The sequence below is a fragment of the Pinus tabuliformis genome, chromosome 2_1, assembly GCF_031772625.1.
Source record: "Pinus tabuliformis cultivar Carrire ecotype Pingquan chromosome 2_1, CPIR1, whole genome shotgun sequence".
NCBI lineage: Eukaryota > Viridiplantae > Streptophyta > Pinopsida > Pinales > Pinaceae > Pinus > Pinus tabuliformis.
The window spans coordinates 497,927,911-498,050,005 of record NC_142299.1 but is presented as its reverse complement, the minus strand read 5'-3'; the positions used below and the strand labels follow the sequence as shown (position 1 = coordinate 498,050,005).

The 122,095-nt window shown below is 39.3% G+C and overlaps 2 protein-coding genes across 3 annotated transcripts; both read right to left on the bottom strand.

The window, feature by feature from the left end:
* Nucleotides 1–1,558: 1,558 nt before the first annotated feature.
* On the bottom strand, nucleotides 1,559–73,745 carry LOC149201113 (serine/threonine-protein kinase PBL34-like). Of its 2 annotated transcripts, none has more exons than XM_089402876.1 (5): nucleotides 73,186–73,745; nucleotides 72,620–72,957; nucleotides 71,792–71,927; nucleotides 1,825–1,964; nucleotides 1,559–1,714 (listed from the first exon to the last, which is right to left on the bottom strand). In XM_089402876.1, the coding sequence occupies exons 1-5, from the start codon at nucleotides 73,247–73,249 to the stop codon at nucleotides 1,574–1,576; spliced, it is 819 nt and encodes a 272-aa protein (XP_089259002.1). In that variant the 5' UTR covers nucleotides 73,250–73,745; the 3' UTR covers nucleotides 1,559–1,573. The 2 variants fall into 2 exon arrangements, with proteins under 2 accessions (XP_089259002.1, XP_089259003.1); XM_089402877.1 differs by having other exon boundaries at nucleotides 1,825–1,961; nucleotides 73,186–73,733.
* Nucleotides 20,169–22,220, bottom strand: LOC149201114 (uncharacterized). The gene is made up of 2 exons (XM_089402875.1): nucleotides 20,945–22,220; nucleotides 20,169–20,813 (listed from the first exon to the last, which is right to left on the bottom strand). Exon 1 carries the CDS (start codon nucleotides 22,162–22,164, stop codon nucleotides 21,190–21,192), a length of 975 nt encoding a protein of 324 aa, XP_089259001.1. The 5' UTR covers nucleotides 22,165–22,220; the 3' UTR covers nucleotides 20,169–20,813; nucleotides 20,945–21,189.
* Nucleotides 73,746–122,095: the final 48,350 nt, after the last annotated feature.

Here is a 122,095-nt window from a genome sequence, read left to right as displayed (position 1 = left end):
AACTCACAGACACACGTGTAAAGGGGAAGGGTCTGCCTGCAGCCATAGCAGCAGAAAATTACAGTTCACCATATCTCATTGTTTTGGGTGCAAACTAGGCCTACAAGGCCTCTCTCTCAAGTGTGGAAGAAGGGTATGCAAGTGAAGGGTAGAAGACAAGTCTAACATGGTTTAGTGAAGAGAATCCTCCACACGTGCGAAGAATTAGGGCTGCATTGCTGCTGCCCTAAGTCTGCAATAGTTGTCAAGAGAAAAAGGTTCGGTTGGAAGGCTAGAAGGTCATCATCCTAAGGTAGAAAGACTCCATCTCAAGCGAAGGAAGAAGAGGTCAAGGATCATCCTAGAACACACAATCTAAGGTCTCTACAGTTGCCGGAAGAAGTGCCGAAGAGAGGAAGACAAAGTGCTGGAAGGAAGAGGATGAAGTGCTGCAAGAGGAAGTGATCTTGAAAGGACTTGACTTGTGCTTGGAGGATCTTCTAGTCAAGGGTCTAGGGTTTGGCATTGATCAATAGAAGCTTCAATAAGAGGAATTCACTAAAGGGTTTTCCTCTCAAGAGAAGAGAGGCTTTTGCCCTGGCAGAGAGCCAACATCTTTTGTTCTTGTTTTTATGTTTTGGTAGCATTTTGATGAAGTACACACATATGCACTAATAAGAAGAAGAAGAAGAAGAATAAGCTAATAAGGAAAAGTAAAAATACTCCACAAATTGCTATCAAGTAACGAAGAATCACACTACACCACTTTGCCCTAGATTCTTCAACAAAGAGTCATAACCAAAGAAAGAAAGAGGCAGAGTTTGTGTGACTTTCCCTAAGTGGTCACAATGTCAATATCTTGGCACTATTTCATATCAAATGACCAAAGGCCAATGTCATCAATTGATATATTCTATGATAATTAACCAGGGTCTCTACCATCCTTCAAGCCTCATGCTTACGAAGCTCCCTTTTATTTAAATGTACAACATTTAACTATAGTTTGTTCAAAATAGAATTGTTCAGGGATATAGTAGCAAATAGAAACAAGAATTCAGCAGAGAAAATTGTTTGAGTTGAAGCCCATTTTCAGCAGTCTAGATGGGATAAGTCATATCAACACAAGGGACCATCCATCCCTTAAAATATAGTTACTTAAACTAAAAAAAAACAGAAAAAGAATCTGCAAAATGCATAAATACTGTGCAACGGGAATAGCACATTGACATCAAGTATGTTCTGCAACTGTCTAATCCACTAGCTAAAGTTTAGCAATTTCGATGTTAACCTCCAACAGATATGTAAAGGAGTAAGAATTAGGGCCCCTGTGGAAGTATAAGAAAACTTAAAAATTAGCAGGATATCAAGTACTCTGGAATATATTCTAAAGCCCTTAGGATAAATTCCTCATTGCCACAGTCCTGGGCCATTGTAGGATATGCACAGCCATCATAAGGGAAAGAATTACGAAGCTTTTATAGAAACAACCCATGCGTTCACATGCTGAAAAAGCAAACAGCCTTGCTTTTGGAAGTCTAGCTCCCCTGATCTAAATCCTTAAGTGCCAAAAAATAAGATTGTTGTTGTCCATCACCTAATAGGAATGCTTACCAGTCATCACATACTCCGGAGCTGCATAGCCATAAGTTCCCATGACTCGAGTAGAAACATGAGTTTTGTCTCCTTCAGGTCCATCTCTAGCCAGCCCAAAGTCAGAAAGCTTTGCATTATAATCCTGGACCAAGACATTTGCTGAGTTAAAACTTAATTTGATACCACAATGCAATTTTGCAGTTTTAGTAATAAAATTCAAAAGCTCCTAGAATTTAAGTTCTATGTACAAACTGAATCCAAGAGAATATTAGACGTCTTGAAATCTCGATAAATCACTGCTCTTTCAGCCCCTCCATGAAGAAATTCCAGACCCTTTGCTGCACCCAATGCAATTTTCATCCTGGTAGACCACGGGAGAGGCAGGGCCCCTTCTGTGTGCACAATGAAATTACCAGAGGAGATTAAACATCTGCAAAGATATTTCAACATAACAAACTTTGAAAAACAAAACCAAATTTCACAATAAAAATATTTGGAGACCAAAACCAATACATCTATCTAATCATAAAAACTTAATAATGGTAAAACTAGAGAGCTTCTTGAGCAGAACATTCCATGACTCTGGTATTCACAAGGATAGATGTTCCAAGCAAATATCAATTTCTCTGTACAAATCAGCATAATCTCATATAGCTCTAGCAAAATGTGACAAATTCAAGACAAGCATTGCATAAACTTATCGAGGATAATGTTGCAGGAAGGAACATCATCAAGTGATAAGCGAAATTCTTAAATGTCCACAAGTGGGATATGGACATTCTAATGAAATAACCCCATATGCTCCAATTTAAATCTCCGCTATAGGGAGAGTCGAGATACTGCTAACTGAAAGGACAATTTCCTAATCCAATAAAAGAAAAAGAAAAAGGTTCAATATCACCCTATGGTAAATCTGCATTGGTGAATGATCAATGGGCATTGTGGATGCAAAACAAACATAATCTCATGCCTGGGATAAATAAAACAAAATACCACAATATTTTCCTCGTAAGAATACACAATATTTTTCCAAAAAGAAAAGGAAAATAAGGACAGAAATACTGTTCTTCGCCATGGTCAAATATGATGCTCAATTTGCCATCTTCATCTAACAAATATGGTGCAAACTTTAACTGGAAAGGTTGTAAGGCACTTCAATAGCATTCTCAATATGTTATTTAATAGCTAAACGAGATAAATGTAAGAGTCTCCTATTGAAGAAAGCAGACACTTTTATCATTTATGCCACCTGTCATTCAAATCTGTGTTTCTAAAAAATAAAGAGTGCATTAATGTGATAGGTTCTCTAGGCAAGTGGAAGGCTATGAAAAATTAGTCACAGCCTAACAGTTCAAAAATATCCATAAAGGGGTGTTGTTACAACATGCAGTGAATCTGAAGCAACAAAACCTGTAAAGCAGGTTCACCTGTACAAAGACAGATGCTAGGATCACTGCAGGCCACAGGCCTGCCACAATTTCCCTACATAGAATTCTTTGAAGTGCTCCAGTACTCCTTTTATGACAGTTTATGGGATGGGGGATCATTCACTGGATGAGACAGGATTGCAAGTAGGACTCAAGATATTTGTAGGGATCTGCAATCATGTTTAGTAGGGATGTTCTCACTGCAAAACGGTTATTGCTTATTGCAATCTTATTATGTTGGACAGCTATAGTCTTACCTAGAGGTTACTCAACAACTAACAGTATGACAGTCATACATTAAAAATGAGGATCAGGCACTGACAGCAGTACATTGGCCATTAGAAGTCCGTGAAATGTTCAACCAATAACCTCTTAAAAATGGGTTTCCCTTGGTCTGCAAACAGAGGAGGAATCACACTTATTCTCCCTTGGAACCTTCCCAATTGTATCCTGTCATGATGATGTATATGTATGTATGTATGTCTATACACAATGACACATTTTTAATGTTGATTAAAGATGAAAGTTGAAGAGTTATCACAACGAAAAGGTTGAGAAGTTCTAAATGTTTATGTAATGTTGTGCTAAAAACATAACCACGTAATCAATGGGAAAAAATATCAACAATTAGCCATACAACAAGCCAATAAAAGCATGAACAATGCATGTTCAACAAGGGTAGAATCTCTAACTTGAAGAGAAAAATCATTGATGTAGCAGAGGGGAAATTAACATAGCCACTGCATCAGGGGTCAGTTATGATTCCAATTCCATTTATAATTTTAGTCACAGTTAATCTATTTAACAATGGACTGCAAAGCTCAAACCTCCATAAAAATCAACTTACAACCTTGCTAGCATATTTGGAAATGACTATCAAAGCTTCCAACCTTTGATTTAACTTGAGAAGATGAAAATTAATTCCGTCGATCCAACCATCTGAAGATCCCATCTTCATCATTGGCAAGGACAAATGTTTTTGGCATCAATAGAAACAAGGTGCCATCCCTAACATCAAATGCTTTGATGCTACTATGAAACTAGCAAGCTTCGAAATTTGTTCCAATGCTTTAATAAATCCAAAATTTTATGAACTTTAAGTTACTTGCAATCACAGCACACCTTCCTTTTGTTAGAAAATCAGAAAGGCTGAAAGATTTTCTTACACTTGATAATTACTTGTGATGTTCTTGACTTCCTATTAGGCTTTCTTTATATCTAATTTCTTTTAGTTCATCGAGAAATTACCAAAGCAAAAGCACATAAAACAATGGACACTAGATATAGGCATTATGCTAGGGAAAAACCCCCTCAAGGGGAAAACCCAGCCAAAATTCTCTTCCTTTCATTAGTATTCTTTCAGACTCTTCACCCTAGAGAAAGGCCAAACCTTCCCTCCATACCAAGTCAGCCTCCTAGATTTTCGACCTCTCTTCCAGCAACTTCGACTATGTATCAGCTTCCAGCGTCAACAAAACTTGGAAGACTTCGATCTCCCAAACTAGGGCACGAAACAAGGAGAGAAAGGCACCAAAATTTCATTTTCTTCTTCTCCTTAGACTCCACCCAACTCGCACTTCCTTTGGCTTCCTTAGACCCACTTCACACTTCTCTAGCTTCCTTAGAGATATCGAACTTGCTTGAGATGAGATGATCCAAATGAATTCGACTTGCTTCTATTTATAAGCTTCAAGGGAGGTCGAATTGATGTCCTTAGGCCGACTTGATGTAAAGGATACATAAATTATATTTGACTTGATACTTAACCCTTTTACATGATTCAAAAGCCCAAGAAGGGTCTCTTTAAAAGTACAATGACTCTATTGACTCAGAATAAATCCTAGAAGTCCTCAATGGGGACTTTGACCTAAAACATGGTGACCCAAGCATGAAACCCATGCTTTAATAAGTCACAATAATAATAATAATAATAATTATTTTCTTTATTCTTTTGACAAGTACATTACAAGATGACTCAAATACATTTAATGAAGACCGAACCTAGTTACATTTTCCAACGCTCCCTCTTAACTAGGGAGGTATTCATCATATACAAGTACAAGGAAGATCTCAACTATATGAACCATGAAGAACTTTAGGCACCACAATGCCATGGACTAGATTCCTGACTAGGGCAATCTATCCATTGGTCTCTCAACAATTTAGGCACCACAATGCCACGGACTAGATTCCTAACCAGGGCAATCTATCCGAGTGGAAATAAGATGGACTCAAGCTTTCAGCCTCTCTAGGTACCATCAAGCTTACTTGCTAACCATCAACCCAAAGATCCAGGTGTGTATCCAAAAACAGAGCTCTATAATCAACACCACCTTTTCCAACTTCGAGACCTAGACATCAACACAAAGTGTCGGCCAAATGTCCTCCCAGGCAATGCTTCACTCACAAAGCCTCAACACTCCTTGAACCAGCAAATCAAGGATAACCAATCTCTCCCAATCAAATTGATTGGTAACCAGCATGCTATCAAAACCTTCGAGAGATTCACTTGTACAAACACAACCCCAATCAATAATATACTTTCATATGTACATAATCAAATACAAACCTTCGGGGTCTTCTAGACAACTTGATGTTGCTTCTCAACTTTTCATAGTAGGACTATCAACCAAATCTCTGACAAAGATTCCTCAATCATACACTTTCCTTTCCTACTTCTCATGCAGCAACATATCCTCCAAAATTCATTCTTCAATCAAAACCAAGTTATGCCCTCCCTCTCAACCAGAGAGCATCTCTTTATCCAGACTCCCTCTTAATCTTAGGGAGATCTCTTCACATCAGGCTTCCTCAGGGAGATCAGCTTCTTCTTTTCATCATCAGAGAATCTTTCATGGCTTTCAACCATTTCATCAAAGTTATCATCATCCTCATCATGCTTATCACATCAACAAATATCTTCACCATATTGAAGATTGTGTACCAGCCAATGTTTTAAAACTTCGACCCCGACTCTGACTTGGCCGAGGTCAACTTCGACTCCGACTCGGTATTGACTCGGTCGGCTCGATTTCAATGACTCGGTCATTGTAAAAAATACATTAAATATTTATTTTTTTATAAAAAAACATAATTTTAAAGATTTTCATTCATGTTTCCAAACACACAGCATTAGAATATAGATAGAAGACAACATATGATCAAAGTAGGCTCATGAATATATCCATTATATCAAAATGGCACCCAGCGCACTGTCCAATAAATACATGATGTTGATATAGAGATCAAAACAAAAACACATAACCAAGGAGGCTAGAAATGGCCTCTACAACAAAAGTAAACTGCGACCAACACTACTAGAGGAGCCAACAACATCTGGCTCAACCTCTGGATCAGAGTCAGACAGGGAAGCCCAGGGAGTCCCCAAATGAAATTTCAAAAAAAAAATGTTGCTGAAGTGACTTGACCGACCGTTATTACCGAGTTGGTCGAGTTGGCTCGGACTCGACCGAGCCATCCAGGTTGTTACCGAGCCGACCGAGTTGGCTCGGACTTGGCCGAAATGGCCAAGTTGTTACTGAGTCGGCCGAGTCGTTAGCCAACTCAGCCGGCTCTGTAACAACCCGGTCGGCCCGACGGTTCAAAGGCCGAGTCAACCCGGTTGGGCTATGACTCAGACCAACTCAGCCAAGTCGAAGTCAAAACGGCCGATTTTTAAAATAGTGGTACCTACACAACTTAGATAGCAAGTACAACCAAATCTATAGAAGCATGAAGTTAGCCATATCAGAATTACAGAAGCATTTCAACCTTACATATATCAGATACCCAAACTTAAACAAGAAACACATATTCTTCAACATCTTGCTAGGGACTTTGTCATAAACCCTAGACTACTTCATAACAACTTTCATTCCATCTAGGGTTTCAATGTTTCTTTCAAAGGTGTGACATACCCTACTACAACATATAGCAAACCCTAGAAACAAATATAGATCTACAAGGCATCTAACAACTTTCAAAATTCATATGTTAGATTTTCCACTAGGGTTTCATACAAATCCTAGATTTCATACAAGAGAATCAATCAAAACCAATCACAACTTAGTCATTAACATGACCAGCTTCCACTAGGATTACTTGCAAAACCTAGATTTTCAATCAGTCATCAATCCCAATCAAAACTCAGATTTCGATAATTTTACACAAATCTCAAATCATCATATTGCCATCATACATCAGAGATTTTTACTTCTACTAAGGTTCAACTCCAAACCCTAGAATTTCACAAATATTATCATCCTAGAAAGACAAACTTTGACTAGGGCTTAGTTCCAAACCCTAGGATTTATGACCACCGACAAATAGGTCAACTCATACATCTAGGACTTCATCATCATGCATAGGTATTTCATATCATGTGTTAGTCAAACCCAACTTCACAAATATCAATAAGAGTTAGACATACAACAAACTTGATTAGACTAGGGTTTGATCAGACAAACACACACATACCAAGGAAATCATTTCTAAGACATTATAAGGGTCTTGCTTACACATTCCACCAAACCCTAATGAGTTAGAGTTTCAATATAGGAACATAGCAAACCCAAAATTACCAATACTTCAAAGGTTCGAGATTTTAGACTTTATCATTCAACCCTAACAAGTTAGGTTTTCTTGATCATACCAAAATCCTAAACATGACATCATCAATAAAACTTCAAATAGCATTTCTTAATATCCCTAAGCAGTTTAGGGTTTCAAACATTCATATTAGCATACCCTTAGGTTAGGGTTTTCTAGAGAACCTGTCTAGGGTTCTATAAAATCAGTTACAAATAGGAGTGGGGTAGATTTATCAAGTGATGAATCACCCAAAAATAAGAATCAATATGATTCACTATAGCTAGTCACAACAATGTTAGTAATAGATTGTCAAACAGATAAACATTTATTATAAAGAAATCAATGTTTTAAAGCATACCTTTGTTCCTTGACAAACCTTGTCTTGAGAGGTCCTCTTTCAAACTCCTTGAGAATATAGCATATGTTTTTTCTAATCAAGACAATAGAGGGAGAATGATGATTAATATTTAATATAATCACAACTAAATGAGTACATGAAACCAAAAATTGAAAGGAAATGAGATACTTATCTTTGGGAGTTGTTGGGGGCTCCCTCCAAAGCTTGAGGGATACCTATAAACTTACAAAAACAAAAAAATGTCTTTTTCCAAAAACATGTTAAAAACCTATAAATTCTAAAACATCAAAAATATAAAATAAGATATCTAAGGCTACAAGCAAAGGACTTAGTAGTGTAAGTCCCTTATGTCAAATTCTTCGGGTTTGGCTTTCTTTAGGTCTTCCTCTTCAGCAACATTGGCTTGATCTCTTTCTCTCTTCTTGTTTCTTGGATTGTCGAGATAGTCACTCCTATAGTGACCCTTCTTATGACATTGATAGCATTCTACCTTTGACATGTCAACTTTCTTCCTTGGTCCTTTCGATTTCTTTCCTTTATGTTGAGCAATGTAGGCATTTGAAACATTTCAATTGAATTGGCAACTAATGAGATCCTCAATTCTTCCTCACTGCAGGCAGTCCATAGTTCTTCAAAAGTGGGAGCTTCCTTCCAACTGTTAAGACCTGCAGCAAATGCACCCCAAGTAGGTGGCAATCCTAATAGAGCAGTGATCACGAGTTCTTTGTCTGGAACAATTTCATCAATGGCCAAAAGATCATCTCTGATTCTTGCTATCTTCACGAAGGAGGCCACTGTATCTTCTTTAGTCATCTTTGTGGTCCTTAGTTCATTCTTCAAGCTTGCCACTTGACCAATGTTCTTAATAGTGAATAACTTTGACAAGGCTTCATACATTTCCTGAGCATGATTGATGTTGGCTATAAATGGGACAAGATTGTCTTTTATTCCTTCTACCATTAGAGTCATGGCCACCAATTCTAATTCTCTGAATTTTACTTTGTCAACATCAATGGAGTCATTTGTAAGCTTCTTTATTTTTCCCTTGACCAGGTCAAGTACTTTGTTCTTTTCAAGGATGAGGTCAATCCTCTTCTTCCAAGATCTATATTTTGAGGCTCCTTCAAGTTTGTTCTCTCCCTTGATTGTGTTAGACATCTTCCTTGAATATAGTAGACAACTTCCCTGAGATAATCCTTTGAATGGTTCCTTGATCAGGTGCTTGAGACTGCCTTTCTCTTGTTTCTTCAGCAAAGCTCTGATACCATGTTAGAAAATCAAAAAGATTTTCTTATACTTGATAATTACTTGTGATGTTCTTGACTTCTTATTATGCTTTCTTTATATCTTCTTTCTTTTAGTTTATCAAGCATTTACCAAAGCAAAAGCACATAAAACAATGGACACCAAATATAGGCACTATGCCAGGGCAAAACCCCCCTCGAGGCGAAAACCCAGTCAAAATTCTCTTCCTTTCATTAGTATTCTTTGAGACTCCTTACCCTAGACAAAGACCAAACCTTCCCTCCACACCAAGTCAGCCTCCCAGATCTTCGACCTCTCTTCCAGCAACATCGACTATGTAGCAACTTCCAGCATCAACAAAACTTGGAAGACTTCGATCACCCAAACTAGGGCATGAAACAAGGAGAGAGAGGCATAAAAATTTCGTTTTTCTTCTTCTCCTTAGACTCCACCCAACTCGCACTTCTTTGGCTTCCTTAGACCCACTTCTCTAGCTTCCTTAGAAATATCGAACTTGCTTGAGATGAGATGATCCAAATGAATTTGACTTGCTTCTATTTATAGGATTCAAGGGAGGTCGAATTGATGTCCTTAGGCCGACTTGATCTCTTCTAGGCCAACTTGATGTGGAGGATACATAAATTATATTTGACTCTATACTTAAACTTTTTACATGATCCAAAAGCCCAAGAAGGGTCTCTTTAAAAGTACAATGACTCTATTGACTCAGAATAAATTCTAGAAGTCCTCAATGGGGACTTTGACCTAAAACATGGTGACCCAAGCATAAAACCCATTCTTTAATAAGTCACAATAATAATAATAATAATAATAATAATTCTTTTCTTTATTCTTTTGACAAGTACATTACAAGATGACTCAAATACATTTAATGAAGCCCAAACCTAGTTACAATTTCCAACACCTTTTGCAAGAGAAAATAGAATAGTATTATTAATGTCCAAAAAATGACAAAAAAGGATAGGTCAACGAGACTCAAGGAACAATCTCTCATACAAATTTGGAGTGCCCTAGGTTACTCCAATAGCATAAAACAAATCAATCCTGAAAAATCTGAAATACATAACTCATCAAAAAAAATAGCAGAAGAAAGAGCGTAAGGGATCTGCTAAGATGTTAGTAAGACAAGATGAACAAGTAGAGAGTGAGGACTGAGAACAAAGAAGTCTCTTAAGCATCAGCACTCAAAGAGAAGGATTGCTCTGTGGATGTCATCTAGAGACTGTCGAAGGTTGAGAGGACTAAGTTGGATGATCTTAACAGACGCATGAAAACCGCAACCAAATGTTCTCATAACATTTGAGGCTAAGTTGCAGGAAACGTAGGGTAAGGGGTGTTTCCATATGGAAACGAGTACGAAACGTTGAAACGCATGTGGTACGGCCCTGAAACGCGTTTCAAGCCGTACTGCCACGTTTCACGAAACTGAAACATGGCCAATACGGCCTAAAACGCGTTTCAGGGCCGTACGACTCACGTTTCAGCTTTTTACTTGTGTTAAAAAAAAAAAAAAAAAAAATTATTTGTTTTCTAATTTATTTTTAGGTTATCCTAGTGACTTCTAGTTGCTTCTAGATGCCTATTTAAAGTTATAAAAGTGAACTTTTGCCCTAGTGTTAATATGCAATTCATCAAGAAGTTTGAGGCATATGCAGTTCATGGTAATGTTAAATTCTTAAAGTAAAAGTGAGATTCTCCTTTATTTTTCATTTTCATCCGTTTACTTAAAGGAGAATATCACTTTTACTTAAATTTTTAACATTACCATGAAATGACTTAGGATGTTTGAGAGTGGTTTCGCCCTCATTGGATTTTATATGGAGAAATTAGAGTTTTAGATCTCACTCAAAATCCAACAGACTTATCTGTTTTTCAAGATTTCAGGATTAGGGAGATTGCAATGTTTCCGTTGGATTTTATCATGTACTAGGGTATGGAACTTGTATTTAATCAAGAGAACCAAGCAAGGGAGACTCCCAATAATCAAGAGCATGTAGGGTACTAGGGTATGAAACTTGTATTTAATCAAGAGCACTAAGGTCGTTCAACTATGTAGGAGGAGACTCCCAATCAAGCACGAGACAAGAAATTAGAAATTTCTCATGGCTGATTTTGGATATTTCTCTTTTCATTATGTGATCATTCATGAGTAAATGTGATGTAAATTTAGAGACTTATAGTTTATGCATTGACAATTGACAATTTTATCATAATGTAATAAATTAGAATGTATCATATATGCTTTATGGTTGCACATATTTCTTAATGTCCTATATATATATATATATATATATTTGTGTTTCCCTGTTTCCAAAATTTGGGGAGGTGTGTTTCGTATCGGTTCCCGTTTCGAAAACTCGTACCCGTTTCCCCATTTCGTGCAACCTTGATTTGAGGTCAAGGAAAAGAAACCTGTTATATGAGTCTACGTCTAGCCTAGATTAAGTTGTCAATCCCATCAATGTTGAGGATGGCTACTCCTAAACCCAATGAGGAAGATTCAACAAGCCCTAAGGTAAGAGGCAAATATGTAGTCTCACTACCCTGACACCTGTTGTGTTAAGAACCAGTCCTAGGATGATCTACTCTTTCTTGAGTGAAAGGAAGAAAGTGTTGAAAACCATAAGAAAGGGAGAGGATAGAATGAAACCAATCAACAAAACCCTAATCCAATAAACGCTAAATCTACCCAAATAGAAGATGAACCGACATTAATGCACAAATAGCACAAGTCTGAGAGAGAGAGAGAGAGAGATCCCTAACCATAATGGTGCTTGAAAGAAAGATTCACAACAATAAACATCTAAAGAGAGCGTGGCATTTGATATAGTGCCTAAAGTTTAAACAATGAGTCACATGTATAAGTGATCAAGATAGTATTACAAATGAGAGGTGACTGGTGAATTTATGCAAACTAAAGGAATATGACACTTTTCCCAAGAGGAGTTATGGGCCCACTATGATGACTAGGTCCACCTTAACAACTTAGGAATATAATAAATGAGTGTTTACCAAGTAGACTTTAACCCAAACATAGAAACATAACAATAATAATCATATAGTGAGGTTGGCCTTGGCTTGAAGTAAATCTTATTCATCAAGTGATCAAGATAGTATTACAAATGAGATGTGACTTATGTATTCATGCAAACTAAATGAGTATGACATTTTTCCCAAGACGAGTTCTGGGCCGACCATTATGACTAAGTCCACCTTAACAACATAGGAATATAAATAATGAGTGTTTACCAAGTAGAATTTAAGCCAAACCTAGAAACACAACAATAATAATCACAAAGTGAGTTTGGCTTTGGACTGAAGTAAATCGGTTAAAGTTGGGCAGCTAGGGAAGAATTCCCTAGCTTATTTGATCATGCAATAAAGTATTAAATGGATCAAAGAAATATTATGACAAAGGAAATTCAACTATATCCCCAAAAGTCAAGTCAACTTCTTGGAGGGAAAAATAGAAATTTGAAATTGATTTAATATTAACCAAATTCATGGGTCGGTTCCCTCCAAGGGGCACGTCCCTTGATATCAACCACTATATAAAGGCATCCTCATACACCTATTGGAGGAAAAAAAAACTCGGTCTTCTTATGGTTTCTATGGTTCGGTGAAGGGATTATCTCTGAGGCAATTCAGGGTTATTACATACAAATTTGTAAAAGCATTCTTGGCACAGTTCGGAGAGCACAGTTTAGAGGCATGGTGAATGAGGCACAGTTTGTATTTCTTGTGAGATAGTTTGGATTTTCTGAGTTAGTTCGAATATCTTTGGAGGCATGGCTTGGATCTCTTAAAGACTCACTTCAGTTTAGATCTATCCAGGCTCAGGTCGGATATCCATGGCACAGTTCAGCAATCTTAAGGCATCAGTTTGGAACAGCAGTATGGATCTTTGTTGGTCTATTATAAAGGGCAGTTCGTATCTCTGTTGAACCCTCGTTCTCGGATCTCTATTGAAGAAGTTTGAACCTTTGTTATGATATCCATCCTACCCGAGAAGACCAAGGTATGTAATCAGTTGCTATAATATGAAGCGTTTCCACGTAGTCCGAGGACTACTTCAGGCTATTACTGTTGAATAACATTTAGCTACAGAATAATTGTTGCAAAGTCACAGTTATAACATAAGTATGACGAACCCCTTTGCCTTGTTGTAAGATGCATTCATTTTATATGTGAAGAGTCTACAGTTTGTCATCCAGGGTTGTAATGATATGTGCCATACAAGTTACAAATGACAGTTGGAATACTACATTGTGGAAACTATGATGTATACAAGGATTTATGGTCCTGACCTATATTGCTATAGAAGACAGAAATCTATTATGCTACAAGAAACCAAGGTTGGACTCAGACCAGTCATGATTGGATCACTTGTTACAGTTGACTGAACAGAAGGTGATTGAACCAAAGATGACTAGACCGAGGATGCATCAGTGATAACAGTGACATCTGGATGGAGTGTCAGCGATTGAGCTTGTTTTGCAAGCATACTCACAGCAGCATGGATTAAGCTTGCTGGGCAAGCATATGTTGTTGCCCCTAAGTGGCCTGATGTATCACATCCCATTGGATCTCATTTTGCTGAACTCTTGATATTAATCGAATAATAAGAAGAATTGAGTTTGGGTTCTCACCCTTGTGGGGTTTTGCCCTGGTCTCCGACTTAAACACCTGTGTCCGTGTTGTCTCCGCTTTTCTTCTATTTGGTCCTTACTGTTACACTGCATTACTGATAATGATGGAATGATATGGATAATGAAAAATTTAAATGTCTGCATACAATAATCTTCAACTAAATGCCCTAAACTTAACATGGTATCAGAGTTGGGCTGAAGGAAAGTCTGTGAGAAAGACACCAGTCAAGGATTTGATGGAGTTGCAGGAAACCTAACAGAATCCTAGGGTTTGAAGGAAACCCTAGGAACCCTTGATGATTAGGGTTTTTGAAAGGAAATCTTATGAAGTAGCCTTGATTGGAAATTTGCATTTGAAACCTTTTGAATATGATCAGTGATTGAAAAACCCTAGTTGGGCCTGTCTTCAAGTAAATCAGTGGTTGGACTTGGAAATCAGAATAGCACATTTGGACCCCTTGTTTCTCATCAGATAGCTTCATCATATGGTTAATGAACCTCAGTGCTGAAAAGATGCCTGGATTAAGAGGGAGCTGATATCCTTCTTCAAAGATAAGTATCTCTATGACTTTTGCTCTTTTATTGGCTCCATACACTATATATAGACACCTATACTCACCATTTGGGAAGCAACAAAATGAAATTTTATTTCTGAGGCAGTTTGGAATATTGTCTGAGGTTCTGAAGTTCTTCCATACAAGTTTGATCTGAGGGCTATTAAGTATACTTCAATTTGCCAGATGTTAAATCCGAGTTATGACAAATACTACAGTTACTTGATCCACGCGGAATGCTCAAACTGCAAAAGAATATATTTCATACAGCATAGCATGTATATGATGCAAGCCATCTCCTATGGTTTGACAACATATGATGAAAAGTATGTATGTGAATATGTTGCCATAAACTAATGAATGATGCGAGTTTTATAGTATGTATGTCAATTACAATAACTCGCATGGCAGACAAGTATGGATGACACAACAATCTTACATGACATAATTTATCAATTTGCATATGGCACATAATATCATGGCAGACTCTTTATATGATGGCAGACAAAGATTTTTAGATGATACATAACATCACTAATTCGGATGTCAGACCTAACCTTATGGATGATGGCAGACTTGTTATTAGTATGGCATGGCAGACAGTATATGGCAGACTTGTTGTTCCCCTGGCATGGCAGACATGATACTTTTATGATGGCAAGCCTTATTGATTTTTGTAGATGTCTGTTGCAATATATTGGCCTGATTATATATATAAGGTTGTTACAATAGAATATATCTGAGACCTATAGTGATAAAGGTACTGTTGCATTGTATCTATTATTGATCTCTGGTTCAAGTAGTCCGAGGACTACCTCATATAGTATCAAGGTTTCTGTTGATAAATGAATCAGGAGATTCTGTTACAAGCTCAGAATTAAGCATATTATATGACTAGTTCAATTGTGATAGTCAGTTGCAATTCAAGGGTATGCATAGATGAATGACATACTCCATAGTCCGAGATGTTTATATTACAGTAAAACTAGAAGGAGACTGAGGATACTTGAGTACATGTCCAAGGGTCTATATATTACCTTATGTATGCCAAAGTCTTCATCTTGTATGTAGTTGCATGATGTTGCTAGAATACTTAGTTGTAGGAGTTGCATTGTTATATATTACTGTTGGAACTGAGTTCTAAAATGATACAGGATTGTGCCAAGACTTTATATGACTGAATCTGATTTTGATTGGGGTTTATAAGTTACAATATATAGTTGCAGTATGCAGATTGCATATACTCCTGTGCACCAAGCCCTTATATGGATCTTGGACCAGATCAAAGATATATATGATATAGTATGATCTTGCATTGACTGGAACAACAGGCTCATCAGACGGTTGAATTGGTTCAAAGTCTCAATATCGAAATTGAGAAGAATATGTGGCCATCTCTGATTGGCATGGCACTTGAAGAAAAAGAAAAGTCTTGTCCTTGGAGAAAGACTTGAAGTCTCCCTGATTAATGAAGAGACTTCCTATTCAGAGGGAAAGGATCAGAATAGGATCCTTGCATGCATTGTTGGTTACTGATGCTTGAGGATGAAGCACCCTTTTGAAACTACCTCTGAGCTTTTGAAGAAAAATGAGTAGGACTCATGATTATAAATTGAAGCAGGTATTCTGGACCTTATTTGATGGAGTAAAGGTATGTTTATGGCATTTGGTTTTATGAGCAGTTTATCTCTGATAGGAATGGCTTGTCTCTTCGGTTTCAGAGGGAGTTGTATTGAACCTGCCCGGTATTCACAGCAAAGGACTTCTTTGTCTATGGAAGTGCACTGCCAGAAGCATGGCATGTTGATGGGTATTAATGGACTATCCTCATATTTGGTGGATCCCATGATGAGCAGGTGGATCCTTTGAATTGCAGTATGCACCTTAACCAAAAAGAATCTGATCATATGAAATGCAATTGTGTCGAACAAGCACTGAGGCACCTTCAAGAATTAGACAAGCTTAGGCTTGTGGTTTCCCTGAGTGAGAGGGAGTAAGGTTAGTTAATATGTTTTCATTAACATGATTTTGATTTGGTATCCTGGATGTGCAGAAAACAAAGGATTGCTAATTGTTGTTGAAATCAGTGCTGCTAGAATGGCTAGTTGTAAGACAGTGTGTTTGAAGAACCTCTTCAATGAGTTGTGCGCCATCATCTATATGCTGCTGGGAGGAGCAATGAGGCTCCCATGGACGAACAGGTTGTCATTATTGTCACCAAGAACAGGTCTTGGTTCTCAAAGAGTAGCAATCCCTATATGAAGGGATCTTGGTTGGGTTGAACATGAAGCTCTAGGAGCTCTTGGGGGCCTGGGGTACTTCTTGGAGCTATATGAGCACAGGGAGAGTGGTTCGCCTCCACTTGTGGAGTACATACCCCAACATGTGAGCATAGGGTGATTGGTTCACCTTCCCCTATGGAGTACGCGATATGAGAACAGGGTGAGTGGTTCACCTTCCCCCATGGATACCCCAGCATACATCCTACCTTTGCAGTCTAGGACTCTTGGGAAGTACTTCTCATCTAGCCAATGAGTTGGGAAAAGTGGTTGGGGTTAATTAGTACTACCGACGGACACGTCAGGTACTACTGTATTCCCGATGACTAGGATGTGTGATGTTCAATAGCTTAATCACTAAGTATCGAGCCTGGTAGGGGTTCTATGTTAGTTTTTGTAGCATCAAAGGTGTTCTCATCTCAAAACTTTGTGGAGAGATTAAAACACGAGCTCTCCATAACCAAAAATTGTTTCTGGAAATTCCACCTAGAAGTGTCTCAATTAGATTATTAACCTATTTTTTTAATGCTTCCTAAGTCTAAACTTAGGAAAACTGGTTAATTAAACAAAATTAATTGAGATAAGGTGTGAACCATCTAGAAACTCACACGAATCAACTCTGATATGACCTTGGCCCTTGATTAAGTTTTAATCTTGGTCGTTGAAGGTCCAATAGAGGATTTGCCGAAGAATGAAGATGTTTTCAGTACCAGAGGTTCCAAAGTGTCGGAGAAGTGTTTTCCCAGTCAGCATCAGGCAGGACGGCTTGATTAGCAAACGATTAAGGCAACACGTGTGGCAGGGACCTTCAGGTTGATGCAGAGCCTGCGTAGGCCCAATTGGACGGCTTTCTTTTCAATGGCAAACAAGTGTCGAGATTGCTCAGAGTGAGGGTAATTTCCTCAAGATATTTTTGCTAGTATTTTCTTTGCAGGATAGCCAGTGTTTGACATCCAGATTGTACTTGGATTATTTCACTGTGCATAATAATAAAATATTAAAACCCTTAGTTGTTGCACTGGTTTTCCCAAGTTGGGTTTTTCCGGGGACAATTGTCCAAAAATAACTATGTTAATTTTGATGTGTGTGTGCTAGCATATTTCTCAGTTTCCAACGCTATTATTTTCCACAGTTTTATTTGTGAAGGTTGCAGTGTGATTTATTTAGTATTTTTCGTAGCAAATAAATTGTTAAATTAATTAACAATTAGAAGAATAATTTCCAGTTGCTGCAATAGGATTTCATTTTTGAAATTTTCACAATCTACTCCTAGGACATGAGGACTTGCCTCTGTCCCTTCTGAGGGTGGCAGGGTCTTGAGACCCACCCTCCATCGATTCTTCTTATTAACAGAGGTATCTATTGTTCAGCAGAAATGACCAGAGACAAACAATCACATGATGGCATGTTGCAACAGCCTTGATGGACTTAGCATGGTTGATTAAGTTCCTCTCTAATTGAAAGAGGAGATGAGATGTGAATGTCCTGAATGGACCCTTCTTTGACCAAGTTTGTTGGAAACTGGATGGCATTGTCCTATGTGGACCTATTCTATGATGATTACTCTTTTATGAGTTATGTCACTGAGTGGATGCACTGATGAGCATATTGAAATATGAACAGGACTTAATGGCATGATAGTCAGTTGTGATGCTTCTTGGAATTCCTCCCTATCTGAGAGGGGGTGTTAAAGTTGGACAGCTAGGGAAGAATTCCCTAGCTTATTTGATCATGTAATAAAATATTAAATGGATCAAAAAAATATTATGACAAAGGAAATTCAACTATATCCCCAAAAGTCAAGTCGGCTCTTTGGAGGGAAAAATAGAAATTTGAAATTGTTCTAATGTTAACCAAATACATGATTCAGCCTCAAGTCAGCCTCCCCAATCAAGGGGCACGTCCCTTGATATCAACCACTATATAAAGGCATCCTCATACACCTATTGGAGAAAAAAAAAACTTGGTCTTCTTATGGTTTTTGTGGTTCGGTGAAGGGATTATCTCTGAGGCAATTCGTGGTTATTACATATGGATTTATAAACGCATTCTTGGCACAGTTCAGAGACTCTTCTATAGCACAATTCAGAGGAATGGTGAATGAGGCACAGTTCAGATTTCTTGTGAGATAGTTTGGATTTTCTGCTAGTCAATTTAGATATCTTTGTAGGCATGGTTTGGATCTCTTGAGGACTCACTTAAGTTCGGATCTATCCAGGCTCAGGTCAGATATCTATAGCACAGTTCAGAGGTATGAGTTGGGGCAATCTTAAGGCATTGGTTTGGAACAGCAGTATGGATCTCAGTTGGTCTATTATAAAGGGCAGTTTGTATCTTTGTTGAACCCTCGTTCTTGGAACTCTGTTGAAGAAGTCCGAACCTTTGTTCTGATATCCATCCTACCCAAGAAGACCAAGGTATGTAATCAGTTGTTATAATATGAAGAGTTTCCAAGTAGTTTGCAAACTACTTCAGGCTATTACTGTTGAATAATGTTAGCTACAAAATGACTGTTGCAAAGTCACAGTTATAACATAAGTATGACAAACCCCTTTGCCTTGTTGTAAGATGCATTCAGTTTATATGTGAAGAGTCTATAGTCTGTCATCCAGGGTTGTAATGATATGTGCCACACAAGTTACAAATGATAGTTGGAATCAAGGATACTTGGGAGCGGAAGTGGGAGCGACATTTTCAAAAGCACCCGGTTTGGGAGCGATTCGGGGAGCAATTTTTTATATAATACATATTTTTATATTTTGATGCATATATGTCAATAAAAGCATGTAGAATGATGAATTAGATATAAAAAGCATAAAAACATAGACTGAACTATATAACAACAATTATCTAGAAGTTATAATCTTCATCAACCACGTCCGCAAGTTAGTAACATACAACATATTAAGTCTCATGATTCATCAATCTTAAAGTTTCAAGCTTTCAAAATTCAATATATAACATTTATCATAATTGATCACCAAAGTTGTACTTGTAAGCTAAGTGTAACCATTACAACAAAGAATATCTAACATGAAATGAAATGAATGAAATGACTTTCAAATTTCACAAAGCATCATATTCATAATTCATTACCAATGAGTTATAATTGCCAACTTCAAACTTCAAACTTAAATTGTCATATATTGTTTACAAAAGATATCATAATAAATATGAAAGAACCAACAGTTAGTAAAACTACCAGAAACTAGAAAAGACAAGTAAATCTATTATCCAGTGTTGCACACATCGCGATCGGGATTTAATCGGCGCCGGGAAAAAAGCGGAAAAAATCGTTAAAATCGGGAAAAAATCGGAAAAAAGCGGGAAAAAATCGTTTGGCACAAAAATATTCATTTTTTTCAATTTTTTTCAATTTTTTTAATATCTAAACCATCTACAACATAAAATAAATACATTGACACATAAATATGATAAAAAAACTAATATATAAGATGTTTAATATCATTTCTAGCGCTAAAATCACACATAACATTGAATCATGTCCTGAATAGTAAGTCCTGAGTCCCAAGTCCAACTCAGCCTCAAAATATCAACAAAAAATATGATAATGTATCTCATCATGTCATAATGTCATATACAATAAAATGAAAGTCTAATCCTATTGATTTCCTCTGCCCCTCTTGCGAGAAAATGGCACAACTTTCTCTTTCCCTCTAGATGTAGAAGCTGGTGCCTGTGGTGGTGGAAATGGCAGTGGAGTCTGACGTGCTCTAGAAGCTGAAGAACTAGTAGTAGCAGCTATAGGAGGCTGAGGTGGACGGAGACCACGTCCTCTACTGGTGGTAGTGGTAGCCCGGGTAGCCCGGGTAGGCGGTGTCACCTCCTCCTCCTGCTCCTCCAACTCCTCCTCCTCCTGCTCCTGCTCCTGCTCCTCCTCCTCCTCCTCCTCCCCCTCCTACTCCCCCTCATCCTGCACTAACCAATCCTCAGTGGGATCCATGAGAGGCCTCTCGGTCTCAACCCTCCATTCAGCAGTGGTGTCAATCCCATCCAATGAGATGGCTTCCGTATCAGGTGTCTTCTCTAGTTGTTTCACCCACAATCGAAGATTGTAGTAGACATAGACCATGTCATTAAGTCTATGGGACTCCAACCTGTACAAAGTTCATGAAATAATAAATTAATAATTAATAATTAATATTATAAAAAAAAAATTGTTTAAAACTTTAATGAATTCAAAAATTTATTTGGAAATTTGCAATATTTTAAATGTTTAAGTGTTAACCTATTGCGCTTCTTGTTGTGTATTTTTTCAAATACACTCCAATTGCGCTCACATCCCGAGGAGCTGCATGTTTGGCTGAGGATGCGTATGGCAAGATTTTGCAAAAGGGGTACTCTGCCACCATACATCTTCCACCATGCGTCTACAACAAAATTACAAATAAAATTTTAAATAAACATAAGAAAAAAATGGAATTTGAAGAAACAATGAAATTTGAAACAAAGTTACAAAGTACATACTACAAACTAAAAAATACCTGGCATTTTAACCGTCCTATCAATGACAGCCATATCAAAGCCAAATAAGCCACCTGACAACTTATATTGCTCAATTTGTCTAGAGATCTCCATACGTTCTTCTGAAGATCTCACCATCTTCTGGACACAGGTTAATAATCCTTCCACGACCTCAACATCAAAATTAAACCCACATGCATAAGAAAATGCAGGGTTCAGGAAAAGCCCAGCAGCATGAATGGGACGATGGAGTGTGTTGTTCCATCGCTCATCAATGACCTTCCATAGAAGGAGTTGTCTCTGGAACCCATCATCTCCCTTGTCATCATAATAGGACCGAATGGCTTCTTTGGCCCTGTCCATGGCTTCATACAAATAGCCCATTGCGGGCTTCTCACCATCTACCAACCGAAGAACCTTTACCAAAGGTTCAGTGACAGCGCACACCTCCTGCACTCCCGCCCAGAAGTCTTCTTGGTATGAAACAAGTCTGCAGACGACCTCTCCTTCTGGTTTGCGGCTCATTGGCGAAGAACGCCACTCCTCTGAAACAAACATTCTCTTCAAATCCCACATAGAATTCAAGAGGGATTGAAGAGATATGAAACTCGTCGCAAACCGTGTAATGGCGGGGCGCACCAACTCTTTGTTGTTGGTGCATTTTCTCATCAAGCTAAGCACAGATGTGTGATTGTAAATAAATTTTGTGATGGTTTTTGATGAGTCAACAGCCTCTTTGACAAAGGGAATTTTCCCTATGTCCTCTAACATCAAATCAATACAATGGGCAGCACAAGGTGTCCAAAATAAAGTAGGATGCCTGTCCATAAGCATTCTACCAGCAGCAACATAATTTGCAGCGTTGTCCGTTATGACTTGGACAACATTTTCTGCACCCACCTCCAAAATAAACACATCCAGCAAATCACATAAATTTTTTGCATCTTTGATTTGATGAGTTGCATCAACAGATTTGATAAACATAGTCCCCAAGGGACAACTAACCAAGAAGTTTATAAGGGTTCTCCCCTTTTGGTCAGTCCAACCATCTGACATAACAGTGCATCTTGTTTGTGCCCATGATGCCCTAAAATCCTCCAATCTTTGGGTGCAGTCACGCTTTTCATCTTGAAGAAGCCGGCCTCTGAAATCATGAAGAGAAGGGAGTTTGTACCCCGGGCCAACACTGGCAACAGCATCAAGAGTAGGTTGGAAAAATGGATTATTCCTTATAATGCTGAAAGGAATATCACTCCAGAGGAGAAATTTTGTCATCAACTTGTCAGCTTTTTCTTTTTCAGTTCTTTTCATCATTGAACCGATAGTTGGTTGTGAACCAGGTGTGGTTCGAGGAACAAAATATGATGATGCAGCAAACGGATTGACTGACGCTGCAGTAGAACCTGTGCCACTTGGCCCACTTCCTTCAACTGACCTTTTTAGTTGCCTTTTGAGTTCTTCTTTGGCGTCTCTAGTGTGCTCTAATTCTCCCAATGCTCTCATGGCTTTTTGGATAATTTCAGCATTTGTCTTTAGACAGGGCCCCACATCACGTCCAGGGATTTGTGCAAGGTGGAACTTCAACCTGTACACCCCCCCGAATATTTCCTTTCCACACAACTTGCAATACAAGTTTTGTCTATCATTCGGAGTTTTAGGGTCACCATATTCCCAGAAAGGATCCAATTTCCTTGGCATGTTTGTTTTTGAATTTTGAATTTGCAAACCTATGGAAAAATAAGGATTAGGAAATAGGAATTTAGGATTACATAAATGATAATAGTAAATACAAATTACAATTTAGCATTTGCAAAATTACAAGCTAATTATTTCCAAAATCCCAATTTCTAAACCCAAGTCACCCAACCAAATGCCAAAAAACAATGAAAAATCAAAAAAATAAACAATGTTTAAAGAAAATGAGAAAATAAAAATCAAAAATTGGTTCTCATAGTCATAACAAATAACCCATCCCAAATCAATGAAAAATTTCCAAAAATTCTTTAAAAACAATGAAAAACAAAGTTTTTATTGAACCAAAACAAAAAAAAATTAATCTACATACCTGGTTTATGGACAAATTGGCGATCTTGGCTTGGATTCCTCCTAAAATCGCTTCGATTCGCTCCCACAACCGACGGCAACCCTCTCCCTCCCTTCTTCTCCTTCTCCTCCGCGGCGGACTGCTGAATGAATAAAAAAAAATCGTTTTTTCCATATAAAACCCCGCTGCCCGCGCCCCCCGCGATTTTAACCGAAAAAATCGCGATTTTATCGAAAAAATCGCGATTTTTTCGATAAAAATCGCTATAAAAAAAATGGGCGATTTTTTCGATAAAAATCGCGCTTTGAATCGGCAAATTTAAAAAATCGCGATTTTCCGATTTTATCGCGATTTTATCGCGATGTGTGCAACACTGCTATTATCTACAACTTCCTCTTGCCGCTACGAGAAATGTCTAATTTCTAAGAAGGTCTTGGTGGTCTTCTAGGAGTCTCCTCCCACACAGTCGCACGACCAAAACCAGAAGGCACATGCCCTCCAAGTGAGGATGTAGATGGAGGCCGCGACAACAAAGGAAAAATACATGAAACTCGAGCATTGACACTGCTACTGGACAGTGGGGGTGGCATGGTTGTTGTTGCTTCATCATCATCTCTCATAAGTTTTGCTTCTAATTCTTCAAGATGTATAGTGCCATCCTCCAAATTATCACCCTTTGGGTGGTTGTCCCAAATTTTATATGTTGAATCTGTTGATTTCTAGTAGGATCGGATGTGCTCTAAGTCTCAAATTTTGCAGGGAGGCTTGGGCACATGCATTCCATAGAACCTAGAAAGCGTTTTGCGAAATTCCAACCAGAAACAGTTTTAATTAAATAATTAATTATTTTTAATGGGGCCCTAAGTCTAAACTTAAGAAAATAAAATAATTAATGGGTATTAATCTCACTGTGGGTGTAACTTCTAGAAGAAGACGAGGATCAAGCATAAATGATCTTAGCCATTGATTAGCTTCTAATCTGAGGCCGTTGAATGTCAACAAGGAGATTCTTTAAGGAGGCTTGAGGATCATTTGGAAAGACACACAAAGAGTTGATCAGTCAGATCGAATCACTGAAGCTAGAGCAATGCAGTGATTTCGTAGTGATCATGCAGAGAGGGGCAGAGAGAATTTTGGTTGGAGGATCTTCTCCGGAGCCAAGAATACTCAACAGAGAGGCAGAGAGACACACAGAGGAGGCAGCGCAGTGCCCAAAGAGGGTGACGCAGAGCCAGGAAGGGCTCACGCAGGGCCCACACAAAGCAGCGCAGAAGCCTTCCACGCAGAAGCCCAAATTTGTGAGATAGCTGGATAGTCTGAGTTGGGAGGGTTGGAATCAGCTCCAAAGAGCAAATCGATTCCCAACAGAGGTGATGCAGTGCTTTAGAGGTTAACACAGGCCTACGCAAGGGCAACACAGAAGTAGTCGGGGACTCGTTGGTTCAACTGTTGGATCAGCCGGGACTCACAGTGTAGAGTGAGGTAATCTCACTAATTTCTTCTACCAAGTGATATTCTCTGTATTGGATTGCCAGTAAGGCATCCAGAGGTTGTATTCAAAAATAACTTCTGCTTAATAATAAAAACCCTCAGATATGCAGCACCGATTTTCCCGCATTGGGTTTTTCCGAGGACGTTTGTCCAAAAACCACTGTGTCATTTGTGTGTATCTTTCTCTATTGTTCAGTTTCTTGTTTCGGCATATTATTTAAATGGTGTAGGCTGCAGTGTATGTATTTCGATGTTTGCCGTAGGAAACTGCAAATAACTTGTTCATGTAAATCTAACAAGTAGGAGAAATATCATCAGTGCTACAGTAGGAATTCCCAGGTTTAAGGAATTTTCACATGGTATCAAAGGAGTGCAGGTGAAGCAAGAAGAACAGTGCCAGAGAACCCAGCGCTGAGTAGAAAAAGGGGTTGAAAAAGCTGCAGGAGGCAGCAATTCGAATCCCTAGAGGGGTTTGCGCAGTCCTAGTTGAAGGGTTGAATTTCGAGGCAGTCTCTCTCTGAGTGAGTCGACAGAGAGAAGGGCTTCCAGATCGAAATCTTATCATGGCAGAGGGAGCAATGTTGAAACCTCAACGTGAGGAAGCGCTGATGGGACACAGTTTTTCTACAAGCCGTTTTCCTAGGTAGAAAGACGTCAGAAGAGAAGAGAAGCACAATGAGAGAATTTTTCCTCAGTAGACTTCCCACCAAGAAGTTTGTTTTCTTATTGGCTAAGCAACAGCAGTAAGAAACATAGAGAAGCAATTCGACATTTTCGTGGCAGAGATGGCAACCAGTGGTTTGAGGGATCAGGATAGATTGGACGAAGCATCCAATTATGTCATCTGGAAGGCAAGGATGTCATTCCTTCTAGATGAGCATTCCCTCAAGACATATGTCGACAGTGTGGTGGTTGAGCCTGCAGATCCAAATCCGCTGAAGAAGTACCAAGCAGAAATGGCGAAGGCCAAGAGGATGATCCTGGATGGAGTAAAGGATCACGTGGTTTGTCACGTCGCTAGCAGAGGGACTGCTAAGGAGATGTGGGATGCCTTGGCAACGTTGTATCAAGGATCTTCCAAGCAGCGAAAGATGTACTTAGAGCAAAAACTGAGATCTGCGTAGATGCAGAAGGGGGAGCGCATAGATCCGTTCCTCACGAAGCTTCAGGAGACTCGTGATGAGTTAGCAGCTGTGGGGTCTACACCTCAAGGGTCTGAGTTGGTTAGACTGGCCCTCAATTCAGTCTCAGAGGAGTGGCAAGTCTTTGTCCAGAGTATCCTGGGCAGGGCGACTTTGCCAAATTGGGATGAGATGTGGGCAGCTCTTAAGCAAGAGGAGCTGAGGAGAGATCTAGTCAAGTGCAAGCTTGACGAAAGCAGCAACAGTGGGTCGAAGCCCAAGGAGGAGGATGAGAATGCAACCCTTGCATCCAAGGGGAAGCAGGAGCAAAAGAGGCAAAAGAAGGACGTCTCGAAGATCAAATGCTTCAGGTGTGGTGAAATGGGTCACTACGCAACATAGTGTCCTCTCAAGAAGAAGGACAAAGATGAGAAGCACGATCTGAAGGTTGCACCCGCGAAGATCGAGGAAGAGGAGTTTGCCATGATAGTCAAGATACCTCCAGGAGGAAGGTGGCCTGATTTAGAGTTGTAGTTCAAAAGAGCTACAGATGGGCAGGATCCTTGAGGAGCCCACCTCTCGGATAAATACCTTGCTACGGGAGCCCAGATCAGAAGTAGCAGGATGGACTCAATGTCAGTTGGTACAGAGGAGTGTTGGAGCGACAGATGCAGTGGCTAGAATGCCAAGTTTACGCAGCGTAGTGCAGAGTTGCAGTAGTGCAGGGAGGCACAGTGCAGTAGCAACAGCAGCGCAGTAGCTTCAAAAGCATGGCATTGGACTAGCAGCGATCAAATCTTCAACATCGAGATGCATCTATGTTGAACACTTGTTTAGTAATTTGGGATGTTTTTCAATTGTTGATGCAATGCCAGCAGCAGCACGGATGCAGAAATTTAGAGGGAGTTGTAGTACGAATGCAGTGTTGACAGTGGCAAGGTTAGCAGCAGTATAGATACAGCATTTGCGCAGCAGTTGATGGACAACAGGTCAAACATCAACAACGCAGAGGACGATGAGATGAAGTCAAGGTGATGCTTCAGTGGGAGGCATTGCTAGAGCACATTCCTCGCTAAGAGGGAGTGTTGATTTCTAGTAGCATCGAATGTGCTCTAAGTCTCAAATTTTGCAGGGAGGCTTGGGCACATGTATTCCAAAGAATCCAGAAAGAATTTTGGGAAATTCCACCCAGAAACAGTTTTATTAAAATAATTAATTATTTTTAATGGGACACTAAATCTAAACTTAGGAAAATAAAATAATTAATGGATATTAATCTAACTGTGGGTGTAACTTCTACAAGAAGACGAGGATCAAGCAAAAATGATCTTAGCCCTTGATTAGCGTCTAATATAAGGCCATTGAATGTCAACGAGGAGATTATTTAAGGAGGCTTGAGGGTCATTTGGAAAGACACACAGAGAGTTGATCAGTCAGATCGAATTGTTGAAGCTAGAGCAGCGCAGTGATTTCGTAGTGATCACGCAGAGAGGGGCAAAGAGAGTTTTGGCTAGAGGATCTTCTTCGAAGCCAAGAATACTCAGCAGAGAGGCAGAGAGACACACAGAGGAGGCAGCGCAGTGCCTAGAGAGGGTGATGCAGAGCTAGGAAGGGCCCACGTAGAGCAGCGCAAAAGCCTTCCAAGCAGAAGTCTAAATTTGTGTGAGAGCTGGATATTCTAAGCCGGGAGAGCTAGAATTGGCTCCGGAGAGCAAATTTATTCCCAGTAGAGGTGACGCAGTGCCTTAGAGGCTGACACAAGCCCACGCAGGGCAATGCAAAAGTAGTCGGGGACTCGTTGGTTTAGCTGCCAGATCAGCCGTGACTTGCAGTGTAGAGTGAGGTAATCTCACTAATTTCTTTTGTCGAGTGATATTCTCTGTACTGGATTTCTAGCAAGGCCTCCAAAGGTTGTATTTAGAAATAACTTCTGCTTAATAATAAAAACCCTCAGATCTGCAACATGCTTTTCCCGCATTGGGTTTTTCCAGGGCCATTTGTCCAAAAACAACTATGTCATTTGTGTGTATCTTTCTCTATTATTTAGTTGACTGCACAAATCTTCCTTCTCCTTATCCAAGCAATTAATAACCATAAAATTGTAAGGACTAATTGGAACCATTCAACATAGTTTTGTTGTCTTGAGCTTGCTTCCTTCTCAAGACACCTTTGTTAATTTTAGATAGCAATGGTATGTTCTATGCTTTAGCACAATTTACTTCAATGTTCCTTATCAGCCCAATGACAATTCCAATTATATCTAGTAGCAATCACATTAATTTAAACACATTGAAAAAGTCTGCAAAAAATCAGGATTAAATCCTAAAATTGCGATTTTTTCAACAAAACGATTTAATCCTCCGATTTTTGCAGATTTTTTCATAAACGAAAAAATCGCGATTTATTTGTTATATGCCCAATTTTATCAAGAGTCGACCCAAAAAGTCGGTCGTCCTCCCAGGTCGTGGATAAAGAGGCTTTAAAGGCCAAAAATGATATAATTTTCTTCTGTTTTTTCTCCCATTCGATGAGACAACTTCAGACACCTACTGATGTGGAAACCATCTCATTGGACAATATTGATACCACCGCTGCATGGAGGGTCGACACTGAGAGGCCGATCATGGACTCGATCTCGGATTGGTTAGGTGTGGATCTAGAGGAGGTAGCAGTTGCAGGGGAGGGAAAGCCAAAGGTAGAGGAGGAGGAGCAACATCAGGGTTAGGAGGTAGAGCTGGTTGAGGATGATGAGGAGGAGGTGACACCTTCTAGGATGGGCAGCAGCAACATAGGACAGAGGCCACCTCTTCCATCGGCTTCTAGAGGACGACTGACTCCATTTGTATTTCTAGGGGCTGGGCCTTCTTCCTCTAGAGGAAAAGGCAAAGCCATTCCCTATTCCCGTAAAAGGGGAAGAGGATCTTAGTGACTGATTACTTTATGACTTTTAGATGACTCATGATATACATTTATTATATTTTTTGTTGATATTTTGACTCTTGAGAGTTGAGACTCAGACAAGACTCAAGATTCAGGAGTTGATTCACTATTTTGATATGTGATGTAGCACTAGACTTCATATACATATTATATATTAGCTTTCTTTACATGTTTATGAGGAAACGCATTTATTTGATGTTGTGGATACTCTAGATGTTAAAAAAAATAAAAATAAATGAATATTTTTGTGATTTTTTTAATTTTGCCGACTTTTTCAAAAAACTCCCGACTTTAACGAGTTTTTCAACTTTTGGACCCTTGCCAAATTAATCCCAACTTCGACTTTTTCCACATTGCATAAAACATGTGCAGAAGACAAGCCAAGACAAGAGGACACAAGATGTGCGGATGCCAGGGAAAAACCCCAATGTGGGGAAACCCTTTGATCAAATCTTCTTATTATTCTTCAATAGTTCAACAGAGAGAGAGAGTACAAATATCAAATTAACTTGCCCAAAACAGTCCTGTCAAATCAACAGTCAACTGTAGCCCTAACCAGAAAGTCAACGATGGTCAAAGCAGCTCCAAAATGTCCTCCAAGCAACTCGGTCAACAGTAGATAAATTCAGCCTTCCAAGAGGGTCAAAGTCAGCCCAAAACAGATCGGTCAAACCAATCAAAGGAGAGAGAAAACCCTGTTGTAAATTCTACAGTCAAATCTGAAGTCAACTCGGTCAACCTATCCCAATCACCTCAAAAATTGTGCCAATAAATGCGGCCTCCAAAAATCGAACTTCCTGCCTCCAAAACGCAATCAGCACTTGGTCAATGTTGGTCAATGCTGTCATGTTTCCTAAAATTTTCAGCCAGCAAACTAACTCAAAAATTCGTCCTCCTTTCACATGTGCGAAGTAGAGAAGGTTGCCTCCAAGTTGTACAAACCAATCAAGAGAGGAGAGAGAGAGATATGTGATGAGATGAGTGGTGATCAAATGAGGAGAGAGTTCACTCTTATTTATACACTTCATTGAGGGTGAGGAGACACATCTATTGGGCTCATGAGCCTACATTTGACTGAGGCCGACGTTGACAATTTGTGCATTAGAGAGAATAAATTCAAAATTCACTTCTACTTGTCAAAATGAGATGATATTTATATCAAAATTGGACCTTTGGAAAAGAGGAATCCAATGCAATAATCATCTCTATCATATGAGTTGTCCTAAGGTGGAATTTGGTCCTAGTTGCCAATTTTAACACTCCCTCTCAACTAGGGAGAATTCTACCTGCCAATCCATCTGTCATCATCATGTCATCCTGTCATCCCTGTACCATCCTTGTCATCACTACCTTGCTCTGTTGTGCACTGCTCTGCTATGCTCTGTGGAACCATGAAGTAATAATGAAGAAGTGATCGAGAGTGAGTCATAAGATCATACCACTCTCCACTGACAAAAGTCAGTCCTTGATCCCAGATCAAGTTGTTGAACACCATGCATCCTCGTCATAGGAAGTACGGCAGTACACGATCCATCCATCAGTAGTGCTATGGTCCCTAACCATCTTTTCCCAACTCATTGGCCAAATGAGAGGTACTTCCCATGAGTCCTGGACTCTATGGGTAGGATGTGTGTTGGGGCATCAGCAGGAGAAGGTGAACCACTCATCCTACTCATATGCCATAGGAGAAGGTGAACCACTCATCCTATGCATATGTCAATCATAGGGGAAGGTGAACCACTCACCCTACATACATGTGTCCGGGTAGGGGAAGGTGAACCACTCATCCTACACACATGTCAACCATAATGGGGTATCACAGGGGAAGGTGAACCACTCACAATGTATCTAGCGCACCACTAGGGGACGGTGAACCACTCACCCTGTATCTAGCGCACCACTAGGGGAAGGTGAACCACTCACCTTATGGTCACTCATAGCTCCAAGAAGTACCCCAAGCCCCCAAGAGCTCCCAGAGCTCAGTGTCCAACTCATATAGGACCCTCATAGGAGGGTTGTTCCATGACTCCAAGTCTCTCTTAGAAGGTTAAGAATTTGACCTTCCCCAAAGGCTTTGTGAGAATGTCTACGACCTGCTCATTCATCCTGATGTGTTGGAGCCTTATTGCTCCCTGTTGTACCATATCCCGGATAAAGTGGTACCTAATATCAATGTGCTTGGAGCAGTCATGGAACACGGGATTCTCTGATAGGTGAATCCCACTCTGGTTGTCGTAGAAGATCACGGTGGTATCCAGCACGTGCTCAAATAGCTCACTGAAGAGCTTCCTCAACCAAACAGCTTCACAACAAGCCATACTCGCAGCAATGTATTCGGCCTCGGTGGTACTTAGTGAAACTGATTTCTGCTTCCTGCTCATCCAAGATATAGAAGAAGACCCCAAAGAGAAGCAGCACCCAAACGTGCTCTTACGATCCACCACACTGCCAGCCCAGTCAACATCTGAATATCCATGTAGCCTCAAGTTTCTGGCAGTGTATCTCAGTTCATAGTGGATTGTGCCCCGGAGATATCTCAAGAGATTCTTAGCAGCAATCCAATGAATGTGATGAGGCTCAACCATAAATTGACTCAATGTGTTCACAATGAAGCATATGTCAGGACGAGAGTTGACCAAGAACATCAGGGCCCCCACAAGTTGACAATACTCGGAAGGGTTCGCTAATCCGAGCCCAGCAACACTTCCACATAGCTTCTTAAAGTTGAGTTACAAAAACCCATCTGCGCCCAAACAAGGAATATGCCCAGCGAAAATACTGGACTGATGCTCTCTCTTCTTGTTGGAATCACTCGAACTAGCAAGCAAAATTTTTCTGCCTATCTGCACTGAAAAATCAAACTTGCTCAAGCAACTCAAATTGCCTCGCTTAGGCTTTGCGCAGCCTCTAGAAACTCATCCTGCTGCTTCTGCTTATCAGAGTCCCCGTCTAATCAAAATCGCTCTGATACCATGTGAAATTTTCAACTGTTGCAGCAACTCGAAATTATTCTTCTAACTGTAGATTAATTAACAATTTATTTGCCCACACAAAAAACGAATAATTCACAACTGCAATTTTCACCAAATTAAATTATGCCGAAGATAAACTGAAAACTGAGAAAATATTTGCACACACACACATAAAAATTTGACACAGTTATTTTTGGACAAATGTCCTCGAAAAACCAAACTTGCGAAAATCGGTACAGCAACTGAGGGTTTTAATTATTAAGTAACAGTGAAATAATTTGAGTACAACTGGATGCCCAAAGTGGTAATCCACTACAAGAAAATTGACCACAAAAATTAGTGAGACAAATTTTGTCTCGCCTAACACTGATCCAGCTCCGAAACTGGCTTTGAATGGGCTCCACGAAACCCCTGCATCAACCTCTGCGTCAAATTTGCCCAGGCACTTGGACGCTCTGCCTAGCACTGCAACTGATCAAGTCGTCTACCCAATCCAGCCTCTAAGAATGACTCGCAGGCCCCTTCTGAAAATCTTCCCGGCTTCCAGCAACTAATTCTACCCTTTGTCTAGCTAAATCAAACTCTGCCTCTAAAGCTTTTGTGAAAGCACTGCGCAGCCTCACTAAGGAAACCCAGCCCTCATATAGCTGACTCCTTGGATCTAGAAGACTTCCTCTTGAATCACTGTGCCTGCCCCTCTCTATCTTTGATTCTTGTTTTTGGCTCAAACTCTTCCGGCAACTACTGCTGCTCTCTAGAAAAATTGAACTGCCCAAGGAAATCGATCTCAAGTGTGTCAAGTATATGTGTTCTCCATCTACCCATCGACCTCCTCTTATAATCTCTAGTTGGGACTCCAACAGCCAAGATTAAAACATAATCGATGGTTGAGGTTATCTCTCGATCAATCCGTGTGAGTTTCTAAAGAATTCTCGCCTTTCTCAATTAATATTGATTAATTAACCACTTTTCCTAACTTTTGACTTAGGAAATATTTAAAAATAGGCTAATAATCTAATTGAGACACTTCTAGGTGGAATTTCCAAAAACCATTTCTAGGTGATGGATAACTCCTGTGTTTTAGCCTCTCCACAAAGTTTTGAGACTAGAACACCTTTGAATATCAGACAAATAATTGTTTGTTTACTACATTGGTATCAGAGCAGGTTTTGCATCCTGTCAACCTTTCGTGTCACTATATCTTGTGCTATGTGTTCTGTTATCTCTCCCCACACTACAAGTTCCTTGTTGACCCGCACCGTTTGTTGCCAACCTTCTTTCGACCGTTGCCAAATCTGACCCTCTGTCTGTCCCACGCCGTCCATGTCCTGCCCCAATTATGGAGAAATAAAATAATAAAAATAATAACAACTACACTAAAAATAAGACATAGGAAAAGACAAGTGCAACCTTGGGATCCAGTCCTTTATGATGGATAGACTCTATATAAAGAAGAGGAGGTAAGAAGAAAGGCATCTTTTGGACATTGAAGGTAGAGGCGTAGTAGATTGAGGGCTCAAGGATGGCCAGCGGCTGAAATATACATAATAGTTGAGCCTACAATTGGGTGGAGAGTCCTCCCCTATAAATCAATTGTAGTAGCATGGATTAAGAACATGGATTAGAAAGGCGCAATTAGTAAACAGATCTCCTTTGTGTAGATAAGTATTTCACACCTTTCTATGAATAAGTATCTTTTGTAAATTTGGGTATTACAATCCAATATCCATTGCGTTGAACCCGTCGTCTATTGTCCACCACGCTGAGTCTGTTGTCCATTACCTGTCGCATGCTCAATTTGTTGTCATCCCTATATTCCACATCAATGTCAGCTTGTTCCCTACCGATGTCACCTTGTCCCTTGCCAATGCTGCAGTTTGGAGGGCCCATATGTAGATTTCAATATTAATTTTTAAATATAGTTAGTTTAATATATATATATGTTACACATTATCCATTGCATTAAGCCCGTCGTCAGTTGTCTGCCACACTGATTTAGTTGTCCATCCCTGTCCCATGCTCAGTATGCTGTCATCCCTATATTCCACGTCGATGTCACCTTGTTCCCTACTGACATCACCTTGTCCCCCGCCAACGCTGCATTTTGGAGGGCCCATAGGTAGATTTCAATATTAATTTTTAAATATAGTTAGTTTAATATACATATATATGTGTGTTAATTTAGTTAAATTAATTAGAATTATATTATAGTTATAGGAATAATATATATTTAATTTAGTTAAATACTTAGTTTATTAATAATTATAGTTATTAATTATTAGTAATTAATTACTAATTTAATAATATATATAATAAAATTAAATATTTATAAAATAATAATAATAATAATTAATTAAAAAAAGGAGTGCAGTCTACAAGGAAAAAGACCAACCCCAAGACGGTTAATAACGACGAGCTACATTCTGAAGTGAATTGATGCAGAGATGAGGTCAATAGCTATAATGTCCCCAACCACTTAGGAGGCTTATGACGGAGTCCACTAGCCTAATGTGGTTCCCATAGACTATAGTGGGGAAAATTTAATAAGGGACTTAAATTGCCTAAGGAAAACATTATAAAGTCAAAAAAAAAAGTGACATTTTTCTAAGCAAGTGAAAAGTCACTTTAACTTTATAAAGTAAAATATTATAAAGTGACTTTATAAAAGTAAATTGGTAAAATGGCAATAAAAAGGTGACCATAAGTTTAATAAAAAACTAAAATGAGGAGATTCTCCTCATTCGTGCATTTTGAGTTTTGGAGAAAATAGCTCTTGGAGAGTTTTCTTGAGGAGAAGCTTAGGGTTTTGAAACCCTAGCCACCATAGTTGGTTTCGGTGTTGAAACTAGACACTCTAGTAAGTCCAAGGAGTGAAATCACACAGATTTCACCATTGTGCTTCAATGGAGACCAAGATTTACAAGAAATATTGAGGTATACAGGTGTTATTAGTTGATTTTAAGATCTTCTTTGGTGTTCTTCATTTTATTCTGACAAGTTGAGGGAACAAGTGAAGAAACCCATCTCCAATATCATTTCTATGGGTCGATTTTATGACTGAGCTCATACAGCTGAGGAGAACAAGTTTCTTGGTGTTATTGGACGAGTTATTGGAGCACATACAGGGTTTGAATCTCATCTTTCTCTGTTGGACGGATTTCTCAACTGGGTCGAGTTTGTTTGAGGGAAAAAGGGAGTCGAGTTACCACATTTTGGTAGTTGGAAGAGTCATCACCCACTGAGTCGTATCTCTACTACCAAAAGACGAGTTCTGGACTCAAAGGAGCCATATTCCACACTTTAACTTAGGTCGTGGGCTATCTTTATTTGTTGGATGTGTTCTTTCTCCACAACCCTTGTTCTTTCTCCACAAAGGGTTGGAAGCTCCCTTTATTTGTATCGTGTGACATGGTTGGTTGAGCATAAGATACAGTGGGGAAGAAACTCTGCCTAGTGGGACGAGTTGGCACAAGAACAAGCATGAAGAGCCTTTGCATACTAGGCTAGAGCATTACGAATTTCCTTTGTTGGTGTATAAGTGTTTTGGGTTTAATTAAAGGCTGAAGCAGTGAACAAATAACACATTACAGTGGAGACAACTACTTGGGCATACATTGTTGAAACCACAATCTAACTTGGGCATCTTGCTAATTTAAATACTAGGTCATCCATCCCATTAGATCACTGTTGTTTTCCCTTCCATCGAAATTGATGTATGGTTGTTTGGTGTGGTACATTGCTTTTCTAAAATGAATGCAAGATCATTTTGAGGCTTATACTCTTTGCTATAAGATGTGATAGTACTATTTAAATTTCTAGGAGTGTTCCCAAATCATTTTAATATATTCTAGAATATATTTGAGTGAGCCTTACAAAATTTCACAGAAACAGTGGTATTTTTGCAGTCATTACTAAACGGAAATTTTAGAGTGGTACCAGAGAATGTTCTGAGACAGTTATGTGGTCTGAGGGCAGCCTGACAGTGGTTACATTACAGAAGAAAATCCTTATACAGGAATATCATACAGAAGGAGACACACCTACAGAGAACCAACTCCCCTTACAAAAGAGGATACCCCTGACACTAAGAGTGAAGAGACACCAAAAAGGGAAGAGGGTACAGAGGAAACACCTCAAGTAGAGAAGCCAAACATGGGTGACAAGGAGGAACAAGCTTTTAACAGCCTATTGAAGGCAATAAATGATTTGGCTAAAGGCCAAAACGAGATGGTAGATCTGATGAAAGGGATCACGAACAGGGGTACTTCCATTGGAAAAGAACCCATCAATGGAGAAGGGTCCAATAGTGCAGAGGGCAACCATGCTCGTGTTACCATGCATATCCAATCACACACAGTTAACAAAACACCTAGACCCAACATGCCTTAGTTCTTGAATGAGACACCAGAGGACATACTTGAGTAGTCCAGTCATGGAATTCCCCATGCAGAATACATGGAGTATCGAGCATTGGGACAGGAGTTCCACGTTGCCATGAATTTCACTGATTTCTGCCACCTTCAGCTGAAAATTAGGCCTAAACCATTCCAAAGGGTTGTGAGGCAGAATCAAGAGTTACAGAAAACATTGGGGAAGATGACCATCCCTTGCTTTGATGGGTAGTCCAAATGTTCAGCCCAATCATGGGTACAAAAACAGGACACCTATTTCCAGTTGCCTCATATGACAGAGGAGAAGGCTATTAAACTAGCCACACTACACTTGAATGCTGAGGCCCATGGGTTGGTGACTATGGGTCACAGCAACATCACTTCATAAATTGAGTTCATTCAGAGACTCATTGAGCGATTTGACAGGAAGGATCCGGAGCTTCATTTTTTAGAGTTGGCACAGCTCAAGCAGACAGGTAGTCCAGAGGCCTATATCTCAGAGTTTCAGAGGTTGGCAGTCATGGTCACAGATGTTTCAAAAGCCAGATTGGTGACGTTATATGTAGAGGGGTTGGAAAAACCTCTACGTGGATGGGTCAAAGGCTTTGAACCCACCACTCTTCGTGCAGCAACCAACAAGACCAAGGACTTGCAGGATGCCGCCTCCAAAAACAAATTCACTCCTAAACCTTCTTTCTCTCAAAAAGGTAAAGAGGTCAAGCCTTTTCAAAAGGAGTGGACCGAGAAACCGAAGATGGATGAGGAGACCTGGAAAGAGCTAAGGAAAAAGAAACTTTGTTTCAGATACCAGGAACCATGGGTGTCGGGCACAAATGTGCTGGTAAGGACAAAGTGAGAAAGGCTCACTATATTGAGGTGTATTTGGAGAGTGACAGTGATGATGGGGACGAGGAGCCAGTGTAGGGGCAAGTATAGGGATAGGTACAGGGATAGATGCACCAGACAGCTGGAGGTGAGTCCTCACATGCAAAGGGCAAAGCTCCTACTATTGCCTCTATGTCAGGATTCCCTAGATATCACACCTTCAGAGTCAGAGGCGTCCTAGCAAGGCACAAGGTGACAGTGTTGATTGACAGTGGGGCTTCCCACAGTTTCACAGATGGAGAGATGGTGGAATGGAGAGAGATTTCTACTGAGGAGTTTGATGGCTTTACAGTTGTCAGAACCGGGAAACATCAGATGGACTGCAATAGGTACATCCCCAAGCTACATCTAACTATGGGGAACTACACAGTTGCAGAGGACTTCTTTGTGGTAGATGTCCCAGACACTAATGAAGTGTTGGGTTGCCAATGGCTTTACTGTTGAAATTTCTACGTCTATTCATAAGAAATTTTATCTGTATTCTTCTGGTTTATTTCTCCTACTTGTTAATTACGAACAAGTTATTTAAACATATAAACATCGAAATAAACACAAAACAGTCTCAATCATCTACAGATCAACAGCTGAAAGAAATAGAAAACACACAAGTGACACCGTTATTTTTGGACAACTCGTCCCTGGAAAAACCCAATGCGAGAAAACCGGTGCAGCAATTCTGAGGGTTTATTTTATTATGCATTCTATCCTTGAGTACAACTGGGTGCCAAACTGGCCTACCCGACAGAGAAAAATAACCGGTTGTAATACCTCTCTATTTGGAAGTAGATATTTAGAAAATTTGCCCCATGAAACCCTCTCCAGCACCACTGAAGCACTGCGTCAGCCCTCTTGGCCTCTGCATCAACCTCAAACCCCTTTGCGTCAGCCCTCTGAGGCACTACGCAGCCTCTACGGCCTTCTACGTCACTCCTGCTACCCTCTGTGTGGATGACGCAAACCCTTCTGGCTTTGCGTTGTCTCTGTTGGGCTCTACGTGGCCTGATTGGATTCTTTGTCTGCCTCTCTGCCTCTGCGCTACTCTCTCAGCACTATCTATGCCTCTTTGTCCAGTGTTCACTGCCCCTCGCTGCAAACTGATCACTAATTCGAATTTACTTAGCAAACCTCGCTCTAGTAAATTGAATGACTGATCACTCTAGTGTGTCTTCCAACTAATGCTCAAGCCTCCTCTTATACTTTTCCTGTTGGTCCTTCAATGGCCGAGATTACATCTGTAATCAACGGCTAAGATTAGATTTGGCTTGATCCATGACTTTTGGAACCTTCTAACCCAGTTTTATATTAATACCCAAACCGGTTAGAATCTGCCGAAACCATTTATGGGCCTTGGAGATCTCATGTGCTTTAGCCTCTCCGCCAATTTTCATGGCTAGAGCACATCCGATGTTACACCAAATCAACATTTACTATATCGGGAAGTACACCACGGATCGGCAAAACATGGAAATGGAATTCAAAGACCCAATAGATAGGAGAAGGATGGTTTTGAGGGCCATGCATCAGTACCGGCCAAAGCTAGTTTCATCCAACCACATGGAGGCACTATTGAGGCAAGGCAATATTGAGTGGGCAGTAGAGTGCCTTATTACAGACAACGGGCGGCCGGAACAGCCATGACAATACTCAAACGACATCCAAGTATTACTTCGTAAGCACCAAAAAAAATTGCTGACATTCCTCCAAGTAGACCACTAGACAGGGGCTTTGAGCATGTCATAGAACTTGAGGAGGGTGTGCAAGCAGTAATAACCACTCCTTATTGACATCCAAAGATCTATAAAGATGAGATAGAGAAAGCCATCCAAGAGTTGTTAAGGTTGGGCCATATTCGACCTAGCTCCAGTCTATTCGCTTCTTTGATAGTGATGGCTAAGAAGGATAACACCTTTTGAATGTGCATAGACTATTGGGCTCTCAATAAGAGGACAATCAAGAACTCGTACCCTATTCCCATGATCGATGCGCTAATGGACGAATTGAAAGGGACCAAATACTTTTCGAAGATTGATCTTCATTCTTACTATCATCAAATTCGGGTTCGAAAGCAAGCCATTCCGAAGTGAGCTTTCAGGTGCCATTATGGGCACTATGAGTTTCTGGTTATGCCATTTGGGCTAACCAACGCCCCCGCGACTTTCCAATCCTGTATGAACCACATGTTCAATAACCAGTTGCAGAAGTACTTGTTGGTCTTCTTCGATGACATATTGGTCTACAGCGAGACATGGGAAGACCACTTGAGGCACTTGGACGAGGTGTTGGGAATTCTGGAGAAGAAGTTATTTGCAAAGGAGTCCAAATGTGAATTTGGCATGACGGAGATGCTCTACCTAGGGCATGTGATTGGTCATGATGGGGTATAGGTGCATCAAGAAAAATTTGGGTGATCACTGAGTGGCCCACCCAAAAAATCTGACAAAACCAAAGAGCTTCCTTGGTCTATGCACTTACTACAGGAAGTTCGTAAAGGGGTTCTCGCAATTAATAGCTCCTCTTACAAACCTCACCAAGAAAGGAGCCTTCAACTGGTCAGAAAAGGGGCGGGAGACATTTAAGAGGATGAAGTAGGTGATGAGTACGTGCCCTATGCTTGCACTTCCAGATTTCACCCAGCCATTTGTGTTGTAATGCAAAGATTTGGGGGTAGGGATAGGAGCAGTTCTTATGCAAAATCAGCACCCCATAGCGTTTGAAAGTCGCAAGCTCAGAGATTATGAGTTGCACTATTTAATCTATGATAAGGAGATGTTGGCCATAATGCATGCATTGGCCAAATTCAGGCAGTATTTGGTGGGGAACAAATTTAAAGTAAAAACATAACATAACAGCTTGAGGTTCCTCATGGAGCAGGAGTTGAGTGAGAGGCAACAGAATTGGATCAGTAAGTTGCAAGCCTATGACTTCGAGATAGAGTACGTCAAGGGAAAGAAAAACATAGTGGTTGATGCTCTTTCGAGGATGCCACCCACCTTCTCACTCATAGAGATGACAGAAGATTGGAAGTCATTGTTGTTGGTGGAGTATTCGAAGAATAAATTTGCTTGTGAGATTCTGGAGGGGTTGATCAGTGATGACAGTTATTGGGTTATGAATGACATTATTTACTATAAGAACCAGATCTATCTAGTGTCTAAATCAAAACTCAAACAGAGAATTATGCAGGCAGCCCACAGCTCACCCTTAGTAAGACATTCGTGGTATGTAAAGACCTACAAAAAGATTAGGGAGAGGTTCACTTGTAAAGGCCTCAAGATGGATGTGTTTGTGAAATTTTCCTCGAAATGCAGCAACTAGAATTAATTCTTCTAACTGATTAAATTATGCAGTTTATTTTGTTACGACAAAATAACGAATTAATCACACTACATTTTCTTCACAATAAAAACGTTGCGCAAATAAAATGTCGGAAGCTGAGAAATATAGAGCACACACACAAAAAATGTGACACCGTTATTTTTGGACAATTGTCCCCAAAAAACCCCAATGCAAGAAAATCGGTGCAACAGATGAGCGTTTTATTGTTATTTCTTCAGCAACAAATCTAAGTACACTAAAATGGATGCCAAACTGGAAATTCTCTCAAAGGAAAAATACCGCTAAAATTATTGAGGGAATTTTACCCTCCTCCACAAGCAATCCCGGCCTGATCCGACCCTACAATCATCTCCAACTCTGCTTTGCATCAACCTTTATGTGGGCCCTGCGCAAACTAAATTTTGCACTGCCTGGAACTGCCTTTGTGTTCCCGAATCTGACTGCCTGTGCCTCTGAGATAAATTCCCTGACCCTTTAGAAGAAATTCCCGGCACTCAGCAACTGAATTGACCTCCTGCTAGGTTGAATCGAACTACCTCCTTAAGGCTCTACACAAGCCCCTGCACAGCCTCTTGTGGATAATTTCAACCTCCCTCAATTGACTCTTCGGGCACTGGAAAACTCCACTGGATCACTCTGTTACTACCCCTCTACCTCTACTTCCCTTTTTTGGCTTAAAATTTTCTTCCTACATTTAACACGGCAACCGGATAGCTCGATCTGCCCAAGGGACTTGCTGCTCAAGTGTGTCATGCTCCAACCCCATCAACCTCCTCTTATAATCTCTCATTGGCTCACCAATGGCCATGATTAAATCCTCATCAACGGCTAAGATCATCTCTAAGTCGATCCATGTGAGTTTCTAGAGAAATCTCACCTTTCTCAATTAATTCTTGTTAATTAATCACTTTTCCTAAGTTAGACTTAGGAAATATTTAATTATTGATTAATTAACTTAATTGAGGCATCTCTAGGTGTTTTCTCCTGAAAATTTTTCTGGGTTCTGGAGTTCTAGTGTTTCTAAGCCTCTTTGACCAAAGTCAAGACTAGAACACCTATCTGATGCTACCCAACCATCAAAAACTAACACTCTGTATTAGTGAGGAGGGGGTTCTACACGATCTCATAACATCTTCCCATTCACGTTGTTGATGTTTGACAACTGTGACAACCTGAACCTACCCACCAAGCCACTGCACAACTCGGATTCATCTACTACTCTGAGTTGAACCAATCCGCTTCTATGTTGTTGTTGACACTGCATTGTACCACTTGTACTGCTGCCAACTCTGTACTACACTGCAACTAATCTCATGTTGTTGCTACTGCTGCAACTGAGAACTAAACATTGAATCAACTGTCCCTGTACTGGCTCTGCATCCGTCTCCTGAGTCTCTGATTGTAACCAACCTTTGCACTATCTATTGAGTATCTATCTAGACCCTGACTAGTTTTGTGCCCCTCAATAACTTACTGCAACTAGTTCTGCAACTATCCCTCAAGATCTGACTGCACCATACAACATTAATCCATCTTCTACTGAATATTGTGGGCCCCTGTAGCAAGGGTAATGATCCATGAGGAAACACCTATCTGATGCTTACCTCGATGGACTCTGCCCAGCTCTGCGCAACTCTAGAGTCTAGAGCTCAACGTCTCCCCACCTCTCTCTTGGAGGAATAACTGTTGGCTCACTCTGATCACCTGTTGGCATCTCGCGAGATTTCTTGAAGGCTTTGTCCTCCATAAACTTCAAATCCCGTTTCACGATAATCAATTTGCTGCTAGGAATGTAGATCTTGTATGTCTTAGAGGTTTCACTATACCCAACGAAATATCCTCTCTCTGAAGTGTGATCCAACTTGGTACGCTTCTCATCTGGTACATGGAAATAAGCTATGCTACCAAAGATCCTGAAGTGACTAACCCCTGGCTTCTTCCCTGAAAAGAATTCTTCTGGTGTTATCTTTCCCAACGCCCTGTGAGGAGCCTTGTTCTGAATATACACAGTCGTGTTACATGCCTTTTCCCTTAAGAATCTAGGCAAACCCTAGTCATATAACATCGCCTTCGCAGCCCCAACTATAGACCTGTTCTTCCACTCCGCTACCTCATTATGTTGTGGGTTGTATGGAGTTGTCCATTCCCTCTTGATGCCTTCCTTCACACAGAAACCTGTTAAGTACTATCAGTGTACTCACCCTTGTTAGTTGAGCGAAGCACCCTAATCTTTTTCCCTGTTGCATTCTCCACCGGAGCCTTAAACTCCTTGAAGCGGTCGAAGACCTCATCCGTGGTCTTCATAAAACAGATTCAATTTTTCCTGGAATGATCATCAACAAAGGTGACAAAGTAATCGTACCCTCCGAGAGATATAGTGTTAATTTTGGTAGCTCACTGACAAATTCCAACCATGGGATTAGATTCCTCTTTTCGAGAGGACCAATTTTGACTATTGAAGCACTCAAATCGGATAAGGGAAAGTGAACTTATGAAGAAAAATCTTACATATGCACATTTGGATAGGTCGGCCCTAACAAGAAATTGCACACCCTTGGAAGCTTATAAATACAAGTGACCTCAAACTCATTTGGACATCACAAAGCATCTTCTTCTTCTCTTCTTCATTGATTAGTTTGCACAGGTTTGAGGCAGGGTCAAGGAAATTGGTTCGCACAGGTCCAAGATTACAAAGTCTGAAGCTCGCACGTGTTTTTAGGGTTTTGGGTCACAGTGGCGGACTTGTCAAAGGCAATATTCAATTGTAGTCGCAAGCTTGCAGGCTCAAGGTAGCCATTGGAAGCTCTCAATCGCGCGCATGCCTCTTCCTCCATGCGACTGGAAACTACGACAAAAATTTGACATCTGACCAAAGCTGACCGCAGTTGACCACAGAGAGGAAAAGTTGCCTCTAATATATATTGATACTGGAAACATATTTCTAAATGTTGTTGGGCTAATTTTGCTGGATGATTTTTCTATTGGGCTCATTGTACTATCTGTTGAACATTTTATGACAATCTAATAGAAGAAGTATTTCAAAGGGTTTTCCCCATAGTGGATTTTTCCTTGGTCTTTGACCAAATCTGGTGTCTCTTGTTGATGTGTTGATTGTCTCCTTTGTCATTGCATTTACTGTTCTATCTTCAATTACTATTGATGATTGGAAAGATTGATTATTGTTGAAATATTGTTAATTGAAGAATTGAATTGGGCTAAAGTAATTGAAACAGCATACAGCAGTGTAAAATTTAACATGGTATCAAAGCTAAGGTGAAGGACAAGCCCAAAAGGAGACAAGCATTGAAGCAATCATCTTTGAAATATTGGAGCATATCTAATCAAAGTCAAGATGTCTTCCTCTTTCTTCAAGGAACATGAGAAGTTGGGTGACTCATCTAACTTTGTTGCATGGAAGATCAGGTTGGAGATCATAGCTAATAACAATGATGTTTTGGAATACATTCAAGGAAAAGTACCTGAGCCTCCAAAGAATGCTTTCGTTGCTGCCAAAAACAAGTATAAGAAAGGTGAGTTAAAAGCAAATAAAATTATAGCTAATGGTTTACAAGATAATTTACTTGCATATGTTGGAAATTTGAGGAAGTCTAAGGACATGTATGATAAGATAGCTGGCATGTATGAAGTCAACAATTTGAATGAAATCATCTCCTTGAAAGATCAACTCAAAGACACAAAGATGAACAAAGGAGAGTCTATGCAATCCTACATTATGAGGATATCTCGTCTTAGATATCAATTGCAAAGAGTTGGGGAAATTGTGCCTAACAGGGAATTGGTGATCGTAACTCTTAGAGGTCTCCCTCCCATTTGGGAAACCTTCATCACTACCATAAGCAACAACAATGCCTTCTCGTCATTTGATGAAATTGTTGGAAAGCTCACTCAAGAAGAATCAAGGATGATATCAAGAGGAAGGATTCAAAAGCATGAAGAGGGAGAGCCCATTGCATTCGTCACTCAAAACAAGAAGAAGAAAGGAAAAGGAGGTCCATCAAATTCAAGAAAGCCTCCACCTTGAGATACAAAGAGAAGGAATGATAGAACATCATCTCACATTGAATGCTACAATTGTCACAAGAAGGGTCATTATGCTCGAGATTGCCCCGAGAAGAACAATGGTCCACGCTACAACACTAGAAGCAACAACAACAGGTTTGATGATCGAAGAAGAAGAGATGACCGAAGGAATGATCGCAATGGAAGAGATGAAAGAAGAAGAGATGACCGAAGGAATGATTGCAATGGAAGAGATGAAAGAAGAAGAAGAGATGCTCCAAGTGACCATGAAGAAGATCGTCGTCCTCAAAAGAAGTCAAGATACTCCAGGTATGAAAGTAATGTTGGCAAACAATCTAAATATATTCTTATTTCTTCCCTTACTAGTTCCTCTCCTCCGAATTTGTGGGATGGTTGGTTAATAGTGGGGCCACTCATCATTTCTCTGGGTATAAAGAAGTTCTCTCTAATTTGGTAGAGGAGTCAATTTTGAAAATTATTCTTGGAGACAACTCCACTCATCCCATGAAAGGCTATGGGTCCATCAAAATTCATTTGGAGCCTGGGGAATCTGTTGTGCTCCATGATGTGATGTATGTGCCAGGATTGAAGAAGACTTTGTTGTCAATATCTGCTTTGGAAGAAAAAGGGATGAGGGTTGCCTTCATCAGGCAAAAGGTTCTTACTTGGCCTGTTGGATCACCTATGAGAGATCCATTTACATTGGGATCGAGATTTGAAGGACCCTACAAGGTTACTCGAAGACCTCTTATAGAATTGGTCCATGATATAAATCACCTAAGCGAACTTTGGCACCAAAGATTGGCTCATCTACATTATGATGCTCTTCCGAAATTGAAGAAATTGGTCTCTGGTATTCCAGATGTTCAAGCCCAACATGACGGAGTATGTCCAGGTTGTGCCAATGGAAAGAAGACAAGGGGATCATTCCAATCTAGCGAGAACAAGACAAATGACATCCTCCATCTCATTCATTTTGACATATGTGGCCTAATGCTCGTGCATTCTATTGGTGGCCATCTCTACTACACCACCTTCATTGATGACTTCTCAAGAAAGACGTGGATATATTATTTGAAGCATAAGGATGAAGCCTTTGAAATGTTCAAAGAGTTCAAAGTTTTGGTCGAAAATCAAACAAGGAAGAAAATCAAGATATTCAAGTCTGACAATGGTGGAAAACACATATCAAAGGAGTTCATTGATTTTTGCAAGAAGGAAGGTATCAAGAAAGACGTGATTGTGCTCTATACTCCCGAACAAAATGGAGTAGCTAAAAGAAAGAACAGGTCTATTGTAGAAGTCGCTTGTGCCATGCTCCATGATCAAAAGTTACTGAAGTTCCTTTGGCGAGAAGCAACGAATGTTGTCGTATATGTTCAAAATAGGGTACCTCATCAAGCAGTGGACAATAAGACCCCCGAAGAAGTGTTCATAGGTGTCAAGCCCAATGTTGGCCATCTCCGTATCTTTGGTTGCCCATATATTGTGCCGAAGGGCAAAAGAAACAAGTTGGAAGCCCCGGGAAGAAAAGGTACATTCGTTGGATATTGTGAAAATTCTAAAGCATTTAGAATATATATTCCTGGTTAAAGGAAGGTTGAAATTAGCAAGGATGTAACATTCAATGAAGATGTTTCCCTTAGGAAAGCAAGGGACCTTCCTCCGCCTCCTTCTAAGAAGAAGAATGATGACATGGATATTCTAGATGGTCCTTCCGTGCATGAATCCGAGAGAGATATTGTTGATGATCCCATGGACCCCTTAGATCCTCCTCCATGTGGTGCTCCCACCAAGAAGAGGCCACTTTGGCTTCGTGACATATTATAGGATGACGAGAGACGCGTTCCCGTTCGAAGATCATTAAGAGAAAGTAAGAATCCATGCAAGTACTAGGGATATGTTGCAGCTATGAGCACTATGATTCAAGTCGAACCTCCCACCTTTGAAGAAGTCGTGAAAGAACAAGTCTGGAAGGATGTTATGGTCGAAGAATATGAATCAATTATGAAGAATAACATATGGGATGTTGTGCCGAGACCAAAGGGGAAATCTGTGGTGACTTCAAAGCGGCTATTCAAGATCAAGCATGGAGTTGATGATAGCATTGAAAAATATAAAGCAAGGTTCACGGCCTGAGGATTCTCCCAAAAAGAGGGACAAGATTATGACGACATACTCACACCTATGGCTCGATATTCAACCATTCGTTCAATAGTTTCCCTTGCTGCAAGTCAAGGAATGACTCTTCATTAGATGGACATGAAGACTGCATTCCTCCATGGCATGTTACAAGAAGTGTACATAGAGTAGCCACAGGGATTTGAAGTAGAAGATCAAAGGACACATGTTTGCAGGTTGAAGAAGGCATTGAATGGTTTGAAGCAAGCCCCAAGATCGTGGTATGCCCGCATAGATAGTTATCTGGTGAAGCTAGGATTCACAAGAAGAAATGTCGATCCCAACCTCCACTTCAAGGTAGTCCAAGGTATGTCGTTGATTTTGGCTTTATATGTTGACGATCTATTCCTGACAGGTAGTGAGCCCTTGATGATAGAGTCTAAGAGGGAGCTAGCCTTTGAATTCGAGATGAATGACCTTGGACTCATGCACTACTTTCTAGGCCTTGAGGTGTGGCAAAGGCCCAGTGAGATTTTCCTTTCACAAGGAAAATATGTCGTGAAGTTGTTGGAGAGATTTGGAATGACAAAATGTAAGTCCTTGCCCACACCGATGGAAATGAATTTCAAGAAGTTATGTGGAGAAGTTATAGGACCCGATTTGGCGAATCCATCTAAGTATAGACAGTTGATTGGGGCTCTGATGTTCTTAGTGAACACTTGTCCGAACATATGCTATGCAATGAACACGTTGAGTCAATTCATCATCGAGCCTCTCTATGCACATTGGATTTGCTACCAAACACATTCTGAGATATTTGCATGGGACGATCACCCTTGGTTTGAGATATTATGTCGGAGATGTTCAACTTCATGGATATACTAATGTTGACTGGGCAAGAAATGTTGTCGACGGGAAGAGTATGTCTGGATGTTGGTTTAGCCTTGGATCTACCATGATATCTTGGATGAGCAGAAAGCAGAAGTCCGTAGCACCAAGTATTAAACAGGTAGAGTATATTGTCGCTAGCATGGCTAGTTGCAAAGCAGTTTGTTTGAGGAATCTCTTTGCACATCTATTTGAGTAGGTCCAGGACACTACAGTGATATATTGCAACAACAAGAGTGGGATCTGTCTAGCAGAGAATCTCGTATTTCATGAAAAGTCCAAGCACATAGAGATTCAATATCATTACATTCGAGATATGGCGCAAAGAGGAGTCGTTCGACTCCATCATATATTGACAAATAAGCAGATTGCAGATATTGTTACCAAGGCTTTACCGGAAGGGAAGTTCTTGGTCCTTAGAGAGCAACTCGGATTGATGGATGTGACCCTTCCTGATAAGGGGCATCACTGATCGAGAACACTAAGCCGACTCTTCCCCCTGTCTGAGATCCCACGGTGAGGAATTAAGATGGCAGGCTCCTGGGGTTGAGGGATCTCTGGACAATAGGGTTGTAGACGTTGCTCCCCTATCTGTTACCCATGGGGTTGGAGATGTTGCTCCCCTATCTTGGTCTTTGCAAAGTATACCTCAGTTGGCATCATACCCACAAGCTAGGCTTGTTGGGATTATCACTCCCCTTCTCGCCAACGGGTTGAGAGTGTACTTGGGCTTGTACAACCCAAGTTGATTATTGTGCAAGTGTTCCACATGACTCTCAAGGGTCATTGTTGGGAAGATCGGTGGGCAATAGGAGGGGTTGAGATGTGCTCCCCTATATCACCTATTGCTCTATATGGGGTTGTAGATGTTTAACTCCCCCATGAGATTTTGGGTTGAGATGTGCTCCTCGATGTGGTTTCAGGTTGAGATGTGCTCCCTGATATTGTTTTCGGATTGAGATGTGCTCTTCGACATTATAGAGGGTGGAAGCTAATGATCCCCGATTCTTCTTCTTTGATTCAAGATTATTTAAGCAGATAGAGTTGAGCAGAGATGGGACATGATATGACAACAGGATACACATGACATGATGCAGTTGGAATTTCTCCCTAGCTGAGAGGGAGTGTTAATTTTGGCAACTCAGTGATAAATTCCAACCATGGGACTAGATTCCTCTTTTTGAGAGGACCAATTTTGACTATTGAAGCACTCAAATCAAATAAGGGAAAGTGAACTTATGAAAAAAATTCCACATATGCACATTTGGACGATCAGCCCTAACAAGAAATTGGTCACCCTTGGAAGCCTATAAATACAAGTGACCTCAAGCTCATTTGGACATCACCAAGCATCTTCTTCTTCTCTTCTTCATTGATTGGTTTGCACAGGTCTGAGGCGGGGTCGAGGAAATTGGTTCGCACAGGTCCGAGATTATAGGGTCTGAAGCTTGCGCGTGTTTCTAGGGTTTTGGGTCACATTTGCAGGCTTGTCAAAGGCAATTTTCGACTGTAGTCACAAGATTGCAAGCTCAAGGTAGCGACTGGAAGCTCTCAATCGCACACATGTCTCTTCCTCCATGCAACTGGAAACTACGGCAAAAATTTGACATCTGACCAAAGTTGACCGCACATAAGAAAAGGTGCCTCTGATATATATTGATACTGGAAACATATTTATGAATGTTGTTGGGCTAATTTTGCTGGATGATTTTTGTATTGGGCTCATTGTACTCTTTGTTGAACATTTTATGACAATCTAATAGAATCAGTATTTCAAAGGGCTTTCCCCATGTGGCTTTTTCCCTGGTCTATGACCAAATCTGGTGTCTCTTATTGATGTGTTGATTGTCTCCTTTTGTCACCGCATTTACTATTCTATCTTCAATTACTATTATTGATTGGAAAGATTAATTATTGTTGAAATAATATTAATTGAAGAATTGAATTGGGCTAAAGTAATTGAAATGGCATAGAGTTGTGTAAAATTTAACATATAGTGGACATAGGGCCACATATGTTTGAGTGTGTAAGCTGCAACACACCATCTGATGTGTTGTCACTTCTTGGGAACACTGCCTTAGCATACTTCCCAAGCACGCACCCCTTGCATACATCATCATGTTTTGTGCCTAATTCTGGAACACCTGTTACAGTCTCCTTGAGCATTCTAACTGTTCCATGAATGTTCCATCCTCCTATGCCATAGTTTATTCAAGTCTTTCCCAATCTGTTTCACCCTCTTCGAGTTCTAGTGTTTGATGAACACCTTCTTCCCTACAAAGTGGACATCATATTCCTCATCCTGTCACTGGGATACTAAAATCGGGTTCATACCCAATCCTGGCACATGCAATACATTTGTAACACTGGTGTTTGCTCTTGACTCCCTCTCCATGCCAATGGTACCTCTCCCAACTGGAGTGCATGTTGTCTTGTTTCCCATTGTTATCTAGAAGTCCATTTTCTCCTCATTATAGTTGGAGAATTATTCTCCAACTCTTGTCATGTGAGCTAACGCTCCACTATCTATATACCAGACTCCCTGTAAAGCTGAGCTAGTCAAGCAAGCAAATTCGTCCTCCAATCTAGAAAACACTTTTGTAGCCCCCTCAATATCAAATTTGTCCATAGCCATTCTGGAGAATTATGGAGACATCCTGAGTATAATTTTGTGTGCCTTTTCTCTTCCTTGCACACGGTGTTGATCTTGCTTTGCGAATCTGCTACAAAATCAACTGCACCCAGAGCAAGAATCTTCTCTACGAAAATGTTGATCTGCTCACCTATTGCCTGCTAGAATTGCTTCTGGGCAAATCGAATTTTTCCTGCAACCTGCCACTGGAAAATCAAACCCTTTGCCTAGCAACTCAAACTACCTAGTTAGCTCTGCGCAAATCTGAAAATCGATCTGCCAAACTCCCTCTGAATCTGCATGAATTATTCCTTCCGCCTCTGAGCTCCTGGTTTGATCAACTCTAGTTTGATATCATGTAAAATTTTCCTTGAAATGCAGCGACTGGAATTAATTCTTCTAACTGATTAAATTAGGCAATTTATTTTGTTACTACAAAATAACGTATTAATTAGACTGCAATTTCTTCACAATAAAAACATTGCAGAAATAAAATTCTAGAAACTAAGAAATATCGAACACACACATAAAAAATATGACATTATTATTTTTGGACTATTGTCCCCAGAAAAACCCAATGCGAGAAAATCGGAGCTGTAAATGAGGGTTTTATTATTATTTCTTCAGCAGCAAATTTGAGTACAATAAAATGGCTGCCAAACTGGCAATCCTCTCTAAGGAAAATACTGGCAAAATTACTGAGGGAATTTCACCCTCCTCCACAAGCAATCCCAGCCTGATCTGACCCCACAATCAGCTCTAGCTTTGCTTTGCCTCAACCTTTGTGCAAGCTAAATATTGCATTGCCTGGAACTGCCTCTGTGTGCCCGGATTTGACTACCTATACCTCAGAGATAAATTCGTTGGACCTCTGGAAGAGATTCCTGGCACTCAGCAACTGAGTCGACCTCCTGCTATGTTGGATCAAACTACCTCCTTGAGCTCCTACACAAGCCCCTGCGTAGCCTCCTATGGATAATTTCGACCTCCCTCAATTGATTCTTCCAGCACTGTAAAACTGCACTAGATCACTATGTTGCTACTCCTCTACCTTTGCTTCCCTTCTCTGGCTTGAACTTTTCTTCCTGCATTGAACACGGTGTTGCACGCATTTTGTCAAAGTTATGAGGAAGCAAATGTACCTACTTTTCTCATGGGATCGAGATCATCAGCAGTCAGCATTATGTCTCATTGTAAACCCATTCTGCAAATTTTTAATGTAAATTATGCTAGTAAGACCATGTATGTATGTAACAACCTAGGTAAGCCTATTATTTTGGCGAAAGTTTCATCCTAGGAGGTTTTTCATCTCACTGACTCATTTGTGTTTCTAAACACGAATGGTCGGCAGAGTTTTTCCCTCCAACCTCACCCCAAAGCTAAGGTGGAATTTGTTATCAAAGTCTTAGGTGAGTCCTAGTGTTTTAGTCGAGTCTTATGTAAAAGTGATTTGGGAATAATTTAAGCTAATTGGCTAAATTATTTTATTACAAATCACTTGGTCTACTAAATCATATTGTGTCGCAAAATTGGGTATGTAATTTGAGGGTCTATACCAAACGAGTGTTCCCCCTTTGCGGGTTGAAAATGTAAAAATCTTATGTAAAAAATAGTGTAGTGCATGGTCCCTCATACTTACACACCATGGCTAAAATATTAGAGGGTGGAAAAAAAATTCATCCCTCAAGTGTGAATTAATTAATTTTTCTGGCAAAAAATAAATTAATCATAAGCCAGAAAACTAATTAATTAGTGTCAAAATTTAAAGGCTTAGAGAAATTAAATTCTTTAGTGGAAAAATTTGTGGGTATCCAAAAAAATTAATTTTTGGAGGTTCCCCAGCAAGGGGATATTGGAAATATCAAGAAAAATTGGACCCTTGAACCTTGGTGGTTAAGTCAAAGTCAATTTTTTGAGGAAATTAGCTCAAAATAATTTAATTTTAAGCTAATAAAAAATTGTTTTAATGAGAAATTCGAAAATTCCTCAAAAATAATTATTTCAATGGTGGAAATCAAAAGATGATCAAATATTTTTTGACGGCCGAAACTATTTTGACAAGGATCACGCCAACTAGCAATTATTTTTCCACTTGAAGCATTTATCTATAAATTGAGAGTCATTTGTATCTCAATCCATCTGATGTTTAGCTAAGAAAATTTTGCAAAAAAGTTGATGTAACACTACTGTCCCGCCGGGAATGTTTTTTTGAATCATAATAAAGACTTTGGGATGCAGTTCATGGTGTTTATTGTCTACTGATTTGTGGTATGTGTTGGGTACAAACATTCCTATATTGAGCTTTAAATTTTTAATTAATCGTTATTTCATTGTAGGCGATAGGAACATTCTATTGATAAGCTTTGGGCTTATCTTAGGTGATCTAATTCACTATTGTTCTAACGGTTTATCTTGAGAAATTATATAGTGTTTACTGGTTCCCCAGTCCTTAAGCTCCAAGTTCACAAACTGTGGACGTACGCTGACCTTATTTGGACTTCAAATAATTTTATGGTTTATCTAACTTCGTTGAGGTTGTAACTTGCATTTATTTTCCAAAGTATTATTAGCCATTTATCAAATAAATCTTTGAAAAAAATATTTCTCAAAATTCATTTTGAAAAAGCATTGTATATTTGTACATTTTGTAAATAAATTTGTATAATTTATTTTGTAAATTATTTTTCCTAACTAGGGTTTTGGGGTTTTGTGGATTTTTGTATATAACGGGGTTTTTGGTATTTTTATCTCCATTTTTGCAGGGGAGATCAAGTGGAAAGAGCTGGAATAGAGCTAGAACTAGGCCCTTGAGGGTAAGATCTACTCTCCAAATTTTTTTGTAGGGTCAGCTATTGAAGAATTTTCAGTAAATTTCAAATCTTAAGCAAATTATTTTTTTCAGAGCAAGGGTTTCAAGTTTTAGGGCTCCTAGGCATGGATCTAGCCACTCCAAGCCCAGTGTTAGCCTTTCAAGCCTCTACGTCACCCTTTGAGGGCCCAGCGTCATTTTTTTTGCCCTTCTGGGGTTGGTCATAGCCTTTAAGCCTCTCCGCCTTCCCTTTTAAGCCCAGCGTCAAGCCTTTAAGGCCTTTTCAGGCCTAGTCATGGCCTCTACGCCACTCGACCCCCCTTCTTTACCCTAAACGACAACCTTTTAGGCTTGTCGTGGGTTTTCCAAGCCCCTTCCTCACCTCGGCCTCATCTGTCCTCCCTTTCTACCCTTCGCTTCCCCTTTTTGGCCTCATGTTGACCCCTTTTTAACCCTCATTTAGCCTCAAACCATAACTGCTAGGCCTTCCAAGCCTTTTCTAGCCCAACGTTAGCCCTATTGGGCCTAGTGCTAGCCCTTCTTGGCCCTAATTTGCCCTTTGCCCATCTCCGAAATTTCTAGAGTGAATATTAGCGGGTTTTGCAAGAAGGAATCGGATCAAAATCTGTGTTTTTAGGTGGCATAATCATTGGAGAAATTTTGGCATTTTGGGCAAGTGTATTACAAGGCATTGGACCTAGGTTTTGCTGTCTAAACCCTCACTTTATCATTGTTTTGCTTCAGCTATCATATTCATTTTATAACAGCGATTTCAGTGCCCTAGAATCTCATCTAAAATAAGCTAAACATATTAATAATTTCGTAGTAAAATTTTCCTAATTGTTTGTCTAGTTGGGCACTTGAATTTTGAGCTTAGATCTACTTGTTAACTTGCTGGAATATCTCTGCATAACTATATAATCAGATCTGATATTTTCTTAATAACACATCTTAAAGGGCTTAACAATCTAATTTTTCAGTTTGGCAGACTTGCTCTAACACTTGGCAATTTTTTGGCACAAGTTATTGCATTAATAGCTCATTGTTTGTCCACTTTTCTTACTACTGTAATAAGTGTTTCAGATCTGATATAACAGTGAATACTTCATAATAAGAAGGCTAGCTAACTTGCGTTTCAGTTGGCAAGGCATTAGGCAATTTATTGGTCATATTCAGTTTTTTGATAATTTCTTGGTTTGAAGTAATACATTTACTGTTGTCCTATCTCTCACATAAGTGGCTTTTTCATAATCAAATTGGTTCATTGTGGTCTATGCTACTGAAGACTAACATTTACTTGTCTTGTGTTAGATCTAAGAATTGTTAAATTGGCACTAAAATCACTCAAACATCTAAGTCTTCTAATCTTGTTGATGATTTAAGTTACTTTGGGCATTAAGATCTAATTGGCATTTTTTGTGTCGAGCATCTAATTGAAATATTATTGCTCATAATCTTGTTCTCCTTTACAATCTTAAGAAGATTTGGCAATCTGGTTGTCTATCTTGAGCATTGGCATCTTAAGTTTCATCGGTTATCATTCTAAGTAAGCCTTTCTTAACATTGGTCATTGGCATATCTTGAAAGATCTTACATTGTCTCAAGTAATTATTGTTGAATTGGACAAGTGTTCTAAATTGCTAAGCATCTCGTGGATTGATCTATTGTTTAACGTTGGCACTTGTATCATCAAGCACTTGTCTTGTTTAAAGATTGTTTTTTCATTACTAAGTACTCTTGCTATAAGGTAACTAACATTAAGTACTTAAACAATTAAACAATCTTAATCCAAGACACTCACATCTCTTGCATAAGAATTGTAGGCTTAGCTTGCATTAATAATTTACCTCCAAGCATAAGCTTGGTTGATAGACTTCTAGGGCCACCCTTTCTCACCTAGCTTGAGGGATTTAGCACCTTTCTAGTGGTTAACACAGTGACCTTGCAGTTGTCAGAGCCACAGACTCGGCAGCGCCAGAGGCATTGGGTGGTTGGAACATAGGGGGAGGTATCGTTAATCAAGCCTCTGCTTGCTTCCTATTGGCTTCCATCCCATAACCTACTTTAAAGACTAGTCTCAAAACAGTTAAGAGAGAGGTTCCATTTAGACTAGGCATATAACTTAAAAACAACCAAGACCCTTGCATCACACCTAAATCCTAGGAATTGCATAACATATAGGTTAGTTGATCATTTAAACAGTGGTTGTCCATCTGGTTACTTGGTCTTAATTTATAATAAGCAAAAATTGTGACTCCATAAAGCACTGATCTCATTTCTAAATCTAATTAAATCCTTAAGTCATGTTGAATTTAACCAAGTAATTAGGCCACTCAACTGTGTCTCTCAGACAAGTTGGTTCCCAACTTGTCTTTCATCATATTATTTCCATACGGACTACCCCCATAGGCTGCTGTTGGGAGACAACTAGAACGGAGTGGGTGGGGATCAGAGTGACAACCCCCGCCCTGAGTATTTGCCGCGATGCCTGTACAATCTAAGCGACAACACACAGCAATTGGATAGCTTGATCTACCCAAGGGACTTGCTACTCAAGTGTGTCATGCTCCAACCCCATCGACATCATCTTATAATCTCTTGTTGGCTCACCAACAACCATGATTAAATCCTCATCAACGGCTAAGATCATCTCTAAGTCAATCCATGTGAATTTCTAGAAAAATCTCACCTTTCCCAATTAATTCATGTTAACTAATCACTTTTCCGAAGTTAGACTTAGGAAATACTTAATTATTGATTAATTAACTTAATTGAGGCATTTCTAAGTGTTTTCTCCTTAAACTTTTTCTGGGTTTTGCAGTTCTAGTGTTTCTAAACCTCTTTGACCAAAGTGGAGACTAGAATACCTATTCGATGCTACCCAACCATCAAAAACTAACAGTGTTGAGGTTTGTAAAGGAGTGTAACACTTGCCAGCAAAATAAGGCAGAGCACACCCATCCATCAGGTTTATTGCAGCAACTCCCCATCCCAGAGCAGAAGTGGAAGAGTGTTTCCATGGACTTTATCACTGGCTTGCCTCTGGCGCAGGGTAAAAATTGCATATATGTGGTATCAGCTCACAAAATTTGCTCATTTCTTTGCCATATTGTCAAAGTATTCAGCATCGCATGTGGCCAAGTTGTTTTTCAGGGAGGTCTTCAAATTACATGGGTTGTCGAAGACCATTGTCAATGCTAGAGATAGAAGGTTCATGGGCGACTTTTGGCAGGAGCTTTTCAGACTTACGGGGACAGAGCTAACTCCGAGTACCAGCTACCACCCATAGACTGATGGGCAGATAGAGATAGTCCACAAGTGGTTGGAAGGCCATCTCAGGAATTATTTAACCAGCCAACAAAAGGCATGGATAAAGTGGTTGCATCTAGGGAACATTGCTACAATACTACTTTCCACATGTCCATTAGCATGACTCCCTTCAAAGCATTATATGGGTATGATGCCCCAACATTCGCAGACAAGATATTTGGGGATAGTCGAGCACCTCTGGCCGAGGACTGGATTCAAGAGGGCCAGGATATTTTAAAAGCCCTCAAAGACAATTTACATATGGCTCAGAATCAGCAGAAATTGTATGAAGACAAACACAGGGTGGAGCGCAACTTTGAAAGGGGGGATATGGCGTACCTCCGTCTTCAGCCCCACAGACAGTCATCACTGAAGACAAAGAGGGCAGAAAAGTTGAAACCCAGATTCTATGGGCCATTCAGAATTTTGAGACGAGTAGGAGAAGTGGCCTATGAACTCAAGCTCCCTAAAGGATGTAAAATTCATAACGTCTTTCATGTCTCGTGCCTTAAAAGGCCTTGGCGCAACATGTTGTTACTTCCACAAAACTACCACCATTGGACGAGGAAGGAGAGTTGATCTAGGCTCCAGAAAATATCCTAAAAACAAGGGAGAGGAAGCTGCAGAATAGGGCAATAAAGGAGTACCTGGTAAAGTGGAAGGATTTACCTGTGGAAGATGCCACTTGGGAAGGTGAACAAGTGCTCAAACATCCTGAGTTGAAATTGTTTGAGGACAAACAATCTTGGGTGGGGAGGACTATAATATCCCCGGCCACTTAGGAGGCTTATGACGGAGTTTGCTAGCCTAATGTGGTTCCTGTAGGCTAAAATGGGGAAAAATTTAATAAGGGTACTTAATTTTCCAAAGGAAAACATTGTAAAGTCAAAAAAAAAGGTAACATTTCCTGGGCAAGTGAAAAAACACTTTAACTTTATAAAGTGAAATATTATAAAGTGACTTTATAAAAGTAAATTGGTAAAATGGCACCAAAAAGGTGACCATAAGTTCATAAAAGAAGGAAAATGAGGAGATTCTCCTCATTCGTGCATTTTCAGTTTTGGAGAAAAGAGCGCTTGGAGAGTTTTCATGTGGAGAAGATTAGGGTTTGGAAACCCTAGCCACTATAGTGTGAAAATTCCTATGCTCAAGGAACCCCTATTATAGCAAATCTGAACCTATTTCACTTGATTTTTTAACATACATTTTCAAGTTATTCTTCTAAATATTGAAGCAAATTACTTTTGCAGCCTACACTAATTAAATGTTTGATCTCATGAAACAGAAAACAGAGCAAAGAACAAGATACATAGGAAACACTTATTTTTGGACACAATAGTCCCCAGAAAAACCCAATACAGGAAAATCGGTGCAGCAATTCCGAGGGTTTATTATTATGAAGGAGAAATATCTTAATACAAATCTAGGATGTTGATTTAGCAATCCTTTACAGATAAAATACTGGCAGAAAATCTGAGTGAGTTTTACCTCACTTCACCTGGCAGAATCTCGGCCGATCCGGCAACAAGACTGGCTAACCCCGGCTACTTCTGCGCTGGCCCTGCGTAGGCCCTGCATTAGCTCTTCTGCCATCTACGTCAGCGATCCCTATTGTTCCGGCAATTCCGACTTCTGCGTGACAGACAACTTTCTCCTCTGCATTGGCCCTTCTGGCTCTGTGTCACTACATGGACCCAGATTGGCCCAACGTCAACTCTCCCGGCTACTGAGTTGCCTCCACAAGCTCTCTCCGCCTCTCTGTCAATATTCTCAGGAAAGTCCTTCTCCCGGATTTTCTCTTCCCCCTGCTGCTGAATGATCACTTTGTTCGAATTTCTCAACTTCCTAGCCACAAAAATCGAACTCCAGATCAATTCGTTCTCTCCATGAGTGTTTCCAAATGAACCCCAAGCCTCCATTTTATACTTTTCCAGTTGAGTCTCCAACGGTCGAGATGAAGTCTCTAATCAACGGCTAAGACAACATGACCTGATCCGCCTTCTAAATCATTCTCACCCATATTTTGATTAATACCCATTAATATTTTAATTTCCCGAAGTTTAGACTTAGGAACTCCATTAAAAATATTAATTATTTTAATAAAACACAATCTAGGTGGAATTTCACCAAACAGTTTATGGGTTCTTTAGAACTCATGTGCCTTAGCCTCTCCACCAATTTTCAAGGCTAAAGCACCTCCGATGCTACCAAAAACTAATACTCCCTCTTAGCGAAGAAAGTGCTCTAGTGACAATGTCCACCTGCATGTTGCTCTGTTTCTAAAGCACCTCCTTTCTGCACTACTATTGCCACCAACACTGTGTTGTTACCGCTACTGTACTGCTGCCCATGACACTGCCACTGCTAAATCTATACTACAGCTCCCTCTCAAACACTGCATCTGCTATGCTGCTACCACTGCATCCGTACTGCAACTCACTTGCTGAGAGAAGCAACTAAAAAACATCCAAAATTAATTGAACTTAACTGTGTTCAGCATAATACAATGAATATTTCAATGTTGGAATCTAACTGTTACTGACCCTCTGAAACTTTTGCGTTGTTGTTGACTTTTGCACTGTGCCATCTGCACTGCTAACAACCTTGCTCTGTGCTCATCAGTCTTTGGTCCAAAGCTACTGCATCTGTCCTCCAAACACTCCACTTCATCATCTGACACTATGTCCATCTCGCTACTGTTGAATCTTGGGCTCCCGTAGCAAGGAATTGATCCAAGAAGTGGACTCCTCAAGGATCCTGCCCAGATGTAGTCCTCCCAACTACAGCTCATACCGCCCCATATCCCTCCTGGAGATGTGTGGGCACTCATAGCATACTCTTCCTTGTTTATCTTCGCAGCTACAACCTTTGGATCATGCTTCTCATCCTTATCCTTTTGCTTCAAAGGACATTGAGATGCAAAGTGACCCATCTCGCCACATCTGAAACATTTCACCTTTGAAATGCCCTTCTTCCACTTCAGCTTCTATTGTCCCTTCGATGATAGAGCTGCGTTTTCCTCCTTCTCCTTCGTCTTTGTGCCACTCCCACTGTTGCCATTGAGGTTGACCTTCACTAGGTCCCTCCTTAACTCCTCTTGTTCAAAAGTCACCCACATCTCCTCCCATGAAAGTAGTTTTACCCTGCCCAATACGCTTTGGACGAAAACTTGCCATTCATCCGAGACTCCATTCGAGGCTATCCTCACCATCACAGTTAGCTAAGGAGTGGACCCTACTGCAGCAAGTTGATCTTTAGTGTCCTAAAGAAGTTGAAGATAGAGGTTCACCCCTTCTCCTTTCTATATCAAAGTCCGCTGCAACTTCTGCTCTAAATACATCTTTCGTTGTTCAGAAGAGTCTTCATACAAAGACGACAAGGCTTCCCACATCTCTCGGATTGTATCCTTGCCCTGCAAGTGTGAGACCACATGATCTCGAACTCCATCAAGAATGAGCATCTTTGCCTTCCCTTGCTCGACCTTGTACTTCTTCTTTTGATCATTGTCAGCAAGAACAGCTACAACACTTTTGACGTAGGCCTCAAGATTATATTCCTCCAGAACAGCTAAGATTTTGGTCTTCCACATGACATAGTTGGAGGTTCCGTCCAACCTGTCCTGATCTCTAAGCCCATGTGATGTCATCTCACGCAACTGTCGAACTAACTCCTCTAGTCACTACTTAGCACTGCTCAGTTGCTCAGCAAGTGAGAAATTTGAACTTTCTAGCGGAAAGTTCTCTGAGGAGAAAATTCCCCTTCTACGTGTCTTCGTTCTTTTGTAGCGGATTTCTACCCCGATAGAAATTGAGCCCTTCAAGCACTACGCTAAGGCTCTGCGTCAGTCCCTTTGCCTCTGTAAACTCACAAACTGGAAATCGTACCTCTCTGTCGTCTCACTCAGAGAGAGATTTCCTCGGCTCTGCTTCCCGGCAAGGACTGCGCAATCCCTTCAGGGGGATCGAATTGTTGCCAAGTGCAGCTTTCGGCTCACTATTCAGCATTGGATCTACTCTTCCTGTTTCAAAATCAGCGCTCTGATACCATGTGAAAATTCCTATACTCAAGGAACCCCTATTGGAACAAATCTGAATCTACTTCACTTACTTGATTTTTTAACATACATTATCAAGTTATTCTTTCGAATACTTAAGCAAATTACTTCTGCAACCTACACTAATTAAATGTTTGATCTCATGAAACAGAAAACAGAGCAAAGAACAAGATACATAGGACACACTTATTTTTGGACACAATAGTCCCCGGAAAAAACCAATGCGAGAAAACTGATGCAACAATTCTAAGGGTTTATTATTATGCAAGAGAAATATCTTAATACAAATCTAGGATGCTCATCATGCAATCTTTTACAGAGAAAATACTGGCGGAAAATCTGAGTGAGTTTTACTTCACTTCACCAGGCAAAATTTCGGCTGATCCGGCAACAAGACGGGCTAACCTATGCTACTTCTGCATTGGCCCTGCGCCCGGCAATTTTGCCCTCTGCGTGTTCCAGTTGTTCCAACAATTCTGGCTTCTGCGTGACAGGCAGCTTTCTCCTCTACGATGGCCCTTCTACCTCTGCGTCAAGGTTGCGTGGGCCCAAACTGGCCCAGCGTCGCTCTCTCGACTACTATGTTTCCTCCACAAGCTCTCTCCGCCTCTCTATCACTATTCTCCGATAAGTCCTTCTCTCGGATTCTCTCTGCCCCTCTACAGCTGAATGATCACTTAGTTTGAATTTCTCAACTTCTTAGACCGAGAAATCGAACTCCAGATCAACTCGTTCTCTCCGTGTGTGTTTCCAAATGAACCTCAAGCCTCCATTTTATACTTTTCCTATTGAGTCTTCCACAGTTGAGATTAAGTCTCTAATCAACGGCTAAGATTAAAACATGACTTGATCCGCCTTCTAGATCATTCTCACCCATATTTTAATTAATACCCATTAATATTTTAATTTCCCTAAGTTTAAACTTAAGAACTCCATTAAAAATATTAATTATTTTAATAAAATACGATCCAGTGGAATTTCACCAAACTGGGTTCTTTAGAACTCATGTGCCTTAGCCTCTCCACCAATTTTCAAGGCTGGAGCACTTTCGATGCTACCAAAAACTAGCACTCTCTCTTAGCAAGGAAAGTGCTCTAACGACAATGTCCACCTGCATGCTGCTCTGTTTCTGAAGCACCTCCTTTTTGCACTGCTACTACACTGCTGCCCATGACACTACCACTGCTACAGCTCCCTCTCAAACGCTTCATCTGTTATGCTGCTAGCACTGCCACTACTAACACTGCATCCATACTGCAACTCAGTTGTTGAGAGAAGCAACTGAAAAACATCCAAAATTAACTGAACTTAACAGTGTTCAGCATAATACAATGAATGTTGGAATCTAACTGCTACTGACCCTCTGAATCTTCTACATTGTTGCTGACTTCTACACTGTGCCATCTACACTGCTTCCAACCTTGCTCTGTGCTAATCAGTCTCCGGTCCCAAGCTATTGCATCTGTCCTCCAAAAACCACTTCATCATCTGACACTAAGTCCATCCGCTACTATTGAATCTTGGGCTCCTGTAGCAAGGAATTGATCCAAGAGGTGGACTCCTCAAGGATCCTGCCCACATGTAGGCCTCTCGACTACAGCTCAATATCGCCCCATCTCCCTACTGGAGATATGTGGGCACCCATGGCATACTCTTCCTCGTCTATCTTCGCGGCTGCAACCTTTGGATCATGCTTCTCATCCTTATCCTTTTGCTTCAACAGACACTGAGATGCTAACTGACCCATCTCGCCACATCTGAAACATTTCACCTTTGAAATGTCCTTCTTCTGCTTCAGCTTTTGTTGTCCCTTCAATGCTAGAGTTACGTTTTCCTCCTCCTTCTTCGTCTTTGTGCCACTCCCACTGTTGCCATTGAGGTTGACCTTCACTAGGTCCCTCCTTAACTCCTCATGTTGAAGAGCCACCCACATCTCCTCCCATGAAGGTAGTTTTTCCCTACCCAATATGCTTTGGACGAAAACTTGCCATTCATCTGAGACTCCATTCAGGCTATCCTAACCATCACGATTGGCTGAAGAGTGGACCCGACTACAGCGAGTTGGTCTCTAGTGTCCTGAAGACGTTGGAGATAGAGGTTCACACCTCTCCTTTTGTATCAAAGTCCGTTGCAACTTTTGCTTTAAATACATTTTCATTGTTCAGAAGAGCCTTCATACAGAGACGACAAGGCTTCCCACATCTCTCAAGTTGTATCTGCAAGTGTGAGACCACATGATCTCGAACTCCATCAAGAATTAGCCTCTTTGCCTTCCCCTGCTCGGCCTTGTACTTCTTCTTTTGATAGTTGTCAGCAAGAACAACTACAACACTTTTGACGTAGGCCTCGAGATTATATTCCTCTAGAACAGCTAAGATTCTAGTCTTCCATATGACATAGTTGGAGGCTTTGTCTAACCTGTCCTAATCTTTAAGCCCATGTGATGCCATCTCACCCAACTGTCGCACTGACTCCTCTAGTCACTGCTTAGCACTACTCAACTGCTAAGCAAGTGAGAAATTCGAACTTTCTAGCAGAAAGTTCTCTAAGGAGAAAATTCCCCTTCTACGTGTCTTCGTTTTTTTCTAGCAAATTTCTACCTCGACAGAAACTATGCCCTTCAAGCACTGCGCTAAGGCTCTGCGTCACTCCCTTTGCCTCTGCAAACTCACGAACTGGAAATCGTACCTCTCTGTCGTCTCAGTCAGAGAGAGATTTCCTCGAATCTGCTTCCCAGCAAGGACTACAAAATCCCTTCAAGGGGATTCGAAACGCTGCCAAGTGCAGCTTTCGGCCTCACTGCTCACCATTGGGTCTGCTCTTCCTGTTTCAAAATCAAAGCTCTAATCCCATGTGAAAATTCCTATGCTCAAGTAACCCCTACTGCAGCAACTCTGAATCTACTTCACTTGATTTTTTAACATACATTATCAATTTAATCTTCTGAATACTGAAGCAAATTACTTCGGCAACCTACACTAATTAAATGTTTGATCTCATGAAACAGAAAACAGAGCAAAGAACAAGATACATCGGACGCACTTCTTTTTGGACACAATAGTCCCCAGAAAAACCCAATGCGAGAAAACCGGTGCAGCAATTCTGAGGGTTTAGTATTATGCAGGAGAAATATCTTAATACAAATCTAGGATACTCATCTAAAAATCCTTTATAGAGAAAATACTAGCAGAAAATCTGAGTAAGTTTTACTTCACTTCACCCGGCAAAATTACAACTGATCCTGCAATAAGACTGTGTAACCTCGGCTACTTTTGCGTTGGCCCTACGTCAATCTTTCAGGCTATGGGTCAACCCTACGTTAGCTCTTCTACCCTCTACATCAGCTACCCTAGCAATTTCGGCTTCTGCGTGACAAGCGTCTTTCTCCTCTACGTTGGCCCTTCTCGCTCTGCATCAAGGCTGCGTGGGCCCAAACTGACCCAGCATCAACTCTCCCGGCTACTGCGCTACCTCCACAAACTCTCTCCGCCTCTCTGTGAGTATTCTCCGGAAAGTCCGTCTCCCGGATTCTCTTTACCCCTCTGTTGTTGAATGATCACTTAGTTCGAATTTCAGCTTCCTAGCCCCAGAAATCAAACTCCAGATCAATTTATTATCTTTGTGTGTGTTTCTAAATGAACCCAAGCCTCTGTTTTGTACTTTTCCTTTCAAGTCTTGAACGGTCGAGATTAAGTCTCTAATCAACGGCTAAGATTTAAAAATGACTTAATCCACCTTCTAGATAATTCTCACCCATATTTTGAATAATACCCATTAATATTTTAATTTCCCTAAATTTAGACTTAGAAACTCCATTAAAAATATTAATTATTTTAATAAAATACAATCCGAGTAGAATTTCACCAAACGGTTTATAGGTTCTTTAGAACTCATGTGCCTTAGCCTCTCCACCAATTTTCAAGGCTAGAGCACTTCCGATGCTACCAAAAACTAACACAGTTGGTTTCAGTGTGGAAACTAGACACTCTAGCCAGTGCAATGAGTGAAATCACACAGATTTCACCACTATGCTTCAATGGAGAACAAGATTTACAAGAAAAATTGAGGGACCCAACTGTTATCGGTTGATTTCAAGATCTTATTTGGTGTTCTTCATTTTATTCTGACAGGTTGAGGGAATAAGTGAAGAAACCCATCTCCAATATCAATTCTATGGGTCGATTCAATGACTGAGCCTCATACAGTTGAGGAGAACGAGTTTCCTGGTGTTATTGGATGAGCTATTGGAGCACATACAGGGTTTGAGTCTCATCTTTCTCTGTTGGACGAATTTCTCTGCTGGGCCAAGTTTGTTTAAGGGCAAAAGGGAGTCGAGTTACCTCTTTTTGGTAGCCGGAAGTGTTACCGCCTACTGGGTCGTATCTCTGCTTCCAGAAGATGAGTTCTGGACTGAAAGGGGTCGTATTCCACACTTTAACTCAGGTTGTGGGCTATCTTTATTTGTTGGACGTGTTCTTTCGCCGCAGAGGGTTGTAATCTGCCTTTATTTGTATCGTGTGACATGGATGGCTAAGCATAGATACAGTGGGGAAGAAACTCTGCTTGGTGGGACGAGTTGACACAAGAACAAGCATGAAGAGCCTCTGCATGCTAGGCTAGAGCCTCATGAATTTCCTCTGCTGGTGTACAAGTGTTATGGTTTTAATTAAAGGCTGAAGCAGTGAACAAATAGCACATTACAGTGGAGACAACTACCTGGATATATGTTGCTGAAACCACAATCTGACTTGGCTACTGTACTCGGGGGTATCTTGCTAATTTAAATACCAGGTTCATCTATCCCATTATATCATTGTTGTTTTCCCTTCCATTGAAATTATTGTATGGTTGTTTGGTGTGGTACATTGCTTATCATAAATGAATGCCAGATCATTTTGAGGCTTATACTCTCTGCTATAAGATGTGATAGTATTGTTTACAATTCTGGGAGTGTTCACAAATCATTTTAAAATATTCTGGTGTGTTTTTATATCGAAGGAAACTGATTGTGTGTGCAATGTCAATTAAATGAAAATAATCACCTATAGCAGCATGTACAAACTCTGATTGAAAAACATTTAAGGGAGCCTTACAAAATTTGACAGAAATAGTGGTATTTTTGGAGTCATTACTAAACAAGAATTTTATAATGGCGTACAACATCATCTCAGCAATGTTGAAAAGAAGCATACAGAATTAATTGAGAGGAGCGATCGATTAATAAAGAGCAAAGACAGTGAAAATTGCAGAATCTGAAGAGCAATGGAAAACTACGCTAAGAATGACAAACATGACAAGGACGAAGCTACCAAGATAATTAACTACCATGATGGACAAATTAATTGGCTTATTGAGAGGGTAGATGCATTAACAGTGCCTTAGCCCAGCAAGGGCCAATACCAAGCCCATAATCACAAAATACAAGTGATCAAGAACATGAAGAAACAACTGAAATAGTCTTTTCAGGTAGCAGGTATCACACTAAAGTACCAGACTAAAACAATCAAAGAATTAAATGATAATTACTGAAGTATGGTGGTAAGGACCACAGAGGAGCAGTTGTTTGTATCAACAATATGGAAGGACTTTTCGAATCAAACCCTTCGTTGGGTGAAAGAGAAAAAATAATGACAACTTAGAAGAGGAAGCTTATGATTGGTTCCTTTGGTGGACCAGAAAGTGTGATGTTCGTCCCTTTCATTGGCAAAGTTTCACGACAACATTATTAAAAGGTTTCATGACAAAGAAGATGATGATTTGTTAACAAATTTGTACATCTCAAATAGAAGGGACACGTAAACAACAATACACATGAATGAAAAGTTTTACAAACTCGACAAAATGGACTCACCAAGGAACATTTGCTAAAAATGTACATCTGTGGATTAAAAGATTATATCTATAGTGAAATAAAGCTATGGAAGCCTAAAACAATTGAGGATGGCAGGCATGCAGCAAAATTGATCAAACAAAAGAAAAACCACCCTTATTTTACAAATTTACAAGTAAAATCCCTGAAACAAGTTTGCTTTAGTGTTCAACAAGTGAGAGGTTACAAGCCAACCTCACAATAGCTCAAAAACATAACAAATAATGCCAAAATAGCCCAAACATGTGGTAGAAAAGCCTCCTCCACTATGACATCATCCTCCAAGGGAACTCAAAATGCCACAAGCAAGTAACAAATAGGTCATGAATGCTTCATACTCCAAGAAATAGCCAAAAGTCCATGGGTATGCCTTTGAAGTGCCTCCAAATCCATGACATCATCACCAAGGTGCCCCACATCATCCTTTTAAGGGCAAAATTGGTAACCTAGCACTAATATGCTCAAGCATTGGGGTCCATCAATGACGTGCAATCCCTCCCCTATCATCTCAATGATAATCAACATCATCTGGTCTCCAAAACAAGCAACGCCCATCAAACAGTGTCAAGGTCGGCCTAGGGCATGTTGGGTCTAACACCAAGGCTCAAGCCTTAGTGGCTTAGTGTTTCAGCATATGGGAGTACTCTAGAGTGCCAAGTACCATGTGGAACCATCTCATTACCCAACGCTTTGCTCAAGAGGGGCAACATTGCATCAAAAAAGGTCATATTTGCTCTTTGGACTGGGTAAAACGACCTATGGAATGTTGTTGCAAGGGATGAGAATCATTTCCCATTAGGTCGTTGTTGTTGTGATAACACCAACTGACAAAACCTTATCAAGATCAAGTGTAACCAACAATTATTAGGGACAATAACCATTAATACATCATAGTGGACCCTACCTAATGTTTAAGGCACAATAATACTGTTGAAATTTCTAAGTATTACCCGTTAGAAATTTTTTTGTATTCTCTAGTTAATTTCGCCTACTTGTTTAATTACTAACAAGTTATTTAACCATATAAATACTGAAATAAACACAATAGTGTCATCCATCTACAGATCAACAGCTGAAAGAAATAGACAAACACACAAGGGGCACCGTTATTTTTGGACAATCGTCCCCAGAAAAACCCAACTTGGGAAAACCGGTGCAGCAGTTATGAGGGTTTTATTATTAAGCATCTTTTCTTGAGTACACTGGGTGCCAAACTCGCTCCCCCAACAGAGAAAATAATTTGGCAGTAGTTGCTCTCTTCGGAAGCAGATATTCTAAAAGTCTGCTCCACGAAACCCTCTCTAGCACCTCTCTGAGGCACTGCGTCAGCCCTCCTAGCCTCTCTGGCCCTCTGCGTCACTACCGCAACCTCTGCGTCAATTACGCAGGCCCTTCTGGCCTCTTCGCAGTCACTACTGGCCTCTGCGTGGGTCCCTCTAGCTTTGCGTCTACCTCTCTACCTCTGCACTGGTCTTCTGACACTATCTCTGCCTCTGCACTGGTCTTCCGACACTATCTCTGCCTCTCTGCCTTGTACTCACTGCCCCTCGCTGCAACTCTGATCATTGGTTCGATTTCTCTTAGCAAACCCCGCTCTAGAAAATCGAACTGACTGATCACTCTGGTGTATCTCCAACTGACCCTCAAGCCTCCTCTTATACTTTTTCTATTGAGTCTTCAACGGCCAAGATTACATCTCTAATCAACGACTAAGATTAGATTTGGCTTGATCCATGTCCTTTAAAACCTTCTAACCCAGTTTTATATTAATGCCCATTAATATTTTTATTTTCCTAAGTTTAGACTCAGGAACCTATTAAAAATATTAATTATTTTAATATCTCCTTCACCAAGTAGAATTTCCCCAAACCATTTCTGGGTCTTGGAAATCTCATGTGCTTTAGCCTCTCCACCAATTTTCATGGCTAGAGCACATCCGATGCTACCCCAAATCAACAAATACTTCACATAAAACCTACCTTCAAATGTTTAACCAGATCCAATCCCATAAACAAGTTACCTCCTTATATTAGGGATGGCTAGATCAATAACCCTATTAGGTGTTTCCACCCCAAGGGGTAGAGTCATGTACCAAGTTGGCCCATCAATCCATAAATATGTGTGAAAAATGGTGGTTGCGGAGTGGGAATGACATCGGGACAAGGAATCATAGCCATGTGACTAACTAATGGAGGTCCTACATCTTGAGAGTATTTGTGTAAAGAGTAAGAAATTGTTGAGGCATGAGTTAGCCCTTTCCTCGATGTGCTTTTTCCACTCCTCTGGTGTGCCTTTTACTTCTTTATGATTTGTCATTTGTTTGGGTGTGGAGCTCAAGAGCCCAAGCTTGCTTTTGAAATTTTCCATTACCCCTTAAGGATGACAAAATTTATCTCTCATCGCAGTTGGGACAATACCAGAGTTCATTTTTATGAATGAAACATCATGTGCTTAATAAACTGGGTGATGGCTAATGAGGGGGGTAGAGCTCATGCTAAGCTTTTGCCCATCTGCTAAACAAATGTCCCAACCATCTTTTGCATTTTATCTTTTTCTTTCATTATGGCTTTCTTATGCTTTTATCTTTCTTTTAGTTGCATCAACCTCTAAGGCTATGTTTTTCGGGTGCAAACTCAAAGATGAGGATGAAAGGTGCAAATCCCAATAACTAATGACCACTTGCCCTAAGAATGGAGATGGATAATGGGGAAAGATGGAAAGTGGTATGGAATATCTTAGACACGCTACTTCAATCAATGCCTCCTAGATAGTGCCATTTCTAAAACCCTGTGGCCTCAAAGGAGGTCCCACTAGACTAGAGCCAATGACTAACCCCCCAAGTGAAGTGAGGGAACAATAATACAGTCAAAATTGGTCAATTATTCAGTTCGCCCCTTCATCCACATTAGTATAGCCATAACATTAAGTGAAAACACGTGATTGCAAAATGGTTAAAGTACCTGCCAATGGATGAACCATCGTCCATCAAGAAGTAATGCAGAATGGGAGAGAGAAATCTGACCAAAGCAAAAAGTTGAGGATCTTGACATCATGTAAAGTGTTGTTCATATAGGGCCACTAGTTGGCTAGCTCTCTAAGGAAGAGAAAATTTTCTCCTATGGGTTACATACTTTCTGGTGGGTAACAAGGAGCATGGACCAATGCACTAGATACAAAATTCTTAAATGCAAAATAGATGATTTGTTGCAATATCATTTCTCATTAGGTGTCACACTAGTGATAGGATGAGTAGGTGTTCTATTGATGATATATGTAACCACTTATCCCCAAAAGGAAGGCTTCAATATCTTGGATTGAAGCATGTAGTGAGCCATCTCCATGATAGCACTATTCTTTCATCTTATAACTCCATTTTGTTGTTAAGTATAAGAAAAGGTTCTCTACTAAGAGATGCCCTAACATGCAAGAGATGACTAGAAAGCATTGCTGACATATTCACATCCACCATCGGTCTCCAGACACTTGGTCTTCCTATTGTTTTGATTGTCCACAGGGATTTGAAATCTCAAATGACAATAATGGGATCTAGAGGAGGATGAAGAAATCGCAGAGGTCAACCAGATCTTCGTGGCTACACAATACAAACAGAGTTTCATGTATACCCTTTGAAAAAATTAACTCATGTACTTGCTCTAGAACATGTGTCAAGGTAAAGGTAAACAATGGGGAACTAAACCAGTCTCCAACCACCAAAAAGCCTTTGGAATTAAATTGACCCTAATAAAAACATAATGGGAACAACACAAATAGGGAAGAATTCAAAAGACATGCTCTAGACAGAGGCAGAGATGTTGATAAACTTGGGAAATTGGTGTCACTAAAGGAATTTTTTCTCCAAAACACCCCTCACTTTTCACAATGAAAATCCTCTCTTGAAACATAATGGGCATCAATGCACCAAGGAAACAGAAACAGCTGAAATGGAAGATCTCAGTGGAGAGAGTTGACATTTGCTTCATCCAGGTAAACAATTCAGAATGGTAATTGTGTAAAAAGATGCTCAAAAAATCTGGAGTTGTCAATACATCACAAACAGCACTACGAATTTCACTGGAGGAATAGTCATCTTAATGAGATCTAAGGAGAAAACCATACATAATGACCATGGGAATCTCAGGTGAATTTGACTCTCCATGTTTGAAAATCAAAGGGCAAAGTACTAACCCATATGCCCCCACCGATCTTTAGAGAAAACTAGAATATGCAACTGAGAACAAAGCATAAGGTCAAACTGATGCAATGGAATATATACATGTATATAAAAAGTATTAAATATTATACAAAAACTTATACATACACATAAAGTACAAGAGAGAAAGAGAGAAGGCAAGGTGCAGCAGAGAGAGGCAAATAATATGAAATCCACAGCATTAACAAATCTATGATCAAGCCTGCAGCAGGTGGAGACAAGCAATACCCTCTGCCCTCGGAAAGGGTATACTTTATTTATTAGATGCAAACCCTATCAGTACCTCATCATGTGTAACCTTCTATACTACACCTAGGAAGTTTCTTGATACGAAAATTTCCTGTGAAATAATAAATGAAAAACAATTGATGGCCAACTTACATTATTGAACAATAGGAAGTCTTTCTGATACTATGGAATACATAATTTTACCTAGCTGGAAACTGACACGGTTATAGAGCTCAATATATGTAGAAACAACTTATGAAGCAGACATGATCATGATCATCCTCAGATGCGGCACTGGAAATTTGAGACACAACTGAATCAAAAGAAAACACACCTAATTTGGCATGAAATCAGATTGCAACAATCATTTCATAAATTCATATGTATCACACGTAGGCAACACTAATTCTATAAATAATACAGGAATAATCTTAATCTTTTCAAATGCTGCTAAACTCCTAGATAAGAAAAGTTGGGAAGAAACCATGACATCTACCAGCTTGACTACATGTTGGGCACATGCATGCCCAGAGGTTTAAAGCAGACGGAGTCACTATTCTAGCCTAATCCACGAAAGAGTTTAACATCTAGATTCTAATTCACAAGTTTGAAAGATTGCAGGTTGAACCCCCTTGACAGTCACTATTTTTGTATCTTCATTGTGCCCGGCAGGAGAAGTCAATGAGAAAATCATTCCAATTAGTGTTGTAGATTGTCAGTTAACCAGTAACAGATACGATTTTTCATCTTTCCAGTCAATATATTTACGAGATTTCACTGACACGGAGTTGAGCTATCAGGGAATGGATGACACTAATCGACTAGTGCTCAGGCATTCAATCTTGCTGAGGTCACAAAGCCAAATGAGATCTAAAGGATAAGGAAATTCTCCTCACTTGAGGGCAGAAAATTTTGGTTTAACTCTCTTGCATATGAGAAGTTGATTCACTTGCTTGCAGACATGAACATCAAAATCAAAGTTTTTTCTGCCTGACTTGCAGACACCAATACCACAGCCATAGTTGCTTTGGTTCCGGCAAGTGTTAAGGCCTCAGTTAATGTGATATGTCTACGACCCATGTTATGAAAGCCAGCAAACACATTGTAAAATGGTAGACACATAAATATGGATGGATTGTCGTTAAGCCTAATGCAATTTACACCATTTCTATTGGATTTGTGTGGAAATGACTGAAACCTATACAACAAAACTTGAAAACAGAATTTCACACAATTTTGATCATGTTTGCATTCAAATTCTGTTACCCACTTCTGAAAAGGTGATTTTCCAAACTGCCCCTTGGCATATATTCATACACGAGCAACCTCTGATCTTCTTCAATGCAATATCCAATGAGTTTGACCAGATTTGCATGGCGAAGCTCACCAAGGAAGTTGACTTCTGCCTGCAAAATAAGAAAAAAAAATAGTTTTCAGGTTCCTTGAATCTATATCCATCTGCCCATGACAGCATACATATCAAATAAGATATCCAATTCATTGAGCGTTAAAGTCAGTATCACTTTAGCTACTCAGCAAGCATTCAAAATTCAACCACAGAATGACACTGCTGAAGCAAGGTGTATTCTGCAAGCCGGGTGGGAATGAGGGTGATCGATAAATTCGTTGTGTGCCAGTTTAAAGGTGCATTGAATGTAGGCAGCACCATGGGTGCATTGAATATGGACAATAGCCCATACACATCTAAACCCAGGTTTGGTATGAACCTCGAGGTTGTTAAGCTCGTGCTAATCTACACAAATGGCCAACATATTACTGATTAGAATTTGCGATATACAATCTCGAGGTACTTCTCAGAGCCAAGTTTAGATGGGCCCAAACTAGTGTTCAGTGTTTACTACTCTGCAACCTAAGGCCAAATCAGAGCGTGACCTTGAGTCATATTCATCAACCAACTTAAGGCCAAATCAGATACTGGCCTTGGATCATATTCAACAACCCCCCCATTACAAACAGATGTACTTCAGATTTGGAGAATCAGAATAATTCAACATAGACAATACAAAATCAATACAAGTGCGCGCCTGCTTCATTGTTTCGGATAGGTGACTCATGGCAACAATCAATATATGCTTACCAGCCATTCCTTGTGACCCTGTAACCCGTCAGGGTTGAGTGTCTTGACTGCAACAGTGAGGCCAGTGCCAGGCTTGACGGCGGCTGTCCCATTCTCTTCTATCCAACCTTTGAAAACATAGCCGAACCCACCTCCCCCGAGAACGCTCTCTGGCCTAAAGTTCCTGGTGGCAGATTTCAGCTCATTGAATTGGAATTTCAACAACTGAGATGATACTCTCAATTTCTCCTCTAACCTAGGAGTCGATAGAAAGCTCTCTGTACTGTTCGTGCTAATTGAAGGACCTGTCTGGGAAGATGGCAATGGCTTGCCAATATCATCGGGACTTTTGGTTTCAGCTGTGCATCAATGCATGGTATAAATAAAACCCATCTACCAGTTAGCTTCTAAACAATTCAAAAACCAGAAATTCAATTATAATTACAATTTTAAGAGCAAAGCCCTTGTGGGTTTCCTCTGTTTGACCAAGATCAACGCTACCTTATGAGAATTTCATCAAATAGATTTAAAACTGCATGAAGCCAGTGACATATTATACACATTGGGTATAGAAAACTGTTACTTACCAGACTGGGTGCCAGTGCTAGTGATCGAAGTGTCTACTTTTGACCTGGAGATACAGATGCCCATGACCCCATCAATCAGCTCGATCGTGCAGGTTTAATTCGATTCTCCAAGAATAAATATGGGCAATACCCACATCAGATTCGTGTAGGTCTCGAGACCAACACAATCAATGTGGGATTTACAGAATGTACGCGCAGAGAGAACTGACCGCCTTGGCTCAGATGGATGGAGATGCGTTTTTCCCTCGAGAAAATACAACAATATGAAATATTTACATTATCGATTTTTCCCATGTGGGTAGAATATTAGTGTGTCCAGTGAAGCATCATTTTCATCCGAAGAAAATTTGTGAAAGTTTTCACACGCTTCCCCAGCTATTTGACTCCTATGAAAGTGCGATGTGAAGGCTCAGGCCACTAAATTCTCCAATCTTGGTAATATTTATATGTTGGATAGCGCGTTACGCTGCCATTCAAACAACGACACAGTGGAATATTTTTTTATGTTTCCTAAACATAGCTCCAAATTTTAAGATGATATATTTGGTGACCTAAAATCTTTGAAATGGATCTCCCAGATCCAATTTGACATTCAATGCACATCTAATCTGTTTAAATTCTTATAAAAAGTAAATTCCAGATATTCTCCCATCTAACCTGCCATGTTCGTTAAAATGCACGTTATTTATTAATATTTTATATAAATATGTTTTATTATTAAAGTTATTTCAAATTCCTTTTTTTATTTTATACTTTTAAGAAGGTGTTATATCATAGTGGTTAATTAATGTTGAATAAATTATTATTGAATATTATTTATTAATGTGAATTGACTAGTTATTAAAAAAAATTATATCATTTAAAATTATTTATTAATAATATGAAATAAATACTATTCAAATTAAAATTTTGGTGGAATTTTGTTAGAAGTTGAAGTTATATTTATAGGTAGGGACTTTGTTTCTTGGATTTTGGCTGATTTTAAAACATTTTATTAAGAAATATGGAGTTTTAATTTATGGAAAAAATAAAGTTAATTAAAAATATCGTAATCTCATAATTGTGTAGTATATATAAGTTAATTGGTGGATTTGAATTTTTAATTTTACAATTGTGTCGAGAAGCGCTTTTAGTTTAATATGGAAAAAATGTTATAATGTTTTATTCTATTATATTATTGTTATGTTGTGTTACCTAAATAATTTGATGCATTCAAGTTACATAAAAATAAAAATAAATTATTAATTATTAATAATTAAACAAGTTTAAATTCATGCTAACCCTAAATTTACCCAACACCGAGCGGGATCTAATCTCTTTTTACTCTAAAAATGTTTGTACCTCAAGAGATTTTATCCTTCTCCATCTCAAGAGATTTCATTCCTCTCCACCCTTGGTAGATATGTAGTTAAGATGAATGGCAAATTAAATTGCCCTAAAAACTTAATCAAACCTACCTTTAATAAAACTATATATATTTTTAATAACAAATAACTTAATTTTTTTCAAAAAAACAATTTATTTTTATTTTATAAAATTAAATATTGTTTTCAAATACATTTTTATTTTAAAAATTACTTATAACAAACATCCATATGGTTTCAGATAGATGGTGATCGGTGCTCTGTTATGGCACTCCTTGATGTGAAGTCACAAGTTCAATTCCTTGCCTCGATCAGGGTGATATATTAGACATGATGAAGATGTAGTCCTCCTAGACTTACAAAAGGAAAAGAAAAAATACTTATAACAAACAAAAAATATCGGACCTAAGGAGTCGTTATTATCCTCGAGAGGAGTCGTTATTATCCTCCTTCACCTAGGAGTCGTTATTATCCTCCTTCACCTAGATTCCAATCCCACTGAAATACCCTAGTAGAAAGAAATCTTATTATCCTCCTTCACCTAGGAGTCGTTATTATCCTCCACCTAGATTCCAATCCCACTGTTATCCTCCTTCACCTAGGAGTCGTTATTATCCTCCTTCACCTAGATTCCAATCCCACTGAAATACCCTAGTAGAAAGAAATCTTATTATCCTCCTTCACCTAGGAGTCGTTATTATCCTCCACCTAGATTCCAATCCCACTGAAATACCCTAGTAGAAAGAAATCTAGCTCTCCTCCTTCACCTAGGAGTCGTTATTATCCTCCTTCACCTAGATTCCAATCCCACTGAAATACCCTAGTAGAAAGAAATCTTATTATCCTCCTTCACCTAGGAGTCGTTATTATCTTCCACCTAGATTCCAATCCCACTGAAATACCCTAGTAGAAAGAAATCTAGCTCAGGTAAGAGTCGTTATTATCCTCCTTCATCTAGATTCCAAGCCCACTGAAATACCCTAGTAGGGAAAAATCTAGCTCAAGTAAGAGTCGTTATTATCCTCGAGAGAAATCTTTATTATCCTCCTTCACTTAGATTTCAATCCCACTAAAATACCATAATAGAGAAAAATTTCAATCCCACTGAAATACCCTGATAAAAAGAAATCGTTATTATCCTCTTCACCTAAATTCCAATACCATTAAAAATTAAAATTAACATACTTAGAAGTAATTTCTAGATAAAAATAATTCACTCACCCACACACAAGTGGGTTTTCCGTAAATATAACTAATATAGATCTTCGGTACAATAAATACATCCAAAAAAACGGTTTTGTTAATGTACGGAATTATAAATTCGTGTAAGATGGATTTATTAATTGTGGAATATGTCTTCAGGCTTTTAAAGAAGTCAACACAAAACTAGATAAACATCTAAATCAAAAACATTATCATTAATTTGTTTAATAAGGTTTTATGACCTTGATAAAGCGGTTGTAGTTTTTTTAGTCTTTTAAATTTGAAAACTAGATAAACATCTCCATCAAAGTCATTCCCAATTTATGCTGTGGTCTTCTGAATCCGAAAACTAGATAAACATCTAATTCAAAAACACATTGTCTTTGATTTGTTTAATAATGTATGGTTTTAATAAAGAGGTTGCAAATTCTTTTTAATCTCTTTGTCTACATGTGTAATTAATTAAATATCACTAACAATTTTAATGGGATGCTTGTTTAATCAAACATTGTAATCGATCTTAATGTGACGGGTAGATTGTGGGGTGAATTAAAGTTGGTATATATTAATTGTTTGTTTTAGTATATATTGAAAAGGAAAGGAAGGTTATATATATTTTTATTTTTATTTTTATATTTTTTGGTAATTCAGAGAAATGTAGTAGCATGTAAGTATTAGTGAATTTATAGGGTTATGATATGTCTTCTTCCTTGTAGCACAAGTTACAATAGGGGGATTTGAATTTGGGTCTTTCGAATTTCAATGATTTCGTATTTCTTGGATTAACCAATTAAGTTGCTCCGAGACAGTAAGGGGATTTGAATTTGGGTCTTTCGAATTTCAATGATTTCGCATTTCTCAAATTAACCAATTGAGCTGCCCCGGGACAAAAGGTTGTGTATACTACTTAAAATAGATTTATATTTAATTATTTTATTCCTTTTATATATATATGTGAATTTTGAAATGTTTATTAGTTAAAAACAATAATGTGATAATTGTTATTTGGTCTCAAAAAAATTATCAAATCAGAAAAAATATATATAAGGTTAATAAATCGTCCATCGGGCATAGAATAGATGGTGACAGGGTGCTTTGTTAAGACACTCAGTGGTGAAAAGGTCACTGGTTTCATTCTATGTGGGCAAAAATCCAGTCATGCTAAGGGTTGGTGTGGCCCAAGCCGAGTGTGATCCCCTGGTGATTTTGATGACTTAGATGCCCTGGGTCGCAGTTACTCAAGCCACAGGTTAGGTGTGTCAATCATCTCAGGACTCACATTACCTAACAAACAAACAAAAAGGGTCATTTAACCATTTTATTAATAATCTTATGATGTCACCAAAGGTGGCAAGAGCGGGGGTTATTTTTAGCTTCGATGGACAAGTGTAAACAACCTATTATTGAAGTTTAGACATAGCATCCAACAATCAAGCTTAATGGAATGTCATGTTCCAAGGTATTAAATTATTCAAAAAATGCCCAATGCACAGGTTAACCATGATTGGGTACTCAAACAATATTAATCACCATTTAAATCTTAGTATCGAACCTTGAGAGCTAAAACTCCATCTAATTTACAAAATAATCAAGTCAAGATTTAGATTAATCCCAGAGCATAGGGAAATTCATGTCATATGTGAACTAAACTCAGCAGTTGTCACGAACTAGGGGCTCCTATAGTTACAAAGCGCTTTTTGGGTGCACTGCAACCCGTCGAGCACATGGAACTAACGTATTTCACCTATGCCTCATAAAGTACAAAGTTACTTCACCCAAACTATGCCTCACAATAAGTTTACTTATATAATCTCTATATCATTAGTTACTTGTGAAATATCATAACCCTCAAATATAGTGCAAGCAATCTTACTGTCTCTTTTACTTCAGTTAATACTTATTCATTAACTAGTCATGTACATCATATGCAAGATATTAAACCATTAACAAATATCATCATACACATGTACAATATAAATGGAACAATCATCTAGCCTTCATCTTATTTATAATGAGTCACAGATATAACAGATGCCCCAAGATAAAAACTCGATTCATAGAAGTACATAACTAAAAACCCACAAAAGATAGGAAGAAACATTTTTCCCACCCTTTGGACCCATCTTGGGTCATCTCAACACCCGAACAACCCTACTTGAGTCACCTATCAGCCATCTTGGCATGTGTCTTGGTTCGACTCCAAAATCGCTCGAGTTTGCATCGCTGCAAACCTCCTAGCTCTCCCTTCCATCTCAGCTTCCTCCATACTTCATCGCAACTTGTTCCAACTTATTCCCAACTCCCTTGGCTTAGTTATGTGTCTTTGGTTCTATGTTCATTAGTTGGTTGTGTTCGGTTCATCCACAATGCAATTGTATATATACAGGGTGATGCCTCCCTTCATGCAGTTCTTCCTTAGTCACCATTGGGCCAGCTCGTCTCATGGGTCGTGTGCCTTGGGTTAGGCAAACCTCCATAGTTTCACTCATCGCTTGCAATCTAAGCCCATATTTCACGTCCATTCGTTCAATCATTTTGTTCGTTAGTCATCCCACGTTGCCTCGTCACATCTAAGGCTAACACCACCTTCTATCAAACATGCTCATTTGGATGGCCCTCGCTCCATCACTTCACATACTTCCCCTATAGCTTGGTCCATCGTACCCGAGGCCAACATGTCGCTCGCCACTTGCCACTCGTCTTGGGGGCTTGTCGTGTCATGCCTTGGGGCACTCATGCCATCCACAACACAATTCACCTCTCAGTCTTCACCCATCATTCAGGAAAGTTGGACGCTTACTTTCCACATCCACTGTGCCACCAAGTCATCTGAATGTGCCCAATGAAACCCCGAGTGTCAATTTTTTGACACCTCATTTTGGCACACCCATGCCCAAAATCCACTTTTGTCACATTTCTTGTGATATCTTTGTCATTAATTGTGCGATGGGTATGTCCCACATGGCACCCGCCTTGGTTAAAGGCTCATACCTCAGTTAAAGGCATGCCCAACTCTAGGGAATGACATTAACGAATGGTTTGGCAAACTACGCCACAAAGTAAACCTTTGAAACCATGAAATTTTGAGGAGCCATGCACCAGTTCCTAGTCCCATTAAATGTGGTTCGAAAGCATGTGGACTCAAGCCAATAGGCATAGTGAGACTCCCAGAGAAGAGGTGGATGAAACACTTAGCACATAGAATAATTATGCGACATTTAATGAAGGTTAGTGGAGTGATCCTACAACATTTAAGGGATGTTAAATTGGTCGATTCGTTGTCGCTCATCGCCAATGTGAAGGGTAGTGGGTAGATATATCGAAGTGTCGGCACTTGCGATTTTCCCTCTCAAGTGTGGGAGGCCTCAAATTCTAAGTCTACAGTACAAAGAATTCATCATCTTGCATTAATGGAGACTATTGGGAGTATGCAATGCCTTTGCACAAATGGATTGTCATTTCGTTATGGTAGGCAATGGGTGGTGGAGGTTTTATTATAGTTTTGGCTCTAAGCCTCCATTCAATATACCTTCCCTAAGTTCATTCCAATGTTCTACACAATTAGTAAGATAAATAACAAAACCCCATGGCATAAAAAACATCAATCTAGTCAACATTTATAGGAGAAGGTGGTAGCGACATGTTGTTTGTTGGGACATTGGTCTAAGGCATTATTCAAAATGGTGGTTCAATATAAGAAGAGTTAGAAGTCAGCGGAAACATGTGAAGAGGATGTGTTGGAGTTGCATAAACAGTTTATGGTTGTCCAACTTTGCATTGACCAACAACCAATAGAGATAACAATTGCTATGGATATTATCATAGAACATAACACTAATACAAAGGTAAAAGGATGAAATAGACAGTCTCAGGGGACAACTAGCAAAACTACAAGAAAAAAATAAGTGTCCCTCCTTTGCAACAAGATTAAAGTCCTCACCGAATTGGATTTACCCCTTCCCTTTGGCTCCTTTCCATCTAAATGTGCTAGCTATGGAAGAAACTCTAAAAGAGGAAGAAGTGTCCTCTAGTAAGAAGACGACCTAGGTGGATATTGGTGGCCACCCACCTATTCCACTTGGCCCCTAGCATTGTTTATTTCATTTTCCTTAATTGTAGCTCAATTTACTATTTATGGCAGTGTTTTTCGAGTCCTCAACTTTGGAGCCGTTTTGAGGGAAGGGTTTGCAGTCAAAAGTTGTAGTCCTCAGATAGATATTTCTGACGAGGTATCTTACGTGTCAAACAAAGATCTTATGCCAAAGTTACAACCCCAAGAAGTTGATGTACCAACTAACCCCAACGGGGCCCACAAACTTTTGGTGCTTCATCTCCTAGGGTTAGGTTTTTGGATGTTTGGCATTTCCCTTCTTTAACAATAATAAAAAGGAATATAAGCCTCATGTAACACATTTCAGAGGCAGGTAGCCGCCACATCTCTTCTTAGAGATAAGCTACCATCGCCTGAGCTAGTTTACTTCCACTTTGCATGTAAGCAATTTTCAATATTTTGTTATCAATGAATTGAAGTTCAGTTTTTTTTGTAGCTTTATGTTTCTGTTTAAATGTGTATAATATCTCATTCCTGCATAAATCAAGATCAATGGTATCAGAGTGGTCTATTATTTCTATGTTTTTTTCTATGCATGTCCCCAACAAGGTCGGGTATAGGGAATTAGGGCTTTAACTGGTTGAACCTTTGCAAGATCGGCCTCGCTGACCCCAACGACCTCCCATGGTGGAAGAAAAGAAAGATGGGGGAGCAGGAGATCCTTTCAAAATATTGTTCAAAGAAGCCCTCGAGTGACAAAGGAACGTGATGATGGACAACTTTGTCTAGATCCTTCGACGGATACCCACAGGCGACGCATCTTTATCCAGCAGCCACCCTGGAGGTGCCACTCCCTTTAAGGTACATGTAAACTTTGACATTCCCATATTTGAAGGCCAAATAGATGCAAAATGTTGTAGATAAATGGTTAAATTTGTTGGAAAGATATTTTTTGGTTCAAGATTTTTCCAATAGGGAAAATATTACTTTTGCACTCCTAAAATTCGCCCCCACATCAAGGACTAGTGGGAAACCTACTGTGAGTAGAGGGACGAGAGGGAACCCTCACTGTTTTTAGTCGCACCCACTTGAATTCTTTCCGAGGCGCCATCAAGGAACAATATTAACCTGTTGGGAGCTATGAAGATAATTTCATAAAGTGGACCACATTACAACAGGGAAGGGACCAAGACGTCCAGAGTTCACAAATATTTTTCATGCCCTTTACACGAAGTTGGGTATCAAGGATTTTGAGCAGCATCTAGTACTCAAGTATTGTGACTATCTACACAAATACATTCGAGATGAGATGGAGTTCGTGGACATCTCCTCACTTGGCATCGCCTATCGATATGCTGTCAAGATTGAACATAAATTTAAACAGAAGAAGCAAGACTTTGGATCTATGAATCCAAAGCAAGGGAAAGGCCCCCAAACCGCAGAATAAAGGACAAATCCAAGGCGGGGTGACATAGGACAACCCGCTGAAGTCACAAGCAAATAACAACACTATGAAGACAAAGAAGGACACAGGAAAGTGGTGTGAATTCCATAAGATTCCCACTCACAACACAAGTGAGTGTCAAGCCAAGCAGTCACTAGTGGTCAAGCTGAAGGCTTCAGAGTCAGATGCATGTTTTGACTCTGTGTCATAACTTAACAAGGGGAATGAAAAATGGAAGCAAATTACTGATGTAGATCCCAACTTCATCGTTACCACCACCAAGATCTAGAAGATTGAGCCCAAAGATCCTAAAGAAGGGGAGTGTCTCTTCCACTCACAAATGTGGGTGAAGGGGTCTTTGTTGCAGTTCATTGTCAATGGAAAAAGCCAAAATAACCTCATCTCAGCAGAGGTTGTTAAGTGGTTGGTCCTACCGACCATACCACACCTATAACCATACACCATCGGGTGGCTCCACCAAGGACAAGATCTTCGCATTAGCTAGCAATGTTGTCTTCCTTACAACATCAAACCCTTCACTGATTAGGTATTGTGTGACGTTGATCCTCTTAAAGTTTATGATGTATTATTAGGCGAAACATACTCGTGGAAGCGTCATGTTATGTATGAGTCGAGGCCTCACACTGTTATTATTACTTTGGGAAGTAAGTTATACAGAATACCATAGGTAGCCCCGCCTACCACCATCTCTTTGATCTCTACTAAACAATGCAGTAAGATCATCTCCCAAAATAGGAAATTTGTTTTCTTTTTTATTCGTTCTCAAAGTAAGGGGAAAATCGTGGCCACATTCATGGCCCCTGCAAAGGGTTCCATCGTGTAGCAGAAGCAGGCGGATAAGGTCATGGAAGAATACAGGGACATCTTCTCCTCGTCCACAGGGGTACCTTCACACTGTCAAGTCAAGCATTTGATCGATTTGACTCCCGGAGCACCTCTATCCAATGGGTTGATATACCGCTGCTCTAATCTAGAAAATGAAGAAATCAAGCAGCAACTCCTGGAGTTGCTGCAAAAAGGGCACATCCGACCAATTTCCTCACCTTATGGGAGCCCGATTATACTTGTGCAGAAGAAGGATGGGACCTAGAGACTCTACATTGATTATCGACACTAATAAAATCATTGTTAGGAACATGCATCCAATCCCATAGATTAGTGACCTTATTGACCATCTCAAAGGGGGCAAGTATTTCATCAAGATCGGTTTAAAGTCCGACTATCACCAAGTTCCAATATAACCCACAGATGTATGGAAGACCGCCTTCAAATCCAAGGAGGGCCTTTTTAAGTAGTTGCTCATGCCTTTTGGGTTGACAAATGCCCCTGTAACTTTTATGACGTTGATGGATGACATCTTGACGCCCTTTACCAACTTTTTCATGGTTGTATATCTGGACGACATCCTCATCTTCAGCAAGAGTTAGGAAGAGCACTTGTAACACATTCAGCAGGTCCTTCAAACCCTGTGGCAACATAAACTATGTGACAACTTGGAGAAATGCACCTTTGGCATGAGACAGGTCCGATATCTGGGTTACATCGTTGATGAGCAAGGCATGCATGTGGATCCAGCTAAGATCCAAGTCATTCTGGATTGACCAACCCCAACTACTCTAACAGAGCTTCACAATTTTTTGGGCCTTGCCAATTTTTATTGAAGGTTCATGTTAGGATTCTCTCATATCACATGGCCTTTGATTCAAGTTACCAAGGGTGGTGCAAAAGCAAAGTTTTTTTCTAGTCTGAGTCCCAACAGAAGGTGTTTGTTGATTTGAAGCACTGCCTTTACTCTGCGCCAGTACTCACATTACCAAACCTGCAACAACCATTTGAAATTAAGATAGACGCCTTTAACTATGTTATTGGTGTAGTTCTCACCTAGCAAGGGCATTCAGTGGCCTATCACAACGAGACACTTTCTGAGACAATTCATAAATACCCCACCTATGATAAGGAGATTTATTCCATCGTGTAGGCTTTCCGACAATGGAAACATTACATTATGGGGAAGGAGACAATCATCCACATAGATCACTGACCCCTACAGTTTCTACAAACCCAAGGGAAGTTGCAGAATGGTCTCCATCATAAGTGGTCCACCTATCTACAACAATTCCATTTGAATATCAAATACAAGAAGGGCAACACCAATCATGTTTCAAATTACCTCAGTCGATTACCGGTTGCAACACTGACTATTATTATAAACTCTTGTGGCCACAAGACCTCTGGATGGTCGCAACTATACAAAAATGATCCAAAGTTCACCACCACATACTAGATGCTAGTGGATGGCAAGCGAGTTTTAGGCTTCCACCTCCAGGATGCATTATTATGCTACCTAGGCCACCTTTGTGTTCCTTTAAGCGAGAGTGCCAAGTTGAATTGGGAGGCGCACTATAGTTGGGTCGCAGGACACTTTGGTGTGGTGATAACTGTGATCGTACTACAAAAGTAATTTTATTGGCCAAATCTCTGACAGGATGTTGGAAAATACATTTGATCTTACACTACTTGTGAAATCGCCAAGCCAATTATTAAGAATCAAGGATTATATTCTCCTCTGCCTACTCCCAACTGACCCTGAGAATCCATATCCATGGACTATATGTCTAGCATTCCTTCTACCAAGCATGACAACGATTGTGTATTTGTGGTCGTCGACAAATTTTCTAAGATGGCCATATTGGCTACCTACAAGAAGAGTATCGCAGCACAGGCCACTGCCAGACTCCTCTTTGAATGAGTGTGGGTACATTTTGGGGTCCCATGTACCATTATATCAGATCAAGATAACAAGTTCCTAAGCGCATTTTGATTGAGCCTTTGGTTATTTGTGGACACCAAGCTCATTAAGTCCACTGCATTCCACCCCCAGACTGATGGCCAGACAGAGGTCGTCAATGGGATGATTATTCACATACTACACATGCACAACTATAAACATTCGCAGACATGGGATGAGAGTCTCCCCTATGTGCAACACAACTATAACAGAGCTATACATAGCTTGATTGGCCATAGCCCCTTTGAAATGGGCCTGGGATTTCAACCATCTTGTCCCCTTGATGTTGCACTATATTTTACAACTACACGGGAAGAATTTTCCCATGTTTAGTCTGAATATGATAAATCCATCAGGTTTATTGAGCACATTCAACACATCCTCAAGCAAGTTCACAACATCTTGGAGAAAGCCAATGCCAACTACAAGCAAAGGCATGATCAACATTGGGTGCCCCATAAGTTTCAGGTGGGGGGAAACGTTTGGTTACATCTGTAGAAAGAGCACCTCATTAGAGCCCATCATAAGCTTCGACCACTCCGATAGAAGACTTGCACCATCACTAAGGTTGTGGGAGACAACGCTTTCAAGCTCAATATCCCCCCATTCCTTGGCTTGCACCCCATATTCAAAGTAGACTGCCTTCGACCATACTTTCCATCATTGTCAGACACATCAGACATTGTTGAGCAATCGACACCAACAAAGATCAACCCAGATTCCATTGAATAGGCCACAACTTATCAGATCATGGATACACAGATAAAGAGAACTCACAAACAAAGAATCTAACTGTATTGAGTTTTCAAATCTGGCCAACTCCTGCACCAAGGACCAAGTTCAAAAAAAATTTCCCCATCTCATGGAGGCACTCAACGCAATGGGGACCATTGCTTCCTAATGAGGGAGAATTGATCCAGGTGGATATTGTTGGCCACCCACCTATTCCACTTGGATGCCCAACATTGTTTCTTTCAGTTTCCTTAATTATAGCACAATTTACTATTTTTGGCAATTTTTCAGGTGCTGAACTTCCAGAGTTGTTTTGAGGCCCTAAATGACGTTTTTTTGGAAAACGAGCAAACCCATTACTAGTAATAGAGGTTTGCAGTTGAAACTTTTAGTCCTTTGATAAATATTTCTAACGAGGTATCATACGCGTTAAAAAAAGATCGTATGCCAAAGTTACGAGCCCAGGAAGTTGGTGTATGAACTAATCCCAATGGGGCCCACAAAATTTTGGTGTTTCATCTCCTAGGCTTAGGTTTTTGGATGTTGGGTTTCCCTTGTTTCTCAATAATAAAAAGGCATGTGATCCTCATTGTAACACGGTTCAAAGGCATATAGTCGCCACATTTCTTCTTAGAGATAAACTACCATCACCCGAGCTAATTTATTTCCACTCTACATGTAAACAATTTTTAGTATTTTGTTATCAATGAATTGAAGTTTAGTTTTCATTGTAGCTCTGGGTTTCTGTTTAAATATGTATTTCATCTCGTTCGTGCATAAATTTGGATAAGAAGATATATTAGTAGGCTACATGAAAACAAAACATTGTAAGAGTGAAGAGGCTTTCTTTAGAGAATTTTCATATATACCTCCATGTCATTTAAGGTTTTCAAATGGGTAGATTATCACGACAAAAGTATGTTATTATTAAGAGGGTTTATAAATATATTGTTTACATAAACTATCTTGTAAGATTTTTGTGGGCCAGAATAATCATTTTTTGTTGATATAATCCTATAAGTTATTGTTAACTAATAATAATAATAATCTTATGATATCACCCTCAGGGCGTAAAATAGTCAATGAATGGGTGCATCGTTAAAGCAATCCTTACGTAATGTCATCAATTAAAAAATGTATAATTTTTATACTTTTTTTTTCAAATATTTCAATACTGAACTTAAATAAATTATTTGAATATCAATGCCATTTAACTTATATTAATATTAATTTCAAATATATAGAGAGAGAAACAATCTCTCTCTCTCTCTCTCTCTATATATATATATATATATATATATATATATATATAGATAGATATATCTATGGACTATAATAATATTTTTCACTTTGCAAAGAGAATAATTAATTGAAAGTAAAAAAAGTTTAATTACTTCCTCACAAGAACAATAAAAGAGATATGTGTAATTCATTCAAATTTTTAATATAAAATTAATATGTTGTATTTTGAGAGATTTGATCCCTTAGGGCGCTTGGTAGATCCGAAGATAAGATGGATCTATGTTGGTATTTAGTTTTTACATTTTTTGTGGTAGAATTAATTTTTGATTTTCCAAAAGAGCCAGAGTCTTTATTATAGCAAATTGATGTTTCAAACCCAAATCCATGTCTTAAATAAAAAAATTAAAAAATTCTAAATATATATCCATCATTAAAATAAAAACTCAATTAGAAAAAATGCAAAAGAATTACATTAATAATAATGAATGATTCAAAGATTTTTGATGGGATGGGAAGGGGTGTGAAAGGGTGCGGGGGAGGGGTAGTCCGTCGTTACTCCAAGTAATTGAGAAGTGAAACATGGCTTCCACCCTCTCCCAACATGGTTACGTGGCAAGATAGTTATTTCAGCTCTCATATGAATTCAGTCTAGGCGTAAATGCATAGCGATGTTATGATGAACAAAGGATATATGTTTTGATTACGGTTGGTTTATTGAGGTATGGTTAATGATGAGTGCGAGTACCATGAAGTTAATATAGGCTTCACTATTACTGCCTTGCATGTGATTTTCTATTCCTAATGCTTGTTTTCTTTCATTTGGGGAAAGCTTTCTTTTGGTTTCTCGGTGTGATTTTGGATTTGCATTCTGTTCGGCTAGTTTTTCTATAGGAGAAGGACTAGAGCTTGCTGACCTGGTTTCTCCATCCCTCTAGTAGGAAAAAAAATTGCAATGTCACATCGGGTGTATATGATGCCTATTAGAACCTCTTTGGTGGCTTGTCCCCTCTCTAAGTGAATCTCCCTCCTAGCGGTGCTTGGCTCTCACCTTTTTGGCATTGATGCGAGATTATCTTTATTCTTAGTGGTGACAATCTACTTCAGGTGCCTTCATAAATAGTGTGCATTATTGGGTGTGTAATATTGTTTGCATGACTTATATGCACCATGAACAGAGGGGATTTTTTTGAGCAGTTTTTTGCATCCATGTTTTGGGTTTTCGGCCCAGGGTTTTGCTAAAAATGGTTTTTTGGTACTTGGTGGTTTTTCCCACGGTTTTGTAGTTTCGATTAAAAAACTACAATTATATGTTGGAAGTAATGCTTCCATGTAATGTGTAGTTGTCATTGTGAGTCCCTGGGCGTCATTCTAGAAGCTGTTGATTCTTATGTAATGAGTTGGAGTGAGGTGTTGAAGTCAGTGTGTATTTTCCTATATATGTGATTGTTGAAATGAATAATATACAGTGTGAGATTTGTGTTGTGAAAAATCACTCTCTGCTCTCTCTTCTATTTTTCTAATATGGTATCAAAGCTAGATTTGGCTTGATTCCCTTATGGGAAGGTCAGGAAGATGTGAGAGAGTCTGAAGTGTTATTTTTTTGTACATACATAGATTAATATAAGTGTGTGATAGTTGATTTCTGTTGTGAGATTTATTTCTCCGTATTTAGATCTGTGTGTGAGTGTGGTTTTGTAGATCTGTATCCAATAACAACCAACATTTCTCTCTCTACCTGCAAGCCTTGAATCGGATCTTGAGCCATTATGCAAATTCTGTTGATGAGAGGTGGAGACAGAGGTCAATTTCGTGGAGCTTGCATAGAGCTACAAGTACACATATGTTTCCATAACCAAGAGAAGCAATGATACAGTTGTCGCTTATGAAGGAGTAAAGGGTTGTTTGTGCACATCATCCAATAATTTGAGGCTTAAAGTTTATGAGATGAGTTAATGAGCCAATGAAATAACATTGACAATGGTGTGTGTCCTGGCAAGCATGGCTATCGTTGATCTCTACAACAACGCAATTTCACCAAGCATGGGAATGGTGTTTTACTTGTAATTTTTTGTTAATATGGTATGGACGAGATCTGGATGAGAATTTGGGATCGAGAGCTGCAGTGACAAAAGTAAATAGGGGCACATCATTAGTGGCCATGGTGGAATTCAAAGCGTTGACCTAGCATTGATCTGCAGTTGGAGGGGATCAATGTCCATTACGTGCCTCGTGCTACTGTAAAGAGAAGGATTGTGGATCGATGTTGGATCTAGCATTCATGTTCAACACAAATAAAAAATGTGCCCTGATGGTCTCGCTCGGGTCATGCACATCCAAGCTTAATATAGTAAGTGGTTGACAAGACATCGTGTTCTTCATGCAACGAATTTGTGTGGCACTGTGATCTGTGTCATCTAATTGGGAAACAATGTTGGGACTCAATGTTTGGCTATTATGATGTACGTTGTGAGTGAAGAAAAGGAACAAAAGGGAAACATTGAACAAACTCCTTTAATTAACTTGCTTATGGATTTCCTTTTCCAGTCAGGTTGTGTCAATGTTGGGAACCAAGCTGGCATTAAAATCGTTGTTGGCTACAATGGTTTTAAACTATTTCTCTCAGTACTAAGCCTCGAAGTATATCTACATCAATTGTGTTCGAACGCCTTGGGCTATTAAGCCAAAAGTTCAATTTTGTCTGAGTCGACAGAAACAGGGTCAATGTTCAGATTTATGCAGGCCTATTGAATTAAAAAGTCTATTGTGGCAATGATTATTTTTGTGGGTCAATTTTTTAGGGTTTGTTCGTGTGTCAAAATGTGTCTTTTATTTTGTGTTGTGGATTTGATATATAGTTGTGTGAAAATTCAGACTAAAAAGGATTGGTGTTTCTTAAACTAGAAGCCCCGGTGTCCGAAATGTCAATTCTTGTGTGTTAGTAATTTTGGTTATAAAAAGGGTTGGTGGTTCTTAAATTGGAAGCCCCGGTGTACGAAACATCAACTCATGTGTAAGGTCAAGTTGTTTGATTAACTCTTGAGCACATTCAGTATCTAAACCTCCATCCTATCAACTGACGGACAACTGAAAGTGAAATATCCGATAGATGGTGGTTGGTCCATAGGATGGTTCATTACTTGATGGATCTTACCGCGGAAGCCCCGATGAATCGATTTTTCAATATTGTTGATCCTGCAAAGTTCATAAATGATGGTCAAAGGCGGTTACGTTTTAAATTGAGGTCAAGTAACAACTCGAAGATGTGGTGGCGAAAGAGCGAAGTTTGCAAGATTCCAGAGTGGATGTGGGTGTTGATGAAGACCAGCGAGACAAATATTTATTTATTGTTGTAATATGTTTTCCATGTAAGCATTAAGGGAAGGTATCGGAAGTAATGCTTCCATGTAATGTGTAGTTGTCATTGTGAGTCCCTAAGCATCATTCTAGAAGTTGTTGATTCTTATGTAATGAGTTGGAGTGAGGTGTCGAAGTCAGTGTGTAATTTCCTATATATGTAATTGTTGAAATGAATAATATACAATGTGAGATTTGTGTTGTGAAAAATCACTCTCTTCTCTCTCTTCTATTTTTCTAATATTATATAGGTGGTTCATGTGTATGTCACAAGATATATACTGTATTGTAACATTGTACTAGAAAACATAATGAAAAAAAATGCTTGTTGGTTTCCTGCATTTGGATTTTCATGATAAAATCTTTGTGTAAATTTGTGTGTTTTCCATTGTATATTTTTTTATTTATTAAGAATTTGTATGAAATGATTAATTGTACATGGTTAAAACTTACATGTGTCAAGATTCCCAACGCATCTTCTTTTTTAGGAACTTCTTCTAGTTTTATATATTAAGCAATGTAATTTTTTTTTCCCATTGGCTTATGCCTTGGGCATTCTCCAGGTATAATTGATATCTCTCCTATCGGGTCATTTCCTTTAGCATTTCTTCCTAGTTTCGTTGGTTGCAGAGTTGGCCTTGGGGGAGGCTTTATTTGTCCTTAGCATTGGTATTCATTTCTCTATTATGTTCCAAAGAATAGTTGGTCTTCTTTCCCATCCCTGGTTGAAGTGCTCCAAAGCACTCTTCTCTCCTTTGGTTAGATTTTATTCTTATTTTCTGATGCCTAGACAAAGGGCTCACTCATGTAGAGGAGCAAGTGGCAAGAGAGATTCCAGTGGAACTAGAACACATAACTAAGCACAATACTCTACTAGGATGTATCATCAACAAACCACCCCCTTATAAATTCAACAAGAAATTAATGTTGTTGAGGATGAAAACATTCATCACAGAAGACACCACTCTGATTCTGAAGTCTTTGCCATGGTCATTGATTGGGTCACTAACACAGGCAACACTATAAGTAGACAGAACGAATATCTTCACACTATTGATCTTTACTAGCACATCCAATCTTTGCTTGGAAAACTACTGCTTTACATGGATGACACTCAATATTAGCTCCTTTAGAAAATGGAGGAACTATAGTTGTTGTTTCAATATTTGGATGACTACATGGCACACATTGAGGTTTTTATTTTATGAGGAAAGAGACCAGCTCCCTGAGACAAGCTAGGGAACTCGATGCCCATTGATGTCTCCACTTCATTTTGACCTCCTCAATGAGTAAGTTATGATTTCATCTATTGCGTCAATGTGTTATGATGTTAGTTTTGTTTACTAAAATATTGGTTTTATGCTAGTTACTACCACTATGTATATGGTTGATAGACTATAATTTTGAAAAATTGTATGCTATTTTGTAGAAGTTAATGGACATTTTATTTTGTGGTTCAAAACTTTACAAATTTACTTATGACTTGGTATCCAATCTAGTAAGCCTAAATAAATTATAAAATAATGCAATATATACTTGATTTTGTAATCAATATAAATAAAATAAAACTTAAAAATAATAATAATAAATAATTAAAAAATGAAAAAAAAATCACATCAAAGACATAGAAAGGACATAAAACCTAAAAGCAAAATGAAATGCAAAAAGACCGTGTATAAAACATAGTATGAACCACATTAACAATAATAATAATAATAAATAAATATAAATAATTTAATTATATAAACAATATTACCCACAACCATAATGGATATTAAAATTGTTATTGTTAATTAATATTAATAACAATTGAAAATATTAGAAAAAATAAATTAAATATAATAAAAATAATATATAGATTAAATTAAAGATAATGGAAATAAAATACACACTAATTATGTGATGATTTTTGTTTTTTATATATATTTTAGTCAATTTTGTTTAAAATTTAGTAGGAATTTTTTAAACAAGTTGTCTACAATGCGACTTTTGAAAACTTTTTCGATTTATTTTGTTAAAATTTGGCAGGAATTCATTGAAATCACAAGTTTGATGGGTAAAGTATGCACAACTGAAGTGCCCTCGAGTTTTTCAAGGTGTTGAATCCATATATGGAGTCAAAAAACCAGTTTAAATAAAAAGAATCAAGATTTCACCTCAATTTTTTCGCTGGATTCTGACCAGAAAATCCATCGGAAACTCCAAAACGTCGCATTAAAGACAACTCTTTTTTAAAAATCTATAAGTTTGAATTGCACAATCGAGGTACTCCATGGTTTTCTCATGGTGTTGAATTTAATTATATATTTGTAAACATATTTTAAATAACTTCATAATACAATATCACTAAAAATGGTATTGATGGATTATCATTAAAAAACAAAAAATGTTAAATAATTAGATTGCACTTCAAAATAATGCAAAATAAAACAAACAAAAAAGAGCAATGATTGCCAAATATAATATCTACCATTAGCATAATATACATATATTTTTTAATATATAGAGTAATCGACAATTGGGCGAGTTTCGTACTCACGTGACACAGATTCGATTCCAACTACTACCATTATAACCTCTAGGTGAACCACGACGCCCTAACACGTGACCCACGAGTAAAATCAAGGGATTTGAGCTTGGAACTTTCTGAAACATAATACTTCATCTTTACGACCATTGTCGATTGAGTTGCCCATAAGGGGCTAATCATTAGCAATATATATATATATATATAGAGAGAGAGAGAGAGAGAGAGAGAGAGAGTAGTTTCGTACTTGTGTGACATGTTTGTGACATAGGGTCAATTCCAACTACTACCACTATAATTTATAGGTGCACCACATTGCCCTCTTGAATGACACATGGATTAGGCATTATTAAAATTATTAAAAATAATACTAATAACAACTAAAAATACTAAAAAAATAAATTAAAGATAATAAAAATAATACATAGTCTAATTATTTGATTTTTTTTTAGTATATAATTTAGTCAATTTTCCCTGAAATTTAGTTGGGATTTATTGGAATCGGAAGTTTGAGTTTAACACTCAAAGTACTTCATGGTTTTTTCCGGGCATTGAATTTATTTATGAATTCAAAAACACAATTTAAATAACTTAAAAATTACAATGTCACCAAAAATGATATCGATGAATTATCATTAAAAAACAACTGGGCTAGTCTCGTACTCACGTGACACGATATCGGTTCCAATTTCTACCACTATAACCTCTAGGTGAACCACGACACCCCAAAAGGTGGCTACGACACCCCAGCATGTGGCCCACGAGTAAACTCGGGGGACTTGAATAAGGAAGCTCTTAATACTTCATTTTCATTGCCATGGCTAATTGAGCTGCCCTCGATTATATATATATATATATATATATATATATATAGGAATAAATAATTGGGTCGGTTTTGTTTTTTTTTTTAACAAGATCGGTTAGATGATATATTACCAAAAAAGAACGTGGAGCAAGCTCCTATTACATTCAACTATATTGAGATAGTAGACTAAGCAACGAGAAGAGAGCGCAGTCCCTTCTCCTGTGCTTAATTTCCAAACTTCATAGATTCTTTTAACTATTCTAGTATACTGCCGGACGTATTGACCTACTATGAAAGCAAATTTACATAACATAAATTCTCATTGGGTTTATGGCTTGTTGACTGAGTATTCTTGGGCTGCTTCGATCATGTTGTTGTTGTTGACTGAATTCTCTCCTTCACTGCTCATAGTTTTTCTCTTGTAGTATTCCACTGCTTCTTCCAGATGCTTACACTTGGATTTCAGTTCCTTTATCTCTTCTTTTTGCACTGCCATATTTCGCTTCTGAAAGCTATACTCCATTCTCATTTCACTTCTTAGATCTTTGAGAGACTGCTGCAGCCAATGTATCATGACCTTGTTTCCTTTGCATGCTGGGCATGAGTCGTTCCTAGCTGCCTTCTCAATGGGGTTAAACTCCATCTGACTGCTGTTTTCTCTTGCTTTGCTATAGCTGCCTGCGTTCCCTTGATCCTGCGTTGCTCTGTTTTGATGTCCTCTGTTCTGAGCTTTTTGTGTGGCTGTGGAAATTACCACTGAGAGTATTGAGTTGATAGAGGGCCTGCGAATTTGGAGGGGAAGGCAATAGGCAGCAGATGTTGAACCACTCTGCGTTGGGAGCTGAATGGTGATAGGCAAGGGCTGATCAAAGAATAATTGGGTCGATTTTGTACTTGTATGGCACGGGGTCGATTCCAACTGCTACCATTATAATTTCTAGGTGCACTGCCTCGCCCTCAAGAATGGCACATGAGTTAGGGATAAGGGGGAGTGAATATAGGACCTTTCACTCACATTTACTTTACATTTTCGTAAGCTTGCCAAGTAAGAACAAAAATCATTATTAAACCGATATAATAAAATCACACACACACACACACACATATATATATAACATAGATTTTAGATTTTATTAAATGATATTAATGGCTATTAATAATAATACTTAATACAAAATTTAATGAAATCAATCATTATTTTATCAACCACTACCATTATAATTTCTAGGTGCACCACCTTGCACTCATGAATGACACATGGATTAGGCATCATTAAAATCATTAAAACTAATATTAGTAACAACTAAAAATACTAGACCAAACAAATTAAAGATAACAAAAATAATACATAGTCTAATTATTTGATTTTTTTAGTATATAATTTAGTCAATTTTCCTTGAAATTTAGTAGGGATTTATTTGAATCTTAAGTTTGAGTTTAACGCTCAATGTACTACATGGTTTTTTTTAGGGCATTGAATTTATTTATGCATTCAGAAACACAATTTAAATAACTTTAAAATACAATATCACCAAAAATGATATCGATGAATTATCGTTAACAAAAACAAAAATGTTAAATAACTAGACTACACCCAACAATAATGCAAAATAAAAACAAACAAGAAGGGAAAAAAACAACAATTATCACAAAATATAAATATTGATCATTAGCGTAATTTTCTAAACTACACCCAACAATAATGCAAAATAAAAACAAACAAGAAGGGAAAAAAAAACAACAATTATGACAAAATATAAATATTGATCATTAGCATAATTTTTATTTTATTCTATGTGGAGGAAGAAGCAATTGGGTCAATCTCGTACTCATGTGACACAGGGATGATTCTAATTTCTACCACTATAACATCTAGGTGAACTGTGACACCCAAGCATGTGGCCCACGAGTAAACTCGGGGGATTTGAATTGGGAACCTCTTGGAACTTAATACTTCATTTTCATTGACATGGCCAATTGAGCTGCCTTAAAGGGGTTGATCATTAACATTATATATATATATATATATATATATATGGGGGTGTCGGTTTCATACTTGTGTGACACAGGGTCGATTCCAACTGCTACCATTAACGTAGATTTTATTAAATGATATTAATAACTATTAATAATAATACTTAATATAAAATTTAATAAAATAATCAATATTACCTAATTATATTAAGAACAAGAATGAATAATATATACTAATTATTTTAATAATTAATATATGAATATAAATTATTAATTTTAATAATAAAAAAAAATTGTTTTGTAAGCTTGGGAATACTACATCTTCATCATGTCCAATATATCACCTCGATCGGGGCGAGGAATTGAACCGATGGCTTCACATTAAGGAGTCCCTTAACAGAGCACCTGATCACCGTCTATCCAAGACCCTGTGGGCTTAATTTTAATAACTCTGGTTATCAATAACCTTTGATAATAATACATACCATGAAAGAGTAAATAATACCTATAAAATTAAGGATCCTTAAATAACATTTAACTTCATTTGAAACTTAACATTGAATCCCAACTCTTTCTCGATGCCCATATTACTCAACATTGTGGCGATCTGCTCCTGTATTGAGTAGATCTAGTTGTTATGGTGGAGTTTTTGAAGAGTTTCTTCATCTATAAGGATTATTTCGATGTCGTAGTCGAGCTTGAACATGTTTTGGAATTCCATGATGGTCTATGTTTGCAAACACCAGATGTACATTATAAGCTCATGGATCTGGTAAATCATTCTACATATCTGAAATAGTCTTTTCAGATCTCTGCTAAAATGTGGAAGTTGGGGGATCTATCTAAAAACTTGATTAATAGCGAGAGTCGTCAAATAGATCTGGACTTGATGGTATCTTTTCAATTTTTTGGCATTGAGATGGTTTTTGCTAGGGGAGTTGAGTAAAAAAAATCCATGAAGATACTCTTGGTGGATTCACATCTTTGTAACGCTGAATGCAGTGTATTCAGAGCTCAAGGGGTATTTTCGTGCATGGTATCGTTTGGTGGACCTAGAGTTGTGGATCGGGGAGATCAACTATGCATGGAGGTTGCATTTGTCGAGGAGTTTGTTGTCAGGCTTCCCAAATCATTGTTTTTGTAAATCTATAGATCCTTATTATATATCAACCTTTGGTATTGTCAACCTAGGGTTAAACATTCTGAAGGTGGGGGATCCGAAGATTAAATCGTTTGTCTGCGAGTGTTGCCAATAAGATCTGGATCTAGAGGCTCCTATTTCAGATCTAGACAAGAAGGAAACTTTTCAAATTTACGTGAAAACCATGGAGGGAAGATCCAATCTTATCAGGGTTTGACAAGGGGATCTGGTAAAGATCTGTAGCAGATCATCCAGGACAAATTGGGAATTCCGGCGAAATTTCAAAGTTTGATTTATGTGGGGAGAGCACTGTAAGATGCCATTCAACTGCACGACTATGGAAACACTTAGGATTCATACATTATCCTATACCCAAGGATGCGAAGTGATTGTCCTGGAACCAACTCCAATGGTCTTGTATCGTTTAAGGAAGTCGTAAAAAGAAAGGTTGAAAATGCTCAGATCCTCAATATTCCTAGACCCTACATTGTTGAGAATATGGAGCATGCACCAACCATGATAGTAAATATACAAGAGGTAAATGGTCTTTTTAATGTCCTCCAATATAATGCAATAATATGTAAGTTCAATGGTTTCTGGCCCAATTTCAAAGATCTACATCAATGTGTATTCACCAATTGGACCCCAAATTGTGATATTTACTTGTGCTCCAAAGGGTTTTTTTTACGTTTAGTTCGATACACAAAAATATATGGAATTTTCCTTAAATGAAGGGTCATGGTTTTGGGGCAAAGAAAGAGTCTTCTTGACTCCGTGGTTTCCAGGTTTTGATGCTACATCAATGGTGTTTACAAAAATTATAGTGTTAGGGTCCCACCCTAACCCCCTTATTTATGTAATGGGATTGAGTCATAGTCAAGAGTCAATAAAGCCCATATTAATAATTGTAAGTGGTTAACCCGCAATTAATGACGGGATCACAATTAGTTGCAAATGGGTCGTAGTATTAGATAGATGGTATTAATAAAACCCATGGTATTGATCCTTGGTATTGCATGTATGAGTCATATATAAAGGATAGAGACTCCCTGCGAGGAGCATCGTGTCTTTTTTTTGTATCGAGCTCTGCTCTATTAGAGGTTGCCCCCTCGAAGAGGCCAGTGAACATTGCTTTCTAAATAATAAAATATTTGCTTTTGTCTCTCACTATTCTATGTTCTGGGTATCTTTCTTCGCATATTCTCTATTTGGGTATCTTTTTGCAGGTTAATAGCATAACAAGTGGTATCAGAGCACTTTCCAGGGCCAGTGGGATCTCCATTTCTTAGCAATTTTTTTTTGTTGGCTAGAGACGTGTTCCGGCGTCTTTAAACCACGGGATCTGTCGTTGAGCGCATAAACCTGCGGATTTGGGGAGGCATGCACGCAAGAAATACAAGAGGTGGTCACGCTTGTTGGACTCCCTTGTAACCCCTGTGGGTACCCCTTCGAGTAGTAGCGCATTAGACAGAACCACGTACGGACTGTCTTCCAAGTACCTTCTGGGTATATCGGAAGCCCCTTAGCTCCTCTGCAACCTCACCATAGATAAACCGTCAGCCGTCTTGCTGCTACAGTACACCGAGAACAGCACTCGGAGAGATTACTCGCCCGTACGATAAGGTAGTTGGGTTGTACGGCTAAGGGTACGGTTGATCCTCCTTAGTTAGAGCCCTGAAACATTGGGCCGAGTACTACTGTTAGACCCTTATGTATATTGCGATCTGTAGCACCTGACACTCCTCGAGACAATAGTTCACTTTTCTATCTGGGGATCACGCATCATCTCTACCAGATCAGTGCGCAAAGAGGTGCAGCAGCAGTAGACATCAGTCTCGTAGTTTCGAGTTAGCAGACCAGCCATTCCGATCTATTAGATCCATCAGATCCACAGCAACAGTCTGTTCCGCCGCCCAGAGCTATCCGATCCGCCATTCAGATCTCTCTGATCCACCAGATCTGAGTAGTTGTGTGGTGTTCCTATACCAGGGTATAATTTTCGCAGGACTTTTGGTAGCATTGACATTTTGAGGATTTGGCGACTGCAGTATTCATAAGGAAGGAGTAAAACTCCGTTAGGAGTTTTCAGAGAGAGAAAAAAAAAAGTCTGAGATCTCTCGGGGCGCTTATTGGTGATCTATCCCATCAGAATCAGGATGACGAGCTGAGCACGGTGATACCATTCAATTCTTAGTGAAAAAGAACAAAAAAAAATAGGCGGTCCCAATTTTCAAGAACATCAGGTCGGTGCATGGTAGAAACTAGAGCTCAAGCTATGGCCAATTAAAGGAGTGTCAGGTGCCCATGAAAGGAGTGTCAAGCAAGGAGGAAGCCCATGAGGAGGCGTATATTGGCAATGGACACAGTGAGGGTGAGTCTAGCCGCTCTCTTCACCTCGGGGGCCCCCACCAACAATCTCGTCCGCAACCTCCCAAGTTGGATATGCATAAATTTGATGGTTCTCACTCGGTAGCATGGATAGCACAAATGGAGCAGTATTTCAATTTGAATAACATCTTAGATAATGAGACTGAGCTTATGGTGGGGAGCATGTACTTGGACAATGAAAGGTGGCAATGGTGGGAATGGCATCAACGTTGCAATGGACCTTTTAGGACTTGGAACTCCTTCAAGAAAGCTCTTACAGGACGCTTTGACCAGGAATCTTCTTTTTTGGGTCATCTTACTAAGCTTCGACAGACTAGCACAGTGGATGAATATATTACAGCCTTTGAAGCCTTAGCCTTCCGCACTAGGGGTCTCTTAGATGTGTTCTACACGGAATGTTTTATTAGCGGTCTTAAAGAAGCCATAAAAGCCCACGTCTTACTACACCACCCTCCCACATGGACGGAGGCTTGTAAGGTAGCTCGTAACGTGGAACGTGCGTTAGCAGCCCAGTACAGTCACCCAAATTTCACCGCTAAGGTTCGCCCCCCACAGGCTCACAGCACGACTCAAACACTTAAGGTTTAAAAGGTGTCACTTGCAGAAATGGCCGAAAGAAGAAAGCAAGGATTATGTTACTACTATGATGAAAAATACTCCCCAGGTCATAAATGCAAGGAGCCCAAATTTTTTCAAATTGATGCCACTGATTACAGCTCATCGGAGGAAGATCCACCACTGGAGGAACATGAGGCGATAGAAGAGGACAACCAAAAGGACAATGTCCTTGACGAACCAGTGATTTCGTTGCATGCTTTGGCAGGGATTTATTCACCTCAAACTCTCAAAATCAGAGGTTTTATTAAACATCGCCCAGTAGTAGTCTTGAATGATAGTGGAAGTACACATAATTTCATCCATCAAAAAGTCGCGGAAGCAGTGCATTGTTTTGTACGAGCAGTTTCTAACTTCCAAGTCCAAATTGCGGATGGGGGCACAATGAAATGTGAAGGCCGCTATGAAAATGTCAAACTTCAAATGGGGGGTTATCAGTTGAAGACCCACATGTTTGCCATACACATGGGAGGGTGCGACATTGTCCTCGGTGCTGAATGGCTTCGCACTCTTGGGCCAATCACAATGGATTTCCAGGAGTTATATATGAGTTTTAAGCAGAACAACTCCACACATACCCTCCGTGGACTCCAGGTGGGAGCTCCCTCTATCATCAGCTCGCATAGGATGGAAAAATTGCTAAAAAAGGGCCATCAAGGAGTTATAGCTTAATTTAATGCCATCCAGGCAGTCGAAACCAAGTCTCTGCGGATTCATCCTGAGATGCAACAGATTTTAAATAACCATCTGCCAGTCTTTGACAAGCCTCATGAGCTTCCACCCTCGAGAGGGGAACATGATCATAGCATCACCTTGGTTCCAGGGGCCCAACCCCCAAATGTGCGCCCATACAGATATCCGTTCACCCAAAAGAATGAAATAGAAAAAATAATCAAGGAACTTTTGGAATCAAGTGTCATTCGTCCCAGCATTAGTCCTTATTCATCACCGGTGGTCATGGTGCTCAAGCAAGATGGGGAGTGGCGGATGTGTCCAGACTTCAGGGCCCTCAATAAGTTGACAGTCAAAGATAAATTTCCCATCCCGGTGGTTGACGATTTGCTGGATGAACTCAATGGGGCTCAATTCTTCACTAAGCTGGATCTTCGCTCGGACTACCACCAAATTCGCATGAAGGAAGTCGATATTCCAAAGACTGCTTTCAGAACTCATGAAGGCCATTATGAGTTCCTGGTCATGCCATTCGGTCTTTGTAATGCCCCCTCTACTTTTCAGAGCCTTATGAACCACCTTCTCAAACCATATCTCAGGAAATTTGTCCTTGTCTTCTTCAATGACATCCTCATCTATAGTTGCACTTGGGTCGCACATCTTCAGCATGTAGATCTACTCTTGCAACTGCTCCGCAAGCATAAATTATTTTTCAAGATGTCCAAGTGTTTGTTTGGCATGGAAGAAGTTGAGTATTTGGGCCACATTGTGGGGCGTGAAGGTGTCAAGGTGGACCCCAAAAAGATCCAGGCAATGCAGGATTGGCCTCAACCTAAGCTCTTGAAGAGCTTGAGAGGATTTTTGGGTCTCACAGGCTATTATCGTAAATTTGTCCGCAACTATGGTCGCATAGCGAAGCCCCTCACTCAACTCCTGAAGAAAATTTCATTCTTCTGGAATGAGGACGCACAACATGCATTTACAGCTCTAAAAAATGCCATGTGTTCCACTCCAGTCTTAGCACTACCTGACTTCACCAAATCTTTTGTCATTGAATGTGATGCTTCGGGTACGGGTATTGGGGCTGTCTTAATGCAGGAAGGGTGACCTTTGGCCTTCACAAGCCAACAACTAAGTGGGAAGAATCTGGGCCAATCTACCTACGAGAAGGAAATGATGGCCATCTTACATGCAGTAGAGACCTGGCCACCTTACTTATTGGGGCGACGTTTCCAAATCCGTACAGACCATCATAGTCTTAAATATTTTTTGGAGCAACACCTATCCTCCCCACAACAAAATAAATGGCTTGCCAAAATGTTGGGATATGATTATGAGATCATTTACAAGAAAGGGCAAGACAATAGGGTAGCAGATGCATTATCTTGCCAATTTGAGGAGGAAAGTACTCTGCTAGCAATTTCCCTCCCCATTTCAGAATGGATTGAAGAGGCTCGCAGGGAATGGTTTTCACATCCTGGGCTCTCCCAACTCATTTCTCAATTGCAGGTGGATCCAAATTCCACCAAGGGCTACTCGTGGCAGGATGAGATTCTTCGCTACAGGGACAGAGTCGTAATATCACCAACATCCACCCTCAAAAGTCGCATTTTAGCAGAATTGCACTCATCCCCCATTGCAGGACATTTAGGCTTTCAGAAGACGTATGCTCGCACCAAAAGATCATTTTTTTGGACAGGCATGAAAAAGGACATCCTTACTTTCGTAGCAGAATGCGATTCTGTCAACGCCACAAAGGGGAGACCATCAAAACACCAGGCACATTACAACCGTTGCCCATCCTGGCATCAATATGGACGGAGGTTTCTATGGATTTCATTACAGGTCTTACAAAGTTAGGAAACAAGTCAGTCGTCATGGAGGTTGTGGACAGACTTTCGAAGTATGCTCATTTCTGCGCCCTAACCCACCCGTTTACACCGACTTTGGTCGCTCAATCTTTCATGGATCAGATCTTCAAATTGCATGGCATGCCCACTTCTATTGTGTCCGATCACGACCCAATCTTCACTAGTAATTTTTGGAAGGAACTCTTCAGGCTACAAGGCACGCAACTAAAACTCAGTACTTCCTATCATCCGCAAACGGATGGTCAAACTGAAGCCGTCAACAAATGTCTGGAAACCTACCTTAGGTGTTTCACTTCAGAAAAGAAACATCTTTGGGTACAGTGGTTACCTCTGGCTGAATGGTGGTATAACACCAACTATCATGCCACCACCAAAATGACTCCCTATGAAGCAGTATATGGTCAACTCCCTCCTTCCCCTACTTCTTATATCAAGGGGTGCTCAAAGGTAGAAGCAGTGGATCAACTCCTACAACACCGTGCAACCATGCTCGCCCATCTTAGAGAGAATCTTCATCAAGCTCAAAACCACATGAAGCAACAGGTAGACCAGCATCGCTCAGAGCACCAATTTCAAGAAGGGGATCACGTCTTTTTGAGGCTGCAACCATATAAGCAAACATCACTCAAAGACAAGGGTTGTCATAAACTATCTCCAAAATTCTACGAACCATATCAAGTACTTCAGCGCATTGGAGAAGTGGATTACAATTTGGCTTTGCCACCTACTGCAAAAATCCATCCAGTTTTCCATGTCTCATGCCTCAAGAAAGTGATTGGGAACAATTGCAGAATTCAAACCAGTCTACCTGAATTGGACGAAGAAGGGTCAATCTGGCTCCAACCTGAACAGGTCCTAGACACACGAGACAGGCACCTGCGGGGCCGCATGATTAGGGAAGTCCTCGTCAAGTGGAAAGACACCTCTCCGGAAGATGCAACTTGGGAACTAGCCACTATTCTTCAACAGTTTCCGCAGCTTGAGCCTTGAGGACAAGGCTAGTCTTAAGGGGGAGGGCATGTTAGGGTCCCACCCTAACCCCCTTATTTATGCAATGGGATCGAGTCATAGTCAAGAGTCAATAAAGCCCATATTAATAATTGTAAGTGGTTAACCCGCAATTAATGACGGTACCACAGTTAGTTGCAAATGGGCCGTAGTATTAGATAGATGGTATTAATAAAACCCATGGTATTGATCCTTGGTATTGCATGTATGAGTAATATATAAAGGATAGACACTCCTTGCGAGGAGCATCATGTCTTATTTTTGTATCGAGCTTTGTTCTATTGGAGGTTGCCCCCTCGAAGAGGCCAGTGAACATTGCTTTCTGAATAATAAAATATTTGCTGTTGTCTCTCACTATTCTATGTTCTGGGTATCTTTCTTCGCATATTATGTATTTGGGTATCTTTTTGCAGATTAAGAGCATAACATATAGTATGGGTGAGGTTAACCAATATCCCTCTACCTTTCTAGCACCATCGAGTGCTAGAAGGCATTAGAAATTCATTGGGAAAGTATTCTAAGATGGATTCGAAAAGAACTAAAAAAGGCATTTTTACCTTTACTAGAATTTGTGTAGAGATAGACCTTAGCAAAGGTCTACCAAATCGCATTCATTTGACTCGCAAAGAGTTCAAGTGGACCCAACCATTGGATTTTGAAAACACGACATTCAGATGTCATATTTGTCTTCAAACAGGGAACTTGCAAAGTACATGCCCACAAGCTTAAAAATTCATAAGAGGGATAAAGAAAAGACCCCAAAAGCCAAAGAGATGGCAATATTCAGATCCACATCTTTCTAAAGACGAGGAAGAAGAAATGGTGGAGAACCATCAAAACACGAAAGTACAAAATCAACAAGGAACACAATTGGATGGAGACAATAAATCACATGGCACTGAAAGTCCCTTTGATGGAATGGAGGACCAATTTGGAACAATGATTCCTAGCCAAAAATAATAGAAACATCAAATATCGTAGTAGCAAAACATCAGAAGGCAGTCATACCCTTTCAAAACGAAGTGGAGGGCATAAAGTGAACCCATACATCCAAGAGTTTGAACTCAAACAAAGAATCTCCCCAAAGATGGAAATAATATGAGTCACTCCCAATCAAGGAGTATGGTGAAAGGTAGAAAAAAAGAAAGGAAAAAAGGGGAAAATAAGTTATTTTTATCACACTTAACCCCATCAATTTTATGTAAATTTTATTTTGCATTTTTTCTTTCTTTCTTTTTTGCATCGATCGAAAGACTGATTTGATCGAATGCTTTTGGGCAGCTACAAAATGTAATTTTGTTCCTTGGTTTTCAGGTTGAATAAAATTACGAATTTTTATTCGAAAAAAATACTTATAAAATAAAAAATATACCAAAAAAGAAAATTTAATATAATCAATAAAAGACAAATATATAAAAAGAAAGAAAACTAAAACAAAACCAAAATGACAAATACGAAATTCTCAACCATGCAAACAAAAAAGCATAAAAGGAATTTGACGTAACAGAGGAAAAGTATAACCGTAACCTAAGAATAAAAAAGGAGGATAAATTAAAGAACAACAATGGTAAAGAGAGCAGGCTCAAGGCTAACAATAAAGTAAAAGTGGAGCAATAAATCACAAAACAAATATATTTGAGCTCCCCTAGCTCTTCTTTAGTTGATAATTAGGAGTAAGTTTTCACCAATCTCCAATCCTTCATCTCTATTTTGGTTGTTTGGATGCTTGATAATTTTCATAGATTTTATGATGCATCGTTTGAAATAATCTTTTCTCGACATATCTGGTGCTGGCTTGCAAGAGAATGCTCGATTAATACTATGGAAATACTCCAATCCTTATTGATATCTGCCTTGTGCTCCTTAATCCTCACAACAAATGAACATCTAATTTATTTGATGTAGTATCCATCACATAAGAACTCAATTTTGAAAACCCCTTCGTGTCGACGTTCGTCAATGATGTCTTAATACTTTTGCAACCTCCCTCCTTCTTAATTCTTTTTCAATCTGATTGGTGACTCCCTTAATGTAAGGTGGGTAGGCCTTCTTTTCGGGGTTGTGATTATTGAGGGATAAATATTCACTATCAGTTCTACTTATTTCCTTTTGTATGTCTCTATAATTGTAGCCTATGCGCTTAAAAAATGGTTGGTCACAAGGAATGGTTGGTAAACTAAGCATCTACGGTTAAGTTATTGAAAATGTTTGGTAATTTAATTGTGAGTTAAATTACTTAGCATTAAATTATCAATCCAAGTTCGTATACTTGCAAAGTACACTACATTATATGTACTAGGAAATCAACTTTCAATCTTAATTCTAAAACAAGAATTCTAATTTATCACTAGCAAGGAATGAATGGTAAACATATGAAAATGAATTAAAAGAAAGTGATGAAGTGAAAATGAAATCTTAATTTATAAAACAAATGAATTTTAAAGAGTGCAAATGAAAGGAAAATCTATGAGATGAAATATAGTGAAAGCACACACAAATACTTAACTTTGATGAAAGTAATGAAATGACTATTATTGAAGGCAATAAAAGCAAGGACAATTGTTCTAATCTAATGAAAGCATAAACAATCTATTCTAATGAACTTTTAACCTGATGAAAGAAAAGAAGCTTATGATAATTAAAAGAGTAAATCTAATCTAATGAAACCATTTTAACTTAATTTATTGAAGCATGAAATCTTAATCTATGAAAACATTTGAAATTTAGTCTATGAAAGCATGGAAATCTTTAATTTAAGAAGGTGAGTAAGTCTAATCTATTAAAGCTTGTAAATTTAATATATGAAAATGATATAATTAACTATTAAAGCATTGAAGAATTGTAAAGCAATTTAGAATTTCAGTGTGTGTTCAAAGCTTAGAGTTCATTCATAATTAAAACCATGATATGCCTATGAATGCAAATGAAATGAGTACGCAAAGAAGACGATAAAGAAGTTCCCTGATGGGGGTGAGATCAGGGCAGCACATGGAGGCCACCTCCCATGTGCGAAAACAAGTGGATACAATGGTAGGGATGGGCCTCTTGGTCTCTTCACATCTTCACATGCAGCGGGAGAGATATTGTCTTAATGTCAGCCATTCATGTGAGCAATTATTCAACGTCTATGTGTGGGGGTGGCAGAGTGTTAAGGAAAAACATGATGAATGCACCAAGAATTCGTCTCTGCATTTGGATATGGTGTTGGGAGTTATGGTGGCTACCGGGAAGGAGGAGGATGTGCTGGAGGTCGACGCTCATTGGAAACAGAGTGTGGTTGCTCGTTGTGGAATATACAGGGGTAGTGGGTTCGTTTGGTCCTTGCGACTAGGAATCCTGGTTATTAGTGGTGGAAGGAAAGACTGGGCACAAAAGAAAAACTCCTCGTGGTCTGGAGGTTACATGTTCTGCCTCGTTCTTACTAGGTGGTGGAGCTCGTCGGTAAGGAAACCACGCAGCCGGTGGACGAAGCCCAAGTTCGCCTGCTCTAATAGTGATTTATGGTGCGACGGGGCCTGATGGGTTTGCCTATGGTTTCTTGTTGTCGAATTTGGTAGGTGGTGGCCGATTTTGCGCTCGTCGCAGGATGGGAGAAACTCCCTTATCCCTTTGTGGTGCTCCATCATTGGTGGTATTCTCGAAGGTGGAGGTGTTAGGATTATCTGGCGGGGGTGGTCCTTCATGGGTAGAAGGAGCCATCTTGGTGAATATTTGTTATTCTGGGTGGTGGTGCTCGGGTCTTTAGTCTACGGGGAGTGTTATTTCAGGTGGAAACTCTAGTGTTTGGTGCATGTTCAAGGCGTGCCTCCGCTGTGGGAAGATATGAAATTGCTGGCGCAAAGGGGCTTCTCCTCCTCCCTTGCTGCCCTTGCTTCCGAACGGGTGAGAGACCAGGCTCTGGTCATAGTGACGCCTCGTTGGGGTGGCAAAACATCTGGGCATTAACGGAAAGGAAATGTAGGTGTGAGAGGAGGCCGCATAGGTGGTAAGTGGGGGGTGAGCAGAGGTGAAGGCTCACATGACCGTGGGCAGACTTGTAGGGGTGACGACACCTGTGGTGGTTGGGCAAAGCGTGGGATGACAAGACTTGAGGCTTAAGAGGAGCAGGGTCTCTAGCACTGCTACCTGGATAACTGTCACACTCTCATTGCTAGATTGATGGACAGGGTGGCTGTTGTAGAACGAGTTCGGCGCGAGGAGCATGTGGTGCAGATGTCCTCTTTGGAGCGGTTGCATTACTTTCAAAGTCAACTTCGGGAAAGACTGGTTGTGGTCTGGCGGGGGCAAAACCAACTCACTGAGAAAGTAGAAAAGCTGGAGACATGGATGGCACACTACAAAGGACACGTTTAGTGTGACTTCCGCCCTCCTCCGCCTCCTGGAATATCTCTGGACAACCCTGCATCCATTATGTTAGATGACTAGTATGATTTCTAATGTTTTTTACGTTTTAGTTGTGTTTTGGTGCCTCTCGCCCAACCATTTATGGACGATATCCTTAGCTACTTTTTTGTAGTTTTGTCATCTGGTGAACTTTTTCGTCAACAAACCCGGTTGGGGTGAGACCACCTATTTTGGGACGGACTTTGTGTACTCCTTTTTTCAACATTAATAGAAAATTGTCTTACCAAAAAGAAAAGAAAAGATAAAGAAGTAAATGTTTTTGGTATTTTCAATGTAATTCAAGCACTTGATCTACAAAAGAACGTAAATGAAATGATCATAAAAGAATGCAAAGACAATGTGTAGAAAACATAACATCTAATCAAATGACTTGAAATAAACCTCGCAGAAAATGAGCATAAAAGAAACTAATCTATCTTGCATAAATGAAACATTAAAATAAACCCATACTCTTCAAGGGGCCCTCTTGAAGTGCACGAGAGGTGGAAAGTTCAGGAAATTATTGATCAAACACCATATCTCATCATGAGGGCATAACCATATAAAATGATTGTATTAACTGAACAATGGGTGAAATAATAGTATTCATAACATCAATCATAAGCATAGACAATCTTTAGCATTCCAAAATTAACACCCCTTTGAATGGAGAAGGCACTCCTATTTATACAAAACCTAAGATAGCTAATTAATAAATCTAGATCCACAAATCTCTCCTAGATCCACATATCTCTCCCAGACCCATAAATATCTCATGTTGTTACAACCATGTGTTAACATCTAGCAAGTAACATCTCTTCATATCCTCTCACAAATCTATAAAATATTTGATAGGAGACACTTATGAAAACTTCCATGATTCTCCTCCATGAAATGTGCTTGATCAATGATCTCAAATCTTCCTCAAATCTTCAATAGTTTGAAGAGGAAATTCGAATTTGAGACTTAGAGGCCAAATATGACTTTGCTGGAATATTCAAATATGCCTACAAACATCACAAAACTCATCCAACTTTTAGATATAAGTGAATACATGTTATTTTTCTAATATTTAACCATAAATTCACTCAAAATACTAAAATAAATGTTTTGGAAAATAATAAGTATAAACCCATATATGATCATGAAAATGGTCTTAGTGTAAGGTGATGGAGTTGCAGAATATGGTAAATATTGAAGGAAAGTGAAAGAAAAGAGAGTAAAAAGGACAACATTTTAGAGAGCCAACATTTCCTCCCAACTGAAGATGTTGTGTGTCCTCATGCAACTTTGCATCGATTGTCATGGACTATAGCTTTTTGTTCTCTTTTTTGTAGCATTTCGTGGAGTGAAAGATTAAGTCATTTTGTGACTTTAAGATACTCTTCAAGAATTGCAAATTCTTCTTCAATTATTTATTTTTCTCAAGAGCTTGTTATTGTTGAGAGTTTTTTTTTTTTTTTTTCTTAAAGATATCTAGGTGGCAACTCTTGTGGTTGGTTCTTGTGTGGGAACCACAAGTATTGTAAGTGTTCGTTCTTGTGTGTCAACACTTATTCTTTTACTCTTCTTCTTGAAACAACAAATAATACTTGAAAATGCATTCAAAATGAAGACCCATTCATATACACATCAAACGATCCTTGCTCATAATTTGAATCTTTTCAAAGCATATCCATATTTGAACCAAAGAAAATCATCAATCAGTTGGGAGAAACATGTTGGTAAACAGTATATGAGGTGATGGAATATGGAATTGAAAAATGGTAATGAATATCCCCCCCCCCCCCCAATTGAAGGTGTTTTCTATCTTTGGAAAACGGGGAAAGCAATGTCACATGAAAATTTTCCCAATACATGTCCTTTAACATTCAATGAATTAATTATTAAAGATTAAAAAACAACATACCGTCACCTACCTGAAAATTCAATAAGCTAGGCATTTAAGAGATCTTGGTTGTTACTGATGGATCATGTCAAGTGAAAGAATCATATATCCTCCTTATTTTCTCTTGGTTGTAGGAATGGAGGATGAAATCAGATTCAATTGAAACCTTTGTGCCTTCTTATTTTTCAAACTAAGCTATTGCTACTGAACTCTGAAACTGAATGTTGATTTACTGGAACATTATTGCAAGATGACTGGAAGTTGCTAAAATTATATAGTCTTCATTCATATCTGCATCATGGTATAATTATTTCCTATATTAATAAATTTTGTTGATGTCGAATATAGAAAGAAATTGTTGGATTTTTGGCCATTAATGAATGTCGTAAACCAACATGAGACTACTCACCATTAATGTCAATGAGAGTCAATGTGCCCAAGTACATCTTACTAGGTACAAATAAATGAGTTGTAGTCGAGTCACCTATAAGATCTGAGAAACACGGGACATTGATGTATTCCCACCGTTTAATGGTGAGAGAACTTGCCATTAGGGCATGCAAGCCTCAAGGTACTAAAAATATCTCTAGTGTCGAACCCAGCAAGAGCGTTGAAGTCAATGGGTCAAGAATTGTTAGAAGGAAGGCCTTAATGAATCCCCTATCATCTAAAACGAGCATAAATTAATGTTCTAGAGGACCATAGATGAAATATTTTCACTTATCAAGTAGGATTTATTTGGAAAAAGAAAGAGGACAATGAGGTAACTCAACATTGTAAGTGAGATGAATGACTTCATTCATGGGTTAGGGATGTGTTGACGGTGTTGGATGCTGCCAACATGTAAGGGGATCTCACTGATGTGAAATCCCAATTAGACCTCACATCATTTGGTGTAAGAGTCCCATCCAGTTATATGGTCCAACCACCATTAGAAAGGTTTTAAAGATATGCCTCGATTACAAACGCACACAAGAAAATACAACACCTCTTTGGGGCAACAAGTATGTAAGATTTGTAAGACACCCAATGTAAGGTGCATGAAGGAACTTCCACGACTGGTAAAAGGAAAACAAGCCCCTAGTTAGAAAAGTAATAGTATTGTCCTAAAGGGAAACTCGGGAAGGAAAAGAAAGGTTTGTTGATTACCTGCATATTAGCCCACATAATAAACAACAATAATGAAAGCATAACAACATTTATTCAATAATAACCATAGCTAAGCAACAAATCAACTCATTAACTTAGTATGTAACTAAAGCAACATATAACATAAACATAAAAGAGTAGTCCTTCTATATCTACAATACATGTATGAAGAAGTGACAGATCATAGAGCTTCTGATTAAGAATCAAAGATCCCAAGTACATTGTTATATAGATGAAACACTATATCCAGTAGTGGAAAATGAAGCCACAACTTCCTTCTCCAAAAAATGATCTATCTCTTATGCACTACAAGAGAAGCCAAAGCAAGACTCCAAGAATCCAAGCCCTTAGCTTGAGTTATGAGGAAACAATGTAAACTTTGAAATGATAACTATACCGAGTGCCCGCTTTTTTGAGGTAAAAAAAAATCATCTAATTTTGAAAAGTGTTGATTCAAAATACACCTTTTTTTAGCATATTTTTGAAACTTTAAATTTTCTTATGTATCAAGTATGTGTTGGAAACAATGATAATACTGAGAGGGGGGGTGAATCAGTATTCAGGCTAATTTTAAACTTTTTATCCCAATTTTCTTTTCTTATTCAAACTTGGCAATCATCCATATAATCAACAACAATATGTAATATTTCAATAATATCAAATCAACATACAAGCACACATCATAAGCATGAGACACAAGGATTTACATGGAAATCCTTTCGGGGAAAAACCACCAAAGCTTGTTGTTGTTGTTGACGTAAAATAAGAGTGCTTACTCTATTACATCAATCTGTTTTGTGAACACCCACTCACAGGAAGCACCAACTCCCTTTGATTGTTTGCTAGCACCGACTAGCATGAAGCACCAACTCCCTCTTTTTGTAGATCCCTGTCCAGCTTACCAGAAGCACCATGTAAAGCACCAACTTCACAGGTTTGTTGCAAGCACCAACTTGCAGTTCCTTGGACTTATGCAAGCACCAACTTGCAAGAGGTACCAATCCTCGAGCCTTGTCAAGCACCTACTAGAGATGGAAGCACCAACTTCTTGTATGTAGGCTTCAACACACACTCAAATAGGAATTGAATATTCTCTATAATTTGGCAACCACTCTGCCTGATATTAGCTCTGTTCTGTTCGCTGACACTGCTCACTCTGCAACAAAACACTGATCTACTCAACAACAGTCACTCATCACAGTCCATGCAAATTTATGTTCTCTGCTCTTCATCAGCATGCACTCAGCTCTTGGTCGTCTTTCTCTGCATAGGCACCTTCAACCTTCTTTCTCTGCACAAGTACCTTCGGCCTCTCTCACACAACAAAGGCACCTTTGGCCTTACTCACAGTAGCAATTCTCTCTTACCTCTGCTTAGGCACTCTCGGCCTTTCTGACACAGCACAGGCAACTTCGGCCTTACTCCCAATAGTGCAACTCTCGGGGTCTCTTACCTCTGCATAGGCACTCTCAACCTTTCTCACACAACACAAGCACCTTTGACCTTACTCACAAAATCACAACTCTCAGGGTCTCTTACCTTTGCATAAGCACTCTCGACCTTTCTCTGCAGAACAGGCTCTCTCTTAGCCTTACAAAGTAGTGCACTCACACATAACTTTTCCACTTAGCTCTCGAGCAACTATGTTGCTTCCCCACCTTTGCTCAATTGGGATACTTTGTTTTGTTCCTCTGTTGCACTCTAGCGGATGTTGCCACTACTGTCCTGTATTCACACTGCCCGAGTGTACTCCAACATGGCTTTTCCATTTTTTTCTATTGCGACTGACTTGGTCTCTGCCATTGCATTATACATGAGAATGGACACCTAACAATTTCTCCATACTGAGAATGAATTATGAATCCACCTGCACGCTCCAACCAGGCACAATCCTCTCTGTGAACATATCTCTTATCACTGAGGCTCTCCATGCTTCTTCATGGTTTCGCACAATCTTGGCTGTACTTCGACACAGCTTCTCAACTGTACTTAGGCATGGCCTTCCTGCCACTTTTGAGTCTTTTGTCTGTTTCTTATCACAGTGCAGAAATAATGATCAACCTTGTAGTCCTTCATCGCCAGACTGCGTGGAGCCCCACACTGAGAAATTAATTCTTAGGTGACCTGCACACTACTTCATGAGACCCATACATCCACTTAACTCACTGAAGAAGTGCATCAGAGCACATATATGGTTTGTCTCACCTCAAGGCGAACTCAACACTCTTTCCTAAAGATCATGGTCCTTGCTGCCTTGACCCAAAAATCTTTAACAATCGCCATTAATCCTGAGACCAACTTCTTTGTTCCTACATTTAATCTGATAGTTACCGACCCATACATCTTTAACTCTTTGCACTGTCTTATCGGAGAAATTCCACATCGTTGCTTCATAGTGGTGCAATTTTCTGATACTCCTTAGTCCCTTGACGCTTAGCTCCCGTAGCATTTACTGTCTCATATGATCGGACCAATGTCCATCGACTCAATGCCATATCGGAGCCCCTTTTGAATTGTAACTTCTACGAAGTTCTCATTGCACCTTAGCTCCTTCTTCTTATCCCTTACCGCATTTTTCACCATATGACTGCTTCCTATAACCTGTCGCTTAGCATTAAGGTGCTAAGCCTTCAGACTCCTGTTAGGGGCCATTCTTCCTTTGTTAACTGCTTTGCACCATTGGTTCTTTGAGCTCTCATGACCATGTGCCAGCCCAATATCGGAAGTCCCCTTTATCGGAACTTTTCCAAACTCCAACTGTACTAGAGTTCTGATGTCTTCAGCCTCCGATTATTGACTTCTGTTATGATGTCATCACTACACATGGTGACTCCTTAGTGGTGACATGTGTCACCTGGTTCTAGCCCATTAGCCTACCCAATAAGGTTGAATACGTCTGCCACATGCCTTATCGGAGCTAATCATATCTTGTCATGTGTCCTCCTAGAGGAGAGAGAAGAGGACCTGTCAACCTTGGTTTTGCACCGAAATCCTTTGTTAATTTTCTTTTGGCATTCCTCAGCACTTTTAAAGGCTTATTGACACTTATCGATATCACAACTTTTTAAAGGTTCCTCACTTGAAGAAGTTTCGATATTGCGATCCTTGATATGCCAATGTTCCGATTCGCCGATCTCCGAGATTCCGATATCCTCCAATCTTCGATACAACCTGCTTCGATGTATCACACCTCCGATATTATGATATCACCGATATGCTGACCTCTGACATTTCGATGCGCCGATATGTTGGACCTTCGACATTCCGATCTCCGATATGCAGATACACCGATGTGCTGATCTCCGATATCACAGTCCTCTGATATTCCAACCTTCTTTGGACTTCAAGTCCCTAAACATCCACAAGCCATAACTTTTGATCCAAGAGTCCATTTTTTTACTTCTGCATATCTTTGGAAAGCTCTTCCAGAGCGCTTTCCAATGGAGAGGGTTTGATGTAGGATTTGAGCCCATCTGATACCTCTAAGGTGGATCCAAACTCTTTGCCACTATTTTTCTCCTTGACTCCCCGGACAATTGAAATCACAACCACCAATGTGATAATTTTATATGAAGCCTGCGACTACCATGGACTTCCATCTGGTCCATCACTGTAACTATAATTTTATGGCTTCTCCAATAAGCTTGCTACTATGATTATTCTCTACATGAAGCTTGCAACTACCATGAGATTCCTCTTGGGCCATCACTTGCCAACATCTGCTGCAACAAACATCGAAGCTAATCTGGTTGACATCAATGCCAACAGTTAGGAAATACTCCTACCAATAGTTAGGTAATGCCAACTAACACATCTCCCTAGCATGAATGTTGACATTAATGCCAACACACTTGCAAATGCCTTCACTAGGCCACTGGCCATCCAGACAATGCTAATTGTCCAACAATATGAACATTTTTTTTCAAATGTTAGTTATTTCCATGCTAATTTTAAAAAATGTTGATGTGGTGTCAACCACTTTCTTTAGAGGGCTTGTCTTTGACACTTTAAATTTTCTAATGTATTACGTGTGGATATTTTTTTTTAAATGTTGGTGATTTTCATGTGGATTTTGAAAAACATCAATAAATTTTTTTAAGGCATATTTTTGACACTTCAAATTTTCTTATGTTCTAAGTATACATACTTTTTTTTTTAAATGTTGTTTGTTTAACCATTTTTCAAGTTGTCTTATTTCTCTTCATGACTTTCGTCCTAAGATATTTGGTTTTTAAGGGTTTTCCAAATTTTTGTTTTTTGTTTTTCTTTGAATTTTTTTTTTTTTGTTGCAAAGTTTAAAAAAAAATTAATATTTTGAGTTTATGATTTTTTTTTAATATTTATATATCGTTAATTAATATTTCAATACACAGAAAATAATTGTCACTAAAAAATAATAATTTTAAAAACTGGACAAAATGTACACATTTTGCATATAGATATAATTAAAAAAATATGTATTTTAAGATATTTTCACTAAAAATGACATGTTAAATAAAAAAAATTTATGGAAAAATTAAATATTGTTTTTTGGAAAATTAACAAATTTTAGATAGAAAATGATGACATTTTAAAAATAAAAATTCCACAAAAAATGATTGAGATAAAATTTAAGTTATAAAAAATAAATTAAACATACAATTTAAATAAAAATAAAAATCAGAGACGTAAAAAAAATAAAAAAAAAATAAAAAAATACAATTATGTTTAAAAAAAACATTGAAAATAAAAGAAGAAATAAAAAAAACAAACATTGAAAAAAATAAATTAAAAACAATAAAAAAAACAACCATTAAAAAAACAATTAAAAAAATAAAAGAAACATATATAATATAAAAAAAACACATAAAATAATTAGAAAAATAAACCAATATAAAGATAAATAAATAAACATTATAAAAAAGAAAATTATAAAAACAATATAATCAATTTAAAAAAAAAATAAAAAATGAGCTTGTCCATGGGCCCGAGCAGTCGCTGCCCTGGGCGGGTAGAGTTGCACACAGATCCACCTGCCCATGGCGGCGGCCGCTCGGGCCCCTGGGCGGGCTCAGGCCGATTATGAAAATTAGCTTGAGCACACGCAGGGGCCCGAGCGACCGCCGCCCTAGGTGGGTGGAGATTCATGCCCAGGGAGGCAGTGGCTCGGGCCCTTGGAAGGGCTCAGGCTAATTGATAATTGACCTAAGCCCACCCAAGGCTTGAGTAGTTGTCGTGTTGAGCGGTTGGAGCTTCGTGTAGCTCCACCCGCCCAAGGCGACGACCGCAAATCGACCTTAGCTCACCCAAGGGCCTGAGCAGCCGCCACCCTGAGCGAGTGGAGCTGACATGCAGCTCCACCCATCGAGGGCAGAGACGGCTCGAGCCCTGCGCGGGCTAAAGCCGATTTTGTGCAGCTCCACCCACCTAGGGCGGCGACCGCTCGGGCACTAGGCGGGCTAAGGTCAATTCTCATAATCGGCCTTAACCTACCCAAGGCCTGAGCGACTAAGAATCGACCTTAGCCTGCCGAGGGCCCGTGTAGTTACTGCCCTAGGTAGGTGGAGGTTCACATCAGCTCCACCTGCCTGGGATGGTGGCCACTTGGGCCCTAGGTGGGCTAAGGTCGATTCTTAGAATCGGCCTTAGCTTGCCCAGGGCTTGAGTGACTATTGCCCTGGGTGGGCTATGGACGATTGAGAATCACCCTTAGCCCACCCAGGGACCTGAGCAACCGCCACCCTGGGTGGGTGGAGCTGCATGGAATTGGCTTCTAGCCGCCCAAGGCGGCAACTGCTCAAGCACTGGGTGGGCTAAATCTGATTCTCAGAATCAGATTGAGCCTCAATGTTGTATATCTAACCCAAGAATATTATAGATCTGATATAAAAGTATAAGATAATGCAAATAAACCCAGAAATAATATGAAATGATACTTTATTGATCAAACCCTTAAGGTAGGGCAACACCATACAATCACTCCTTAAGGAAGGAGAACACTCCACAAGCCATATGCTTGTTCATACAATAATACTTCTCTTCCTTTCATATGTGGAGTCTCTAGCCTTTATATAGGCCTCATACATACAATACCATGCATCATTACCATGGTTTCCTCATACCATCAACTAATACCATGGGCCCATTACATTATTATTAACTACTTGTGGTCCCTTACATGACATGGGTTAACCACCTTATTTATTACTATGGCCCATCCCATTACATTATTACCTTGGGTACCTCCCTTGGTACCCCATATTATCCCCCCTAGGTATATAACATTCCACCCCCCTAAGCATGTTTCGTCCCCGAAACATGGGAAGAACACAAATAATAAGATCTACTCAAAAGAGTAGTCCACTGATACCATGCACGTGCATCTAGCCATCCAAGAGAAAGGTGAACCCTCGATCTCGCTGGTGCCTCGCTCGCTTGAGATGGAAGTTGACCGTGGCAGCTCTTCTGTGTTGATGTGCATTGGGTGGATCTTCTCTCCTCGCGATCCGTCATGTGACGACTTGGTTTCCATCTTGATGGTTGTCTCGCTGGGTGATGTGGGTGATGATATGTTGAAGTTTTAACCCACGATGGCTTTTGCTTGACTTCACCCTGCTGTGGTGCCTGTTGTGGTGTCTTCTTTGTCAATATGACTTCAACCACTAAGCCCTCCTCTGATGTATCATCACCTGTAACCTTTTCTTCTGTAGCCTCTGTTTGTGTTTGATTGTCGATCATCAAAGGCTCATCATCTGATATGTCAGTCCCTTGAACATCTTCTGCTTCAGCCTCCATGTGCTCTACCTGTTTATGGATGGAAATATCCTGTAATGTAATTTTCTTCTTTTTATACCATAGCTTCAGGAATTTCTTCTGCACATTAATATTGATAGTACCCACATATTCCATCCAAGGATATCCCAAAACAACATCGATATTATCCATCTCTGAAGCATAAAAATCACCATGAAACACATACTTATCCATAGAAAGCTTCAAATCCTTATAGATTTGAACATCCTTATCATCTACCTGTGTATTTTCAATTTGTTTTGCTGGGACTTGCAATTTCTTTGTCAAGTTGATATTTATGAGATTTTGCTTGCAACTCGGATTTATATACACAATGATTTTCTCCTTCTGAATCAATCCATGAACCTGCAATAAGGAGACACCCGTAGCAATTAAACCCTTATGTGTCTCATTCTCCTTTTTTCTAGCCCGAGACCATTTATCCAAAAAGACTTTTTCAAATTCTGCATCTGAAATGTTGGCCATCTTCTGGTGGTGGTCAAGTGATAACCACCAATTTTTAGCCTCATCTCTCATACTACATACTATTGAAATCCTCCAATATTTCTCATGTGAGGACTTGTATCTTTGTATAAATTCTTCAACAGTAGGACCATCATCTGTTCCTGTAAAATATAGATCATTGCTAGAAGCCATGAATGGTTTGGAAAAAATTCACTTACTTGGCGAAAATGTGTAATTGTCACAGTTTCGTCAATATTTCTCAGAATCCTTATTATGACCTATTTTTAGAAATGGAGCAATCATTTTGCATCTGCCCATGTGATAGAAATCCTGATCCAGTTACTAGAATTCCAGATCTGCGCTGCTACTATCCCGCCGTCACCCAAAATTTCTGCAAAAAGAGCTGATCTTAAATCAGCGATATCTCCCTCATCCGGACTCCGATTCGACTGATTTTTTTTTGAAGTTCGGTATTTTTTCCCAAAGAATCCAGATCTGCAATTAAATTTTGTAGATCTTGTACCAAGACGTCTAGATATGCGCCGCAAAATCGCTGCCCTGAAAATGGTCTACAACCCCACTGATTTTTAGATCAGTGATATCTCCTTCATCCGGACTCCGATTCCACTGATTTTTTTTCTGAATTCGACTATTTTTGCACAAAGAATCCAGATCTGTAGTTATATTTTATAGATCTTGCACCCAAATGTACAGATCTGACCTGCAAAGCCGCCGCCCCCGAAACCCTGCAACAAATAAAAAAAATTCTCCACTATTTGCCCAAGAAAGTGCTCTGATACCACTTGTTGTATATCTAACCCAAGAATATTATAGATCTGATATAAAAGTATAAGATAATGCAAATAAACCCAGAAATAATATGAAATGATACTTTATTGATCAAACCCTTAAGGTAGGACAACACCATACAATCACTCCTTAAGGAAGGAGAACACTCCACAAGCCATATGCTTGTTCATACAATAATACTTCTCTTCCTTTCATATGTGGAGTCTCTAGCCTTTATATAGGTCTCATACATACAATACCATGCATCATTACCATGGTTTCCTCATACCATCAACTAATACCATGGGGAGTCTCTAGCCTTATATACCTGCAACAAATAAAAAAAAATTCTCCACTATTTGCCCAAGAAAGTGCAAATAGTAATATTTGCACTGATACACATGGGGGGATAATATGGGGGGATAATATGGGGTACCAAGGGAAGTACCCAAGGTAATAATGTAATAATGGGATGGGCCATAGTAATAAATAAGGTGGTTAACCCATGTCATGTAAGGGACCACAAGTAGTTAATAATAATGTAATGGGCCCATGGTATTAGTCGATGGTATGAGGGAACCATGGTAATGACCCATGGTATTGTATGTATGAGGCCTATATAGAGGCTAGAGACTCCAGAGACATGAAGAGAAGTATTCTTGTATGAACAAGCATATGGCTTGTGGAGTGTTCTCCTTCCTTAAGGAGTGAATGTATGGTGTTGCCCTACCATAAGGGTTTTGATAATAAAGAAACATTTCTATCTATTTTGATCTTGTTATTCTTGGGTTATTTCTATTCTCATATATCTTTTGGATCAGAGCTACAACAATTGGTATCAGATCTACAACAAGTGGTATCAGAGCTACAACAAGTGGTATCAGAGCATTTTCTTGGGCAAATAGTGGAGAAATTTTTTTTATTTGTTGCAGGGTTTCGGGGGCGGCGACTTTGCAGGTCAGATCTGTACATTTTGGTGCAAGATCTATAAAATATAATTACAGATCTGGATTCTTTGTGCAAAAATAATCGAATTCAAAAAAAAAATCAGTTGAATCGGAGTCCGGATGAAGGAGATATCACTGATCTAAAAATCAGTGGGGTTGTAGACAATTTTCAGGGCAGCGATTTTGCGGCGCATATCTAGACGTCTTGGTACAAGATCTACAAAATTTAATTGCAGATCTGGATTCTTTGGGAAAAAATACCCAACTAAAAAAAAAAAATCAGTCGAATCGGAGTCCGGATGAGGGAGATATCGCTGATTTAAAATCAGCTCTTTTTGCAGAAATTTTGGGTGACGGCGGGAGAGTAGCAGCGCAGATCTGGAATTCTAGTAACTGGATCAGGATTTCTATCACATGGGCAGATGCAAAATGATTGCTCCATTTCTAAAAATAGGTCATAATAAGGATTCTGAGAAATATTGACGAAACTGTGACAATTACACATTTTCGTCAAGTAAGTGAATTTTTTCCAAACCATTCATGGCTTCTAGCAATGATCTATATTTTACAGGAACAGATGATGGTCCTACTGTTGAAGAATTTATACAAAGATACAAGTCCTCACATGGGAAATATTGGAGGATTCCAATAGTATGTAGTATGAGAGATGAGGCTAAAAATTGGTGGTTATCATTTGACCACCACCAGAAGATGGCCAACATTTCAGATGCAGAATTTGAAAAAGTCTTTTTGGACAAATGGTCTCGGGCTAGAAAAAAGGAGAATGAGACACATAAGGGTTTAATTGCTACGGGTGTCTCCTTATTGCAGATTCATGGAGTGATTCAGAAGGAGAAAATCATTGTGTATATAAATCCGAGTTGCAAGCAAAATCTCATAAATATCAACTTGACAAAGAAATTGCAAGTCCCAGCAAAACAAATTGACAATACACAGGTTGATGATAAGGATGTTCAAATCTTTAAGGATTTGAAGCTTTCTATGGATAAATATGTGTTTCATGGTGACTTTTATGCTTCAGAGATGGATAATATCGATGTTGTTTTGGGATATCCTTGGATGGAATCTGTGGGTACTATCAATATTAATGTGCAGAAAAAATTCCTGAAGCTATGGTATAAAAAGAAGAAAATTACATTACAGGATATTTCCATCCATAAACAGGTAGAGCACATGGAGGCTGAAGCAGAAGATGTTCAAGGGACTGACATATCAGATGATGAGCCTTTGATGATCGACAATCAAACACAAACAGAGGCTACAGAAGAAAAGGTTACAGGTGATGATACATCAGAGGAGGGCTCAGTGGTTGAAGTCATATTAACAAAGAAGACACCACAACAGGCACCACAACAGGGTGAAGTCAAGCAAAAGCCATCGTGGGTTAAAACTTCAACATATCATCACCCACATCACCCAGCGAGACAACCATCAAGATGGAAACCAAGTCGTCACAAGACGGATCGCGAGGAGAGAAGATCCACCCACTGCACATCAACACAGAAGAGCTGCCACGTTCAACTTCCATCTCAAGCGAGCGAGGCACCAGCGAGATCGAGGGTTCACCTTTCTCTTGGATGGCTAGATGCACGTGCATGGTATCAGTGGACTACTCTTTTGAGTAGATCTTATTATTTATGTTCTTCCCATGTTTTGGGGACGAAACATGCTTAGGGGGGTGGAATGTTATATACCTAGGGGGGATAACATGGGGTACCAAGGAAGGTACCCAAGGTAATAATGTAATAATGGGATGGACCATAGTAATAAATAAGGTGGTTAACCCATGTCATGTAAGGGACCACAAGTAGTTAATAATAATGTAATGGGCCCATGGTATTAGTCGATGGTATGAGGGATCCATGGTAATGACCCATGGTATTGTATGTATGAGGCCTATATAGAGGCTAGAGACTCCACATGGAGAGACATGAAGAGAAGTATTCTTGTATGAACAAGCATATGGCTTGTGGAGTGTTCTCCTTCCTTAAGGAGTGAATGTATGGTGTTGCCCTACCATAAGGGTTTTGATAATAAAGAAACATTTCTATCTATTTTGATCTTGTTATTCTTGGGTTATTTCTATTCTCATATATCTTTTGGATCAGAGCTACAACAATTGGTATCAGATCTACAACAAGTGGTATCAGATCCTGTAAAATAATAGTAGGACCATATGTATCATAATAAAGAAGCATTTCTAATTTGATAATAAAGAAGCATTTCTATCTATTTCTATCTTGTTATTCTTGGGTATAATTCTACAATTAGATTCTACAGATTTGTACGTTTTGGTGAAAGATCTGTAGAATCTAATTGTAGATCTGTATTCCTTGTGAAAAAATACCCAAATTCAAAAAAAAAAATCAGTTGAATCGAAGTCCGGATGAAGGAGATATCGCTGATCTAAAAATCAGTGGGGTTGCAGACAATTTTCAAGGCAGCGAGTTTTGCGGCGCATATCTAGAAGTCCTGGTGCCAGATATGCAAGATATAATTGTAGATCTTGAATATTTGGGAAAAAACACATGATTTCAAAAAAAAAATCAGTCGAATCGGAGTTCGGATGAGGGAGATATCGCTGATTTAAAATCAGCTCTTTTTGCAGAAATTTTGGGTGACGCCGGGAGCGTAGCAGCGCAGATCTGGAATTCTAGTGCCTGGATCAAGATTTTTATCATGTGGGCAGATGCAGAATGATTGTTCCATTTCCAAAAATAGGTTATAATAGAGATTCTGAGCAATATTCACGGATTTGTGGCCATTTCAAATTTTCGCCAAGTGAATTTTTTTATTTTTTTTTTCAACTCTCTTCATGGCTTCTATCAAGTATCTTTATTTTACATGAAAAGATAATGGTCCTACTATTGAAGAATACATAAAACAAAAGAAGTGGGTATGGAAAAACAATTGGAAATTGTGGGCAGTGCAGGATTTTAGAGATGAGGCGGCCACATGGTGGGGATTACTTAACCAAAAGAAGTGTTCCAACCTGCCCGATGAAGAATTTGAAACATTACTTTTAGACAGATGGCCTCATGCTAGAAAACAAGATCAAGAGAAACATGTGGGGTTATTTCCTACTGGTATATCCTTATTTCAGGTTCATGGATTGATTCAGAAAGAGAAAATCATTGTGTCTATAAATCCGAGTTACCAGCAAAATCTCATAAATGTCAACTTGGCAAAAAAATTGCAAGTCCCAGCAAAACATATTGAAAATACACAGGTTGATGATAAGGATGTTCAAATTTATAAGGATTTGAAACTTTCTATGGATAAGTATGTGTTTCATGG

Coding starts and splice junctions, on each gene's coding strand:
- LOC149201113 (XM_089402876.1), bottom strand. CDS start 73,249: ATGGGCATCTGTATCTCCAGGTCAAAAGTAGACACTTCGATCACTAGC. Junction 72,958..73,185: donor TAGCACTGGCACCCAGTCTG/GTAAGTAACAGT, acceptor ATTGATGCACAG/CTGAAACCAAAAGTCCCGAT. Junction 1,965..71,791: donor GGAAAATCACCTTTTCAGAA/GTGGGTAACAGA, acceptor TTGTGCACACAG/AAGGGGCCCTGCCTCTCCCG.
- LOC149201114 (XM_089402875.1), bottom strand. CDS start 22,164: ATGTTTATCAAATCTGTTGATGCAACTCATCAAATCAAAGATGCAAAA.